General features: G+C 37.1%; 1 protein-coding gene across 3 annotated transcripts; it reads right to left on the reverse strand.

Annotated features, from left to right (window-relative positions):
- Positions 1-12,274: 12,274 nt before the first annotated feature.
- Positions 12,275-117,742, reverse strand: LOC144355240 (histamine H3 receptor-like). Of its 3 annotated transcripts, XM_085493403.1 has the most exons (5): positions 117,508-117,742; positions 90,786-90,938; positions 33,603-33,643; positions 33,422-33,460; positions 12,275-14,603 (listed from the first exon to the last, which is right to left on the reverse strand). In XM_085493403.1, the coding sequence occupies exon 5, from the start codon at positions 14,508-14,510 to the stop codon at positions 12,603-12,605; it is 1,908 nt and encodes a 635-aa protein (XP_085349529.1). In that variant the 5' UTR covers positions 14,511-14,603; positions 33,422-33,460; positions 33,603-33,643; positions 90,786-90,938; positions 117,508-117,742; the 3' UTR covers positions 12,275-12,602. The 3 variants fall into 3 exon arrangements, 2 of the variants coding, with proteins under 2 accessions (XP_085349529.1, XP_085349528.1); XM_085493402.1 differs by lacking the exon at positions 33,422-33,460; XR_014927105.1 differs by lacking the exons at positions 12,275-14,603; positions 33,422-33,460; positions 33,603-33,643 and adding an exon at positions 72,455-73,515.
- Positions 117,743-144,179: the final 26,437 nt, after the last annotated feature.

Raw genomic sequence — 144,179 nt, forward strand, 5'->3', positions numbered from 1 at the left:
GCCGCACATTTATCCATAATAATTAATATTGGGCAGATTTATAGCCAGTAGCAGAGTGTGATGGTCATTTTTGTCACACATTTATCTATCGTAATAAATACAAGGGCGATTTGTAGCCATTGGTGCAGTGTAATGGCCATTTTGACCACACATTTATCTATCATAATTATTACAAGGGAGATTTGTAGCCACTGGTGCCATTTTGGCCGCACATTTATCCATAATAATTAATATTGGGCAGATTTATAGCCAGTAGCAGAGTGTGATGGTCATTTTTGTCACACATTTATCTATCGTAATAAATACAAAGGCGATTTGTAGCCACTGGTGCAGTGTAATGGCCATTTTGACCACACATTTATCTATCATAATTAATACAAGGGAGATTTGTAGCCACTGGTGCCATTTTGGCCGCACATTTATCCATAATAATTAATATTGGGCAGATTTATAGCCAGTAGCAGAGTGTGATGGTCATTTTTGTCACACATTTATCTATCGTAATAAATACAAGGGCGATTTGTAGCCACTGGTGCAGTGTAATGGCCATTTTGACCACACATTTATCTATCATAATTAATACAAGGGAGATTTGTAGCCACTGGTGCCATTTTGGCCACACATTTATCCATCATAATTAATATTGGGCAGATTTATAGCCAGTAGTATAGTGTGATGGCCATTTTGGCCACACATTTATCGATTTTAATTAATATTAGGGAGATTTACAGCCACTAGTGCAGTGTGATGGCCATTTTGCCCACACATTTAACCGTCGTAAATAATATAAGGGAAATTTGTAGCCACTGGTGTAGTGTAATGGTCATTTTTACCACACATTTATCTATTGTAATTAATATTAGGGAGATTCATTGCCACTGGTGTAGTGTGATGGTATTTTGGTCACACATTTATCCATCGTAATTAATATTAGTGAGATTTATAGTGTGATGACCATTTTGGCCACACATTTATCCATCGTAATTAATATTAGGGAAGTTATAGCTACTGATATAGTGTGATGACCATTTTGGCAACTCAATCATTCATCCTAATTAATATTAGGAAGATTTATAGCCAGTGGTATAGTGCGATGGCCATGTTGGCCACACATTTATTCATCATAATTAATATAAGTGAGATTTATAGCCACTGGTGTAGTGTGATGGTCATTTTGTCACACATTTATCCATCCTTAGTAATATTAGGGTGATTTACAGCCACTGGTGTAGTGTGATGGCCATTTTGGCACACATTTACACATTTATTCATCCTTATAAATATTAGGCCGAGTTATAGCTACTGGTGTAGTGTGATGGCCATTTTGGCACACATTTACACATTTATCCATCCCAATTAATATTAGGGAGATTTATTGCCATTGGCCATTTTTGCCATCCATTTAACCATTCTAATTAATTTTAGGGTGATTTGTAGCTACTGGTGTCGTGTGATGGCCATTTTGGCCACACATCTATCGATCGTAATTAATATTAGCGAGATTTATAGCCAGTAGTATAGTGTGATGGCCATTTTGGCCACACATTTATCCATCGTATATTAATATTAGGGAGATTTATAGCCACTGGTGTAGTGTGATGGCCAGTTTGGCCACACATTTATCCATCGTAATTAATATTAATGAGATTTATAGCCACAGGTGTAGTGTGATGGCCATTTTGGCCACACATTTATCCATCCTAAATAATATTCGGTAGATTGATAGCCAGTGGTATAGTGTGATGGCCAAGTTGGCCACACATTTATCCATCGTAATTAATATCAGAGAGATGTATTGCCACAGGTGTAGTGTGATGGCCATTTTAGCCACACATTTATCCATCCTAAATCGTATTAGGAAGATTTATGCCAGCGGTATAGCATGATGGCCATTTTGGCCACACATTTATTCATCTTAATTAATATTAGGGAGATTTATAGCAATTAGTATAGTTTGATGGCCATTTTGGCCACACATTTATACAACCTAAATAATATTAGGGAGATTTTTAGCCATTAGTATAGTGTGATGGCCATTTTGACCACACATGTATCCATCCTTATTAGTATTAGGAAGATTTATAGCCACTAGTGCAGTGTGATGACCATTTTGGCCACACATTCATCCATCCTAATTAATGTTAGGGATATTTATAGCAAGTAGTATAGTGTGGTGACCATTTTGGCCACACATTTATCCATCCTAATTAAATATTAGGGTGATTTATTGCCACTGGTGTAGTGGGAAAGTATTTAAGTCGCCAGTTTGCTGAAGTCGTCTCCCATGCAATTACTAGCCACGGCCGATTGAGCCTAAATTCTCATGGTCGATCACCTGACCACTCGGCTATGAGGATCATTTGCATTTTATTCGAATTGGAGGACATTTAATGTTTTGAAATGTTTCAAAATTGCACTTGTGTCTTTCGTAAGTTGACCTATGACCTGTGCGTGCTCCAGCAGTCAGTACGATAATAAACGACCATTTACGCCATATTAATTCACTTTTGTGAACTTTTAACGATGGTTCACGGTAATATACCAAAATAGGTCACATTTCCATGTAAATTTTCCAACTTTGCAATAACTTTTTACTACATTGCAAGCAGTTTGTTTGTCATTGTATGCTTTGATAGTGGTATAATCTGCTAATATAAGGGGCTTTTCCAACATTACTTTTTTCTATATTTTTAACTGTGGGATCGATATAACAATGACTTAGGTCAAGTATATCAGCAAACCCACATACTTTTCAAATGTTTTTCATATCCTTTTAGGCTGTTTTAAAAATATAGAAAAAATTAACCAATATGTTGGGAAAAAGCCCCTTATAATGGTGGCACCATAGAAATATATTATTTATATCTGTATACAATTGCCTACATTCAGATAGATTTTTGACTGGCTTGTGAATTAAATTATAAATAGCAGGCATGACAATGTACTACATACACTGGGCAAATCATTCATGTATATGTTAAAAATTAGAGGACCGAGCAGTGAGCCCTGTGGTAACCCTGGGCTAATTGTAGACAGAACATTGATTATCAACAACTACCCCTTGTTTGCGCATGCTCAGATAAGAAGAAGGTAAATGCAAAACTCCATAGAACACAAAACTCCGAGATACCACAGTGTTTTAGTTTGTATATAGCGAGTCTGCGATTTACAGAGTCGAAAGCTTTTTGAAAATCAGTATAAACACTGTCAACCTGATTTTTTGTTAAATAATTCAGTTATCATGAAAGTCCATGTACAACACAAGGTTAGTTGCCGTAGATGTTTGATAAATGAGGTTTTACATGGTTGAAACTATGATCAAAAATTACTTTTTCAAAAACTTTACTAATAATAGATAGGAGAGATATGGGTCTATAATTTATGACTTCGGTTTTGTCGCGACTTTTAAATACCGGTAAAACATTTGCTTGTTTAAACAAACTAGGAAACTTTCCAGTATCCAAAGATTTCTGAAACAGTATTAAAAGCGGGACAAATAAACCAGAAAACACCTTGTATGCTACCTCACCTCTTTTATATTCACGATGCCTGACTTCCGTTTCCCGCAGTAGGCACATTAGGTCACTATCATAACAAGGCGGATATTTTCGACTTGTGTTCACTTTAGGGACACAATCCTCTCTAACAGAATACAAAATATCGTAAAAAAATTCAATGCATTCATCGACATCGTCATGTTCACGTAAGATATTCCTCGGAACGCAGGAAAGTAATTTATTCATATGTGTAAAGTAATGTAATTGTAAACTATGCTGTCATTCCTCATTGAGGCCGATCGATAACAGATAATACCAAGATCACAAACAATAACGTTGTGGATGGAATTTACAGCTGGAAATGCACACGATATATGCACATTACCCAAATTACAAAAAAACAAGATCTAAAAAATGAGCATTACATGTTGCTTCGCTGACACATTGAATTATTAATAATTGTAAATAAAAACAAATCAGATCGTCTAGTTGCCCATGACTGAGGCTCAATATAACCAGACATGTCCCACATTATGTCACAAAGATTGAAATCACCGCAAACAAATATAATATCGTTCGCTCGCATGGAGTTCTGCACTAAATCAAATTCGTTTATTATTGCGTCTGGGTGTCACCAGGATAATAAATACTACACAAATATACATTATTCATTGGTAATTGTATTTCCATCCATACAATTTCAGCGTTGGTTTCAAATTTAGGACACCGTCGAAAAGGCAGAACAGTTCCAACAGCTATCAGGACTCCACCCCCATATTTCCTCAATGATGTTGACACATCCCTATCTCTTCTGTATACTGCATACCTGGTGTCATCAAAGAGTTCACCACAAAAAATAGTTGTATTCAATCATGTTTCGGTAAACAAAATTACATCGAAGACATTATCCGCGAAATAGGTATGAAAATCAACCAACTTAGTCCTGATCCCCTGTACATCGTCTAAAGGAATAGAGAAATACGATGATGTTAAAAGAATTGCGGGACAGCAATACAATTTAGCTCTTAATACTATCATATTCATTTATTTCTGTTCCACGGCACTCTGAAAATGAAATAGGTTTGAAATACTCAACCTAGTACTATACCATTAAATACAATAACTCTAAACTTAATTAGAAACTAGAAATAGGTTTATAACTAGATAGAAAAGCTTCTAGTGCAGCACTACGAGAACATGAAATGATTTTCGATTGAATAGCTTCGGGATAGAGCCATGAATAAGTGAGATTTGAATGCTTTTGGAAAGTGGGAGTTTGAGTACTGTAAACATGTGGTAATATGGGTGTTGATTAAAGCATGCATTTATATTACATTCACCCGCCATTTTACAATGAGCTAAAGATGTCTTATAATAATGTTGTTACTAAACACGTTGGCTACAAACAATTTCATTCTTACGAGAAAACTTGATGTATATTACATAAAGCTCTTTGCTTTTCATAGTTTCTTGTTACAAATCGAAAATCATGGCAAATCTGTCTTCAATTCACATATGTACCATACCTTAAATAACAAATGTAAATATATTTATACACGCAAGGTGTCGAAAACAGGTGTCCAGAGCAATGTATGGATTTTGTTTTTAATTATGAAAATTTTAAAGGAAAATATTAAAATCTAGTATTTCCAAAACCGGGTTATGATCATGGAATTGTATCTTTTAAAAACTGCTCATCAACTGTTAACATTGTACATGTAATATATATATATGCTAGTAATGTTTGGCTGAATTTGTGAATATTGATTACCCAATTTGCAAATTTCACCAGATTCAGCTGTATTTCGATTATCTGTAATTAGCGAAACGAAACTTTTTGGCAAATATTTTATCTAGTTACGACATGACACGACTGAAAGGTGGTCAAGTTTCGACCGACAGTTGTAAATATTGCACGTGTAAGACCCTTGTTTTTTTATTATCTGTAATCGGCGAAATGAACTATTTACTGATAAGTATCGTTATGTTCGGCAAATGTTTTATGTCGTTATACTAGTATACACTACTGAAAAGTGAATATACAGGTCAGGTTTCGACCGACAGTTGTAAATATTGTTCGTGTAAGACCCCTGTTTCGCTGATTACGTATTTTAATTATCTGTAATTAGCGAAAAGAACCATTTACATATTAATTTTTTTCAGCAAATATTTTGTACATATGGTACGTATAAAACCCATTTCCACTGATTACAATTTAATTTTCATGATATGTGTTATCCCCGTTTCGTTTCGTTTCTTCGATTACAATAAGCCAAAATGTGCCGATGACTCTTAAAATCTCGAAGGGCCTTTTTGTCCACTTTTTGGTGTGCATTGCTAATTACTATGACAAAGCTGCCTTCTGCTAATCACAGTCCTACGGGGGACTGTGTGCTGATTGAGTTTGATATTCTCGTTAAGGACTCTTTATTGATATTTCTGGATAGGTGTCGGTCATCCAATGTTCATATGCTGTACATCTCGTGGGAACCTGTCTCATTATCAACCTCAGTACAGTTTCTGCCACGTCACCGAATGTGGCATTGCCATTTACTTTCAACTGCTGAATAAGTGCCATGGCACAAACAAATGCATCATTAGTTATATACATAAAACGTGGTTTGCAACAAATGTTGCTGAATATCTTACAGTTTGATAAGAAACAATACTATACTCATCATGGAATGTTAGTTCGTGAACTTTTTCGTTCACAAAAACATATATTTAGCCACTTTCACAAATGTTCTATCACAAATGGAACCAGCTTTATTAGGTTGTACAGGCTTGGTTGCCATCTTGGACGCCATCTTGGATTTGAAGGTCACCACAATAACTGTTTTCGAGCACAACAACAAATATGGTATATCATACCATAGAGGTGCAAATAAACATGGTGAACTCAGTTTGTCTATTATGTGGGGTCAGACCTTCGCTTATTATTACTGCACTGAATAAGCGGTTCACGGTATGAAAATTTCTAGTACAGCAAAGAAGGTTTTTGCTTTTTAGCTTGGAGTTGCGACCACTGGTATTTCGTGCTTCTAATACCGTCACATCAATATTTGGTATTTTATTTCTATTTATAATTTGTTAAGAGTAAATCTAGATGACTCGCGGCGATGCAATATCTAGTGAGCGTATGATATCTGGAGATTGCTGTAACGATTGTTCTTTTAGACGACCAGTTTACCAAAAATAAACAGACAACGGACGTGAACCCTGAACATCGCTGCATTACCACATTGCATATGTATGAGCTGTGTTTCATATGTTAGCTGGGCTAATGAGGGAAGTATCAGCAATTGAAACTTCGGCCACTAATTCTAGACCCAAACTTGTCGGCCGTGCGTTATTAGCAGATGAAAAAATCCCGTGCTTCGAAATGCACTATTTGTAATCATTTATACTATTTGAGTGGCTATATATCAGGACTGTTAGCTGACCACGATATGAAAATCTTACATGTAACCAGGGCCAGATTTAGAAGTTCCCTGTATCGCCCATCGTTCCAGAAAAAGATATTTACATCATATGTGAATTATTTGAGCAATGTTATAAACTTTCAAATAACTATTCACAATATCGCATGCTGTTTTTAGTAGTTTGTGGTCATTTCATTTAAATCCTAGAACTTTTTTCTATGAACATTCACGACTATTTTTAACGACTATGAACAAAACTACATCTTAAATTGGATATTTGCTATGTCAATGGGTTATATTTAATTCATACAATCGCCCCAAAATTATTTTGATGTGTTTCAAAATTTAAGTCAATTGAATTTGCTTGATTCGGAACTTGCGTTATTATTACCGTGTCGCGACCAATCGATGTGTGCCAGCTTGGTATATGGTGATAGTGCATATCTTGTATATTGTGGCACAATACTGCCATAGTCCGACAGAAAAAAAAACACCGGGCACAGCAATTTTTTTTCTGATAGATCGACCAGTAAACTAAGCAAAATATACGTATATTAATTGAATTAGCAATCGGGAAATAAAGCGGAAACACGAAATTACAACGGCAAACGGTAGTTGAATTAGCTGGACCCATGCTTCATGTTCTTGTTCAGTTTTCAGTTTCCATCCTGAATTGTGGAATAATAATAAGTTATCTTTCTTAGATACGTTCAGTATGGACAATCCAAAAATTACTATCCTCAAATGATGAAAAAAATTGTTGTCCATCTTGTATTGTAACACTTTTATAAAATATTTACTTCATAAGTTTCGCATTTTAACATCTGGCTCGACCTTTTTTTTATTTTATCATACAATCTGAGATATCTTGTTAAATAAATGGAACCTATTTTCAATTATACACTGTATTGTGAGGCATTGTAACATGAGATCCTATGGTAAATGAAATAATGCGAAACCATACAAACCTTCTGAGCGAGGTCAGTAGCTAAAATGTGCTATGACGTACTCATTATCACGTGCAGTGATGGAACAGTATCTTGGTTGAACCACTGTAAATCACATCGACTCATACCGCTATTATAATAGTGAAAGCATTGCGTGATTACGTTGCTTCAAATGACTTCATTCTTTCTAACGAAACAAGCTTAAATAACCTAAATTTTATATAAGTATATTACTAAAATATTCGGCCAAATAACGGTCATGATGCGGACAGTTTATTCAGAGCGATTCGAATCCCTTCGGAAATTTTATAATGTAGCAAGCAGGTCATCATATCGCTACTACAATAACCGAAGTGCTGCAACGTATTTAAGTTCGTCGTAGATCATATTTTGTTACTGATGACAGTCAATTTGGTTATATATGTGTTTCCATGTTCTCAAAGAAATTATTATCGTTCTTGTAATAGTCTCGTTTCCTGAGATGCCACCAGCCGCGAGAACTACTAGACATTATTCGAAAAAATAATGAATAGAGGGCATTCTGGACACAATACATACATTGCCGATCGCAATGTCATCGTACCATAATGTGATTATTGGTGTTCGCCAGGGTATTATATTGTCTCTAGTATCAATTTGTACATGAATCTTGGTGCTCTGTTATCGTCAAATGATGTGTGCTGTAATATTGGGATCCAAAACATTAAGCGTGTACGGCCAATGAGGTTGGTCAGTGCATCATCATTCAGTAGTTTTGGTATGTATCATCATGAATGAACGAGAAATTTAAATATGATCAGAGTTATAGTTATATTCTTTATTATCCCATTCTACTATTCAAACCTCGTGCAATGAATAATCTGCGACATTTAAATTGCAGTGTTATCATTTTTCAACTTCAAATAACTTAAATGGTATACCGCCCTCAATTGATAAAAATACGGCTCAGTCAGCACCCGTTGCCGCGGTGATTTGAGTCAGACGTGTGTCTGGCGTATAAAAAGCTCAACTCGCGTTTCTTTTTCAACAAGTTGACATGGACATCGGATGGGTTTATGCTGCAGATAATGCGCCTTTATGTTAACCGGTATTTGAGCAAACATCAATAGATGCCTAAAGTAAATTCAATCTTCTCCTATGGCTCTCTTATCAGCTCGAAAATCCTTGTCGGCAAATGTAACTAAAGTTACACAATCTTTTCCAGTCAATATTGAATCCTTGCTAAACCTATAATTTTCATTTCGAGACGCCCCTGTGAGTATCGTGTGTGTTTAATTTCAAAACAGTGTTACTACTGTAATTGAATTAAATTACATTTCACATGTCTTGTCTTTTTTAAACTACGGAATTAGCGTGTAATAACTGCAGACTATCACAGTATATTTGTTCAGCAAACTATTAGAATATGAGATAATCCTAATTAATAAAGTAATCAAAAAATGTGTCATCAGTCTCGATCTACCAGGCCAATACGTATATACATTATGTATAATTGTTGTGCCTTCGCCGTTGGAATAGGTGAATTCCGTATTGTGTTGTGGTGTTTTGTTTTTGTTTATCTCTCAACTTTTGTTGGTTAGGTATAATTTTCATTCATTGTATTAACGAAATCCTTTATAGTCCATTTATGTTTTTTTTTACATGCATTATTTCATTTCATTAGAAAGTCTATCGTAAAACTTTAATTTATTGGCTTGACAAAAACAACTATTGGTCAGGTGTTGGCTCTAAATGGTATAACAGTGTGTCACACACAACGTAATATTACCGTAATTGGTATAGTACAGGTGTGATGGTTCAAATACCAAAATGGCAACAGTAACAGAAAGACTTCCCTGGCGGCGATGATAGAATACGAACACGGAGCCAACAGATGAGGTTTCAACTGGTACTGGTATTATTATACTCTGCAAACATCAAGTAATTTAACGCGGTAAAACTCCACTACTCCAATACAATTCAATGAGATCTCCGATCTGATCTGATCTCAGTGCTGAACAATTCCCCTATATATACCCGCACTGTCTATAAATATACCATTACATCAGCATACATAATGAGTCTGGAACTTACTACCAATTTCTAGAATGTTCCATTACCTTCTATTGCCTCCTACAGTGTTCTATTATCTATTCAACCATTTTCTTAAAAATCTAGAATATTCCACCCAGACACAGTACGGTTCTAGAACATTCTCAGTGACACGGAAGTGGTAAATAAGTCGTATGCGACACAGTGTTAACATCATAATTCACGCGCTGTTACAATCTATGGTATTATAATTATATCGTAATAATGAATACTTCATCTTTAATACATTCATCGTAGATGTGAGTGCCAATAAAAAAATAATTGACGGAGTTTCTGAGGTGACATATTCTGGAGTCTTATATAATATGATTTACAAGAATTGAATGTTTTGACATTATATATATTTAGAGGTTATAAACGGCAAGCGAGCATACCGTTTATAACCTCATAATAACATGCTCCTACAAGAAATGGGTCACAATATTGCTGTTTATATCACGTTCCTATGTAAATTTTAAATTCTCCCAATATAATATTTTCTTGGATTATATTACTTTGTAAATGTTGACGGAGAGCCACGTTGATTGCCTATATTATTAATTCAAGTTAATTGATGACATGATATATTATGGTACGCAAATTTAAGCGAGGTATGGCTGCAGATCAGGTCGCAAGTGAGTGTCTCCACAACAGACCGTGACATACCCCATCGTTCGCTACTACATTATTCCGAAGCCATCCGGTAACAGTGTCAGTAACGATACCCAGCGCACAGAGGTTTATAATGCAAACTTTATCAGACCTTAAATCAAAGATAGTTCAACACACATTCTGACAGGAGAAGGCTCTAAAATGTTATTACAATATGATTTTTAAAAAAACTAGTATTTTGCCATAAAAATCGTCACTTTACATCATATATACTAACCTTTGTCTGTTTGTAAGTATGTCATGTTCTACGCAAGGATTTTACCTTTATATTCACATAAGCTCGAGATATTTGGCCTTGGTTATCGGGTCTCGCGCTGACCTTTAGCAGCTTATAACGCTATACCTTTGTTACGATAACGTTTATGATCAAATATATAGCAAAGTCGTGCGGTGAAAGACTCGGATTTGAATGCATATTATTTTACAAACGTGTTCACAATACTCTCCATAGATGTGCATAACACTGAAATAGTTTCAGTATATCTAACGAGTATGTCACGTGACATTACATCCATAGCATCATTAGAAATTGAAAGTTTATTTGTTTTGTTTACCTAATTCTGAGTTAGATTTGTGTTTTAGTGTGATGTGACCTTATGCCTTTTTCTGTTAACCAATCGTTTAAGTGGTTGTTTTAGAATGGCCATTGTGTGTGGCCGTGTATTCAGTCAAGTCAGACGTTCGACCCCCCGTCGTCATAACAACTTTGATTCACTGAACCAACATGTAACGTATAAATGTAAACAGTCCATATATACCCTGGATCAAATCGCGAGGTATGATTTCAAACGAAAATTGCGAGATTTTCCGCGAGAAATGCGCCTGAAAATTGAATTTTAATTATGTCAACATGCTCGATGGATCAACGTATATATTAAAACCGAACTAAATTATCTGTCATTGTATCCTATAAGACTAATCTATTGTTATTACGTTTTACTATGGACGGCAGTGACAAATATGTATGTATTTATATACTGTGTTTGAAGGAATACAGTCATATTACAATACATAAATTACTGCAGTAGATTGGAATCATGAAAACACTATCACAACGGTGTTAGAAATACTTACGTGAATTATTTAATCCTTGCTTCACATAGTACTATGGGGCTCATACCACTAATTGAATTTCCATAGACGACAATGTTAACATATGACGAGATTGCTATATGAAAATGACGAAGAAAGTTGAAAATATGACTCAAAAATGGGAAATCAACATGCCAGTAATCAACCATATGCAAAAAAAAAACTAACATGTTGGCCAGCTCAAACTCTTGCGAATCTCAGGTAAACAAGACACACCTACTGTATTTGGATTGCACCAAGAGAAATCACTGGAAAAACACCAAGATTAGAACAGCCATTAACACACAGAATAAACCCACAGGTACACAGCCGCTAAGTAGTAAACAAAAGACCACATGTTGGTCTCACCTCTGACCCAGGTGATTACGCCCTCAAACAGGGAGCACCTGAGAAAAAAAATATTTAAAAAATTTCATTGGTTCTTGCTAGGCATTTAAATTGACGAGCATCCATTGGTTAATTAGTGGCATGAGACCTTAAGGGTAACCTGTTGAGATGCAGAAGTGATCGATACATTCGTAATCACGTTATTCACAAATATATTAATAAAGAACATCAACACATACAATACCGCTCAGTTTACTGTATTTATTCTAAAACGGAACTCTAGAGTCACCGACAGTAATACTCTGTCAATATATTCTGCGTACAAGGTACCATGTGAGTAATTCCTATAGTCGAAAACACACAGCTCGCGCACGATAGGGGAAACGCAAACAAATATTCAGATAGGAGTATACTTAATATTCATATTTACGAAATTGTATACACGTTATTATGTAAAATGTAATGTTCTTTAGCCGAACTCATACGACACGTAATATGTAAATTAGATACCATGTAGCTATTCACTGTATTACTAGTATACTAGAACTACTTCATTATCAAAATAACCGATTTTTTTAACTGTAATTTATAATTCCAGATGTCGTCTCGCTGTAATTGCGTCCAAAACGATTTGGAACTGTTATTGTCGTGCTATGGCACTCTCTCAGTGTGTAGGCTTGGCGATTTCGTTTGAACTTTCGCCGACAGAGAATTTTCTTAAACGCCATTTTAAACTGGTTGTTGCAGAATGGGTACAGCAATGGGTTAAGGGTGGAATTCAACCAAAGAATCCAGAAAGAAAAGTCGTATAATGTAGTGTTGATGCAATCACCTCCGCAAAGGCTTTGTACCAAGTTTAAAATTTGGTAAGGAGTCCAACAAAGTACAAAAGCCCCCACGATGATAATCAAGGACTTGGCCAATTTTTTGTCACGTGAGAGCTTCCGACGCACAGCCTGATGGGATGATGCAGACAATTTGGCCATATGTACCCGTGATTCACCGTCTGCTTTGTGTTCAGGTGTGGACAGAGCGCCCGCTGTGGCCGTCGTTCCTGTATTATTCAGCTCAGGTTCAGTTATTGTCACACTCAATGCAGAAGGTCTGCGCACTGCTTCTCCTCCATTTTTTATTTTGCATTTTGGAGACAGACAACTTCTATATTCTTTGTTATTATTTGGAAGCAAAGTAGAGGGCGTTTGGCCATCAGGTGTCTTGTTTAAACTGTTCATTTGGATTTCCTCATACTTGCCAGGTACTTGGAGTGTCTGTCTTGGGAGCAATGCCGTATGCTGTTCCTTTTCGTCTGAGTTGATGTTAGCATGATCTTCATTGTCTATTTCCCCACAGCTGATGATGTCGTCTTTTTCACTTTCAATATATAACTTGACTTTGCTATCTTGATGCGTTAATGAACTATTTCGTCCGATGATTTGCGACGACTCACTTTCGTTTGAAATCTTTATAGAGGCGTTGAATGAAAACGCCGGCATGGGAACTTTTTTGATGGACCGTTTCGTCCGTTTGCGAATATTTACAAATATGCTGATATTGAAATAAAATATTAATATCAATGGTAAAAAGAATTCTAGAACAGTTTGCGCGAAAGTCAATGGAAAGTTATCGGCGAATGCAGCGTAACATTGATCACCGGGAACAGTTATTCCAGTGTAATATTCCCAGCCAATGACTGTAGTACCATAAAACAGTAAGGGAATAATCCAGGCCAACGACATCTTCATTACAGTGCCTTTAATCGTTGTCTGTGTTCTATACTTTATTGCACGTGTGACAGAAAGGTACCTGTCGAATGTGATCAAGACGACACTGAACAAAGACGATGTGCATAAGGTGTAGTCAATCATGACCCAGAGTTTGCAAAGAGCTGGACCCATCACCCATTTACCAAGCAGTACATACGGCACACACATTGGTATCGCAAAGCTACCAATCAGGAGATCCGCCATGGACAGATTCAGAATATAGAAGTTTGAAAAACTACGTAGTTTTTTCTCCCTGCTGAACGCTACGATAACGAGCACATTTCCCATAGTAGTTAAGATAATCACAATTAAAGTAGATACTAAAATAAACACCGACCATATCGGAGGGTAGACTAGCCAGAAATCCTCCTCCGCCTGACAGTCGTAACATGATTCATTTGTTGTCATGGAAACTGGTACATACTGCGTTAAATGTTCTGTCGTTAATGTCTGCGCCGTCGATGTTAGTTTCCCGACTACAGCGTACACAAACGCCTGTCCCTTGCCTGTATGCGTTGTCGCTGAATCACCCGACCCATATGTTACCGCCTCCAAAAGCATCGTTGGGGTGACCAATGTTGCCGTTTGTGTTGTCCGATTCGTGACTGGCCCAGTAGAGGTAGTGGAAATCCATTCCGTGTCATTAAATTCCACAGTTCTGGAATAATTCACACTGGGTGTAATAGTACTATTGTAATACATGTCGAATTCAGCGTACATTGCATATACTCACTGGATGGTGATACGTTTACATACACAGCATATGTAGAGGTAAGTACGCAGCCCTTACTGTTCGGAAGTCGCCTTGTTCATCTGTAATGATATTAAAAAATAATGTCACATAAATAGATGCATTATAACGGTCTAGTGAGGCAAAACAGCAAATCAAATCACAGCATGTAAATTAGTGTCAAAATGCCATGGGGCATGGAGCAATTTTGAGGAGTTAGGGAGCCTTTAGTACCCTAAACAAATTGCCAAAAAATTGTTGGAGAATTGAATTTCTCACGTAGTCACGACTCCCAAGAGGTAATATATGTCGTGATTGAATAATACAAAATACGACCACGTGTTTTGTTCCATTCAAGGGAAATGCATAATGTTACACGACACAGAAACATAAGAATAGCGAGAATATAGAACAGTTAATTATCTGCTTATCATGACTAGGTTGTCTGCAGTAAACACGTCAAGTAATGTAAATCATTAATTCACAGACTGATTACTTTATATCAAATCCACTAAGTCTTTGAAGATCTGAATAATAAAGTTTTAATAACGTAGCATGCTAATATAAAGTGGTAATCCAGCATACGGACAATATACCGCCACGGCAAGCATTTGAGACGACGTGTGTAATACACTCTTAATTACTCGGCTCAATTATGTTTTTCATTTCTCAATATCGAGGCCGTAAATAACACAAATATAACCTCCCTCTATTAAGCTGCGAGAATAAATTGAAACGGTTTATTGCGTTACTTTTGCCGGAAATTACTAATTTATCTACGCGCCTATCCCCAATATCTCTCTTATAAGCCTAGCCCGTAGTGTGCATTTGATAGCGCTTAAGGCTGATGGGTTGTTACAAACACAGTCCGGGACTGTGTTACAAATAAAGGTAAACAATCCCGGTCACGTGATTCAGCTGTAAGCTCGATCGTACCTCTTCTTTTGTGGTACCTATATAGTACTGCAAAGTGGCGTCGTTTTTGTTTTATCTTGCCCAATTAGTAAACCTCGTAATATAACATTATTCCATGAGTCGTTTGCACCTTACGACTTTATTCGCATATGATAACACAGTCATGTGGTAATACTGGCGTTACCTTAGACGGTTCGATGTTCCTATAGAAACTGTGGGTGTTGTTGTTAGACACAGTTATGTCACACATATCTCGTAAAACAACTCTAACGGAACCCTCACAGATGTATTGCCATGTCTGATTTAATTGTTTTGATATTTCGTGGAGTTTTTACAGATCAATTACGTTCGACTGAATATGTGGTGGCAATGTTTACACGTGTTTCAGGTTTTATTTTAATTGTTCACATGCATTTAACTATCAAATTATTGTAGGTGGACGAGTTACACTGCAAAATCAGCTTATGAATATTTATTACTATACTGCCAATGTGACTCGGCATAAAATCTGACCACTGATATCGATTCCTAGTAAAAAAACAAACAAGAGGGTTGCTTTTGAGCTAGTGAATTGAACTCAACCGGTGACTTTACTTTAGTGCCGTCGCTTTATAAAAAAATATAAATTTTCTGAAATAATAGAATGAGAGTGAATGTCTCTAAAACGAGTCAACAAGAGGTACTTTGTACCTATAAGTCTCGTGGCGGCACTGGTAACACAGTGCAGTGCAGTATAACACAGTACACCAAAACACAGTGCAGTACATCACAGTAAACCACAACACAGTGCAGTACAGCACAGTACACCACAACACAGTGCAGTACAGCACAGTACATCACAACGCAGTGTAGTACAGCACAGTACACCACAACACAGTGCAGCACAGCACAGTACACTACAACACAGTGCAGTACAGCACAGTACACCACAACACAGTACACCACACCACAGTGCAGTACAGCACAGTACACCACAACACAGTGCAGTACAGCATAGTACACCACAACACAGTGTAGTACAGTACAGTACACCACAACACAGTACACCACACCACAGTGCAGTACAGTACAGTACACCACAACACAGTGTAGTACAGTATAGTACACCACAACACAGTGTAGTACAGTACAGTACAGTACACCACAACATACTGTAGTACAGCACAGTACACCGCAACACATTGCAGTACAGCACAGTACACCACAACACAGTGTAGTACAGCACAGTACACCACAACACAACACAGTGTAGTACAGCGCAGTACACCACAACACAGTGTAGTACAGCACAGCACAGAACACCACAACACAGTGCAGTACAGCACAGTACAGTACACCACAACACAGTGTAGTACAGTATAGTACACCACAACACAGTGTAGTACAGTACAGTACAGTACACCACAACATACTGTAGTACAGCACAGTACACCGCAACACATTGCAGTACAGCACAGTACACCACAACACAGTACAGCACAGTACAGTACACCACAACACATTGCAGTACAGCACAGTACACCACAACACAGTGCAGTACAGTACACCACAACACATTGCAGTACAGCACAGTACACCACAACACAGTGCAGTAAAGCACAGTACATCACAACACAGTGTAGTAAAGCACAGTACACCAAAACACAGTGCAGTACAGTACATCACAACACAGTGTAGTACAGCACAGTACATCACAACACAGCGCAGTAAAGCACAGTACACCAAAACACAGTGCAGTACAGCACAGTACACCAAAACACAGTGCAGCACAGCACAGTACATCACAACACAGTGCAGTACAGCACAGTACACCAAAACACAGTGCAGTACAGCACAGTACATCACAACACAGTGCAATACAGCACAGTACATCACAACACAGTGCAGTACAGCACAGTACACCGAAACACAGTGCAGCACAGCACAGTACATCACAACACAGTGCAGTACAGCACAGTACATCACAACACAGTGCAATACAGCACAGTACATCACAACACAGTGCAGTACAGCACAGTACACCGAAACACAGTGCAGCACAGCACAGTACATCACAACACAGTGCAGTACAGCACAGTACATCACAACACAGTGCAGTACAGCACAGTACATTACAACACAGTGCAGCACAGCACAGTACATCACAACATAGTGCAGCACAGCACAGTACATCACAACACAGTGCAGTACAGCACAGTACATCACAACACAGTGCAGTACAGCACAGAACACCATAACACAGTGCAGTACAGCAAAGTACACCAAAACACAGTGCAGCACAGCACAGAACACCACAACACAGTGTAGTGTAGTGCAGTACAGTACAGTACACAACAACACAGTACAGTACAGCACAGTACACCACAACACAGTACAGTACAGCACAGTGCACCACAACACAGTGCAGTATTGCACAGTACACCACAACACAGTGCAGCACAGCACAGTACACCACAACACAGTGCAGTACAGCACAGTACACCACATCACAGTGCAGTACAGCACAGTACACCACAACACAGTGCAGTACAGCACAGTACACCACAACACATTGCAGTACAGCACAGTACACCACAACACAGTGCAGTACAGCTCAGTACATCACAACACAGTGCAGAACAGCACAGTACACCACAACACAGTGCAGTACAGCACAGTACACCACAACACAGTGTAGTACAGTACACCACAACACAGTGTAGTACAGTACACCACAACACAGTGTAGTGCAGCACAGTACACCACAACACAGTACAGCACAGTACACCACAACACAGTGCAGTACAGTACACCACAACACAGTGCAGTACAGCACACCACAACACAGTGTAGTACAGCACAGTACATCACAACACAGTGCAGCACAGTACACCACAACACAACACAGTGCAGTACAGCACAGTACACCACAACACAGTGCAGTACAGCACAGTACATCACAACACAGTGCAGTACATATAATACAATTCGATACATTTCAATATGATACGTACTATAATATATGACTGTGCATACGGTATGACGTCACTTTGAAGATACAGAATAAATGATGGTTAAAAAGCGGGATCAGTTGAATTATATGGGATTCCTAACGGCAATTGTGTTCTGTTTTGTGTAATTCTGAATCGATGATACGGTTTTATACTTATTTATGAATAAGACAATTACAATGCTTAACGTATATGCTACTTGCAGACGTGGCTGTATCATACACCAGAAACATAAATGCATTGGCATTAAAATTACACTACTTACTGTAGCAACATCATTGGGGCATGTTACCATACAAAGATTGAAATTTTGGTACGATTATTTGCCGACAAACAAAAGGACAGTTAGAAGGAGATGACATTCTAACGCAAAACACTTCTTAAAGTAGGGAGGTCGCCCTCGACACCGTTCTGTTAAGTTAGCAATATTATTATTTTTTTCAGATAATCCTTTATGCAAATGAGATCAATCGTCGTACCATCCAATTAAGCAATTGCTAAAAGGGGTTGCAAACTTAAACTGTTTGTTTATGTGTTTGCTAATCTACGTGTTTGCTAATCTAATTGTAAAATTGGTGAACATGTCTTGTCAGGTAAAGAATCATTTAAGCTAAAAAAATAGTTGAAGAAAAGATGACTTTTGATATAACCAATGTGTAATAGGATCATGTGGAAATCAATATAAATATTGCTAAATATAAAAACAAAATGGTCGAACGATTCAGTCAGCTCGGCCAACAGTATCAAAAGGTAGTATCGAAGGAATGGCAGTCACAAAATAAACCTGTATTTTTTTATTTAGTAAAAGCAACCTTTCCTGACTTTATGACGACACACTAGTACAATTCTGCAATTTGTAATTGTATTAATCTAATAAAGTTTACATGGTTTTAAATGCAGGCAATATGTGTTCGTAGCAAAAAATCAATATTCGCTTCCACTGAGTCTGCTCTGGTCTTGTTACATGTTAAAACGCTCTTGCTTTCTATTTCGGGCAGAACGGTCATAAATATGAGCACTTTAGTTCTAATTAGAGTCACGTGGGCAGCCGTTTGATGAACACATATGCATACAGATGGTATACATGTTCAGTTTAGTATACCGGGTGAGGCGCCTCTACGGTTACGATTTGACGATTAGGGAAACTGACGATGGATATATTTGAATATCTCATCGTGATAACACAGTATGGATATATTTGAATATCTCATCGTGATAACACAGTATGGATATATTTGAATATCTCATTGTGATAACACAGTATGGGTCAACCTCGAATATAAAATGGAAATTGTTCACATCCATGCATTGTCTTTGAGTGGTTAAATTATGCATGAAAAAAATTCAACATCGAAAACTAGTATTAATAAAAATGTCATTGTCACTATGGTTACGTTCTATAGTAGGCGGACTGTGTTGCGGAATTCCGTTTTACCCCAATTTGTCAGAATTCACTTTGTTAAAAATTATATTAAGTTTGCACCGTTCGCAACCACTCAGCCTATTATATATTGTAAGGGACTCTCGTGATTGACCAAATTCTAAAGGTCAGTATGATCGGCGGTTGAGATAAAAACAATTCCAATCACCGAGAGAGAATGACTACTATATAGGCTAAGTGCAGTAGTCATTATTATTATTATTTTTTTTCCGAGTTAATAAAATCACAATGATGAAAACCAATAAAGCTAAAAATTCCAAAGGGCAATATACGCCGATTCCATATTTACAGAATCAAGACATCTCAATGTAGAAAAAATACCCAAAATGCCTCCTTGACGAGAAGAAGAAAGTCAACCTTCGACAGATGAAAATTGTGTACAGATGATAGTCTTTAAAAAACGCCGGATATGCCAACAAATTATCATTACTTGAAGCAATTTTCCGATAGGATATAAGTGCAATTGTAGCAATTTATGCGTAAATTGTTCATCCGTCTAGAAGTTGCAGATGTAGCGGGTTACATCTGTAACTAACCACTCTACTACTTCATACTATTCTAATTATTCTCTAGTGTATAATACTGCATCTAAGGTATATGTCAATGATAGCGTCACAGACGATAAGGTACATTTTCTATATCCACATGAATCCATAGCGCCACCAAAACAGTTAACAGCGAATAACAAACTGAACTGTCACACATGACAGCCTCTTCCTAGGACCTGAAATTGAATTGAATTCCTACGCATATTTCTATAGAGAAACGCCATGTTTCACGATTTACCTGTTGCATTGAGTAGAACTGAGAGTGTTTAATTCGATTGGTATACTATCGTAGTACGCACTTCACGGTAATCACTTGATTATGTAATCCACTAAGCATCTCACCATGGGTAACAGCTTAACAATTTGCATGCATCAACTAATCCATCATTTGTCTGCGTTGTCAAATTGTTACAACTTACATTTTGTACAACCAATGGAAATACGAATAACATGACGAGTTGTCCTACTGCTACATTGCACATTGCAACTGCTGTAGTACAGATTGTTACTGCAACAATGAAGAGATCGATTATTACAGTACGTATGGCGCCTGCTAGAGTACAGATGACGACTTCCCCAGTGCAGATGACGTCTGCTACAGTGCAGACAACTGCTACAGTGCAGATGACGACTGCTACAGTGCATATGACGACTGCTACAGTGCAGTAATGCGACTGCCACAGTGCAGATGACGACTGCTACAGCGCAGATGACGAATGCCACAGTGCAGATGACGACTGCTGCAGTACAATAATGCGACTGCCACAGTGTGCACATGACGACTGCTACAGTACAGTAATGCGACTGCCACAGTGCAGATGACGACTGCTACAGTGCAGATGACGACTGCCACAGTGCATATGACGACTGCTACAGTACAGTATTGCGACTGCCACAGTGCAGATGAGGACTGCTACAGTACAAATGACGACTGCTACAGTACAGTAATGCGACTGCTACAGTACAGTAATGCGACTGCTACAGTACAGTAATGCGACTGCCACAGTGCAGATGACGACTTCTACAGTGCAGATGACGACTGCTACAGTGCAGATGACGACTGCTACAGTGCAGATGACGACTGCCACAGTGCAGATGACTGCAACAGTTTGCAGATGACTACTGCTACAGTGCAGATGACGACTGCCACAGTGCAGATGACGACTGTCACAGTGCAGATGACGACTGCCATAGTGCATATGACGACTGCTACAGTACAGATAACTACTGCTACAGTACAGATGACGACTGCCACAGTGTGTAGATGACGACTGCTACAGTGTGCAGATGACGACGGCTACAGTGTAGATGGCTACTGCTACAGTACAGATGACGACTGCTACAGTACAGATGACGACTGTTGCAGTGCATATGACGACTGCCATAGTGCATATGACGACTGCTACAGTGCATATGACACTGCTACAGTGCATATGACCGCTACCACGGTGCAGATGACGACTGTCACAGTGCAGATGACGACTGCCATAGTGCATATGACGACTGCTACAGTACAGATAACTACTGCAATAGTGCAGATGATGACTGCCACAGTGTGTAGATGACGACTGCTACAGTGTGCAGATGACGACGGCTACAGTGTAGATGGCTACTGCTACAGTACAGATGACGACTGCTACAGTACAGATGACGACTGCTGCAGTGCATATGACGACTGCTACAGTACAGATGACGACTGCTGCAGTGCATATGACGACTGCTACAGTGCATATGACGACTGCTACAGTGCATATGACACTGCTACAGTGCATATGACCACTACCACGGTGCAGATGACGGCTGCCACAGTGCATATGACGATTGCCACAGTGCAGATGATGACTGCTACAGTGCATATAACCACTGCTCAGTGCAGATGACGACTGCCACAGTACATATGACGACAGGCACAGTGCATATGACGACTGGCACAGTGCATATGACGACTGCTACAGTGTATATGACGACTGCTACAGTGCAGATGACGACTGCCATAGTGCATATGACGACTGCCACAGTGCATATGACGACTGCCACAGAGCAGATGACGACTACTAGAGTACAGCAATGCGACTGCCACAGTGTGCAGACGACTGCTACAGTATAGTAATGCTACAGCCACAGTGCATATGACGACTGCTACAGTGCAGTAATGCGACTGCCAAAGTGCAGATGACGACTGCACAGTGCAGATGACGACTGCTACAGTGCAGATGACGACTGCTACAGTGCATATAACCACTGCTCAGTTCAGATGACGACTGTCACAGTACATATGGCGACTGCCGCAGTGCATATGACGACTGCCACAGTGCATATGACGACTGCTACAGTGTATATGACGACTGCTACAGTGTAGATGACGACTGCCATAGTGCATATGACGACTGCCATAGTGCATATGACGACTGCCACAGTGCATATGACGACTGCCACAGTGCAGATGACTTCTACAATGCAGATGACGACAGCTACAGTACATATGACGACTGCTACAGTGCAGATGACGACTGCCACAGTGCATATGACGACTACTAGAGTACAGTAATGCGACTGCCACAGTGTGCAGACGACTGCTACAGTACAGTAATGCGACTGCCACAGTGCAGATGACGATTGCTACAGTGCAGATGACGACTGCCACAGTGCAGATGACGACTGCTACAGTACAGTATTGCGACTGCCACAGTGCAGATGAGGACTGCTACAGTACGAATGACGACTGCTACAGTACAGTAATGCGACTGCTACAGTACAGTAATGCGACTGCTACAGTACAGTAATGCGACTGCCACAGTGCAGATGGCGACTTCTATTGTGCAGATGACGACTGCTACAGTGAAGATGACGACTGCTACAGTGCAGATGACGACTGCCACAGTGCAGATGAGTGCAACAGTGTGCAGATGACTACTTCTACAGTGCAGATGACGACTGCCACAGTGCAGATGACGACTGTCACAGTGCAGATGACGACTGCCATAGTGCATATGACGACTGCTACAGTGTAGATGGCTACTGCTACAGTACAGATGACGCCTGCTACAGTACAGATGACGACTGCTACAGTGCATATGACGACTGCTACAGTGCATATGACGACTGCTACAGTGCATATGGCACTGCTACAGTGCATATGACCACTGATACAGTGCATATGACCACTGCCACGGTGCAGATGACGGCTGCCACAGTGCATATGACGACTGCCACAGTGCAGATGATGACTGCTAGAGTGCATATAACCACTGCTCAGTGCAGATGACGACTGCCGCAGTACATATGACGACTGCCACAGTGCATATGACGACTGCCACAGTGCATATGACGACTGCTACAGTGTATATGACGACTGCTACAGTGCAGATGACGACTGCCATAGTGCATATGACGACTGCCACCGTGCATATGACGACTGCCACAGTGCATATGACGACTACTAGAGTACAGTAATGCGACTGCCACAGTGTGCAGACGACTGCTACAGTATAGTAATGCTACAGCCACAGTGCATATGACGACTGCTACAGTGCAGTAATGCGACTGCCACAGAACAGATGACGACTGCTACAGTGCAGATGACGACTGCTACAGTGCAGATGACGACTGCTACAGTGCATTTAACCACTGCTCAGTTCAGATGACGACTGCCACAGTACATATGACGACTGCCGCAGTGCATATGACGACTGCCACAGTGCATATGACGACTGCTACAGTGTATATGACGACTGCTACAGTGCCTATGACGACTGCCACAGTGCAGATGACGACTTCTACAATGCAGATGGCGACAGTTACAGTACATATGACGACTGCTACAGTGCAGATGACGACTGCCACAGTGCATATGACGACTACTAGAGTACAGTAATGCGACTGCCACAGTGTGCAGACGACTGCTACAATATAGTAATGCTACAGCCACAGTGCATATGACGACTGCTACAGTGCAGTAATGCGACTGCTACAGTGCAGATGACGACTGCCACAGTGCAGATGACGACTGCTACAGTGCAGATGACGACTGCCACAGAGCAGATGACGACGACTAGAGTACAGTAATGCGACTGCCACAGTGTGCAGGCGACTGCTACAGTACAGTAATGCTACAGCCACAGTGCATATGACGACTGCTACAGTGCAGTATTTCGACTGCCACAGTGTGCGGATGACTACTGCTGCAATGCAGATGATGACTGCCACAGTGCGGATGACTACTGCTGCAGTGCAGATGATGGTGCAGATGATGACTGCCACAGTGCAGATGACGACTGTCACAGTGCAGATGACGACTGCCACAGTGCAGATGACGACTGCCACAGTGTGCAGATGACTACTGCTGCAGTGCAGATGATGACTGCCACAGTGCAGATAACTACTGCAACAGTGCAGATGACGACTGCCACAGTGTGCAGATGACTGCCACAGTGTGCAGATGACGACTGCCACAGTGTGCAGATGACGACTGCCACAGTGTGCAGATGACAACTGCTACAGTACAGATGACGACTGCTACAGTGCAGATGACAACTGCTACAGTACAGGTGACAACTGATATAGTGCATATGACGACTGCTACAGTGCATATGACGACTGCCACAGTGCATATGACCACTGCCACGGTGCGTGCAGATGACGACTGCCACAGTACAGATGACGACTGCCACAGTGCATATGACGACTGCCACAGTGCATATGACGACTGCTACAGTGCATATGACGACTGCTACAGTGCAGCTGACGACTGTCACAGTGCATATGACGACTGCCACAGTGCATATGACAACCGCCACAGTGCAGATGACGACTGCTACAATGCAGATGACGACTGCTACAGTGCAGATGACTACTGTTACAGCGCAGATGATGACTGCCACAATGCATGTGACTACTGCTACAGTACAGATGATGACCGCCACAATGCAGATGACGACTTCTACAACACAGTAATGCGACTGCCACAGTGCAGATGACGACTGCCACAGTGCATATGACGACTGCTACAGTGCAGATGACGACTGCCACAGTGCATATGACAACTGCCACAGTGCAGATGACGACTGCCACAATGCAGATGACGACTGCTACAGTGCAGATGACTACTGCTACAGCGCAGATGACGACTGCCACAATGCATATGACGACTGCTACAGTACAGATGATGACTGCCACAATGCAGATGACGACTGCTACAACACAGTAATGCGACTGCCACAGTACAGATGACGACTGCCACAGTGCAGATGACGACTGCCACAGTGCAGATGACGACTGCTACAGTGTGCAGATGACGACTACTACAGTGCAGATGACGACCGCTACAGTGCAGATGATGACTGCCACAGTGCAGATAACTACTGCAACAGTGCAGATGACGACTGCCACAGTGTGCAGATGACGACTGCCACAGTATGCAGATGACAACTGCTACAGTACAGATGACGACTGCTACAGTGCAGATGACAACTGCTACAGTACAGATGACGACTGCTACAGTGCAGATGGCAACTGCTACAGTACAGATGTCGACACTTGAATTAGTGTTGTCGACGACAGAAATGTGACTGCTACAGTTGTTGTCAACTGCTACAGTGCAGATGGTGATTGCTACAGTGTAGAAAGCGACTCCTAAGTACAGGAAGCGACTGTTGCAGTACATGGGGTAACTGCTAATACAGATGGTTACTGTTACAGTACAGGTGGTTACTCATAATACAGGTGGTTACTGCTACACTACAAGTGGTTACTGCTACACTACAAGTGGTTACTGCTAAAGTACAGGTGGTTACTGCTGCAGTACAGGTGGTTACTGCTACAGTACGGGTGATTACTGCTACAGTACAGGTGGTTACTGCTACAGTACAGGTGGTTACAGCTAATACAGGTGGTTACTGCTACAGTACAGGTGATACTACTAATACAGGTGGTTACTGCTACAGTACAGGTGGTTAATCCTAATACAGGTGGTTACTGCTACAGTGCAGATGGTTACTACTAATACACATGGTTACTGCTACATTACAGGTTGTTAATTCTAATACAGGTGGTTACTGCTACAGCACAGGTGGTTAATCCTAATACAGGTGGTTACTGCTACAGTACATATGGCTACTGCTACAGTGCCGGTGGTTAATCCTAATACAGGTGGTTACTGCTACAGTACAGGTGGTTACTGCTAATGCAGGTGGTTACTGCTAGAGTATATGTAGTTACTGCTACAGTACATGTGGTTACTGCTACAGTACATATGGTTACTGCTACAGTACAGGTGGTTACTGCTACAGTACAGGTGGTTAATCCTAATACAGGTGGTTACTGCTACAGTACAGGTGGTTACTGCTAATGCAGGTGATTACTGCTAGAGTATATGTAGTTACTGCTACAGTACATGTGGTTACTGCTACAGTACATATGGTTACTGCTACAGTACAGGTGGTTACTGCTACAGTACAGGTGATTAATCCTAATACAGGTGGTTACTGCTACAGTACATATGGTTACTGCTACAGTACATATGGTTACTGCTACAGTGCCGGTGGTTAATCCTAATACAGGTGGTTATTGCTACAGTACAGGTGGTTGCTGCTACAGTACATATGGTTACTGCTACAGTGCCAGTGGTTAATCCTAATACAGGTGGTTACTGCTACAGTACACGGTGGTTACTGCTACAGTACATATGGTTACTGCTACAGTGCCGGTGGTTAATCCTAATACAGGTGGTTACTGCTACAGTACACGGTGGTTACTGCTACAGTACATATGGTTACTGCTACAGTGCCGGTGGTTAATCCTAATACAGGTGGTTACTGCTACAGTACAGATGGTTACTGCTACAGTAGAGTTGGTTACTGCTACAGTACAGGCAGTTACTGCTACAGTACATGTGGTTACTGCTACAGTATTGGTGGTTAATGCTACAGTACAGATGTTACACTGTCGATAGCATACACCCATAAACATGATCTAAAATAGCGATGCAGGCAATTTCCCTTGTCGTGATAAAGAAAGATTTGGTCGAGCATATAAATGAGATGGCGCTATTACAGGAGCCTATCGGTCAATGTCTTAGCAGTTGTAAGGCCTAATGTATGACCTCTAACATCAATTTTATGTCCGTTAATACACAGTATGTCAAATGTTTATTCAGCACTCAACGTACGCTGTGTAGTTAGATTATCCAGAGCGTCGTTACGAAGATGTTGCATAGCATTGCACGTGACATCCTTTACGACAGGAATCACTACTGAAGACAACTTGCAAGCCGACACTACCAAGATGTTTCTCACAATCAAGTCAGATGATTTTGTAAATACCTATTCATTACAACCACTAGATATTAAACCTGAGAGTTCAAAGAGTACGCCTACATTATCCCAGCCAGTTGAGTGTTAGTAGTATGCTCTGTAAAAGGCATCGTTCGATTTGTATGGTTTGGCGGAATCCGACCGTCCATGGCTGTACCTGTAATTGTGACGCGACGGTCGAATAAATGAGTCTCGGCTGACAAAGACTAAGATTACATGATAATATTATATTTGGAGCGTGTAAAATGCAAGACTGCTTGAGATAGCTCCGCTGTTAGCATTGCACATTTCATTTCCAGAATTCAAAAATATCACTATTCACCAAAAATGACAAAAATATTCATCAATTATAGAATTAAAGATATCATTACAAAATGAACAAATCTGACAGAGGTCCACATGTAGTACCTATATATGTAATATCAAAGCAATTGGACTTGCGGTTTTTAACAAGAAGTCGACAATATCACTTTTTACCAAAAATGACAAAAAAATTCACAAAAATTATAGAATAAAAGATATCATCACGAAATGAACAAATCTGAGAGAGGTCCACATGTAGTACCCATATATGTAATGTCAAAGCAATCAAGTTTAAAATATCACTTTTTACCAAAAATGACAAAAATATTCACCAAAATTAGAGAATTGAAGATATTATCAGGGGGAAATTCTTCTCTATGGGGTTCTCCACACTTGCCAGGGGGGAATCTCGTCTTGTCTCTATATCTTGTCCCCTTGAGGTACGGGATCGGGAAGGTCACTTATACTTTACCGTCAAATAAGACACACACAACGAAATACGTTTCAGCTCTCGTCTTAGTCGATCAGTCGAGCACTCTATAAGACACAGCGCCCTGAGGAAAAGTCCCCAAGACTATCGCAAGGCTGACCCAAGACTCTCTTAGACTGCGTCAACACTCGCCCCAAGGCTCTCCAGGACTGCATCTGTGACTCTCTAAGACCAACTCAAACTCTCTTTATTTATTTTCAAAACTCTAACCAATTACAAAACAGTAAAAAGACTCTAGGGCGTAACTGAATACTGAATACGTCATATCTTTTGATTAATCGTTCACTACATTAATAATTATGGAAACCAACTGTCAGAATGAGTAGTTAGAATAGCGGCGGTTATCTCGTAATTAGTTCCAAATCACTGAGCCAAGTTCCGTCCAAAACTTCAAATAGGCCTAAACGATGACAGACATAACACAGCAATTCGCTAATAATCAGCTAATTAAGTCGGTTAACAGATACGCAAAAACAAATTCATGACACATCCCTTCACCCAAACTGAGATATGCCTCCTGGCACTGCACGTTCACAAATCAAAGATACCGTCAGCCACTCATCGTCATAGGGTTAAATACAATACTAATAAAAGTTATAAATCAAAAAGAGTAAAACACACTAATTAAGTACAATGATTATAAAGTCTAAATACAATGGTTATAAAGTCACAAATATCAACGGTTATAAATAAAAAAAAACAAGGGAAAGGCTACCAATAGGCCCGCTTTTCTCAAACAGTTCGCTGAGGGTAACCCGTCGCTGCACTGTCTCCGTTACTAAGGTTACAAACTCTATATCAAAAGGTCAAAAAAACTAAGGCGTGGCGGTGTAACCAAGCGATCAGCCAATCGCTGCAGTCGACAGCATGATCACGTGATTACCAGGGATTCGTCTCTCGGTTAAAGCATTGCAAAGCGGTAACTAATAAACAATGAATAAAAAAGACTATTAATCAAACTCCTGTCATATACGCTTATAAACTTCAACTGAACTCACAAGTCGTTAGTCTAAACAAAAGTCATACGGCATGGAAACGGAATGCAAAGACAAATTCGCTTTCATAACACATTACTCCTCTGGCAAAAAAGACGGAAAAAGGCTAAAACGATAGAAACTACTAAGTTACATATAAACCTGTCAATCATGAAAAAAAGCTTGCGTTATCAAACAATACGTATATAGGCGCACCATACTCTTATCTCAAAAAGACATTAAAAAACGTTACAAAGGTGCTCTAAACACAAAAGGCGTCAGAAGTATTCTGGAAACAACACATAAACAAAAACAACTCTTAAAACGTCGATATCTCTGTACTCGACAAATCCCAAAACTCTGAAAAAACACGTGGGGGCATCACTCTCCCCATCATAATCCTTACTCTTAAACTCATTAAAACACCATAAAACGTCACAAAACTCATGACACTGTGTTGCAAATACTTGTCCACTGAGGCGCGCTTGAATCGTTATAAAGGACCTCGCACGTCACTAAATATCAGTTTAAAACAAAGATCTGGGCGCTTACACACATACAATTCAACACCACAAAAAACGTTAAAAAGAACGGTAGGAAAAGCAAGCAATACATTACATTACTGAGCAATAGGGTTAGGGTTGTAGAAAAGAGTTCAACGTCCTTGAGTTATACAGTGTCAGTTACAGTGTCCAATGAGCGGTTCTTTAAGCAATACACAGATAGCTAAAGTTCTAATTCAAAGTCTATATAGCGTCTTCTTCTTTCGTTGCGTTAGTCCAGGTCGTTCTTTATCATCTTCTTGTCTTTAATGTCGCTCAATTCTTAATTATTCAGTCCTATTCTCATCCTTCCGAAGGGGTTCTGAAATCTTCATCTCTTCAGCGTTGTACATCGGTGTCGTTCGGGTAAAGCCGTTAGTCGTCAAGCGCGGTTTCTGAGTCGTCTCTGCCCTGGAGCTGTTAATTCGGTTCACAAGAAAGACACATCTTCGCCATTTCACTTTTCTTCACAGGATGTCAATGTGTGTTAAACACCTGCCCGGTTTCTCCACCACGTATCAGGGGGAAATTCTTCTCTATGGGGTTCTCCACACTTGCCAGGGGGGAATCTCGTCTTGTCTCTATATCTTGTCCCCTTGAGGTACGGGATCGGGAAGGTCACTTATACTTTACCGTCAAATAAGACACACACAACGAAATACGTTTCAGCTCTCGTCTTAGTCGATCAGTCGAGCACTCTATAAGACACAGCGCCCTGAGGAAAAGTCCCCAAGACTATCGCAAGGCTGACCCAAGACTCTCTTAGACTGCGTCAACACTCGCCCCAAGGCTCTCCAGGACTGCATCTGTGACTCTCTAAGACCAACTCAAACTCGCTTTATTTATTTTCAAAACTCTAACCAATTACAAAACAGTAAAAAGACTCTAGGGCGTAACCTTCAATCACAAGGACAATCACACTAAGTACTAAATACGTCATATCTTTTGATTAATCGTTAACTACATTAATAATTATGGATATCAACTGTCAGAATGAGTAGTCAGAATAGCGGCGATTATCACGTAATTAGTTCCAAATCACTGAGCCAAGTTCCGTCCAAAACTTCAAATAGGCCTAAACGATGACAGACATAACACAGCAATTCGCTAATAATCAGCTAATTAAGTCGGTTAACAGATACGCAAAAACAAATTCATGACAATATCATCATGAAATGAACAAATCTAAGAGAGGTCTACCCCAGGTACATTAACACCAAGTACCAAAGCATTCAGGCTTGTAGTTTTCAAGAAAAAGTCGAAAAAGTAAAACATTGACACGGACGACGGACGACGACGGACACGGACGGACAATTACTCTTATGATAAGCTCCGCTCGACAAAGTTGACAGCGGAGCTAATAAAAAAATCAATGGTGATTTTTTTTACCGTGATGCTAATTGTGCATATCAAGCCAGGCAATAATATGATCTCATTGTTCATTTCTACAGAAACAAGTAGACCACGTGATGTTTATGTTGACAAATAATCGCGAATGGAAGTAATCACACTACAATTGGTAAAACATTGCTAGCGTACTACCCGAACGTGAACCTAACGACACTGATCCCGTGCTGCTTTTGTCTGGCCCAAGTATGTGGAAATAATGGGGTAACGATGCCATTATCTCAAGTGGCCTCTAAAGAGTTGTCATCTTTTATCTGAATACATTATTTCCTTTGAAAGTAACTGATGTGTAACATGGCCTAGAGAGATCGTGTAACGCGACAAACCTTTGCAACGTACACAAACTATCATGACGTGACTTTTGCAGAACTCTACTCAAGGTCGAACTAACGCAAGTTGAATACTTGACAATTACATAAAAGCAACGTTCACATTCGGTCAATAGGTCGAAATTGACTTCGCTTTTTTCTTTGGAGATAATTTCCTGTGAATGAATGGCGGAGGATATAATGAGATCTTGGAAAAGTTGACTTGGTGTGCACTTCACGTAAGCACGTGATACAATTTAAAACACAGTCACCAACCAATAGTAGAGAGTTAATGTTACAAAGATCAAATATACGCACATATGGTGACTGTTGACAGCAGATATACATATCGCTACAAACAATCCGTAGTTTTCAGTACAGTGCTTTGTAGTTAAAGACCTAGTCACGTGGTATTACGTCTTAGAAGTGTCACTCAGAACTGTACACAACACGAAACGTTGTCAAAAATATAAACTTATATATCATGCAACACAGCAGTTTATGACGTCATATAATCTCGTTTTCTGTTAATTAGCAAAGCCAATATATATCTCGTTTACTAGGCCTAAAATTCCAGATGTTGTGTTCATTTACATAGCGGTGGATTGAGCGTAAAATGATGCCGATTCTGATTACCGCCGGATATATGCAATTTACGCTGTCGACACTTCAACACACTCGCAAAGTAACTGGTTTTGATTTAGCGACTCACTGGGTGGCACATCAACACCTAATTGGACCAATTTATTTGCTGATGCGTGACGTAATTTTGTCAATAAGCGTATTTAAAATTGGGGCTTTGAGAGATTGTTGCTATCAACGCAGTGTGGCAAATTAGTGTCAATATGATTGGATAGGGACATTCCGTAGACGCGCATATGTAAATATATGAACTTGGATTAACATGACTTTAAGTGTGTTAATTTATTTATGATAATAATTGATCTTCAAAATGATCTAGAATATTGAAAGCAGGGACATTAATGTTTTAAGTCACTTTCAACTGTTTTCGCATGAGTGTACCATTTAACTCGGGAGAGGGTATATATTTTGAGATTGCATCGCCGAAAGAAAATTCCTGGAAAGGTAAGAATACGAATAGCTTTATCCCAAGAAACGGTTTCTCGTGACAACACAATTATCTTACTGGATACATAGGAAATCAGAATGTCCTAAAATCACCCAGTTAGTATAACCTATTCCAATTATAGCCAGTGAAGTAAGATTAACCCAATGATAATATCGTCTGGTAATCAGTTAGCTTGTAGAAAACCAAAACCATCAGAATTTATGTTACAGATGTTACAGCTGTAAATTTAATCTCGTATTATATTTGATTTTATACAGTCATTGAGGCGTCCTGGTTACGAACGCCACAGATATTGGTTGTGCGTTACAACGCAGAAAAACCGTGTCACAAGATATTTTACTAAACCGTACACTTATATTGAATCCGGTACGAAATACATAGAGGTGTGCACTGTTTAAAATGAATTATGAGCAGCATGCCCAACTCAACATTGTAATACAATAATCAGAAGAAATTAGAAAGTGCATTCAATTTATTATTATTGTGTTTCCGGGAGACCATATACAAATGTTATTATTACTGCAGTATAACTATCGTAATGGACATTTTGAGTCAACTATATAATGTAACTATAAATAATAACCTTGTCTGCGTTCGAAATCTGGATAATATTTGAGCTACTCTGAAAATAAATAATTTCATGAAAAAAATTAATACCATGCGTAAATATTCAAATATGGTGATTTGTCTTTGTACTGTGAAAATGAAACTCGGCATAGCGGAAGTGTCTATTCGATATTTAAGGAAATTAAACTAACACTTACGGAAGTACATGACGCACTGCTTGGTATTTAGTCTGTCACATCTAGAAATAATTAGAAGAAAGTGAATTGCCAGAATTAATGATATTTCGTATGTGTACTCGAGCAGTCACTGTTGGCAACTCACAATAACGGATAATTTGTAGCAAATTAAAATAGTAGTTTCAAGTAATTCAAACTTGTGGATTCGATGACAGTACTATGACATATTAATATAAATGTGAATGAAAATATTGCTTAAAATAAACCACACGTTTTATTTAAATCTTATGTGATAATATTATAATGTCTATTTTCTTTCTTTTTCCCAACAATAAATATTAAGCAACCAATCAACATTGCATTCGCCAACCATATATTAATATATATATATATATATATATATATATATATATATATATATATATATATATATATATATATATATATATATATATATATATATAGGTCATTTTGTAGCATTCTGAAATAATAGCAACGATATAATATGGATAATTCTCTAATGGTAGTGTATAACACTGTAGAAAAGATATTATGCTGAAAATATGGCACAGGAATAATAAACAACATAGTTAAGTGTGTTTTCATGTTGACCTTTGACCTACTGATAAATAACGATTGCTCGCAATGGTGGGGTGTAATAAAAGTGGAATGCAATGAGACCAAGTGCCTTATAAGACGACGATATCAATACGACCTTTCTCAAGCCCCCCCCCCGATGACATGAGCATAGGACGAGCATTATCGGACCCCCCTCCATTTTCTTATATTGATGATGTAAGCACAGTACGACCATGAATAAGCATAGACTAGGCGTGGTCGGTGATAGATCAGAATAGGTACTAGTAAAGTCAACAACGATTATGTCCTATCGGTGTTACTTGTTGCATACAGATGACACACGTTCATAAGCGACGTATTTATGAAACCTATTACTACTTGTAACTCAAGTATTGGGTAAACTCAATTTACCGATAACGACACACGAAATAAATATCAACTCATTTCTTAACTGTTTTCATTTTTACGAGTTATATACAAGTGGGAAACTATTTCATTTCATTTCAATAAAAAAAATGTACGATGTAAGCTTGATTTAACAGGATTGATTACGCAATCCACGTGTGCTGTCATGCGCATCGCAATCTAACTGGTATATAGGACATCGTCAACGCATCTCAGCGGAAACGGAAAGCCACAAAGACTAGGGGGGTTATTTACAGTGACATATATGTATCTTAATTCTTGCCAAATATTGACAAATACAATATACTGTATCAATATTGTCATTTTGTTCAATGTAATGAGCAATCAGAAGGCCTGTAATATACTCTCGGTTTTTGTTTCCCAGTCATACTGGCGGTTATCGGCGACTGAACTTACACTGCGATAGTTATAAATGCACGTAAATCACCATGTCACTTTATATTAGTACCTTCGTGGAATAAACATGTTTACCTTTTTTCATATTCATTTATCTTCAGCTAGTATTGTCATGAATGTCCGAATAACAGAAAATGTCCGAATGTGTACTATACATTATTACACTTTTGAACAAAAGATCCCTACACGGCATACCAATTTTGAACGCCTTCTCTGTGATATGTATTGAGGAGTATATGTAAATCACAGTACATGTCCACAGAACCTTTCTGAATTAATATTAGACCGCGTAAATACATTATTATTGTGGGTTTTTTTCACATAGTTCTACAGTCAGACAGATGTTTTTCTGAAAAGTTTCTGCCGTTATGGAATTTTACTGAGGCACCGATGGGGAACACTATATCATGTAACTAAGTTGTCAGACTGTATAGTATGATAAATGACAGTGTTCGACTGAGATGAAGATTGTAAATGTGCAGTAAAATGGTTATAAATTAAAATACATTGCAAGGAATGTGACAAAGCAGCGAAATAACTAGATTCAATGGCCAGTGAGTTATGTTCTGTGAATAAATAGCGTTTTTATCTGATGTACATATTTGAAAACGTATCGATAAACGAGTACTGACAAGCCAAGCGTCCTAATTTAGAATAATAAGGCACGAAGAATTACCAACCAAAGAGAGCATCAACATTCAAGACATTTATAATAAGCGACAACTGTTTCCCCCGGGATGTACAGTTTTATTTCAGATACAGGATAGTTATATGTTAAATTAATGAGAAAGTGATAATCATAAATGAGCAGTTATTGGAATTTGTGTTCATATTCACTATCCGAGTCCGAAATAACCCAGTATGGAAACATAAATTATTTCATCGCTATCCGAATCCACAATAATGCAGTATGGAAACATAATTCATTTTATCACTATCTGAAGCCACAATAACCCAGTATGGAAACATAATTGATTTCATACCTATTCGAATCCACAATAAAGTAGTATCGTAACATATAATTGATTTCATCACTATCCGAATCCACAATAACCCAGTATGGAAAGATAATTGATTTCGTCACTATTCGAATCCACAATAACCCAGTATGGAAAGATAACTGATTTCATCGCTATCCGAATCCACAATAACCCAGTATGGAAACATAATTGATTTCATTACTATTCGAATCCACAATAACCCAGTATGGAAACATAATTGATTTCATCACTCTCCGAATCCACAATAACCCAGTTTGGAAACATAATTGATTTTATCACTATCCGAATTCACAATAACCCAGTATAGAAATATAATTGATTTCATCACTATCCGAATCCACAATAACCCAGTATGGAAACATAATTGATTTCATCGCTATCCGAATCCACAATAACCCAGTATAAAAACATAAATGATTTCATCACTATCCGAATCCACAATAACGCAGTATGGAACCCAATTGATTTCATCACTATCCGAATCCACAATAACCCAGTATGGAAACATAATTGATTTCATCGCTATCCGAATCCACAATAACCCAGTATAAAAACATAATTGATTTCATCACTATCCGAATCCACAATAACCCAGTATTGAAACATAATTGATTTCATCACTATCCGAATACACAATAACCCAGTATGGAAACATAATTGATTTCATCGCTATCCGAATCCACAGTAACCCAGTATGGAAACATAAATGATATCATCGCTATCCGAATCCACAATAACCCAGTATTGAAACATAATTGATTTCATCACTACCCGAATCCACAATAACCCAGTATGGAAACATAATTGATTAAATCGCTATCCGAATCCACAATAACCCAGTTTGGAAACATAATTGATTTCATCGCTATCCGAATCCACAATAACCCAGTATGGAAACATAATTGATTTAATCGCTATCCGAATTCACAATAACCCAGTATGGAAACATAATTTATTTCATCACTATCCGAATCCACAAAAACCCAGTTTGGAAACATAATTGATTTTATCACTATCCGAATCCACAATAACCCAGTATTGAAAAATAATTGATTTCTTCGCTATCCGAATCCACAATAACCCAGTATGGAAACATAATTGATTTAATCGCTATCCGAATTCACAATAACCCAGTATGGAAACATAATTTATTTCATCACTATCCGAATCCACAATAACCCAGTATTGAAACATAATTGATTTCATCACTATCCGAATCCACAATAACCCAGTATGGAAACATAACTGATTTCATCGCTATCCGAATCCACAATAACCCAGTATTGAAACATAATTGATTTCATCACTATCCGAATCCACAATAACCCAGTATGGAAACATAATTGATTTCATCACTATCCGAATCCACAATAACCCAGTATAAAAACATAATTGATTTCATCACTATCCGAATCCACAATAACCCAGTATGGAAACATAATTGATTTCATCGCTATCCGAATCCACAATAACCCAGTATAAAAACATAAATGATTTCATCACTATCCGAATCCACAATAACGCAGTATGGAACCCAATTGGTTTCATCACTATCCGAATCCACAATAACCCAGTATGGAAACATAATTGATTTCATCGCTATCCGAATCCACAATAACCCAGTATAAAAACATAATTGATTTCATCACTATCCGAATCCACAATAACCCAGTATGGAAACATAATTGATTTCATCGCTATCCGAATCCACAATAACCCCGTATGGAAACATAATTGATTTCATCGCTATCCGAATACACAATAACCCAGTATTGAAACATAATTGATTTCATCACTATCCGAATACACAATAACCCAGTATGGAAACATAATTGATTTCATCGCTATCCGAATCCACAATAACCCAGTATGGAAACATAATTGATATCATCGCTATCCGAATCCACAATAACCCAGTATTGAAACATAATTGATTTCATCACTATCCGAATCCACAATAACCCAGTATGGAAACATAATTGATTAAATCGCTATCCGAATCCACAATAACCCAGTATGGAAACATAATTGATTTCATCGCTATCCGAATCCACAATAACCCAGTATGGAAACATAATTGATTTAATCGCTATCCGAATTCACAATAACCCAGTATGGAAACATAATTTATTTCATCACTATCCGAATCCACAAAAACCCAGTTTGGAAACATAATTGATTTTATCACTATCCGAATCCACAATAACCCAGTATTGAAAAATAATTGATTTCTTCGCTATCCGAATCCACAATAACCCAGTATGGAAACATAATTGATTTAATCGCTATCCGAATTCACAATAACCCAGTATGGAAACATAATTTATTTCATCACTATCCGAATCCACAATAACCCAGTATTGAAACATAATTGATTTCATCACTATCCGAATCCACAATAACCCAGTATGGAAACATAATTGATTAAAAAACTATCCGAATCCACAATAACCCAGTATGGAAACATAATTGATTTCATCGCTATCCGAATCCACAATAACCCAGTATGGAAACATAATTGAATTCATCACTATCCGAATCCACAATAACCCAGTATTGAAACATAATTGATTTCATCACTATCCGAATCCACAATAACCCAGTATGGAAACATAATTGATTTCATCGATATCCGAATCCACAATAACCCAGTATAAAAACATAATTGATTTTATCGCTATCCGAATCCACAATAACCCAGTATGGAAACATAATTGAATTCATCACTATCCGAATCCACAATAACCCAGTATTGAAACAAAATTGATTTCATCACTATCCGAATCCCCAATAACCCAGTATGAAAACATAATTGATTTCATCACTATTCGAATCCACAATAACGCAGTATGGAAACATAATTGATTTTATCACTATCCGAATCCACAATAACCCAGTATGGAAACATAATTGATTTCATCACTATCCGAATCCACAATAACGCAGTATGGAAACATAATTGATTTCATCACTATTCGAATCCACAATAACGCAGTATGGAAACATAATTGATTTCATCACTACCCGAATCCACAATAACCAGTATGGAAAACATAATTGATTTCATCGCTATCCGAATCCACAATAACCCCGTATGGAAACATAAATGATTTCATCACTATTCGAATCCACAATGACGCAGTATTGAAACATAATTGATTTCATCACTATCCGAATCCACACTAACGCAGTATGGAAACATAATTGATTTCATCGCTATCCGAATCCACAATAACCCAGTATAAAAACATAATTGATTTCATCACTATCCGAATCCACAATAACCCAGTATGGAAACATAATTGATTTCATCGCTATCCGAATCCACAATAACCCCGTATGGAAACATAATTGATTTCATCGCTATCCGAATACACAATAACCCAGTATTGAAACATAATTGATTTCTTCACTATCCGAATACACAATAACCCAGTATGGAAACATAATTGATTTCATCGCTATCCGAATCCACAATAACCCAGTATGGAAACATAATTGATATCATCGCTATCCGAATCCACAATAACCCAGTATTGAAACATAATTGATTTCATCACTATCCGAATCCACAATAACCCAGTATGGAAACATAATTGATTAAATCGCTATCCGAATCCACAATAACCCAGTATGGAAACATAATTGATTTCATCGCTATCCGAATCCACAATAACCCAGTATGGAAACATAATTGATTTAATCGCTATCCGAATTCACAATAACCCAGTATGGAAACATAATTTATTTCATCACTATCCGAATCCACAAAAACCCAGTTTGGAAACATAATTGATTTTATCACTATCCGAATCCACAATAACCCAGTATTGAAAAATAATTGATTTCTTCGCTATCCGAATCCACAATAACCCAGTATGGAAACATAATTGATTTAATCGCTATCCGAATTCACAATAACCCAGTATGGAAACATAATTCATTTCATCACTATCCGAATCCACAATAACCCAGGATTGAAACATAATTGATTTCATCACTATCCGAATCCACAATAACCCAGTATGGAAACATAATTGATTTAAAAACTATCCGAATCCACAATAACCCAGTATGGAAACATAATTGATTTCATCACTATCCGAATCCACAATAACCCAGTATGGAAACATAATTGATTAAATCGCTATCCGAATCCACAATAACCCAGTATGGAAACATAATTGAATTCATCACTATCCGAATCCACAATAACCCAGTATTGAAACATAATTGATTTCATCACTATCCGAATCCACAATAACCCAGTATGGAAACATAATTGATTTCATCGATATCCGAATCCACAATAACCCAGTATAAAAACATAATTGATTTTATCGCTATCCGAATCCACAATAACCCAGTATGGAAACATAATTGAATTCATCACTATCCGAATCCACAATAACCCAGGATTGAAACATAATTGATTTCATCACTATCCGAATCCACAATAACCCAGTATGGAAACATAATTGATTTAAAAACTATCCGAATCCACAATAACCCAGTATGGAAACATAATTGATTTCATCACTATCCGAATCCACAATAACCCAGTATGGAAACATAATTGATTAAATCGCTATCCGAATCCACAATAACCCAGTATGGAAACATAATTGAATTCATCACTATCCGAATCCACAATAACCCAGTATTGAAACATAATTGATTTCATCACTATCCGAATCCACAATAACCCAGTATGGAAACATAATTGATTTCATCGATATCCGAATCCACAATAACCCAGTATAAAAACATAATTGATTTTATCGCTATCCGAATCCACAATAACCCAGTATGGAAACATAATTGAATTCATCACTATCCGAATCCACAATAACCCAGTATTGAAACAAAATTGATTTCATCACTATCCGAATCCCCAATAACCCAGTATGAAAACATAATTGATTTCATCACTATTCGAATCCACAATAACGCAGTATGGAAACATAATTGATTTTATCACTATCCGAATCCACAATAACCCAGTATGGAAACATAATTGATTTCATCACTATCCGAATCCACAATAACGCAGTATGGAAACATAATTGATTTCATCACTATTCGAATCCACAATAACGCAGTATGGAAACATAATTGATTTCATCATTATCCGAATCCACAATAACCCAGTTTGGAAACATAATTGATTTTATCACTATCCGAATCCACAATAACCCAGTTTGGAAACATAATTGATTTTATCACTATCCGAATCCACAATAACCCAGTATAGAAATATAATTGATTTCATCACTACCCGAATCCGCAATAACCAGTATGGAAAACATAATTGATTTCATCGCTATCCGAATCCACAATAACCCCGTATGGAAACATAAATGATTTCATCACTATCCGAATCCACAATAACGCAGTATGGAAACATAATTGATTTCATCGCTATCCGAATCCACAATAACCCCGTATGGAAACATAAATGATTTCATCACTATTCGAATCCACAATGACGCAGTATTGAAACATAATTGATTTCATCACTATCCGAATCCACAATAACGCAGTATGGAAACATAATTGATTTCATCGATATCCGAATACACAATAATCCAGTATTGAAACATAATTGATTCCATCGCTATCCGAATCCACAATAACCCAGTATTGAAATATAATTGATTTCATAACTATCCAAATCCACAATAACGCAGTATGGAACCCAATTGATTTCATCGATATCCGAATACACAATAACCCAGTATTGAAACATAATTGATTCCATCGCTATCCGAATCCACAATAACCCAGTATTGAAATATAATTGATTTCATAACTATCCGAATCCACAATAACCCAGTATTGATATATAATTGATTCCATCGCTATCCGAATCCACAATAACCCAGTATTGAAACATAATTGATTTCATCACTATCCGAATCCACAATAACGCAGTATGGAAACATAATTGATTTCATCGATATCCGAATACACAATAATCCAGTATTGAAACATAATTGATTCCATCGCTATCCGAATCCACAATAACCCAGTATTGAAATATAATTGATTTCATAACTATCCAAATCCACAATAACGCAGTATGGAACCCAATTGATTTCATCGATATCCGAATACACAATAACTCAGTATTGAAACATAATTGATTCCATCGCTATCCGAATCCACAATAACCCAGTATTGAAATATAATTGATTTCATAACTATCCGAATCCACAATAACCCAGTATTGATATATAATTGATTCCATCGCTATCCGAATCCACAATAACCCAGTATTGAAACATAATTGATTTCATAACTATCCAAATCCACAATAACGTAGTATGGAACCATAATTGATTTCATCACTATCCGAATACACAATAACCCAGTATTGAAACATAATTGATTTCATAACTATCCAAATACACAATAACGCAGTATGGAGACATAATTGATTTCATTGCTAGATAGATAGATATAATGGAATAGGGGTCGAAATAGTTGTGATTAGCGACTCTTCGATTCCGGCCCTTGAGTCCACAATATCCCAGAGTTGAAACATAATTGATTTTATTTCTATTTGCTAACACAATTAGGTTAGCAAGCTCCAATCAGAACATTCCAGTGATAAAGATTAGGTCAAATAGCTCCAATCAGGACATCCCCATGGTAGTTGCCCGGGTGGCTAGCTCAAAGCAGAACATTCCAATGGCATTGGCTTGGTTAACTAGCTCCAATCAGGGCATTCCCATGGTAATGGCTAGGTTAACTAGCTCCAATCAGGACATCCCCATGGTACTTGCTCGATTGGCTAGTTCAAATCAGAACATTCCCATGGTATTGGCTAGGTTAACCAGCTCCAAACAGGATATCCCCATGGTAATGGCTCAGTTGGCTGGCTCCAATCAGAACATTCCTATGGCATTGGCTAGGTTGACTAGCTCCAATCAGAACATTCACATTATATTGGCTGGATTAACTAAGCCCAATGAGAAAATTCCCATAGCATGGGCTAGGTTAACTAGCTCCAATCAGAACATTCCCATGTATTGGCTGGGTTAACTAGCTCCAATCAGAACATTCCCATGTATTGGCTGGGTTAACTAGCTCCAATCAGAACATTCCCATGTTATTGGCTGGGTTAACTAGCCCCAATCAGAACATTCCCATGCAATTGGCAAGGTTAACTAGCTCCAATCAGAACATTCCCATGATATTGGCTGGGTTAACTAGCCCCAATCAGAACATTCCCATGCAATTGGCAAGGTTAACTAGCTCCAATCAGAACATTCCCATGCTATTGTCTAGGTTTACTACCTCCAATCAGAGCATTCCCATGGTAATGGCAAGGTTAACTAGCTCCAATCAGAACATTCCCATGTTATTTGCTGGGTTAACTAGCCCCAATCAGAACATTCCTATGGTATTGGCAAGGTTAACTAGCTCCAATCAGAACATTCCCATGGTATTGCCTATGTTGACTAACTACAATCACAACATTCCCATGCTATTGTTTAAGTTAACTAGCACCAATCAGAACATTCCCATGGTATTGCCTAGGTTAACTAGCTCCAATCAGAACATTCCCATGTTATTGGCTGGGTTAACTAGCCCCAATCAGAACATTCCCATGCAATTGGCAAGGTTAACTAGCTCCAATCAGAACATTCCCATGATATTGGCTGGGTTAACTAGCCCCAATCAGAATATTCCAATGGTATTGGCAAGGTTAACTAGCTCCAATCAGAACATTTCCATGGTATTAGCTATGTTGACTAGCTACAATTACAACATTCCATGCTATTGTCTAGGTTTACTACCTCCAATCAGAACATTCCAATGGTATTACCTAGGTTAACTAGCTCCAATCAGAACATTCCCATGTTATTTGCTGGGTTAACTAGCCCCAATCAGAACATTCCAATGGTATTACCTAGGTTAACTAGCTCCAATCAGAACATTCCCATGTTATTTGCTGGGTTAACTAGCCCCAATCAGAACATTCCTATGGTATTGGCAAGGTTAACTAGCTCCAATCAGAACATTCCCATGGTATTGGCTATGTTGACTAACTACAATCACAACATTCCCATGCTATTGTTTAAGTTAACTAGCACCAATCAGAACATTCCCATGGTATTGCCTAGGTTAACTAGCTCCAATCAGAACATTCCCATGTTATTGGCTGGGTTAACTAGCCCCAATCAGATCATTCCCATGCAATTGGCAAGGTTAACTAGCTCCAATCAGAACATTCCCATGATATTGGCTGGGTTAACTAGCCCCAATCAGAATATTCCAATGGTATTGGCAAGGTTAACTAGCTCCAATCAAAACATTCCCATGGTATTGGCTATGTTGACTAGCTACAATCACAACATTCCCATGCTATTGTCTAAGTTAACTAGCACCAATCAGAACATTCCCATGTTATTGGCTGGGATAACTAGCCCCAATCAGAACATTCCCATGGTATTGGCAAGGTTAACTAGCTCCAATCAGAACATTCCAATGGTATTGGCTATGTTGACTAGCTACAATCACAACATTCCCATGCTATTGTCTAAGTTAACTAGCACCAATCAGAACATTCCCATGGTTTTGCCTAGGTTAACTAGCTCCAATCAGAACATTCCCATGTTATTGGCTGGGTTAACTAGCTCCAATCAGAACATTCCCATGGTATTGGCTATGTTGACTAGCTACAATCACAACATTCCCACGCTATTGTCTAAGTTAACTAGCTCCAATCAGAACATTCCAATGGTATTGCCTAGGTTAACTAGCTCCAATCAGAACATTCTCATGTTATTGGCTGGGTTAACTAGCCCCAATCAGAACATTCCCATGGTATTGGCAAGGTTAACTAGCTCCAATCAGAACATTCCCATGGCATGGGCTAGGTTAAGTAGCTCCAACCATAACATTCCCATTGTAATGGCATGGTTAACTAGCTCCAATCAGAACATTTCCATGTTTTTGGCTGGGTTAACTAGCTCCCATTAGAACATTCCCATGGTGTTGGATGGGTTGCCTATCTCCAATCAGAACATTCCCATATTATTGGCTGGGTTAACTAGCTCCAATCAGAACATTCCCATGTTATTGGCGAGGTTAACTAGCTCCAATCAGAACATTCCCATGGTATTGGCTGGGTTAACTAGCCCCAATCAGAACATTCCCATGTTATTGGCGAGGTTAACTAGCTCCAATCAGAACATTCCCATGGTATTGGCTATGTTGACTAGCTACAATCACAACATTCCCATGGTATTGGCTAGGTTAACTCGCTCCAAACAGACCATTCCCATGGTATGGGCTAGATTGACTGGCTCTAATCAGAACATTGTCATGGTATTGGCTAGGTTAACTCGCTCCCATCAGAACATTCACATGGTGTTGGCTAGGTTGACTAGCTCCAATCAGAACATTCCCAGGGTATTGGCTGGAAAACAGGCTCCAATCATAACATTCCCATGGTGTTGGCTAGGTTGACTAGCTCCAATCAGAACATTCCCATGTTATTGGCAGGGTTAAAAAGCTCCAATCAGAACATTCTGATGATATTGGCAAGATTAAATAGCTCCAATCACAACATTTCCATGGTATTGGCTATGTTGACTAGCTACAATCACAACATTCTCAGGATATTGGTTATGATAACTAGCTTCAACCAGGACATTTCTATGGTATTGGCAAGGTTGTCTAGCTCCAATCAGAACATTCCCATTGTATTGGCAAGTTTGGCTAGCTCCAATCAGAACATTGTCATGGTATTGGCTAGGTTGGTTAGCTCCAATCAGAACATTCCCATGGTAATGGCAAGTTTAACTAGCTCCAATCAGAACATTCCCATATTATTGGCTGGGTTAACTAGCTCCCATCAGAACATTCCCATGGTGTTGGCTAGGTTGCTTGTGTCCAATCAGAACATTCCCATGTTATTGGCTGGGTTAACTAGCCCCAATCAGAACATTCCCATGTTATTGGCGAGGTTAACTAGCTCCAATCAGAACATTCCCATGGTATTGGCTATGTTGACTAGCTGCAATCACAACATTCCTATGGTATTGGCTAGGTTAACTAGCTCCAATCAGACCATTCCCATGGTATGGTCTAGGTTGAGTGGCTCTAATCAGAACATTGTCATGGTATTGGCTAGGTTAACTAGCTCCAATCAGAGCATTCCCATGGTATTGGCTAGGTTGACTACCTACAATCACAACATTCTCAAGATATTGTTATGATAACTAGCTACAACCAGGACATTTCTATGGTATTGGCAAGGTTGTCTAGCTCCAATCACAACATTCCCATTGTACTGGCAAGGTTGGCTAGCTCTAATCAGAACATTGTCATGGTATTGGCTAGGTTAACTCGCTCCCATCAGAACATTCACATGGTGTTGGCTAGGTTGACTAGCTCCAATCAGAACATTCCCAGGGTATTGGCTGGAAAACAGGCTCCAATCATAACATTCCCATGGTGTTGGCTAGGTTGACTAGCTCCAATCAGAACATTCCCATGTTATTGGCAGGGTTAAAAAGCTCCAATCAGAACATTCTGATGATATTGGCAAGATTAAATAGCTCCAATCACAACATTTCCATGGTATTGGCTATGTTGACTAGCTACAATCACAACATTCTCAGGATATTGGTTATGATAACTAGCTTCAACCAGGACATTTCTATGGTATTGGCAAGGTTGTCTAGCTCCAATCAGAACATTCCCATTGTATTGGCAAGTTTGGCTAGCTCCAATCAGAACATTGTCATGGTATTGGCTAGGTTGGTTAGCTCCAATCAGAACATTCCCATGGTAATGGCAAGTTTAACTAGCTCCAATCAGAACATTCCCATATTATTGGCTGGGTTAACTAGCTCCCATCAGAACATTCCCATGGTGTTGGCTAGGTTGCTTGTGTCCAATCAGAACATTCCCATGTTATTGGCTGGGTTAACTAGCCCCAATCAGAACATTCCCATGTTATTGGCGAGGTTAACTAGCTCCAATCAGAACATTCCCATGGTATTGGCTATGTTGACTAGCTGCAATCACAACATTCCTATGGTATTGGCTAGGTTAACTAGCTCCAATCAGACCATTCCCATGGTATGGTCTAGGTTGAGTGGCTCTAATCAGAACATTGTCATGGTATTGGCTAGGTTAACTAGCTCCAATCAGAGCATTCCCATGGTATTGGCTAGGTTGACTACCTACAATCACAACATTCTCAAGATATTGTTATGATAACTAGCTACAACCAGGACATTTCTATGGTATTGGCAAGGTTGTCTAGCTCCAATCACAACATTCCCATTGTACTGGCAAGGTTGGCTAGCTCCAATCAGAACATTGTCATGGTATAGGCTAGGTTGGTTAGCTCCAATCAGAACATTGCAATGGTATTGGCAAGGTTAACTAGCTCCAATCAGAACATTGCCATGGCATGGGCTAGGTTAAATAGCTCCAATCAGAACATTCCCATGGTAATGGCAAGTTTAACTAGCTCCAATCAGAACATTCCCATGTTATTGGCTGGGTTAACTAGCTCCCATCAGAACATTCCCATGGTGTTTGCTAGGTTGCTTGTGTCCAATCAGAACATTCCCATGTTATTGGCTGGGTTAACTTGCCCCAATCAGAACATTCCCATGTTATTGGCGAGGTTAACTAGCTCCAATCAGAACATTCCCATGGTATCGGCTATGTTGACTAGCTGCAATCACAACATTCCTATGGTATTGGCTAGGTTAACTAGCTCCAATCAGACCATTCCCATGGTATGGGCTAGGTTGAGTGGCTCTAATCAGAACATTATCATGGTATTGGTTAGGTTAACTAGCTCCAATCAGAGCATTCCCATGGTATTGGCTAGGTTGACTAGCTCCCATCAGAACATTCCCATGGTATTGGCTAGGTTGACTCGCTCCCATCAGAATATTCCCATGGTATTGGCTAGTTTAAGTAGCTCCAACCTGAACATTTCCATGATATTGGCTAGGTTGACTAGCTCCAATCAGAACATTCCCAGGGTATTGGCTGGAAAACAAGCTCCAATCATAACATTCCCATGGTGTTGGCTAGGTTGACTAGCTTCAATCAGAACATTCCCATGTTATTGGCTGGGTTAAAAAGCCCCAATCAGAACATTCCCATGATCTTGGCAAGATTAGCTAGCTCCCATCAGAACATTTCCATGGTATTGGCTAGGTTGACTCGCTCCCATCAGAACATTTCCATGGTATTGGCTAGTTAAACTAGCTCCAATCAGAACATTTCCATGGTATTGGTTAGGTTAACTAGTTCCAATCAGAACATTCCCATGGTATTGGCTAGGTTAACTAGCTCCAATCAGAACATTCCCATGGTATTCGCTAGGTTGACTAGCTACAATCACAACATTCTCAGGATATTGGTTATGATAACTAGCTCCAATCAGACCATTCCCATGGTATGGGCTAGGTTGACTGGCTCTAATCAGAACATTGTCATGGTATTGGCAAGGTTAACTAGCTCCAATCAGAACATTTCCATGGCATGGGCTAGGTTAAGTAGCTCCAACCATAACATTCCCATTGTAATGGCATGGTTAACTAGCTCCAATCAGAACATTTCCATGTTTTTGGCTGGGTTCACTAGCTCCCATTAGAACATTCCCATGGTGTTGGATGGGTTGCCTATCTCCAATCAGAACATTCCCATGTTATTGGCTGGGTTAACTAGCTCCAATCAGAACATTCCCATGTTATTGGCGAGGTTAACTAGCTCCAATCAGAACATTCCCATGGTATTGGCTGGGTTAACTAGCCCCAATCAGAACATTCCCATGTTATTGGCGAGCTTAACTAGCTCCAATCAGAACATTCCCATGGTATTGGCTATGTTGACTAGCTGCAATCACAACATTCCCATGGTATTGGCTAGGTTAACTCGCTCCAAACAGACCATTCCCATGGTATGGGCTAGATTGACTGGCTCTAATCAGAACATTGTCATGGTATTGGCTAGGTTAACTCGCTCCCATCAGAACATTCACATGGTGTTGGCTAGGTTGACTAGCTCCAATCAGAACATTCCCAGGGTATTGGCTGGAAAACAGGCTCCAATCATAACATTCCCATGGTGTTGGCTAGGTTGACTAGCTCCAATCAGAACATTCTGATGATATTGGCAAGATTAAATAGCTCCAATCACAACATTTCCATGGTATTGGCTATGTTGACTAGCTATAATCACAACATTCTCAGGATATTGGTTATGATAACTAGCTTCAACCAGGACATTTCTATGGTATTGGCAAGGATGTCTAGCTCCAATCAGAACATTCCCATTGTATTGGCAAGTTTGGCTAGCTCCAATCATAACATTGTCATGGTATTGGCTAGGTTGGTTAGCTCCAATCAGAACATTGCAATGGTATTGGCAAGGTTAACTAGCTCCAATCAGAACATTGCCATGGCATGGGCTAGGTTAAGTAGCTCCAATCAGAACATTCCCATGGTAATGGCAAGTTTAACTAGCTCCAATCAGAACATTCCCATATTATTGACTGGGTTAACTAGCTCCCATCAGAACATTCCCATGGTGTTGGCTAGGTTGCTCGTGTCCAATCAGAACATTCCCATGTTATTGGCTGGGTTAACTAGCCCCAATCAGAACATTCCCATGTTATTGGCGAGGTTAACTAGCTCCAATCAGAACATTCCCATGGTATTGGCTATGTTGACTAGCTGCAATCACAACATTCCTATGGTATTGGCTAGGTTAACTAGCTCCAATCAGACCATACCCATGGTATGGGCTAGGTTGAGTGGCTCTAATCAGAACATTATCATGGTATTGGTTAGGTTAACTAGCTCCAATCAGAGCATTCCCATGGTATTGGCTAGGTTGACTAGCTCCCATCAGAACATTCCCATGGTATTGGCTAGGTTGACTCGCTCCCATCAGAATATTCCCATGGTATTGGCTAGTTTAAGTAGCTCCAACCAGAACATTTCCATGATGTTGGCTAGGTTGACTAGCTCCAATCAGAACATTCCCAGGGTATTGGCTGGAAAACAAGCTCCAATCATAACATTCCCATGGTGTTGGCTAGGTTGACTAGCTCCAATCAGAACATTCCCATGTTATTGGCTGGGTTAAAAAGCCCCAATCAGAACATTCCCATGATCTTGGCAAGATTAGCTAGCTCCCATCAGAACATTTCCATGGTATTGGCTAGGTTGACTCGCTCCCATCAGAACATTTCCATGGTATTGGCTAGTTAAACTAGCTCCAATCAGAACATTTCCATGGTATTGGTTAGGTTAACTAGTTCCAATCAGAACATTCCCATGGTATTGGCTAGGTTAACTAGCTCCAATCAGAACATTCCCATGGTATTCGCTAGGTTGACTAGCTACAATCACAACATTCTCAGGATATTGGTTATGATAACTAGCTCCAATCAGACCATTCCCATGGTATGGGCTAGGTTGACTGGCTCTAATCAGAACATTGTCATGGTATTGGCAAGGTTAACTAGCTCCAATCAGAACATTTCCATGGCATGGGCTAGGTTAAGTAGCTCCAACCATAACATTCCCATTGTAATGGCATGGTTAACTAGCTCCAATCAGAACATTTCCATGTTTTTGGCTGGGTTCACTAGCTCCCATTAGAACATTCCCATGGTGTTGGATGGGTTGCCTATCTCCAATCAGAACATTCCCATGTTATTGGCTGGGTTAACTAGCTCCAATCAGAACATTCCCATGTTATTGGCGAGGTTAACTAGCTCCAATCAGAACATTCCCATGGTATTGGCTGGGTTAACTAGCCCCAATCAGAACATTCCCATGGTATTGGCGAGCTTAACTAGCTCCAATCAGAACATTCCCATGGTATTGGCTATGTTGACTAGCTGCAATCACAACATTCCCATGGTATTGGCTAGGTTAACTCGCTCCAAACAGACCATTCCCATGGTATGGGCTAGATTGACTGGCTCTAATCAGAACATTGTCATGGTATTGGCTAGGTTAACTCGCTCCCATCAGAACATTCACATGGTGTTGGCTAGGTTGACTAGCTCCAATCAGAACATTCCCAGGGTATTGGCTGGAAAACAGGCTCCAATCATAACATTCCCATGGTGTTGGCTAGGTTGACTAGCTCCAATCAGAACATTCTGATGATATTGGCAAGATTAAATAGCTCCAATCACAACATTTCCATGGTATTGGCTATGTTGACTCGCTATAATCACAACATTCTCAGGATATTGGTTATGATAACTAGCTTCAACCAGGACATTTCTATGGTATTGGCAAGGTTGTCTAGCTCCAATCAGAACATTCCCATTGTATTGGCAAGTTTGGCTAGCTCCAATCATAACATTGTCATGGTATTGGCTAGGTTGGTTAGCTCCAATCAGAACATTGCAATGGTATTGGCAAGGTTAACTAGCTCCAATCAGAACATTGCCATGGCATGGGCTAGGTTAAGTAGCTCCAATCAGAACATTCCCATGGTAATGGCAAGTTTAACTAGCTCCAATCAGAACATTCCCATATTATTGACTGGGTTAACTAGCTCCCATCAGAACATTCCCATGGTGTTGGCTAGGTTGCTTGTGTCCAATCAGAACATTCCCATGTTATTGGCTGGGTTAACTAGCCCCAATCAGAACATTCCCATGTTATTGGCGAGGTTAACTAGCTCCAATCAGAACATTCCCATGGTATTGGCTATGTTGACTAGCTGCAATCACAACATTCCTATGGTATTGGCTAGGTTAACTAGCTCCAATCAGACCATTCCCATGGTATGGTCTAGGTTGAGTGGCTCTAATCAGAACATTGTCATGGTATTGGCTAGGTTAACTAGCTCCAATCAGAGCATTCCCATGGTATTGGCTAGGTTGACTAGCTCCCATCAGAACATTCCCATGGTATTGGCTAGGTTGACTAGCTCCCATTAGAACATTCCCATGGTATTGGCTAGTTTAACTAGCTCCAATCAGAACATTTCCATGATGTTGGCTAGGTTGACTAGCTCCAATCAGAACATTCCCAGGGTATTGGCTGGAAAACAAGCTCCAATCATAACATTCCCATGGTGTTGGCTAGGTTGACTAGCTCCAATCAGAACATTCCCAGGGTATTGGCTGGAAAACAAGCTCCAATCATAACATTCCCATGGTGTTGGCTAGGTTGACTAGCTCCAATCACAACATTCCCATGATATTGGCAAGATTAAATAGCTCCAATCACAACATTTCCATGGTATTGGCTATGTTGACTAGCTACAATCACAACATTCCCCAGGATATTGGTTATGATAACTAGCTTCAACCAGGACATTTCTATGGTATTGGCAAGGTTGTCTAGCTCCAATCAGAACATTCCCATTGTATTGGCAAGTTTGGCTAGCTCCAATCAGAACATTGCAATGGTATTGGCAAGGTTAAGTAGCTCCAATCAGAACATTGCCATGGCATGGGCTAGGTTAAGTAGCTCCAATCAGAACATTCCCATGGTAATGGCAAGTTTAACTAGCTCCAATCAGAACATTCCCATGTTATTGGCTGGGTCAACTAGCTCCCATCAGAACATTCCCATGGTGTTGGCTAGGTTGCTTGTGTTCAATCAGAACATTCCCATGTTATTGGCTGGGTTAACTAGCCCCAATCAGAACATTCTCATGTTATTGGCGAGGTTAACTAGCTCCAATCAGAACATTCCCATGGTATTGGCTATGTTGACTAGCTACAATCACAACATTCCCATGGTATTGGCTAGGTTAACTAGCTCCAATCAGACCATTCCCATGGTATGGGCTAGGTTGAGTGGCTCTAATCAGAACATTGTCATGGTATTGGATAGGTTAACTAGCTCCAATCAGAGCATTCCCATGGTATTGGCTAGGTTGACTAGCTCCCATCAGAATATTTCCATGGTGTTGGCTAGGTTGACTAGCTCCAATCAGAACATTCCCAGGGTATTGGCTGGAAAAGAAGCTCCAATCATAACATTCCCATGGTGTTGGCTAGGTTGACTAGCTCCAATCAGAACATTCCCATGTTATTGGCTGGGTTAAATAAGCCAATCAGAACATTCCCATGATATTGGCAAGATTAACTAGCTCCCATCAATACATTCCCATGGTATTGGCTAGGTTGACTCGCTCCCACCAGAACATTCCCATGGTATTGGCTAGTTTAACTAGCTCCAATCAGAACATTTCCATGGTATTGGCTAGGTTAACTAGTTCCAATCAGAACATTCCCATGATATTGGCTAGGTTAACTAGCACCAATCAGATCATTTCTATGGTATTGGCAAGGTTGTCTAGCTCCAATCAGACCATTCCCATGGTATTGGCAAGGTTGGCTAGCTCCAATCAGAACATTGTCATGGTATTGGCTAGGTTGGCTAGCTCCAATCAGAACATTGCAATGATATTGGCAAGGTTAACTAGCTCCAATCAGAACAATCCCATGGCATGGGCTAGGTTAAGTAGCTCCAATCAGAGCATTCCCATGGTAATGGCAAGGTGAACTAGCTCCAATCAGAACATTCCCATGTTATTGGTTGGGTTAACTAGCTCCAATCAGAACATTCCCATGGTATTGGCTATGTTGACTAGCTACAATCACAACATTCCCATGGTATTGGCTAGGTTAACTAGCTCCAATCAGACCATTCCCATGGTATGGGCTAGGTTGACTGGCTCTAAACAGAACATTGTCATGGTATTGGCTCGGTTAAGTAGCTCCAATCAGAACATTCTCATGGTGCTGGCTAGGTTGACTAGCTCCAATCAGAACATTCCCCGGGTATTGGCTGGAAAACAAGCTCCAATCATAACATTCCCATGTTATTGGCTGGGTTAATTAGCCCCAATCAGAACATTCCCATGTTATTGGCGACATTAACTAGCTCCAATCAGAACAGTCCCATGGTATTGGCTATGTTAACTAGCTCCAATCAGACCATTCCCATGGTATGGGCTAGGTTGAGTGGCTCTAATCAGAACATTGTCATGGCATTGGCTAGGTTAACTAGCTCCAATCAGAACATTCCCATGGTATTGGCTAGGTTAACTAGCTCCAATCAGAACATTCCCATGGTATTGGATAGGTTAATTAGCTCCAATCAGAGCATTCCCATGGTATTGGCTAGGTTGACTAGCTCCCATCAGAATATTTCCATGGTGTTGGCTAGGTTGACTAGCTCCAATCAGAACATTCCCAGGGTATTGGCTGGAAAACAAGCTCCAATCAGAACATTCCCATGATATTGGCAAGATTAGCTAGCTCCCATCAGTACATTCCCATGGTATTGGCTAGTTTAACTAGCTCCAATCAGAACATTTCCATGGTATTGGCTAGGTTAACTAGTTCCAATCAGAACATTCCCATGATATTGGCTAGGTTAACTAGCACCAATCAGATCATTTCTATGGTATTGGCAAGGTTGTCTAGCTCCAATCAGACCATTCCCATGGTATTGGCAAGGTTGGCTAGCTCCAATCAGAACATTGTCATGGTATTGGCTAGGTTGGCTAGCTCCAATCAGAACATTGCAATGATATTGGCAAGGTTAACTAGCTCCAATCAGAACAATCCCATGGCATGGGCTCGGTTAAGTAGCTCCAATCAGAGCATTCCCATGGTAATGGCAAGGTTAACTAGCTCCAATCAGAACATTCCCATGTTATTGGTTGGGTTAACTAGCCCCAATCAGAACATTCCCATATTATTGGAGAGGTTAACTAGCTCAATTCAGAACTTTCCCATGGTATTGGCTATGTTGACTAGCTACAATCACAACATTCCCATGGTATTGGCTAGGTTAACTAGCTCCAATCAGACCATTCCCATGGTATGGGCTAGGTTGACTGGCTCTAAACAGAACATTGTCATGGTATTGGCTAGGTTAACTAGCTCCAATCAGACCATTCCCATGGTATGGGCTAGGTTGACTGGCTCTAAACAGAACATTGTCATGGTATTGGCTCGGATAACTAGTGCCAATCAGAACATTCTCATGGTGTTGGCTAGGTTGACTAGCTCCAATCAGAACATTCCCCGGGTATTGGCTGGAAAACAAGCTCCAATCATAACATTCCCATGTTATTGGCTGGGTTAACTAGCCCCAATCAGAACATTCCCATGTTATTGGCGAGGTTAACTAGCTCCAATCAGAACATTCCCATGGTATTGGCTCGGTTAACTAGCTCCAATCAGAACATTCTCATGGTGTTGGCTAGGTTGACTAGCTCCAATCAGAACATTCCCCGGGTATTGGCTGGAAAACAAGCTCCAATCATAACATTCCCATGTTATTGGCTGGGTTAACTAGCCCCAATCAGAACATTCCCATGTTATTGGCGAGGTTAACTAGCTCCAATCAGAACATTCCCATGGTATTGGCTATGTTGACTAGCTACAATCACAACATTCCCATGGTATTGGCTAGGTTAACTAGCTCCAATCAGACCATTCCCATGGTATGGGCTAGGTTGAGTGGCTCTAATCAGCACATTGTCATGGTATTGGCTAGGTTAACTAGCTCCAATCAGAACATTCCCATGGTATTGGCTAGGTTAACTAGCTCCAATCAGAACATTCCCATGGTATTGGCTAGGTTGACTTGCTACAATCACAACATTCCCATGGTATTGGCTAGGTTAACTAGCTCCAATCAGACCATTCCCATGGTATGGGCTAGGTTGACTGGCTCTAAACAGAACATTGTCATGGTATTGGCTCGGTTAACTAGCTCCAATCAGAACATTCCCATGGTATTGGCTAGGTTGACTAGCTCCAATCAGAACATTCCCATGATATTGGCAAGATTAACTAGCTCCAATCAGAACATTCCCATGGTATTGGCGATGTTGACTAGCTACAATCACAACATTCTCTGGTTATTGGTTATGATAACTAGCTCCAATCAAAACATTTCTATGGTATTGGCAAGGAAGTCTAGCTCCAATCAGAACATTCCCATGGTATTGGCAAGGTTGGCTAGCTACAATCACAACATTCCCATGGTATTGGCTAGGTTAACTAGCTCCAATCAGAACATTCCCATGGTAATGGCAAGTTTAACTAGCTCCAATCAGAACATTCCCATGTTAATGGCTGGGTTAACTAGCTCCCATCAGAACATTCCCATGGTGTTGGCTAGGTTGCCTGTCTCCAATCAAAACATGCCCATGTTATTGGCTGGGTTAACTAGCCCCAATCAGAACATTCCCATGTTATTGGCGAGGTTAACTAGCTCCAATCAGATTATTCCCATGGTATTGGCTATGTTGACTAGCTACAATCACAACATTCCCATGGTAATGGCTAGGTTAACTAGTTCCAATCAGACCATTCCCATGGTATGGGCTAGGTTGACTGGCTCTAATCAGAACATTGTCATTGTATTGGCTAGGTTGGCTAGCTCCGATCAGAACATTGCAATGATATTGGCTAGGTTGACTAGCTACAATCACAACATTCTCAGGATATTGGCTAGTTTAACTAGCTCCAATCAGAACATTTCCATGGTATTGGCTAGGTTAACTAGTTCCAATCAGAACATTCCCATGATATTGGCTAGGTTAACTAGCACCAATCAGATCATTTCTATGGTATTGGCAAGGTTGTCTAGCTCCAATCAGACCATTCCCATGGTATTGGCAAGGTTGGCTAGCTCCAATCAGAACATTGTCATGGTATTGGCTAGGTTGGCTAGCTCCAATCAGAACATTGCAATGATATTGGCAAGGTTAACTAGCTCCAATCAGAACAATCCCATGGCATGGGCTCGGTTAAGTAGCTCCAATCAGAGCATTCCCATGGTAATGGCAAGGTTAACTAGCTCCAATCAGAACATTCCCATGTTATTGGTTGGGTTAACTAGCCCCAATCAGAACATTCCCATATTATTGGAGAGGTTAACTAGCTCAATTCAGAACTTTCCCATGGTATTGGCTATGTTGGCTAGCTCCAATCAGAACATTGTCATGGTATTGGCTAGGTTGGCTAGCTCCAATCAAAACATTTCTATGGTATTGGCAAGGAAGTCTAGCTCCAATCAGAACATTCCCATGGTATTGGCAAGGTTGGCTAGCTACAATCACAACATTCCCATGGTATTGGCTAGGTTAACTAGCTCCAATCAGAACATTCCCATGGTAATGGCAAGTTTAACTAGCTCCAATCAGAACATTCCCATGTTAATGGCTGGGTTAACTAGCTCCCATCAGAACATTCCCATGGTGTTGGCTAGGTTGCCTGTCTCCAATCAAAACATTCCCATGTTATTGGCTGGGTTAACTAGCCCCAATCAGAACATTCCCATGTTATTGGCGAGGTTAACTAGCTCCAATCACAACATTCCCATGGTAATGGCTAGGTTAACTAGCTCCAATCAGAGCATTCCCATGGTATGGGCTAGGTTGACTGGCTCTAATCAGAACATTGTCATGGTATTGGCTAGGTTGGCTAGCTCCGATCAGAACATTGCAATGATATTGGCAAGGTTAACTAGCTCCAATCAGACCAATCCCATGGCATGAGCTAGGTTAAGTAGCTCCAATCAGAACATTCCCATGGTAATGGCAAGGTTAACTAGCTCCAATCAGAACATTCCCATGTTATTTGCGAGGTTAACCAGCTCCAATCAGAACTTTCCCATGGTATTGGCTATGTTGACAAGCTACAATCACAACATTCCCATGGTATTGGCTAGGTTAACTAGCTCCAATCAGACCAATCCCATGGCATGAGCTAGGTTAAGTAGCTCCAATCAGAACATTCCCATGGTATTGGCTAGGTTAACTAGCTCCAATCAGACCATTCCCATATTATTTGCGAGGTTAACCAGCTCCAATCAGAACTTTCCCATGGTATTGGCTATGTTGACAAGCTACAATCACAACATTCCCATGGTATTGGCTAGGTTAACTAGCTCCAATCAGACCATTCCCATGGTATGAGCTAGGTTGACTGGCTCTAATCAGAACATTGTCATGGTATTGGCTCGGTTAACTAGCTCCCATCAGAACATTCCCATAGTGTTGGCTAGGATGACTAGCTCCAATCAGAACATTCGCCGGGTATTGGCTGGAAAACAAGCTCCAATCATAACATTTCCATGGTGTTGGTTAGGTTTACTAGCCCCAATCAGAACATTCCTATGTTATTGGCTAGGTTAACTAGCCCCAATCAGAACATTCCCATGATATTGGCAAGATTAACTAGCTCCAATCAGAACATTCCCATGGTATTGGCTATGTTGACTAGCTGCAATCACAACATTCTCAGGTTATTGGTTATGATAACTAGCTCCAATCAAAACATTTCTATGGTATTGGCAAGGTTGTCTAGCTCCAATCAGAACATTCCCATGGTATTGAATAGGTTAACTAGCTCCAATCAGAGCATTCCCGTGGTATTGGCTAGGTTGACTAGCTCCCATCAGAACATTCCCATGGTATAGGCTAGGTTGACTCGCTCCCATCAGAACATTCCCATGGTATTGGCTAGTTTAACTAGCTCCAATCAGAACATTCCCATGGTATTGGCTAGGTTAACTAGCTCCAATCAGAACATTCCCATGTTATTGGTTGGGTTAACTAGCCCCAATCAGAACATTCCCATATTATTGGAGAGGTTAACTAGCTCAATTCAGAACTTTCCCATGGTATTGGCTATGTTGACTAGCTACAATCACAACATTCCCATGGTATTGGCTAGGTTAATTAGCTCCAATCAGACCATTCCCATGGTATGGGCTAGGTTGTCTGGCTCTAAACAGAACATTGTCATGGTATTGGCTCGGTTAACTAGCTCCAATCAGAACATTCCCTTGGTGTTGGCTAGGTTGACTAGCTCCAATCAGAACATTCCCATGATATTGGCAAGATTAACTAGCTCCAATCAGAACATTCCCTTGGTGTTGGCTAGGTTGACTAGCTCCAATCAGAACATTCCCATGATATTGGCAAGATTAACTAGCTCCAATCAGAACATTCCCATGGTATTGGCGATGTTGACTAGCTACAATCACAACATTTTCAGGTTATTGGTTATGATAACTAGCTCCAATCAAAACATTTCTATGGTATTGGCAATGTAGTCTAGCTCCAATCAGAACATTCCCATGGTATTGGCAAGGTTGGCTAGCTACAATCACAACATTCCCATGGTATTGGCTAGGTTAACTAGCTCCAATCAGAACATTCCCATGGTAATGGCTAGGTTGCCTGTCTCCAATCAGAACATTCCCATGTTATTGGCTGGGTTAACTAGCCCCAATCAGAACATTCCCATGTTATTGGCGAGGTTAACTAGCTCCAATCAGATTATTCCCATGGTATTGGCTATGTTGACTAGCTACAATCACAACATTCCCATGGTAATGGCTAGGTTAACTAGCTCCAATCAGACCATTCCCATGGTATGGGCTAGGTTGACTGGCTCTAATCAGAACATTGTCATGGTATTGGCTCGGTTAACTAGCTCCCATCAGAACATTCCCATAGTGTTGGCTAGGTTGACTAGCTCCAATCAGAACATAGGCCGGGTATTGGCTGGAAAACAAGCTCCAATCATAACATTCCCATGGTGTTGGTTAGGTTTACTAGCTCCAATCAGAACATTCCCATGTTATTGGCTGGGTTAAAAAGCCCCAATCAGAACATTCCCATGATATTGGCAAGATTAACTAGCTACAATCAGAACATTCCCATGGTATTGGCTATGTTGACTAGCTACAATCACAACATTCTCAGGTTATTGGTTATGATAACTAGCTCCAATCAAAACATTTCTATGGTATTGGCAAGGTTGTCTAGCTCCAATCAGAACATTCCCATGGTATTGAATAGGTTAACTAGCTCCAATCAGAGCATTCCCATGGTATTGGCTAGGTTGACTAGCTCCCATCAGAACATTCCCATGGTATAGGCTAGGTTGACTCGCTCCCATCAGAACATTCCCATGGTATTGGCTAGTTTAACTAGCTCCAATCAGAACATTCCCACGTTATTGGCTGGGTTAACTAGCCCCAATCAGAACATTGCCATGTTATTGGCGAGGTTAACTAGCTCCAATCAGAATATTCCCATGGTATTGGCTATGTTGACTAGCTACAATCACAACATTCCCATGGTAATGGCTAGGTTAACTAGCTCCAATCAGACCATTACCATGGTATGGGCTAGGTTGACTGGCTCTAAACAGAACATTGTCATGGTATTGGCTAGGTTAACTAGCTCTAATCAGAACATTCCCATGGTATTGGCTAGGTTAACTAGCTTCAATCAGAACATTCCCATGGTACAGGCTAGGTTGACTAGCTCCCATCAGAACATTCCCATGGTATTGGCTAGTTTAACTAGCTCCAATCAGAGCATTCCCATGGTATTGGCTAGGTTGACTAGCTCGCATCAGAACATTCCCATGGTATAGGCTAGGTTGACTCGCTCCCATCAGAACATTCCCATGGTATTGGCTTGTTTAACTAGCTTCAATCAGAACATTTCCATGGTATTGGCTTGGTTAACTAGTTCAAATCAGAACATTCCCATGGTATTGGCTAGGTTAACTAGCTCCAATCAGAACATTCCCATGGTATAGGCTAAGTTGACTAGCTCCCATCAGAACATTCCCATGGTATTGCCTAGGTTGACTAGCTCCAATCAGAGCATTCCCATGGTATTGGCTAGGTTAACTAGCTCCAATCAGAACATTCCCATGGTATTGGCTAGGTTAACTAGCTCCAATCAGAACATTTCCATGGTATTGGCTAGGTTGAGTAGCTCCAATCAGAACGTTCCCATAGTATTGGCTAGGTTGACTAGCTCCATTCAGAACATTCCCATAGTATTGGCTAGGTTGACTAGCTCCAATCAGAACATTCCCATGGTATTGGCTAGGTTAACTAGCTCCAATCAGAACATTCCCATGGTATTGGCTAGGTTAACTAGCTCCAATCACAACATTCCCATGGTATTGGCTAGGTTAACTAGGTCCAATCAGGGTATTCCCATGGTATTGGCTAGGTTAACTAGCTCCAATCAGAACATTTCCATAGTATTAGCTAGGTTGACTAGCTCCAATCAGAACATTCCCATAGTATTGGCTTGGTTGACTCGCTCCAATCAGAACATTTCCATGGTATTTGCTAGGTTAACTAGCTCCAATCAGAACATTTCCATGGTATTGGCTAGGTTGACTAGCTCCAATCAGAACATTCCCATGGTATTGGCTAGGTTAACTAGCTCCAATCAGACATTTCCATAGTATTGGCTAGGTTAACTAGCTCCAATCAGAACATTCCCATGGTATTGGCTAGGTTAACTAGCTCCAATCAGAACATTCCCATAGTATTGGCTAGGTTGACTAGCTCCAATCAGAACATTCCCATGGTATTGGCTAGGTTGACTAGCTCCAATCAGAACATTCCCATGGTATTGGCTAGGTTAACTAGCTCCCATCAGACATTTCCATGGTATTGGCTAGGTTAACTAGCTCCAATCAGAACATTTCCATAGTATTAGCTAGGTTGACTAGCTCCAATCAGAACATTCCCATAGTATTGGCTAGGTTGACTCGCTCCAATCAGAACATTTCCATGGTATTGGCTAGGTTGACTAGCTCCAATCAGAACATTTCCATAGTATTAGCTGGTTTGGCTAGCTCCAATGGTAGTGGACCACAATAAGTTCACAATGTGATGCAAGACACGTAAATCAGATTTTCTTTTTGTTACAGGGATACAACGTGTTAGTGTCGATGGTTATCGCATGCATGATAAGTGTGATTTAAACTAAATCCTGAAACTGTTATCAATAAAATTATTACGACCTATATGCTCATTCGACTGCAGTGCTCATTTATGTTGTCATGTGATAACGGGCATGAGCAGAATGTTAAGAGTGTGAAATCATCTAAATTACAATACTATTGAGGTATATGTGCCCCACTAATGTCCTGATAGGATCAGCGTTTACATTCACCGCAGAAAAAATGAAGCCCAAACATTTTATATGTATTCGTGTTCATTGTTATTCAAGGCACACAGCTGTTCAAGGGTCAAAGTTCATAGTTCGATTTCAACTTACAAGTTTATTGTTCGCTGCTCAGTTGAACGTGCCACGTGATTTGACTGCCATGGGTGTGTAATACTCGGTGATGTGCGTTGGGGAAACAAAGGTCAGGTGTCAGTCATGTGTGCGCACTGTAATCTGTTTAGGAAATAGTCCTGGAGAAGTGATTATGTCAAAAAAATTATTGCGTCGACTCGTTTTAAAAATAAATTGCATAAAACAATTGCGTAACACAATTTTAATTTGCATAATAAAAAAAATTCAGGATAATATTATTGTCGTTGTATTTTACGTGTTTGTCGTAAATCGAGTTTTATTGTGGTTAACTCTATCCTTTTTATGTTAGGCACAGCATATAATCTAACATAGAATATTAAATATACCATGCACATCGTCAAAGGATCAGAATAGTGTCTCCACTCAGCCGGATGCATGGATACAACAATATGGGTCTGATATCTAGGCCCGGATTAGATGTCGTATTTATAGCATGTACACGAGATTGTACAATCACAATATCTCTCTACTCTCTAATAAACTGTAATGTCGAGATTCTCTACTTTACATGCACTGTGAACAAAATTGAGATCTACTTCGATTAATATTTGTTGTTATTAGCTTAAACTGCTATATATAAATATATGTAAACAGAGGCTTTGTTGAAGTAAATTCTTCATTATATACACCACGTCTGCAATAGAGATGTATTCTCCTCGACACAAGTGAGCGATCCATGTATCCCCATACTTATCGTTTAGCAAGGGGATACAATCAATGCTTGAAATTACACATTCTCGCGCTGTTTATTGAATTGCTAACACATAAGGGGGATATGTAGTTATGGTAATGTCAAATGTCACATTGATCTGTATTTCATTCGATTGAACATCATTAATTGCAGTGATTATAGCAAAAGTGATGTTCACACGTGTAGCAAAACGCAAGTTTGTTTTCATCCACTATTTGAAAACACGTGTGAACATATTAATCCCCTCAACCTGGGTTAGTGACCCCGCGTTCCGTGTTCAACTCCAAAGCGAAATAGGGTTAAAACAACGTCTTTAGTGGCGGCACAATGGTCGGTGAATAAGGTGTAAAAAGTTGTGAACACTTGTTGTGAGTTAAATGTGAACCACTGTCAATGATCAGAACGCAAGTTTAGCCCACTGATTATGAATATTCACTAAGCGATCTAGCCCCCGCCGTTTCTCTGCACAAATTATAACATCGCGCGTACAGATACTAGTGCAAATTGGACTATTCAGAAGTAATACTAAGACGCCGTAAATTTGTCTGATCTCCTATAGTGGAAAGTGGGTTATAACAAAAGCACTATATATGATTTACTTCGACATTTGCATCCGTGCGCACACGGCTGATAAAGTAATATGAGCAATCCTACAAAACAGATAACGTAGATGAAAATGTGAGAGCAGTTGAACGGAAAGTTAGGTTCGTTATACACATGCTTAGAATAAATGTTGCTATTGCTAGAACACTAGAAGTGTTTGTTTTGTTGTTTTGCCTGGGGGAGAAGGCAATATTGAATTACCAGATATCGCTTGAAGCATATTTTAACTCCATTACGTAACTCTGGAATAGAGATACATGCAATGACCTCCTGTTCCACGCAAAACAGCTGAATGTCATATCATATAATCAATATCAGAATGTACTATACAATGTATTGCCTACATTTAAGCCTCTGTTTCGCGCATACAATGGTTGCCGTTCATGTTTGTAACGCTGTCTTCAATGGTATGAGTTGTAACACAGCCGAAAAAAACGATGCAATATCGATACAATAATAACATGCTCTCAATAACGTCCCGCAAAACTACCTCCAATTGTGTAGTGCGCACCATGGTTTGCCTAACATACGTAAAACATAATTTACCACTGAAATCCAAATTCCTTGGAGCCGGAATCGTCGACGTTCTGAAACATACGTAATTACGTGTAATGTTTGGAAGGACAGGGTTGGGGAAACTTGCGTTGATTACGCGAGATTGCTTTCTAAATCTCATTCGGCTTGTCACGCTAAACTAGTCGAATGTCGATAAGAATTATTTTACAAGAAGAAATTCAGTGTTTATTCAGTTTTATTTGCGTGATACTTTCATATATGACACTTCCCACCGTAGAATATACACTTTTTATCGCGGAATAGACAATTACTTTCACGGAATAGACACTTCCCATCGCGGAATAGACACTTCATATCGCGAAATAGACACTTCCTATTGCGGAACAAACAATTGCTTTCGCGGAATAGACACTTCCTATCGTGGAATAGAGACTTTCTATCGCGGAATAGACAATTACTTTCACGGAATAGACACTTCCCATCGCGGAATAGACACTTTCTATCGCGGAATAGATACTTTCTATCGCGGAATATATACTTCGCATCGCGGAATAGACACTTTCTATCGTGGAATATACACTTCATATCGCGAAATAGATACTTCCTATAGGGGATTGACACTTCCCATCGCGGAATAGACACTTTCTATCGCGGAATAGACAATTCCTTTCGCGGAATAAACACTTACTATCGCGAAATAGACACTTCCTATCAGGGATTGACACTTTCTATCGCGAAATAGAAACTTTCCATCGAGGAATAGATACTTCTCACCTCGCAATGGAAACTTCTCGTCACGGAATAAACATCAACACATTTTTTCAAAAAATAAATTGTTGTTAAATTTGTCCTGTATTATCTTTACTGTTACATTGGATTTAATTAAGCTGCAAAAATACCACACTCTGGTGAAATCTAAGTCCTTTTCATGCACGCATTTTTTTTTATCAAAACACAGCTAACTTTCTATACGTACAACTTATTAAACGGTAAACCAGAAACCTCAAACAAACCAAATGAAATATCCTTCCATCAAAAAAGACGTATATCTAACAACACCGACATCAGTAGCTGCAACAACAAAAGTGTACTGCACCAAACTGCTACAGTAACATGTAATATGTCTTTGTGATACATTTTCAATGAATATGTATCAGCTTCTTTGTAAAGGCGTGAACAGCCAATGACAGGGTGTGTATTTATACATTCTAATAATACATATGTTATGCTATCATGGAAATAATTTTTTCAAGTTTGTACATTTTATTTGGTTTAGAAAGGTTTCTGAAATTTAGATTGGTGGAGTGATTTCAACATTATTTGTCTGAAGGTTCTCTTGAGAGGTCATTACAACATAACACGAAGTAGAGACCAGCTGCAGACTCAGTCATACTGTATATTTCGCAGATCGTTGTTGTTAACAACGATGAACTGTATTGCAATCTTTTTTCACTATATTAGAGCATATCCCACTGGGTTTGATTTTATACCGGAATTTATTATCTTAAACTGACTTGATTGAAAACAAGAGACTCTATACTTACTCTTGAGACTATGCACGGTAACGTATTTGATGTGAATGTAAGAGTCTTAGCTACGGGGTAATATGAGGACTGTGAGAACGAATGAGAAGTACACTTTTCATATATCAATTACTGTTACCTTGTTATATCAATAGCAAAATAACAATAATGCAGAATACAGATCATCATCATCATCATCTTCAAAGGGACATTTATTCATAGAATGTACTAAATTACTAGTTAATACTTATAAAGTGGTAAATGTACGAAATAAAAAAACGAGAAAAACTAAAATCACTATGTACAAGCAGTGATCACTTGTTCGAGTGGGGGGACGAGTAAAAAAATAAAGTCCATATGTATAAACAGTCGAAAAAAAATTGACTTGTATTTATATATTTACATATTATATGTACAAAAATAGAATTAGGAATTAGTTTCAAGTTCATTGTTTGTTACTGTGCATATTGAATTGCTGATGCCCAATATCATCATCAATATCATCATCTCTCTGTATCTTTCGAAGCGCCACATTCGTCATTCGTGTTCTATGCAATGCACAGAACGCGCGTAAGATGTTGCGTTAGGTCTAATACTCAAAACACTCGATTGTTTTTCAATCTCGAACCTCGGTCTCCTTGTGAACCTTGTTTATATATAACACGCATTTATTTTAGTGAAATCATTGGATAACCTGGTACCCTTAGCAATATATTACATATGTGGCATATTGTGAATGTATTTCTGTTTACTGTATTCACGTCATTAACAAGCTTCGAAAGGGGTCCATTTTCTCAAACTTATGGCTGATTTCACAACCTAATCCTATCAAAATCGCGCAAAGGGCTATTGGAAAGTACGTTATGCGTCAGATGACGTTGTTTATTGTGGAAATAAAATTTAAAATGTAATAGCAAAATTGCTTATTGAACACCGTGATTCATTATTTAGTAGTGTACGGTACGTGGTATGGTACAGAGTGTAAGTCATCGCAGCATGTTACCACGCACAGTCAGCAACATTCAGCCCCGCATTAAAATAGACTTGAAGTATTTATGCGATTGACACAATGATCCTAACATTATTTCGCAACAATGTCAACACCTCAAATGTTTAGTCTCAGTATGAAAACACATCACTTTCTAACTCTACTTTTAGAAACACTATTACATAAGTGTTTGCACCCCAGGTCAGTCGACGTTAACACTATGTTAAACAATCAAGCAGACCTACGGCGTAGAATGATTGCCATGTAAATATCTATCCTACCATTGATAAGTTCCACAACTATGTGTTTAGGCAGTTTTGACATTAACAGAAAAATCGTACTTGTTGCCATAGCAACAATTTACTCACTTTGATTATAATAAAACAAGTGCAGAAACATTACGAACCTATAAAAACACAACACGAGATTCGAACACGCGACCACAGCACGGCGCCTCATAACAGTGAGCACTATGAGATAAACTATCATAATCAAATATATATTATTAAGTTGTCATGACAGTAGTAGTAAACTTTTATATTATGTTCCAGTAAATAAAAGTCAAATACCAGTACCAGTAAACAAACAAATTTGCAAATAACCGAATTATCAATATTAAAACATTCAACATAATCAGGCAGACATAATTCGGAAAAATAATATGTCACAGCAATCTAACACAAACTAATCGACAAATAAGCACTGACATGTAATACTACCACAATAAATTAGAATCTTATACTTTCCAATTAGTGAATATGGGACCTAGTAATGGCTGGTCAGCATACCGACTTTATCACTTGGTATCAAAATACATACCAACATGAAGAAGTGTTAGTACGACGCTAGACAATCTAATAAACCGAATTCTAGTCAGTGTCTTTATACATATATACCGACTCTCATTACGTAACTATGTGTACGACATAGCAATGAAAAGTAATAACGCAGAAGCATGCATTGAATAAGCCATGCGACGTATGACAGTATACCAGAGATACGATGATAGATGATTCCAACAACCACATATTGTCAATTCAGATTGCGGTAAGCACAAATATTGGGACTAACGTGTTCTGTGTATTCGTTGTCATCAGTTCTTTTTTTATAAACTAAGGTTAACAGTAACAAAACAAGTAATATGACCCCATACTTTAGCGGAAAAGCATCCCATTGCCCTTAAAATAAATCACACACGCGAGGGCAAGTATTATTACGTGGCGCTGTTTACGGGTAAAGTAAAGACAAAATAATTAACGCCATATTAATAAAAGAATATAAAGTCACTACTTTATGGGTTTTGCTACTAATTTGTGTTGAGGTGCACCAATAACACAGCTCATGGGAAAACGCCAACCGTTGCATCTGCATGTATACAGTGCAGCGATGCATTTGGCCCTAGCTGCATGTATACAGTGCAGCGATGCATTTGGCCCTGGCTGCATGTATACAGTGCAGCGATGCATTTGGGCCTGGCTGCATGTATACAGTGCAGCGATGCATTTGGCCCTGGCTGCATGTATACAGTGCAGCGATGCATTTGGCCCTGGCTGCATGTATACAGTGCAGCGATGCATTTGGCCCTGGCTGCATGTATACAGTGCAGCGATGCATTTGGCCCTGGCTGCATGTATACAGTGCAGCGATGCATTTGGCCCTGGCTGCATGTATACAGTGCAGCGATTCATTTGGCCCTGGCTGCATGTATACAGTGCAGCGATGCATTTGGCCCTGGCTGCATGTATACAGTGCAGCGATGCATTTGGCCCTGGGGAGTTGACTTAACGATCACACAGCATGTCTTCAACATGACATCAATATACGAAATGATTGCGTTCATTATCGTTCGCATACAAATTATTTGTGATGAAGTTTTGTCAAGACCCAAATTTGTTCGCGTATTCCATTAAATAATCGGACTATGTTTCTTTACTATAACTATTCCCCGGTGCATCACGGGATATATTGGTTGCCATGCGACGGGTATTTGTGAAATGAAGTAGTTTGCTCTTACCACAATTTTCCAGTTATAGGGCCACCAATTTTGTCTATGATCCGTTTCTGCAAAAATAATGTTTTTTGCGTCGTTCGTTGCCAAGGTAACATCTAAATAGCGTAATATCCGTATCCAGTTTCCTACTTAACATGGTATTCACACAGTACCACAGACGGTTAGACTCAAAGTACGACGGGTTTTGAGATTTTTAAAACGTTACATAGAGCGCAGTCTCGTTATCGTATCGGAATGTGACAGGTTGTTAGTTTGGAAGGATTTGGAAGGAAGCTGTCATGCCTGTAGGCTGACATCACCGGACTCATGTCAGATATGACTTCCTCCTTTTATGTAGACACAGTGCGCTTAATTGGTTAAACATGCACTGCCATTTAAGTCCCCAAGTCTGTAAATATGTACTGTCCCTTTCCTCCACATACTCACACACTCCAAATAAGCCGTTTTGCGTTTACGTCACGCACATAGCAGTAAATGCTGCAGAACAGCTTTGTTTTGAACATTTTAACTTTTTCATGTTTGTCTAATAGAACTATTTTCACTCAATACCAAGGATTCGACACATATTTAATCAAATTTCAATGTTTTTGGCACTAAATATTGCCTTCATCTAGAAATATAGACCATGTATCAGACTGAGGCATTGCCGTTAGATCTAGAATTGATGTAGAAGTGCCATTCAATATGTGTGATCAATAAAGAGAGTATGGAATGAAACTATGTATACTAAGTATCCGACACACCAAATGAATATACGCATTGGGAGCCATACATAGTACACGACACATCAAGACAATACATGCTATAGCTCATGAATGAGGCCACCGCTGGACATTCGTTACATATTGACAGCTCAATAACGTGAGTCTACACCCAGGAATGTAATTACATTTTCTTTATAAAAACAGACGAAGAACACGATACACTGCTATCAAAATACAATGCTGCAAACCCATCAAAAAGCTGTCCGCGGGGGACTTGCAATGATATAGTAAAAGAAGAACGACATGGCGCCGAGATCGTCACGACGTTGCATTCTCGGAACACAGATGTGTATGTTCAAATGTGTAGTGCACAATGGTGAGTGTTTTCCTGGTAGTAGAACTCCGTGCAAGTGTATTTTATGTAATATGATAACTTGCATGCACTTAATTTGTTCAAACACTTTCAAATACATCTAATAACAATATAATGACATGCATGTGTAACAAGAAGAACCAAACCTGTTTCTATTTGGTGGTGATTCGTCAAGGTTATAACTTATGTTACAACATGTAACTGAAAGTTTTCAATCGACAGTCACGTGACACACGTGAGAAATGATATTGAACACTTCTAGTCAGTGGGCTCCATTACAAAAACCGAAGTTTCAAACCAGAATATGAGGAGTGTTCAATGATTTCTACTTGTCCTCGGCCAAATGATGCAGGTATTGTGGGCCGACATATAGAGTTCCAGTATTTTACAAATTGTAACATGTATTTTTGGAACAATTGGCGTACACTCGGCGTTTGCGTGTATATTGAAATGTGTTAATATATATGTAATATGCTAATTGTATCCTTACTTCTTCCTTATATATTAACACATGTATTTGATTTGAGAATACGCACTGCCCTGTAACTGTGGTTTAATTATTCAAACATATATCACACAAATAAAAGATTACTCAGTGTTGACAATGACTGCTAACAGCTATTGCTAACAGTAAGTCGATACATACCACAAAACCCTGCCACCCGGAGGCCACACACAAAGTCATTTTAGAATCACAATTTTCAGATTAATATTAGCTGAGGACATTGTATTCAACAATTCCAATATATATCATTAACCAGACATGCAGATACACGAGTATGACGTAATACGTATAATTACCAAAAAGATGACATTCTTGTCCTGTGATGAAGTAAACCCGTCAAATGCGCACAGATATTACTCAATACCACATACATATGTACAAATATGTTAGAATCAAACAAATTAATATAAATCAAAAGGTTACATTCATACTGAGTATTCTTGTATGAATTCAATGCAATGTTACACTACACAGTACTCACGTCAAACATCTCAGTAAGACCGTATCAATCGGTGTCCTACATGTGTGTGGCGACGACGTACTTTGCCATGTCACGATGCTTGCAATGCACAACACATCTGCTGATACAACACGGACTGCGCTACAATGATTACAGGATATGTTTCGTTAGTTCGTTAAAAGAAACCTACACGGTTGAATGAGTGCAAGCTAACGTCGACTGTAAGGACACCGACGGGCTAGTCAACCATTCAAAGCATGACGTCATATCCACGCGGCGACCTCTACAGCAATTCACGGGCCTTTCCGTTACAATTTTAAAGCTTAAATTGTTATGCGTTTAACATTAACGATATCATTTGTTGATGGAGTCGTCCCAGTATTTGGCCAGACGGCGTTGGTAACTGCAAAGATATCCTAGTTCATTTACCATGTGGTAGTGTTGCCGTTTGTTGAATTGCTTTACCATAAGCACGTACACATTGGTAATCAAACAGCCATGTACAATCACAGGTGAACTCGTCGTGTTTTGCATGAGATACTAACAGTTATTGGCCATAAATGTAGATAATGAGACTCGATTAAAAAAAACATCTGTCGTATCTATAAACAATAATTTAATAACATAGATGCGAAAAGCAACGTGATTCAGCAAGTCGATAAACAGCGCACAATCTGAGCATTATAAAATGCATTATAAAATATGACACTAAATTAGTTGAAATCTTTCATACGAGTGTTATGTCCACTTATAATATATATCATATGAATATACATCGATCTTAAATTGATATATTTTGTACTCACATGTAGTATAATTGCTTTGATCATTATCCTGATTACTGTACATATCATATTTAAGTTTCACATGACCAACGCCATACATGTACCGATATGAGCGTATTATGACATCCATATCGTGAAGTAATGTTAACAGGAGTCAGAGGTTAGAGAAAACATGTCGTAACAGCTTTATTCTAGTCTTACTGTCGCCATATATATGATGCTTGCCATCATCAACCACTTGCTACGAACAACGGTTTCGTCTTAGAAACATTAACAGTGGTGGCGCTGTTCGCGTGACTGTGATGTTCTGCCCACGAAGATAAATAAGCAGCGTAGTAATACCCACGATGATAGCTTAGATCGTTAACACGTTTGTTATTGGCTAAAACTTTAGTTTATACAATTTGTTCTCACATATGATATATACTCATATTTCCGGTTAGAGTCTGATTCAAAGTTTGTAAAGTAGCGTTGAGAGGTTTCCGTTGATGCAGAACGTATAGGAACTCGTAAAAATGGACGCATACAAAATCGTAAAAAGGAGTAGTATTTCACAGCTGGATGGGCGTATGTGTTATAAGATGTCGTTAAATGCACAGTCGGGATTTACTTGTGTCTGCATTAGTAAATCATCTGTCTCATACAATCACAAAAGGCAAAGTTAAAACAAATTCAACCGCGGTCTCAAAAAGTGGCAGATGTCAGCGCGCGCTTGCGGTACGTACAGCGAGAGAGAGAAAAAAAAACACTTAACACGGCATGTAACCGTGCACAGTTAGTTATATGTAGATATATTTGATACAGAAATAATTGAAATACTGACGACTTCATTCGAGAGGGAAGAACGATGAATTTGAAGAGCGACTCAGAGGGAAATTCTCGCCTAATTTCGGTCGCTGCTTGCAGTATTTTAGTATATTGGAGATGGTCTGATTGTCGCCACTATTAATCAATAAAATGTCTACTTGTGGTAGAGAAAGCTCTGTGTGGGTTGACCGTCTAAATCGCGATACGCTATAATAACAGACGTGTTCATCATTACTTGACTATTCATGATGGCGCATTGATTGGAATACCATCCTTACTGGTTAGTATCCAAACGTATCTCATATTATATAATGTAATGCAACGTGTTATTGACCATTATTTATGAAAACACAAAACTCATGAGATTTAAATAAGTGTTTTTAATTTCGAATGCATCGAAAAACAGCATGCAATTTTAAGAAAGTGATGCAATACGCCGCATTGGATGCCATTAATATACTACCACCATAAGATCAATTCATACCAGAAACATGGTATTTATCACGTAAGTAGAAACGTTCGGGTAACACACGGATTGAATGAAGTCAACATTAGAATGCATATCTCGTGCGGCTTATATGTTTGCTAACAAACTCTAAATTCCAAGAATCTATTCATTAACCCAGCAAAGCTTATCACCAAAAATCAGTCATCCGTTGATGATGTAACGCATACGTAAAACAATATATAAAGCTATCAGCAATATCAGTAATGTACAGACAAGATGTATGACCAATTACCTTTAATGATTTGAAAACATCGAAAACCACTGCGTTTTAAGCACATTGCATGCGATGTAAGTAAAGAGGAAGCATCGAAAATAAATCTCTATAGATGTGATTTATAGCGTACGGTAATAATGACCAAATGTATAATCGTTCAATTCGTATCGTCATAATGTCAGGCCAGTATTATCTGATTTTGGCTATGAGTCATTATGCAAAGTGCATAAGAGCAGTTCACCTGATGAAAAGCGAGATATAAGTGCTTACGTTAATTATAAATATTACGCAACAAAACCAAACTTTAATCTAGTGTACGTGTCTGAAAGCAACAATAACATTCGGAAATGTTGACAGACATACACATGTCTATAAGAATTAAATCAAATAATGAATACAACAATGTCAACATACAATTGTATGACCAGCACAATTGTATTACAATAAATAAAATAATGAAAATTAAAAATATTCAGTCACATATTCAGGGTATATGTAATATTAGATAAATGTCTATCAATGTTACATGCATTGGATAATTCGTAGTGCATGCTGGGATGCATCGTAAATCTCCGTGTATCCAAGTCCTTATTTTATTCAATTCACCTTTCAACAAAGTTTCGTTATTCGGAGATCCTTCTAACCAAAAGCGTGGCAGCAACTCATCTGAAAACTCTGACAATTTTCTGTTACCATTTGCTAGTAAATATTAAGACAAAGAATGCACTTTCAATACTTTGATACGAACATATTTATAAAAGAAAACAGTGTGTTGACCAGAGCACCTGTTCGGACTTAAAAAAACAGTGTTTTAATTACAAAGGGTTGATTGTGAAACGGTGAATTATAATGGCAATTCCATTATGATTTAAACCCAGATATAAGCAAGGCGTCAACATTCAAAACTTTGACTTGCTCGCAAGTGTAGCCATGCCTCATGTCAAACACTGAATTTACTCCATAGTTTGCTACTCATGTATACCCAATATTACAAATTACGTTCCCGGCGTTAACGTTCATACTTGAATTGATGTGATAACACAGATATATATACGTCACCATATAATATCACATTTACCGGACTCGTGTAGTAATGACAACGACTTTGAATAAATCAAATGTGTTAAACTAATCTGATGTTGTGGGCCATTTGTGAAATATCCTTCACATATACTTTCGTGATATATGTTATCTCTAGCAAGCGCGTCAAACGTATATCGTGTTTTGATGTTTATCACATGATATTCCATTAAAACGGATGCTTGAATGGCTATCTGCGATGGCAGTAAATAGGTGGACTGTCAAGTACACAGACACTAATTGGCCAATTATTGAATAATATAGACAATATGTGATTGACGTTTCTTAATTGATCATGAATAGATATTATACTGTGTTAATTCAACCAGAACAATCATTTTACGTTTCACACGCATGTGGAGAATCTTGTTGGGTTTTTTACGTCGTGTCAATATTTATTTGAACCGCGTAGACATGATCCATCAAATTTTCTTGTTTTTCTTGTCGTTACATTTCTAGCTAAGCACCCACTACAAATATATTATTGTGTACATGCCATCCAAATATGAATTTCTGCTATGTAGTTATGTAATAATAATCTGATATATTTCCAACAAATTGCAGCATGTTACTCCTTTCGATGGGCATTGCATATTAAGTTCAATACATCAATTAGTCGCCTCACTTTTGCGAGATTAAATATAATCTCTTATCAAATAACTTGAAGAGAACCTATGATGTCTTGTGGCATTCGTATGCCCCGGTGGTAGCCTATTGCTAGTGTCACTACATTGTTGGAAAACAGCATATTTCCGTTCACACCCACAGCGAGGTTCGAATCATTCGATTACCTTGTACTGATCAATTAGGTTAATATTACCCAATTACCCGGCATGATTATGTGAGTGTCCTGGAGATCACCGCCATCACGGTATTATTTCAATCTGTGATCATTTAATTAATATTTCATTGTCGGATTAGTATTTAAATTGACTATAATTATGTTAATCAATATTTTACCTCTTTCGTCGTATTAACATTTTCGAATGACAATGTACTTAGGATTAGTTTTATCATTAGTTGAACTTGATATTTACATAACTATTTTGTGATTATTATTCGTGTCTATCACTTTGCTTGTCTTTGCTATTCTTATATTATTTTCTCACACACTTTTAATTTTGATTGCTATTATTCTCATTCTCAAAGGGGGAGTTAAAATACACGGGAAACTGTCATCGCGCGGTACTGGGTCACTAGTGAACACACTGTCATTACGCAGTACAAGGTCGATACTGGGTGTTCTGGTGTCAATATAGAGACTTACTGGGTTTGTTTAAACAAGTTAATTTCGAATTCTCAAGATATCATTTCTGTAAATACCCGAGAGTGTGATACAACGTCATTATTGACATATTTCACATACGTTACACTTGTTTGACACACCACGTCCAAATACCAAGTAACTATTGGCCTTGTAACGTTTCTCGTTAGCTATTCAAGAAATGCCTCCACAACTCAAGACGCGATATCAAGAATTCTCGAAAAGACCAAACGAAGCCTTTCATGACCCTGACATGTTAAATATAATGAAAATGTATTTTTACTTAAACATTTAATATTATGCCAGCTAGATCACGTGGTTAGTCATGTTTTCTTCTCTGTGTGCTGTCAAATATACGCTATTGTTACATTTAAAACAAAAAACAGAAAGATGGAACGCTATTAGATGTATCTCAAAGTAGCGTTTATCTACAATTATCTGTACCACGTGATTGACAACTGAGGTGACGCGAGATTCACATTGGTTAGACACGCACATATGAGTTCAAGTGCACTCATGGGAATCCAAGCAGAACGGTTCGGTCCTAATTAAGACAAATGTTTAAACAACGTCAGGGGAGAGCAATTGCCATGATCAATGGAGTGGAATCAGCCATTCTAATCGATGATTCCACCCCTTAGGTAGTGTTTTAATGAGCAAGAAGACAGTACTCATCAATAACGACATATATATACTGGTAGCTATGACAATTGTCTGCGTCGTTGAATTTCACTTCGCATGAAAAAATAATCTATCGAAGTATTCCCAGAAACGCAATGGTTGACACGGGGGTGATAAATCCTGATTAGAAGAGCGTTCACTTTCAATAACATTCCATTGTTAAAGCTGTGAAATTACAATGTTATGACAGGCACACAGTGTTTTCGGAAATCACACGGTGCAGTGAGAAGTGCCAAAATTACACCTTGCATCGTTCGATGATTGATGGTAAATATGGTCAGTGCAAACTCAAACGTACCCAGTGCAGACACACAAGACTAATCAATTGACAAGCCCAGACCAAATTACTAAATTTCTGGATCCACCAGTGAGAAAATGTAGACTCAATCCACCACTCACCAGGGTTATTAACAATCAACATCGGTGTCGCAAACAAGCTGAGTATCTGATATACAGACAGTATAATATATTACTTGAGACAATTAACGCAACGTCTAAGACATTCTGACTTTAACACATATTAAAATGGTTTCTGTAACTCAAAGCTGATAGGTCAAATGTCAAATGTTCTTTATGTACCAATGCGCGTCTATTACAATAGCGTTTTGCGTTTCTCTGATATGTTATTATGTACACTATCAGTATCGGGGTGGGAGGTCACAGCATGTATGCGTTTGGGGGAAATACTTTTCCAGTGCCCATTATTAATTAGAAAAAACGAAGCTACTACATTGTAAAAGTGTCGACACGTTTAACTTTGTGTATTATTTTGCGTACTTCTGTTATTCAAATCACAGGACTGTGTTCAAATACACGTAATGTAGTGACATTCTGATGGTACTGAATACTGATTTGAACGAATTTGTTTTATTCAGAAATTCATGAATGTTTTTATGCACAAGAAACTATATTGTTATATATGTGTGTATATTATATTTATACAGGATATATTGTACTCCGAGACTATCATTGTCTCTGTGAAATTATCACTCCAGCTTGCAGTAATTCCAGCCTGTCCACTTCCTTATGCAGCATATTTTGTCATTTGACGGCTTTTGTAACAAATATGTAGCGATTTACCTCTTTTTTATCCGCAGTCGGTTAAAATGGTTACAACTTGATCTAGACGGTTCTTTGCGCCACCCGTCCTACCAAAATGTCGTATATGGAACAATCAAAAAGCCAAGGCCATAATATCATATCGAATATACTTTCTAACAAATAATTTTAATTGTACCACATCACCGAATATTATTTTGAAGGGACATGTGTGTTAGTCAAAGTCCTCCATATTATTTACTGTTATAGTGCCTGTAAATGGTTGTACGACGCCACATTGCTGGAGCAGATATATATACATACCGGATACTCACACAAGCTAAAGTTCCGTGTCATATTGAAAAGTACTTTATTCCTTGTCACAGACGGTTACTCGATAACGTGACGTCAGACTTACATTCTATAATGTAAATAGTTGGGTCAATGCAATTTGCAATGATGTCATAACTTCACAATATACATGGACAATGGGTTCGGGTTGGCATCAGATGATTTAATTGAGATAAAAAGATAAAACACCACGTAGCATGAAAGGTGCTTCTGCGATTAATGTTGTCAGATGATTGCGATAGTTTATGTTACGAGCTGTTTATGTGACAAGCCCACGTAGTACGGTAGGCTGAAATTAAAGGTTGTCAAGATCGTAAGATGGGCGAGAAAAGACATCTTTAAGCACTCTCAAAGTGACAGATTCCCCTTTCATGTTCAGTCAATCGGGCTACGTCGCAAAGCTTAATCAGAGAAAGCCGTGGATCGCCGCGCAAACTAAATAAACTGCGTTCTAATCTTCGTAATACCAGTTTAGGGATCTAATATCTTTATGGGTTAATCCACACTCTATTGAAAATATCCTTAATGGCTTCACATTGGATTTCAGACACAACCAATGCAATGATAAGACTTGGGCATCATTGAAACATTAATCATTTATTTTAAGTTTTAGGTTTAAGTTTTATTTTTGTTTGTTTTGAACTGATATTTTCTTCTGCTCCCAGTTCGCGCCTTGGAAACACGTAAACCCCTTTAGTAATCGGCGCGTATACAACAACGCCGGGTCCAAATGATTGTCGCGTTTTCGTTACTCAGTATAGCTGTCTACGCGTCCACGCACTATGAGAGAGGAAAATGTATTTTACGATTACCGCCAAATTGTCTAACATGTCGGTTAATGAGGACCCGTATGTAGCAGGCAATTGACTAGGAATGAATCATGATTCCTGGACACAATATTAATTGCTGCTAACAACAAATTTGGACGATGACTCAACTAAAACTCGATATCTGATTTTCTAATATCACCACAGTAAACTCGTCATCATCGGTATTACTCCTGCGTCGTGAGTAGAACACTTTGAAAGCAAAAAATATACTTCAATATCTGAACAATTGGCATTATTTGTGTTTCTATAAGTGACGTAACACTCACGATGTAAATCCCAATGAATTGTGGGTATATTATGACGTCATAAAGTTCAGTTGAAAGTACTTATGTTTGTCAGTCAGTCAGTGTGGATGAGTAGCACTCTCTTCGAGTCCTTGTAATCGAACAATACACTAAACTTTGAAACGTTTCATTCGTATTGTGACACGTGAACCTAGCTCCCTGCTATTTCTGGAATTATTAAAGATACAGTCAACACATTGACCTTTAATCATATTTCTATTGTCGCAAGATATGTTAATATTCTCTGTTTTCAACATCGCAGCTTAATACTATATTTGCTGTTACAGTATAAAATTGTTTGAAGTGCTATCAATATGAAAGGGTCGCTAACACGTGTTCATGGAATTATATTCATTCAAGAGAGTCGTGCTTTGCTGTAAATATAAATATTAATATATACTTTTACTATTGACAGTGTTGCATATTTCAATAATATACATAATGGTTTAAAAACGGATTATTGTGGTATAAAGGGAATGTTGTCACGACGAACCCTTTGTCACGTGATTTACAAAGTCAGGATGGATTGTATAGGTTAATTTCACTGGGTACTGGTGAACTATTCTAGCGAGATACAAAGTGACACGGCACTGTAGGTTACAAGTGACATTACGTAATTAGACACACACTTGGCACCGGAAATATCACATAATTACATTAAACAGTCTATCATATTACGAATAGAGAAGGCTAGGGAGTCTAGCACGATAAACATGTAACAATATATACGTATATTGAACTAACAGTTATGCCAGACTTACCTGTCATTTTGAACACATGGCATAGACTAGACACTTAGACAAATGCCAAATGTTCCGTTATTATTTGGCGATCACTATTACGTATACTAATTAGTGATAACATGCTATCAGAACAAGGGTGACTCATTGCTTTTGGAAACGCGTGCAAATGCCAAAATTTTGAATGAACTAAACGAAATTTGAGACTGCTTAGCGCATATAATATATATAATAGACTGGAAATTGTGGTTAAGCTGAAGTAGCATAGGACCACAGCTGGTACTTGCTAAACTATCGAGTAATTAATAAGAAGTAATTTGTGTATGCCAGGGTTAGTTTGTGGTACAAACAGTATAAATTAGGGTTGATTGAGTAGATTTGTATTCAATCTTACCTGTGGCCTGTCTTTCTACGTGCTACGCCGTTGATAAGATCAATTCATAGTTCGTTTTGCCTATCGCCTTACAAATCGTTGCACAGTCCGTACTGCCTAACGCCTTGGCAGATCGTTGCACAGTCCGTACTGCCTAACGCCTTGGCAGATCGTTGCACAGTCCGTACTGCCTATCGCCTTGGCAGATCGTTGCACAGTTCGTATTGGCTATCGCCTGACTGACAACCCGCCGAATGGTACTAAACTCGCAAACACGCAATATCATAATAGTAAAACTGTCACCCCAACAGCGGGACGTTGACGCTGATTGGCTGTGTAGTGAATATTATAAATATACATGACCCTAAATACGTACGTCTTTTACTGGAAGATAATTGCCAATTGGCAGCGAACTACAGCCTGAAATTGAATTATTCTCAGGGAGGTCTCGGATAGGGACAATAGTAATCTAGGAAATCATGCCGTGGTAAATCGTCGCCCACGAATATATTGACTTTCAGACAACAAACTAGTTCCAATGTTACTTGTTAATATTATATTTCCACCCCATCACGAATCACCGCATACCATAATGAATATCGCATATTTACATTCAAGTGAAAAGTCAACAGACATTCAATTTTGTTATTTCGATGTTTTAACAGAATAATAATTCACTTACAATGTTAAGTTAATTTTCATTCATATACCCAATGCCGTTCTCAGGGAACATCAACGTGGAAATAACATCGGTTAATTTCAACTATGAATGGCCAGACTAATACCTATATATACAGTCGTGCTATTGAAACAACAATGCATTCATTGCTGTAATTGGTAATGTGAATTTCCTACCTTCTCCTATTCAACGCTTAACGTACACGATCGATATTCTCCTAATGGCAGTGTTATTTTTTAAACCGATGGTCTTTCGAAGAAATTTGCTATTAATTTAAAATCACTTAAAATTATTCGTTAACTTTAGTCATACAGTATGGCAGCGTTGATCATGGCAGTGTAATCAATCTGTATATTAAGCGCGGGGGGGGGTCATAACGCCACGCACTGCTTCAGATTTAAAACATTGGTTTTATGACAGCAAACTTTTAAATTATCTCAATAACACGACATTCACATAACAATATAACGTGGTATATAGACTCTAATATTGAAGTTATATGTGAGCCTCTATAGTGATTCGAATGATTGACACTATATATAGACATGCAGATATGCAGATATGGTGATAGTGCAGCCTCATATAGAAGTTGGTGCAATAAATAAACCCATACAATGAAGTTGGATATGGAGAGTTTGAGCGATATGTAGACCTCTAGCGGAGTCGATGTGGGGAATTATATAGATTTCACAAATGCAAATGCAAAGTTGAAGCGATATAATTATGTGTAACATGCAAATTAAATACGTAATGTATCATTAGTAAATGATCTCGGTGTCAAGTTAATCACTTCATTAAACTTTTCAGCTCATATTCACGACATTGTAAGAAGTCAAAGAGGATGCCATTGTGCAGATTTGACTTATATTGCATTGATACATAGTCAGTTGGGATATTGTTCTATTATTTGGAATCGCCGGCAAAATGTTTTGATTGAAAAGGTTGAACGTGTGCAGAAAATATTTTTTTTGTTTCTTTCTTTACAAATCAGAATCTGTAATTTTGAAATTTATTCCTGTTGGTCAACCGAATAAATAATTAAAGTAATGTTATATGTTATATGTATATAAGTCATATGACTGCATTACAACGCTAATCCACGTATTTAAACATACTGAATAAGTTGTCGGACTGCTGGCAAGTCCCTGTAGAATCATGTTAGTCTGTCCATCATCGTCATCATTGTTCTGATTCAGAAAAGTTTCAATTACTCTGAGTTGATGAAGACGCCGGCATTACAGCCAACCATTGTGCTAGCAAATCAAGTAAATCAAGCGATTCTAACCAAATGGCGACTTAATGCCCATGGTATCAAAAGCGTTGATGAGTCGAGAGAATGGATGGATTTTTTTCTCAAAATAATTTACCTCGGTACCCGTCTAAAGCTTGTTCACAATGGAGCGCCCACCGAGCAATATAATCACTCATTGCTGCCATAAACACCGTGCCCAATTATGATTTCTTCAAACATTCCGATTTTAGCATGGCATTTAGAAAGGAATGGTCACACATCTCATGCTTGCTGTCAGTGCCACGTCTATCCGAATTTAACATTCCTAAAAGCTCATTATTGTAGTTTAACACGACGTTTCAATAAGTTCGGATAGCTTATTTTCAGACATTTCATTCATTCATTCAGCTAAACTCTGTAGCAGAATGCTTGACCTTAACGAGGCAATCATTGAACACGATATGAGGAGAACTTGCGGGATCCGGACCAGAAATGTATTCTCTGTTTTCCCCGAGTCCCACTAACGTTATTCCCAAACCACGCCGTTAAACTACGAGACTTTGAGGTTTCGACCTCGTAAATGTACAGATAAAATACATGCCGGTATAGCCACTAAAATGTGAATAGTTTTATCCTGTTTGTTCAATCAGCGATGCCCTTGCCTTCCTCTTCATAGAATTGAGCCTGAATCACAACCTACTTTTATCATCACAATATCGGTAGATCACATCTGTTCCTTCATAAATTCGTGGAGATTCACAGATACTTATTATTGAATATTTCTTGAATACGGCACGATTTGAGTCAATTACCGTCAATCAACTGATTTTCAAGGGCAGATGTGCCGCCCCACGTTTCATTCCGGGATTTGTCCTTTGAATTATCCCATCTCACTGAATAGACATTTCCGCGTGGATTTGTCTGAGCAATTACATATGACTGTGTAATGTATAGCTTAGACCATGAAACGCCTTTAATTTCAGCTCCGAACATACCAAGAGCGGGAAGAGCGTTATTTCTTATTTTAAATAATACATGCCAGGGGGAATGAAACGGACTAGTGTCACAAGTAAATGACCAATATAGCGGATATATGACTGCGCTATTCGAATGCTCCACATTTGTAAACATGCAGGACAGTGCTCTCTCGTGAGCAGGGTAACTTGGGCGCATTGCATCATTGAAGTGCCAGAATTAGGTTGCATTTTTTTCATAATACATACAACCCTGTATTCCTAACGGAAACTTATAACTGCTATGCATACAATTCCGTACTACAAGTTTTATGTATTCGTAGTGCCCTTAACAAAATCCTGGAGAAAAAACATTGATTGGACAAGTTGGAATTTATCAAAATAGTGACTTATAAAAACAAAGACTAACAATTTTTATTTATTACTTTTACTCGAGTAATCGACCACGCAGAGATAATGTAACACATGCTGACCAAAGTTTCGGTGACAAAAATGTGAAGACTGATATTTTGTTGGTTGGGTAATCGACCTATTTAAATTTGTTACTGTATACTGAAATTTGATGTCTTCGCCTTCTTTCACAAGTTCAGTTTTTGCGACGAACTTTATACTTAAAGCTGCTTTTTATTTACAGTTCTTACATACATACAGTTGTACTCTCATGGCATACGGTGGCTGCCTAAAGGCCATCGCACGCCGTGTATGCGTTTTGCGCACGTGTGGCGCGCGGTGACTGGATGGCAAGAATCAGTATTTTGTACAAGAAGACATATGTACGTGTACCGATTAATAAAATACAACTTACGGGCGTTGTTCTCACAGCAGAGAGCAAGCTCGTGTCATCAGTGAGCGACATTTTTATTTATCATATATGCTGGGAAGAATCAATGTGAGCATATGACATTACCGGGATTGAAAAAATTCAAATTCACACTAGAACTTCCTTTACATGTCCTCGATGTAGCTACATTATACCAATCTGATTTATATCTGATGTGCTGTACGGCGTACATTTCTTTAATTTTTTTATATATTTTATGTTATTTTTACTGTGTTTTTCGGTTATCTTGTATCATATTTTTTCGTAAATCATATTTTATTTATATTATGTTAACTAAATAATAAATTTAAATAAATAAAATAAAATAAAATAAAATAAAATAAAATAGAACCCGTTCCCTGCGCCTCTATAAAGCTATAAATTTGAAAACGTTGCAATGTTATTCAACCAGACTGTAAAAAGTCTTAGTTTCACTTTGAATTGTAAATTTTATAAATAGTCAGCAATAGTCCCACCTTAAACACTCAAAAGTGTGGATACATGTATGTGACAAATATATAATCCAACTGCAATATTATCTCCCAGGTTGACGTCAGCAGACACTCGTGATTACCTCCAAAGTACCATAAATCCTCGCCTACGGCTCTGATTGATGCAAAGTTCTGGTAACCACTGGTGTCTGTGACGTCAACTTAAGAGAAAATATCTTGGGATTATATGTTAGTATCAAGCAAACGTTGAAAATGTGATAGCGAGGTCAATGTTCAGCACTTTATCAGACGATACCGTAAGGCCAAAAAAAAAACTTATGTTGTCTCAAGTCGGAAAATTGAAAATTTGGGTCGGTCGGTCGGTCTGTCGTTTTTTTTTTTTTTTTTTTTTTTTTTTTTTTTTTCCTTTCTTTTTCAACTCGTGAAAACTAAGGGTATCGTAAATAGTCGATATATGGGAAAAAACGCGACCCTGTCGCAGGCGTCACGCGGTCGAATATCGTACAAACAATGTATTTTATACGCGCTGCAGACGTAGCAAGATACTCGCCGTTAGAGCCTAATTTCCACTACGAGACTCCTCTCTGTAAGATTGTAAGGCCGTGGTATGCGACAATGGCATGGTATGAATGCACACCAAAGGCGACGTAAACATAAAGCTCACCCATGTTAACAACACAACACATGCATTCATCACCCAGCGACAAAAAATATGCCATAATTTGATATGTGACTACGCTATACATTTACGTTTTCAATAATTGATTGCATAATTGAGCTAATCGTTTTACCATCATTGAACATATTAACGTACACAAGCGCATTGGTTTTCTTCAGATTGTTAAACCGCCATATACCATAGCCCAGAGATACGGCTTTATACAATTTGAACTTCAATACAAATAGTAGTCAACGTGTTTGAAGAAATGATTACAGGTTAATTTAAGTTTGATAACATGAATATTGTTTATTTATTTTATCGAATTAAGAACTACGTCATCAATTTTAACATGGATGACGTCATTTCCGCTACAGTATTAATGTGTGCACACAACTTGGAGTCAATGTAAAATGTATCCTTGTTGAAAAAAAAGACACGCAAAACAATTCGACCCCAAGTACGTTCGTTCGATCCAGAGCACGTTCGTTCGATACACATATATGTTAATTGTTGCCATGACAACATTATGCTATGTCAAGGGCCGCTATCACAATACATAAACCTGTTACCATGACAATATTCTCAAATAAAGTTTATTATATAATATTATAGATTTACATCTTTCCTTAGTTCTTATAGTCAAAGCGGATAACCATGCATTAAATGCAAACTTGCGTGGAATTCCTTCCAGTGATAAAGACAATAAATGAGAACATCAGAAGCCACTTCATAAGTGATTCGGCATCAATTTAGATAAACACAAATTACAAAATACATAGATATGTGATAAAGCGAATCGTTCACTTTTATAGTACATATCAACGTGAACGGGTGCGTTGGATTCTCTCAAATTTTCATATAATATAGCCCCAGGAAACCAATATTGTCACCCAAAGTTGACAAGAAGTGTGCAATGTTCGCCTTTTTCTGCAAGGATGTTTAATATGTTATCGACAGAACAGCTGAGCATCTGTCCTGTGAGTATGTGCATGGTTACATTAACTGTCAATTCCAATAACATAAATGCCCCGACATACGCATCTACACACAAAGCAGATTGATAGTAATTCCTGAAGAAATCTCAAGACAAATGTGTTGTGATAGATCAACCAATCATACGTCACAATTAAATTTGTTTTTACTGCTGCACTGTAACCTGTGTAATGACGTGAGCAAGTCGATAAATCACGTGACAAATTGATTTTAATGGTCGTTGAAATCGACATAGAAAAGGGGTTGACCTTATTACAGAAATGTGACCTGGGTGAAATAGGTAATAGAAGAAAATACCCGAATTTAAGCTACTGAAATTGCAGTTTCACCTTGTTAATTAATGGCAGCCAGAACGAGAGCTTTTGTTGAAATAATATTATTGTCATGGCGTAAAAATGTTTATATACGAGTTTGCAGCACTTTAATGAAGCCTATAGTAATTCTACTGTAATAGAATCAGCAAATCTACGTTGAGTATGTAGATATGTAGATTTGAATATATTCAATCTGAAAAGTCGTAACATTTTAAAAGAAAGATGCAAAAAAAAAAAAGATTGCAACACGGGGAAAAAAGAAGCCTATTACAGTTTGCGCAGTATTAACATTCCACGTCTATGTTGAAGATGTTACAAAGTTCATTTCATAGTAGTAAAATCCAAACTTGGACTTGATTAACGGTGGAGGGACGTCACTGGGATAGTTGAAATCCCTGATCAACGCGTACCCTGAGGGATACAGTAGAGTTGAATCACTGAGTACTCCATAGATTGTGATGGGAATTCACACATCCGTTCTAAATAGCAGTAAATCATTACAATCAATTGTGTCATCTTTGTTGCAGCAATCCAACAGACACACGCGGGAAAACGCGCGCAAGACAGCGTAAAATATGTATGCAGAAGAGTTACGTCGAGTGTTGTCTTTATTAGGACAGCCACGGGCTACGTTCCATGTTGCGTAGCTATGTGTGCTCAATAACGGTATCCATGGAAACAGTGTATACTTTGGGAACTGAAAATCTGCACTTACTTACTGGAAATGGTGATCCGAGTGGCATTGTATCATTGTTGTATAGCACGTTTTATATTCATTGGTGAATGTATAGTTTTACAAAGTAAAAGTTGTTATACTAGGTACAACGGAAGTTGCAAATGCTATTCTGTATTCACCCAAATACACGTAACTGTCACCTATGCCAGTACCTCTATTGGATATAATTGCTATATTGTGATATAATCAAAAGAAACGCCAATGGAGATATTGATCTCTAATGTGGAACCTCACAACTGTATTCAAGATTGACAACAATTGTGAAACACTATTTGAAATCCCCAGATCATGTGACATCCTCCAATAAAAAGTAAAGTGCTTAATTGATTTTTTTCCTCGGGATGTGAACATTGTGTTCAAATAGATGCCAATTGTGCAGAGCTAGAATCCGCGTTACATATCATGATTATTGGTTATTTTCTACGTCATGATGATGTTTTAACACAGTATATTACTAGTGTTTGTAATTTCCTTTGCGTCACTGGCTGCTATGATTAGTCGTCATGGTTTGCTATCATGTGGTGTGAACTCCGTGATGACGGAGCCAAGTATGGGATTAACAAACTAATGTTATGATGCAAAGCTCATATTCTATGTTACCCGCTCTATCATTACACTGATTAACGCAATTTCAGATGTAGTAGAACCATATGGGAAACGCACAATGTGTTTCACTGTGGTGTCGCCGACAAAAACGAATTTTACTGCTGACTAGAAAGCACTTTTGCTAAGTATATCTGTGATTATGTTTACCACTTAGCTTCACTACACTAGAGAGACCGGTCACTGGATGGGGTGTCGCTACTGTCTGGGCTGACATGCATCTGCGTATACGTCCGATGTGGACATCACTACAGCCTAGGGTGAAATTTCACTGGGTATATATGTGATGATGACTATGATAAAACGTTTGTTATCAAATTATCGCCACATAACTATGGAGTGCAAATTGGGACGTGAAAATCTACTGATGTGTTTGTTAATCCGTTGGAATCAAATCTATGCGCTAAAAGTTTGATGTCCTACCGTTAACTGGTAGTGGTGTCATGAATTTGTTTTCGCGTATCTCTTGACCGACTTAATTAACTGATTATTAACGAATTGCTGTGTTATGTCTGTCATCGTGTAGGCCTATTTGAAGTTTTGGACGGAACTTAGCTCAGTGATTTGGAACTAATTACCAGATAATCGTCGCCATTCTGACAGTTTATATTCATAGTTATTAATGTAGTGAACGATTAATCAAAAGATATGACGTATTCAGTACTTAGTGTGATTGGCTTTATGGTTGAAGGTTACGCCCTAGAGTCGTTTTACTGTTTTGTAATTGGTTAGAGTTGTGAAAATGAATAAAGAGAGTTTGAGTTGGTCTTGACGAACACAGCACGATAGACGCAGTAGAGAGAGAGGGCAGTCCTGGAGAGTCCGAGAGAGTCCAGGGGCGAGCCTCGAGGTAGTCCAGTCTTGGGCGAGTCTTGGTTCAGCCTTGTGAGAGTCTTGGGGATTTTTTCCCCAGGGCGCTGTGTCTTATAGAGTGCTCGATTGATCGACTAAGACGAGAGTTGAAACGTATTTCGTTGTGTGTGTCTTATTTGACTGTAAAGTATAAGTGACATTCCCGATCCCGTACCTCAAGGGGACGAGATAGAGATTCGAGACGAGATTACCCCCTGACAAGTGTGGAGAACCCGAGAGAGAGAAGATTTCCCCCTGATAGTGGCAATAGTGGCTGTCGTCATACATGGAGTTAATAATTTTAGTATTATTGCTACTACAAAATTTTGAGAGTTTTTCAAAGCAGATAACCATCCGTCAAAAGTTAACTTGTGTAGAATACCTTCAAGGGGTAATGACAACACATGAGGAAGTCATTGCATCAATATTAATATATACCCCGTATCACTGTGCTGCACACATGGTGACATACTACTATTCTAAAGTAACAGTGTTGAGTATTAAACTATCGATAAATATATTCCAGCGTCGATATAAAATGTTCGAAAACTATCATTGTCCACTAGTCTATCACTATTAATATATGATGGTTCCAAGATAGTTTAGCTGAGCAGCCCCACCGTGACCAATTCCAACCCATTCCACCTAGAGGTGAAATAATGTTTTTGTATGGTTGTATTATGTAACACAACAATGCAGAAACACGCAAAAATTAATATTATGGAACCACAATAGGTTTGTATTTGAAATATCAACATCATATTACAGAATCACTTGGGAAGTAAAAAATCAAAATTAATTGTAAACTGAAATTTAACTGGGTTTACTTTACATGTTTTCATGGAATGCCATTCGAACATTCCCAACAAAAAAACTCGCGCATATACTGGAGTAACATTTCACTTCATTGAATCGCGTTGATTTCAGCCTCAGAAATAGACAATTTTAAAGGGTGGTGCGCTCTTCTAATAGAAATCACAAATATGAGGTTAGATCTATGCGTGACTTGCATCAATTACCGCCGGTTACCCGAGTAAAGCTTCGTAACGTCTCAGTTTGAATTCATTGGTCTGCGCAACAGTCAAAGTCGCCATCTTTGTTTATATGTTTACCAATATATCTCGCGCATGCGTGGCGCGACGACTACCGCCCTTCAAAGTCCTCAAATGCTTACTCGGCAATTTACAGTTACACTACACTACACTGCACTACACTACACTACACTACACTACACTACACTACACTACACTACACTACACTACACTACACTACACTACACTACACTACACTACACTACACTACACTACACTACACTACACTACACTTTAAAGAGAACATGGCATTGGACGTTGACAGTACATTGATATGTTTAGCTTTCTAAGGACATGGATTTGGGCTAAACTATTATCCAAAAGGCGAGACAAATCTTTCCAGTTACTTCATTTGAGGGTGCATTATTAAAGAAATTAAATATGAAAATCTTGGTTATGCCACCATAAAGTGAAGAATCTAAACAGTTTTGTTTAGAAAGACGTTATGTATATTGATTGTCATTGTGTTAGAATAAACTTCCGAACGAAAGCTGACACCCGTGCAACAAACGTTCAGTCTTGTGAATATTCTTTTTTAGAGTAGGCGTCCGTGGCAGTCTTTGGCCAAGTGAGCAAAACAGAAAATAAATATATGAACAATGTTTTTTGGTAAATTTTAGATAGTAACAAACCTGTATATAGTCATCGGAACTTCTGTTTGTCACGTTAAATGAATATCAATTTCTGATATCACATATTTCTTTAAGCGCATGTTGAACAGAAGGGCGCCATCAAGGGGTTACTTGTGAAATGTGTGGACACAGTTAAGTGAGGATCATTGTATCATGCATCATTAATTAGCAAACACACGTTAACAATGTCACATAAGTCGCATACGTTGTCACGTGACACATAATCATTGTGTGGTTATCAAGTCATCGCCAGTATAAGCTAACTCTATCGCTTAATTGTTATTTCACAAACAGAATGATTGGTGAAATGATGGTATACTATGCAAATATCGTACAATACAATATCACAATAATAGAACAATTCATGATAGTTACTAATTAAACATAATTTTCCATTGTTTCAAGTTTAGTAACATACATTTATTTAGTCTATAATGTTTTATTTTGAGGCGTGTGGCGCTCCGAACCCATCTGTGAGTGTTAGCCTGGTGTAGATATGTGTGAGTACGTTGCTGATTACATCTTATCATGTATGCCTTAGGAGAATAAAACCATGTCAATTCATACATACGATTTTTCTAATATAATCTTTGTGATTTGAGTAATATTTTAGGTATGGGCATAGGCGGCGTACTTTGGCTATATATACACGGCACTTAGATGACAAAGTGTATCCCAGTACATGATGAACCAATGTACAGCTTATTCCTCTGTATAGTTTTCAATTCTTAGGTTTCCGGGAAAGCGCAAACCTTCCATAAAAATATAACACTGTTGCCAGGGGTTTTGGTACGTACATTTCATACAGTCAAAGCGCGTGGTTAAATACATAATGCTAATTCATGTTTCATGTTCGAACATAACACATTATTTCAAAGTATACAATTGACGATTTAAAATATACTGAACTGTGTGATTGAGTTGTTTTACATATTGAACCTGTACTGTTAAAATTCAATAAATATATATTCAAGAAAGAACATATAGACATAGACAAATTTGCATTGATTTGATTTGATTTGATGACTGATCTAATATTACCTTAATCATTTAGAGATGTACGTGACAATGCATGTAGTGCGCACATGTATGCTACGATGTCCTTGTACTAAGGCCACAATAATAGTGAGACGATCGTGCCCTATACGTACTACTTGACCACGGCATGTGCATGCAATGACACGTCAACATTATTCAATATCAATTAGCGATTGCTACAGTTTTAAAAGTGTCATGACTTTTGTGTTGTAATATTTCAATGTAATAAGCCAGTATATGAAAGCAACTTACACATAGATGAACGTTACGCTGAATAACACACTTGGTAACTCCACATCACAGTACGAGCTACTAAGTTGATACCTGGTAAAACTAGTCGCTGACAACGAATGGTGATTGCTGTCATAGAGCCAGCCTGCCACTTTCAAATACCTCAATTTCGATCTGCAAGAACAACGTGAAATGCAAATGTTAGTGTTCGTAGATTCTCAAGATAGATCGAACCAAAGACACTTTCAGTGGCATTTACATAGCAGTATGACGTTTAATTCAAGATGAGAGTAGCGAGATCTACAGTTGTGATCTGAATATTCTACCGCACCAAGTCCGGTGCATCCATAGTTCAATTTGCCTGATTCATTGCCACTGTCAAAACAACCGAATTAGTTTTGTTTGATTCGATAGACAAAAGGAAATTAGACTATCTAACATTCATGCTCTAACGCTTCGTTTCATTCCATCGAGATGGCTAAACCGAGTCATGGTCATAAATAACAGGAACATCGAACCATTCTAAAGTTATTATCTTTGGAAGAATGAGTCTGGACATGTGCATCAACACACGAATACATTTCCTGCGTGGTTTACGTTTACGTGCAAATCGGAAACTCTGTCCGATGACTGCAACACATTACCGTGAGATAGCTAGGCGTGTCAAGAAGCACGTATTGTGGCTTCAATTAAATTGATGTTTTCTATTGAAGCGTATAACTAATTAAAGTAATCTTTAGTCGAACCTTAACTCGAGCCAACAATACTTTGACCGTCCTTCACTTTTATCTCATATGCAGTGCTAAGTGCTAACTTAATTCGTCGGCATGACTGTGTTTCGTACCTATAACCCAGTTCCCAAATACATACAACTCGAAGAAGCGGAGTGCATGCCGGGTTACGAGTGCACATTGGGCAACACTTACAGTACGTATAGAAAAACGAATCGTGTGACGATATATGTGTCATGAGAATTCAGACCCCGAATAAAAACAATCACTGTCACGGTGCAATGACCATAACTCACAATGATGGTAATCTAGAGTAATATTTCTGTGATTTCGAAACCATCCGAGTCGACGGCCGTCACTGCAAAAGTGTAGACGTCACATCTGGTTAGCAGAATTAGCATATGATTCGTTTTGCCAATCTTAGTTGGTCATGTAATCAAACGGTTATCATCACTTATTCGTAGAGCTGGCTTATACTCGTGACATCATGGGCTTATTATCCACTCAAATTCAGTTTGCGGATAATACTAGACTATGACGTATCTAGCTCCGAAAACAATAGAATTTGCTGTTCAGAGAAAGGCCGTATCAGTACTCGTTCAAAAAAATCAGTTATTTTTTTTTAACGTTGAAGTTTTCCCTTATATGGTGTGAGCCACGTGACTAACACTGGCCCTTTCGACGACTTCTGCTCTTTATTTACATTGGATGCGGGAACGATGTGGCGCGTGACGTCACTGAACGCTAAAGTTCGCGCAGCGCAAAACGCTATAACCGCTACGTGTCGTTAGTTGATACGATCGCCGTATTGTCTTTGGGCATTCTTTGTGGCATCCTCGTGATAACTTTGTTGTATTTTGAGGGCACGGTATTATAGCTTTCGTTTTTAACCCTGGCTTCTCGATGTTTTTTTAACTTTATGAAAACAATAGAATATAAACTTAGTAAATGAAATGAACACTATATAATTATTTTTATTTAATAATCAAATGCCAATAACAATATTTGTATCCTTTCCAATTTCTAAGCATTGAGTATCAGGTTATTATCATGTTGTTTGCATGACTTAGAAAATGGTTAGTGGAATACTGTTGACCACATATTTGTCGTACGTGATATTAGTGTGATTGTTATTTGTTACCATAGTGACAAGATAACTTTAGAATATCGGTCAATATTAGTGTTCGACATTGTATGTTTGTATGTTGATGTTTCCTCGCCTACTTCAATATTCAGTCTCTTATTACGAGGTTTACGCTAGTGGGCGTGTGGTAAGTATCAAGACGTACCATCGGACATGTATAATCTATGAAATAAATAAATACGACGTCTTAGAGAAGTGATGTGAATTCCAGAAATATTCTAATTTGACAGCAGTTGAGTCCGTGATATTTGAATATGCGCAAGAACTGCTTAAGATATGTCACACACTGAGAATTATAATATTTGCATGTAGAAATATTTGATATCAAAGCTGTTCATATAAACTTCCCCATCAACACTAGAATGTGATAAAGACACAAATAACAAAATATCACTCTAGTATCAGATTATTTAATTCAATACGTTCTTCGTATATCGTGACAATACATGATTATGATGGATTTCTTCACGTTTCGTTGTAACGAGCGTCAGTCATGCTTAATGTATCACGCGTGTGTACTCTCTAACGACCGGATGGTTTAAAACAATCAGGTGCAAAAGATTGCATTAGCGGTGTCCTATACGTGCCTCGTATCTTATTTCGCTTAGTTGAAATGTAAATATTAAGAGTATGTGTTGGGTGTCATTATATTTGTATTGAGTATGAATAGTTCAATTAGCTGAATTTACGTCGATGCTCCGATGATATCGCCTCCAACAAAAGTTGCAGTTATAATTGAAGGTAGCAGATCATTATTGTGCATCACATATACTGCATGCTGACAACTCCGTGATGGTGTCATACAGTGAATGGCTTAGTATGTGCAACTAAATGAGTTGAATACATAAAGGGATATCGGGAAATTTCGCACAGTGGGTGATACAGCAGTTGTTTCTAACGTATTGCTTGTGAATCTAAAAATACATCTTGCGATTTATATATACAGTCAACGCTAAAACTACACTTAATCGGTACATATATATGATTGTATTGAAAGTAGCCTGGAGTCACGATCCCTGTATATTTACATTATATCACAGCGACCCACATCAGAGTTGAGAATGCATCTGAGGTCAGAGCTCTGTAGGAATGCTCCGTCGTCTCTACCTTGCGGCTGCGATTCTATCTAGAGATGCAATGGCATCTTAATGCGTCGATTCACTATTACACGCGAAACAAAAGTCGTCTCCTGTGAACATCACATGTACTCACTTAATGCACGCTGTCTGAAATAACCATGCAATATTGTTTTGTGTATGTTATAATAAATCTGCTTACATACATGCTCCTAATATAGGCGACAATGATTGGACTTTTGTCACCATAAGTACATATATCATATAGCGGTTGATGTTCTTACTGCGATTCAAAGAATATTAAATGAGCGTATTTCCGGTCACATGACCGACCAGCCCCACGCACACCTCTAATGAAACTTATAATGGGTTTTTCCTGAAAATGCATGATTGTTAATATTTCCATTGTTACGCGACATTGTTAACCAAGGACGCAGTCGAGGACGCGTTTTTGTATTGAATAAGATATGACGTGTACCGCCAATGGGTCGCGATGTGGCACGATCTCGTACTGCTTTGAAGCAATGGGAATTTTAGTGGGGTCATAGTAACTATCATAACATTGAATATCAGTTAAAAAACACGAATAGATCAATCAGATAAAATGGAATAAGATTTAATTTTAGGCATTTCACCGTGGCAATACATCACTAAGTGACATTATGATATCCCGATCTCGTACTGACTTATGTTGACATTTTGTAATATGGAAGTCTTCGGGATATGTTGTTGAATGCTGGTGGTCAGTAGATTGAATCACTGACAGTAACATGGCATTCCAACGCTGTGAAGCTGGAGCTAGGGGCAATGGTGGCATGTAGTCAGTACATGGTAATTAGGATCTTAACCAATATAGAATTGTGTGTATTTAATTACACGACTATGATGCTGTTGCCTATGGCTGGTCCCATTTCACCCTATTTCCTGTTTTTCTTTAGATTGCCAGTGTCGATTCTGGTAGTGACTTTGATAGTGTATCTACGTTTTGTGCTTATGTGTGGGAGTCAGTTGCCAACGGCTGCCACTGTTGGAATTGGAATGAACGAGAAATTAATCACTATCGCATTAGTAGCGAATTGAGTGAACGATGAAATCCATTCTTATCCAGAAAATAATTTCAGGCAGTGGAAGAGACAGATTAATTATTACTATGATTAGATGGTAAAACTTCATATTCGAATTAAATATTTTCTTGTTCGTTATTCATAATAAATTTCTTCAATCATTATTTTATAATTCCATTATTATGGTTTATATTACTTTATCATTTTTGTGTAATTCATGAACTCTTCATTGCAGCTAAGGCCCATACAAATAAATTAGTATTAGAGCGCGAATCCGAAAACACGACCAAAGAATGAGAAAAAAAGGAGCATATCACTTTTTCACAGTCTAGACATCAGAGACAACACAATTCTCGTTATAGCCAGGTCGACACCGGCAAAAAGAGAACCTTTTGAGAGTGCGACATAATTCTGTCAATGTGATTGTGTTCCTCGACTCGTAACAGAAATTCGCTTCGCAAAAAATTACAAGAATTTGTTTATGTTGTCCGTACCTGGGATTTAGTGAACACCGTCCCCTTCACCAATTTAATGTGACAGAGTAGACTACTTAGACCACTTTTGTTTATATCAATATTACATATAAAGATCTGACACGTTTTCGATTTTTCAATCTGAATATCATATTTTGTGTTGAACGTTACAAAGAATGATCAGATGAAAACAAATTATGATTGAGTTTTATCTAGGTGCCTTTCATCCAACGCATGTCTGAATATGATATTTATCTTGAGGCTAGATTTTTTTATTGATGATCAAATAATAATAAAACCTCCATGTTATGCGAACAAAGTGCGTTGATGATAAATATAAGCACAATAAAATAATAATGGCAACACACAACAATATTTTTTTTGTAAACAAAAATAATGTTATTATGAATTCAGGTTGTACGAAGTTAATTCATCAATAGAAAACAAGGTCTATATCTGGATCCAGAAATAAGTATACCACACAATATAATATGTGATTCACTTTATATCAAGATTTTCTGGATTTGCTAGCGAAAAGGTAATCGTACCTCATACACGGCTGACAGCGCTACAATGCTATTCAGTGACGCCTGGTGAAATTCTTACAAATGGTACTTAGCGCTTTGTAAGCTGTAGCAAATTAACTAATCGCCCACTAACGGTTTCTCTATAAGAATAATGGTCATGGCCAACGCAGCTTATGGATACGGAGGAGACGTGGAGAGATCATTAAAGAAGCGTGATAGGTTATGAAAGAGTTCGTACATGCACGACACAATATACCGTGGCTGTAGACCGAAGTGAAACCCATCACATAATAATATACACGATACATCCCTCGTCAAAACTGCCGGTATATAGACATGCCGTATTTATGAATTATCTTGGTGTTTGGAATGTTACCAGGCAACGAGTTGAAATGTAAAAATCTCGAATAAAATACCGTTCAATTTTCCACATCCACAGAGCTATGTCTAGTAACTGAATTGTCACCTTAAATGCGTTAGAGTTTATAGAGAGTTAATTGGTAACAAATAACAGTTGAGACTTCACATTTTTACGCTGTTCATACATAGGATTATACGTTTACTGCATGAGCAGTGGAGGTGTGATAATAAGGTTCAAAGTCGTCCTGGTTGCGCGGAGAGTTATTGAAAAGATAACATATCCGTTTGATGATTTATGTTCTAGTAATATGAGACAAAACACGTAGAACTATATTTGCAATCACAATATGTTACCCTATTGGCAATAAATGCAACAAACACAAAAGAGAAGTGACATTGAAAGCAAAATATTATATTGGGTTTGTGTGGTTGGGATGAATGGAAGACATTTGCTGATTGACAAAGTCATTCACCGCGAAAACTGCTCATTACGAGAGTCACTGGGCGCAAACAAGAAACGCAATTAAAACGTTACATGCCAATGCACTATATATACAGACATGTAACTATTACGGTGGGAATAGAAACAGCCTGGATGCTTAATAATACACTCAAACAGACATCGAAAATAATTATCAGGGACGACTGAGTGTCAAGTCATTTTACCGCGCATGGTTATTATACTACCAAATATCAGTAAAGTAACTATGAAGTATATTTATCACTTAATACCTTACCAGTTTATGAAGATGGGACGTTTGAAATGATTAATAGGCAGCATATCACACATGTGGCGTGTCCATCGCACTCAGTATAGAGAGAATATAAAGCAATCATGGTACTTACCCGTATCGGTGTGTTTACTTTGATTCGATTACATAAACCACACTCAAAGACAAGATGCCCTTCTCTAATAGACACTTAATAACACAATTCTCGATACTACTGTATATTGGAAATAGCGATGACGCTTACATTACTCGACGAAGTCAAAACGAAGCAGCGAATAACTTGCGGCGTTGCGTGTTAGATTGAATCCGATGTCTTATTGGTTGATTGAATTAGAAATGAAATCAATAAACCAATCGAAAGGCTCGCAACGCTAATACCCTTCTCATGGATGGGTAGCAGAACAGCGAAATGCCGCTGGAAATAGTTTAAGTTGGCAAATGGGGGATTGTAGATATATTTCAAACGCTAAATCCTCTGCATAATACAGCGCAATAGTTGAAATGAACAACGCCCAAAGCTTCGTTTCACATAATGTTCATTGTGTACGGAACGAAATCCCAAACGATTTCGCCTAAGGCGTCTGTCAGTGATAAGAACGCGAAATACATCCATGCAATACAAAATAAATCAAATAATAGCCATTCAATGCTCGCGTGTAATTGACAGCATTACGACTGTACTGAATGTTGGCAACGGTTTGAATTATTATTTCAGTATGGCTGATGCTACGCATGCGCATAGACGGGACAAGTTTATTTACTACGGTTTGTTTAATAATCCGCATTTAGAGTAAAAGCTAAAAGTATGTTTATGAATTGATCTAATACTTTTAAGTGATTCATGACAAAAACTGACGTACGCAAAAGTCAATATTTTGACGTTATGGCTATACACTACATTGTATACGTATAATTTGATTGAAGCGCAAGACATTGTTGAAACACGTAATATGAAATATTATGTATGTGTCTATACACAACACGTCATCTCTATGACGCGCAACAATATATCATTCATTTTATTCATAAACAAGCAATAAGCTTTTTCAAACAATTTTCATACGACGACGCCACTCATGTTAATGTTTAATTGGTATCCACCTTCGTCAGTCTGGCACGTGGAACTAAATACTTTTTAATATGTCAGAAAAAAATGATTTTGCGAAGTTTAATATCTGAGAAATTTGTGACTAATAGCCTGCTGCTGTACTATACAGACATATTAATACGTAGATTTCATCTTGCATTGAAGTATTTGCAATCCCTATTGCATTAAGTGTTATTTTAATAACAATGGTTCGTGTTTTTATTTCAGATTTACTTTAAAGTTTGAAAATAATTTAATTATGTTCTATTAGCAATGAACTATAACACAACCAAGCTCGGTTGCGCCCATAATGCACCACGTGCATTTTCTTGAATAGCGATACGTAAGCAAATTGAATATAAATAAAACACGAACATTTTTTTAATTTTTATCATTTTTATATCGTTCTATTTTTTTTTAGATTTAACCTCGAGTAGGGACATTAGGGTTAGCTATTGATATTCAGATTTGTTGTAGATATTTTTTCTAATAAAGGTTTGTCCGGTAGAAATATCCTGCCTAAAGCAGTAAACTAACAACTGCAAATTGCTTTGCAATACAATGGGTGATTTAGAGTATTCATTTATGTCTCAGTGGTATATTATTTTAAATTACTATACGAGACATAGTATTTAATGAAAAGTCGTTTATAACACATATAACACGTATCTTATTGTATGTAATATCAGAAGAAAACAGTTCTTTGTCAGAGATTGCTTATAGTACACAGTTACCTCATTCTAACTGGCGTTTAAATGTCTCACATGCATAAGCCGCTAATACGTTAGAGTAGACAATGTAGGTAAAAAAGTTTTCACTTACATGATGCGATTAACGAACGTGAAAATGCCTACTACCAATTAAAGAAGCAATGATTATATCGTCGCACTGCGGCTAGTTGTCATATAAAATGTTTACTGGGTAACATTAGAAGATTTTCGAAGAAAGTACAAGTTTACAATAGCAAGTTTAAATACGGTTACTATTAACCGTGGTTATAATTGATTTATGTTATTTATATATATATATGCAAATTAACGAGCATGACGTCAAGAAGCTTGTTTATTTGCACGTAGCACCATGAATTGTCCAATAATATCTACATATTCCAGCATATAGACAGGTCTGCTTTCATGCATGTAATTGTCTGTTTGTCTCGCAAATAGGATTTTCTTCGTATGATGTAAATGAGTCGAATACTGATTTAGGTAGTTGACTACTATAAAAAACAGATCATCAGGTTCCTTTGACTTTTGTCATGTAGTTTTAATTTATGCTGTTGGTAACAAATAAAACAGATACAACATGTCACAGCATGAGTGATCATATCAATGAAAATGAACGCTTTCCATTATTTTTTCACACCAACATTTGATTTGTAAAGTGGTGACATGATAGCATGTATTTATTTATTGCAGACTTGAAATACTATAATAGGAAATGCTGATTGTTATTATTTCTTTGAAAATAAAAATAACCCTAACACACAAACTTGTATCGGAATAGTTCAAATTGTTGTATTTTGTTTGAAATTTATGTAGTGTCTAATAAAAAAACTACCTTGATCACTTATCCTCAAATAAATATTTATTTGACGACTACAAATATATGATAAATTGTTCGACTAGGTGTCGGATTCACGTAAACGGCATTACAAATGAGGACATGCGGCAACAGAATCCGCGTAGTAGATTGTATATTACAAATGTGTACCTTTGTTTTCATAGCGTTGTACAATCAGTGTGTTCGTGTCTGTAAAATGCTTTTGTAGATAAAGCTAAACGTGTCACAATATATCTGTTCGTCACGAGTTACTACATTCATTCTATCATTCTATGAATAATTTGCATATTGGGACATGGTTCCGTGTTTGCAGCAATCCCCATACATTGAAATAATAACTACATGTTTTTTTTTCCAATTATTAGTGATATATTAAATAGGATTCCTGGATAATCTGTTGTCCGACTGGATTATTTCATTTCATTGTTAATATCTGGATTAAGGTTTTAAGAAATAGTTACATATGTAAAACCCCGACCTCCGTATCCGCAACGCTGAATTCGATAATATAATAGCGATAAGATAGTAGGCACGATATATATATATATGCGAAAACGCTTCCTGTGTAAAGCATATCTTTATTGGGGATTTCAGTCGGTTTACTAATTCCGATACAATCGCATGATTTCGGCGGTTGTGTAATTCGTTCTTGACATATCTTAAAACTATAATTCGCGTTGCTACTAAAAAACAGACTCAAAAACATACGGTTCGTTCGTCTTGTTTTTAGGTTATTTCTCCGTACTATATTTCGATTGAATATGCAACACAATGAGCGGAACGTTTAACAATGGCAAGGTGGAACGTCAGTTTTTGTTTTGAATTTCTGTCGAGTATTCGAGAAATCAATGCTTCGACTGGAGGTTTGTGGCCGAGCCGACGCCGTTTGACTATTTGAGTCAGAATCCCTACATCGGTTGATGAATGTGTCCAGTTATTACGTCATTTATAGAGATTTTGCGTCATTTTCTCAAAACGTTATCTCTTGCTACTTTGGCAAAATGCGTAGCTACTTGCGTGACGGAAAGTCGTTCAGCATGCGTGTTTGGTGACTTAGTTATCGTGGTCAGTTTGGAAACAGTCAGGCAGAACTTTATGGGTTGACCAGATACACGCAACCCTGACAAAATACCGCACACCGAGTCCATTCATCTCGATCTCACAACGAGAAAACTTCCTTTTGCTGATAAGGGTGCCAGTGAAAGACAGTTTACTCAAACAACGAAAAGACTCATCTATCACCCAGTCTTTTCATCTATCACCCGAGACAACATTACAACTACATTAATTGTACAAAACTGTACATTGATTTAATCGTCTACGTAATTCTGGTGTTTGAATCACCTGCCAGTTGACAAATATGGGCATGTAATTTAATAATTATCTAAGTGGGTGTCCTTTGCTACTGATATCTTGTTTTAGATGATTGGGTATTTCAGAGGCTAAAGGTCGAGGTATGCAAATTTATAGTGGGCGGAACAGGAATTAAATAGCAAATGTTCTGGAATCCCCTTTATGACAGCAAAGCGGAGAAAACAGACGCTGGGATAGTTTGGTAATATCAAGTCAGATATATCCGTTTTATTAAGAGAATGCCTTGTTCAGTTAAACTATTGTTATCGAAGATTAAATTCAAGGAATTGGATTTTCAAGAGCGGTAGAGAGACAAGCAAGTGGATACCAAATGTGCAATATAGACGCATTTTATGATCAGTTGACTAGTCACGTGTCGATAACGTCATACTTCAAAATAGCATCCTCATTTTCAAATTCAAATAAGGATTATACATTGTGTATTATTTTATTTATCCGGTTGTCTGCTTTGTCGATCCACATATCATTTCATTTGTAGTGCATACATGCCCGATAGATCTGATCAGGTTCAAATGATTCTCACTATATGTGCGTCTATGCGTTCTTATACTGTTTTATGAGATATCACTTGTCTCAGAGTGCATTAAATGACTAAATAGGAACGATGGTGTATCTATGTGTTTAAACTTATTATCAAATAATTGTATGTCTACTTCATCCTGAATCTAAGATGTTCTTAGTCGTTTTCTTAACAACAACTTTCGGGTCACGTGACCACGTGGCTACCGTCGTCAAGGTAAACGACCAACTCCCATTTATTTATTGCCAGTACAAAACTATTTAGCTGTATATGCTGTGCAAAGCAAAATGCTCCTGATATTGCTAACACCGTTCTTACTAGTTGACAGTCCTGCTACCCACAACGACGTGAAGGCGTTATTAATATGTTAATTGAACTACGTCCCAATAAGCCAACTTATCGGAGGGGATCTGTTTCGCTTGGAAATTGAAAAATCCCTGGCGGATGGAATTCAAGTTTTGCCCGCGCGGTATACACAATAATAGTACAATATTAAAAATTCCAGCAATATATATTATTGGACGAATTATAAATAATTTCTTGATTAATATTTTCATTATAAGTAGTCCCATTGTCATGAGTTCAAATATGTATTTGGTAGTAACCATGACGACCAAAATACTAATTTGTAGTATAAGCTGATATATATGAACGGTGTATTCTACCAATATGCATGCAATGCCAGATTGTCGCATCGACATTAACACGGCGCACACTACATCTATAAGCGTACCGACATTAACAGAGCACACTACATCTATAAGCGTACCGACATTAACAGAGCACACTACATCTATAAGCGTACCGACATTAACAGAGCACACTACATCTATAAGCGTACCGACCACTTGGCACTCATCGTTGACAGAAGCATATTGTTGCAAAAACAGAGGCCGCTTCTCGAAATCAGTATTTAAAAAATGTCACTGTAGAACGGTATTATATTCCCCCTTAAAATAAATTGTCGCTAGACCGCGTGGGTGTCAGTTTTATATCACGATACAGTACTCGTATGTAACGAATCGGCCCGGATGATACATGCGTTTACAGCAAGTATATTATTGGCCAGAACATTTTGGAACACGTCATATTCAGGTAAATTAAGTCATCTGTTATACGCTTGTTCGCAATTTCTTCAACAGTCGTGCATGCCCAAATATGCGCATATCGACTACATGTAGTTACATGATAGGATAATATTATTAATTTTGACATCACTAATTACGTACAGAACATAAAACAATTGTGAATTTGGATGACGTCCTCGGAAACACACGTGACACGAAAACCCACAAATCACCTCAAGACATTTTTTCAACGAATATGAAACAACCTGTTTGAGAATAGCTCACCTTGATGTAGCGGAAATACGCACACTGAAGTTACTACGGTTTCTTTACGGGTATTTTTTTTTTTGTGGAAAAGGAACCCTATCCCTGATAAGAATTACCAAAATACACTCCTCTAGCTTACTGGGAATAATCATACTAACATATCGCAATGCATCATGGGATGCATGCGTGTACTGCACATATGAAATGATACTACAGGTAGCATATGGAATAATAAATGTAGGATTTATGTAGCAAGGTTTTTTTTCTGTCATGGCACACTGCTTGTCACTTCTCACGGTGTCAAACTCGAATGTACAATGTAGACCTGAGTAGATGCTTAATCACAGTACATAAGACGTGAAAGCATTAATCGTCGCAAAAATTGACGTGCACGTGTGGCCACATTGCTATAAACATGACTCTAGATGACAATTTGTAAATTTCATTAAAACGTGGACGAGGGTACTTTGATCGGAAAAGTTGATATGTGTCAGTTCGCTACGTGATCACAACAGCCCTTATAAACGATGGTTTGTAGCAACTAATGCGTCGAAGTAGTACAGCCATGCATGTCTAATAAAGCACAATACCCTATGTATAATTACTAATTTTAATGCATAAAATCATTGATTCATAAATATGTAAATTTAACTTCTATATTTCACGTATATGCATTTAATACTTTTCATAATTTCCAGAGTATTATTGTGCATCCTGTTATTCGTTTTTATCTGATGATCAAACATGCTGTATGTGAATTCAAGCTTAGTCACATTCATTCAATGAAGCATGGCGCTGCGCTGAAATCTAACTGAAGATTTTGTTTTCATATCCGGGAGAAAAAAAAACGATTTTTAGTTATATACAGGGGTAATTGCAATCGCGGCAAGAGATTGATTAATGTGTGGAGATCGCGGCTTAGCCTTTTTGAAGCATAATACTGGTAAATATTCTTTCCTAACACAAGATGGAGTAAACTGTGTGTCTCTTATCAATAATAACTGCAGGTAAATTTTCCGAAGTTGATTATTACTAAATGTGTATAACATGTAAAATGATCTGCAATATATACAATAATTGTTACAATGTTGCTACATACATCACACGACAGTCAGTCCTCCGGTTTAGCGAACAATTGGTTAATCCCTGTCGATCACCGGACACGAGTTTCGGTTTGTTTCTAATCCCAATGGAATAGTGCCATTCACCCAAGAAAGTAAAATATATCGGTCGGAATCATAACTTGGAAATTTTCTGTGCTAGTTATGTTACATGCTTTATATATAGAGAGACGTTGTGAGCTTTTGGTGAATTCATGTCACATTGCTGCCATCTGCCAAGTTTCCCGCTGTGAAGGAAAAGTTGTACGATGACAATGTCTTGATTGATGTACGTTATTCGCGGAATTTCGTAAATGCAACCGTAATTCAATTTGTACATATAATACCCGGAAAAATACTGTGTAACCCGCGCTGTTTCATGAAAAAATGTGACATTCAACCTTCAAAATGGGAGCTCACAGAGTACGAAGTTTGTCATAACGTAAATCTCATTTTGTTGTGCAAAGACTGAAGCCATGCCTCTTTTCTCCAGCTGTAATTATGATTGAAGCCCTGGAAAGCACAACTCCCTAGAGGTAATTCGGAAATTAATCAGTTTTCTAATGACATTACTGGATAGATATGTGTATACAATATGTTCATTTCCCAGAGACCTACATTTCATGATGCTAAGCTTTATGTGTATGTGATTGTGTAACCCATTTATATACTGTAGTTGACAAATACATACAAACACAAATACATACAAACACAAATACATACAAACACAAATACACGTTTTTGTCTTTTTTTCAAGATATAGTATTTAACATTTTTCTGAGAGATTTGACAAATGTGCCTTTCTTTGTGATCTTTGATGTATGTATGAGGCATGTAACGGTAAAGCATTTCGGTAAAATTGGTCACTAGAGCGAACATCCCGATGTCTTCATCGATCACTCCGACTGATGAGAGAACAAATAGGTCTTTGGTGTGGCTGCATTAAAGCAATCGTAAAATAAATTATGCCACGATGTCGAATACATTTTATTATATACCTGCTAGATGTAATCATTCTCAATTTAGCAGTATTTAATGTTTTGGTGAAGTACTGAGTCATGTAACGTTTGGAGACTCTCATAACAAATGTCATAACATCTACCAACTACGTCATGATACGTGAATCACGTCCACGTAGTACACAGTTTACGTCGACGATGAGCTAAGCTTGGTATCTATCCAGACATCATCATACTTTAAAAGAAGACATCATTGCGTTTTTGCGGTCCTGTATTGGCAAAGACTGCTGTCATTGACATTTTCAACAGCTCAATGAAGAATGTATTACAAATAAAAAGTTAGAATTCTCGAGAGGGCAGAATATTTTATGCTGGGAAGATAACTTGAGAAATTGCAGAGAAACAAATGATATATTACAATAATTGCTGTCAATATTTTCACATATATTTACTGACCCAATATGAGAGCACATTGGGATAATGTGAAGGTGTCCTTGTTACACAGCAGATAGAAAAATGGGCAATTAGCTTTTAGTCGACCAAAACAGCTTTTTGCATATTATTTTTTTATGATTAATTGCAATGATTACGTGTTGTGTTAAGTCATTTGGTGCCAGAGAGGATAACATTTACTTGGTATTTTGATAAAAAAAAATATGGAAAAAATTGTCCAATCATAACACTGAGAATGAGTGAGTTTATCCATTGTTTAATGTTCGGAACATTCAACAACCTTGGCAGGGTCACCTAGTTGAGTGTTGTGAAAATTGTTGAGGATATGAAAACTTGCCGATAAGATTAATTGACACGCATGAATGGCAGTCGGGAAAGCCGGTAAGGCGTCTTTATTGCCCATTCGATAGGCATATTGACCCGATGTGGATAAAAGCTACTTTATATTGGGTGTTATATTATTGACAAAATACTTTGTTAGGTAACCCTTTATGTAGCTTACTCCGCAACGTGTACCACTATGTGCACTCTATGCACACAGAACGTGTACTACTATGTGCACTCTCTGCACACAGAACGTGTACTACTATGTGCACTCTCTGCTTACAGAACGTGTACTACTATGTGCACTCTCTGCACACAGAACGTGTACTACTATGTGCACTTTCTGCACACAGAACGTGTACTACTATGTGCACTCTCTGCACACAGAACGTGTACTACTATGTGCACTCTCTGCACACAGAACGTATACTACTATGTACACTCTCTGCACACAGAACGTGTACTACTATGTGCACTCTCTGCACACAGAACGTGTACTACTATGTGCACTCTCTGCACACAGAACGTGTACTACTGTGTGCACTCTCTGCACACAGAACGTGTACTACTGTGTGCACTCTCTGCACACAGAACGTGTACTACTATGTACACTCTCTGCACACAGAACGTGTACTACTATGTGCACTCTCTGCACACAGAACGTGTACTACTATGTGCACTCTCTGCACACAGAACGTGTACTACTATGTACACTCTCTGCACACAGAACGTGTACTACTATGTGCACTCTCTGTACACAGAACGTGTACTACTATGTGCACTCTCTGCACACAGAACGTGTACTACTATGTGCACTCTCTGCACACAGAACGTGTACTACTATGTACACTCTCTGCACACAGAACGTGTACTATCTGCACACAGAACGTGTACTACTATGTGCACTCTCTGCACACAGAACGTGTACTACTGTGTGCACTCTCAGCACACAGAACGTGTACTACTGTGTGCACTCTCAGCACACAGAACGTGTACTACTGTGTGCACTCTCAGCACACGGAACGTGTACTACTGTGTGCACTCTCAGCACACAGAACGTGTACTACTGTGTGCACTCTCTGCACACGGAACGTGCACTACTGTGTGCACTCTCAGCACACGGAACGTGTACTACTGTGTGCACTCTCAGCACACAGAACGTGTACTACTGTGTGCACTCTCTGCACACAGAACGTGTACTACTGTGTGCACTCTCTGCACACAGAACGTGTACTACTGTGTGCACTCTCTGCACACAGAACGTGTACTACTATGTGCACTCTCTGCACACAGAACGTGTACTACTATGTGCACTCTCTGCACACAGAATGTGTACTACTTTGTGCACTCTCAGCACACAGAACGTGTACTACTATGTGCACTCTCTGCACACAGTTTGCATCAATTATTAAACATGCATATAAAGCAACTAAATATGAACAAATTTATTGTAGAAAGATGACGTGTACGAAGTTGTGATAACAAGAATAATATACTAGCGAATTATTTTAGGAAAGAATTGATTTTCATTTAATGATATTAGACGGATGCGTCCTGATTTAACAATAACGTCAAACGTAATCGGAATTGTATATTTCAGATGAATACAAAGTAGGTTTATGAAATCATGAAAGATGACATATGCCAAGTTCGTGACAAACTAAATTCATCTAGTATGATACGTACTCGCAGAAAAAAAAAACGTCACCACACTGCTTTTCAAAACACGATATTATATTTAGCGCCAAAACGCTGGGGATCTCATTCAATATCCTTACATATTTAATAAATAATTCATGAGTATTTTATGTTCCTGTCAAACACTGTCAACTTAGATGGTAATGCAATATTGACTCGGTGTGAATACATTATACATATACTGCAAGGTCAGACATGTAGGAGCAAGTAACCTTTGACACCACGTAACCCTCTCAGCGATAGCAACGATAATTTCATAACCAAGCTATTATTTTAACTGCCCACAGCTAAATTGTGGAACCCAATTGGTTTGTTCTATCAAATCGTAAATTGATTTGTTGTAATATTACGTCATCGAATAACTTTTAGAAACATAATTACTGTAAATATGACGGGATATACGGTTGCTATTCGAAGTTGAATGACAGAGGGCGCCGTCAATAGCAATAAAGCAAAAAGAAAAATATAAGTCCATGCCCGATTGTAAGTATTTGTCGATGTCGGGTGTCAAACATCATATCGGATAAGGTAGGCAGAATATCGCACACAGCAACGATATGAGGTGGGCCTCACTATCGATACTTTACAATGACTCCGTATATCGATACTCAATATTGATATTCTATATTGATAAGTTATATATTTAATATTTTATATTGATACCTTACGTTATAGTAATATTCTATATACCTACAAATCTTTAAACTTAGACAAAAACGATCAAATACCAAAATAATGAAATCAGCTAAAATAATTGATTTTATAGTATGTAAGGCATGTGTCTTTCTCCAATAGCTCAAATTCTAATTGGATGATGACACTGACATCCAGTTGAATACATAAACACTGACATTCAGTAGAATACATAAACACTGACATCCAGTAGAATACATAAACACTGATATCCAGTTGAATACATAAATACTGATATCCAGTTGAATACATAAACACTGACATCCAGTAGAATACATTAACACTGATATCCAATTGAATACATAAATACTGATATCCAGTAGAATACATAAATACTGATATCCAGTAGAATACATAAACACTGATATCCAGTTGAATACATAAATACTGATATCCAGTAGAATATATAAACACTGGCAACCAGTTTAATACATAAATACTGATATCCAGTTGAATACATAAACACTGATATCCAGTTGAATACATAAATACTGATATCCAGTAGAATACATAAACACTGGCAATCAGTTGAATACATAAACACTGATATCCAGTTGAATACATAAACACTGATATCCAGTTCAATACATAAATACTGATATCCAGTAGAATACATAAACACTGGCAACCAGTTGAATACATAAACACTGATATCCAGTTGAATACATAAATACTGATATCCAGTAGAATACATAAATACTGATATCTAGTAGAATACATAAACGCTGGCAACCAGTTTAATATATAAATATTGATATCCAGTTGAATACATAAACACTGATATCCAGTTGAATACATAAACACTGATATCCAGTTGAATACATAAACACTGACATCCAGTTGAATACATAAACACTGACATCCAGTTGAATACATAAACACTGATATCCAGTAGAATACACAAATACTGATATCCATTTGAATACATAAACACTGACATCCAGTAGAATACATAAACATTGACATCCAGTAGAATACATAAACACTGATATCCAGTTGAATACATGAACACTGATATTCAGTTTAATACATAAACACTGACATCCAGTAGAATACATAAACACTGATATCCAGTAGAATACATAAACACTGACAACCAGTTTAATACATAAACACTGATATCCAGTTGAATACATAAACACTGACAACCAGTTTAATACATAAACACTGATATCCAGTTGAATACATAAACACTGACATCCAGTTGAATACATAAACACTGACATCCAGTTGAATACATAAACACTGATATCCAGTAGAATACACAAATACTGATATCCATTTGAATACATAAACACTGACATCCAGTAGAATACATAAACATTGACATCCAGTAGAATACATAAACACTGATATCCAGTTGAATACATGAACACTGATATTCAGTTTAATACATAAACACTGACATCCAGTAGAATACATAAACACTGATATCCAGTAGAATACATAAACACTGACAACCAGTTTAATACATAAACACTGATATCCAGTTGAATACATGAACACTGATATCCAGTTGAATACATAAACACTGACATCCAGTAGAATACATAAACATTGACATCCAGTAGAATACATAAACACTGATATCCAGTTGAATACATGAACACTGATATTCAGTTTAATACATAAACACTGACATCCAGTAGAATACATAAACACTGATATCCAGTAGAATACATAAACACTGACAACCAGTTTAATACATAAACACTGATATCCAGTTGAATACATAAACACTGGCAACCAGTTTAATACATAAATACTGATATCCAGTTTAATACATAAACACTGATATCCAGTTGAATACATAAATATTGATATCCAGTTTAATACATAAACACTGACAACCAGTTTAATACATCAACACTGACAACCAGTTTAATACATAAATACTGATATCCAGTTGAATACATAAACATTGATATCCAGTTGAATACATAAACACTGACAACCAGTTTAATACATGAACACTGATGACCAGTTTAATACATAAACACTGAAATCCAGTTTAATACGTAAACACTGACAACCAGTTGAATACATAAACACTGATATCCAGTTGAATACATAAACACTGACAACCAGTTTAATACATAAATACTGATATCCAGTTGAATACATAAATATTGATATCCAGTTTAATACATAAACACTGACAACCAGTTTAATACATCAACACTGACAACCAGTTTAATACATAAATACTGATATCCAGTTGAATACATAAACACTGATATCCAGTTGAATACATAAACACTGACAACCAGTTTAATACATGAACACTGATGACCAGTTTAATACATAAACACTGAAATCCAGTTTAATACGTAAACACTGACAACCAGTTGAATACATAAACACTGATATCCAGTTGAATACATAAACACTGACAACCAGTTTAATACATAAATACTGATATCCAGTTGAATACATAAACACTGATATCCAGTTGAATACATAAATACTAATATCCAGTAGAATACATAAACACTGGCAATCAGTTGAATACATAAACACTGATATCCAGTTGAATACATAAACACTGATATCCAGTTCAATACATAAATACTGATATCCAGTAGATACATAAACACTGGCAACCAGTTGAATACATAAACACTGATATCCAGTTGAATACATAAACACTGATATCCAGTTGAATACATAAATACTGATATCCAGTTGAATACATAAACACTGACATCCAGTAGAATACATAAACACTGATATCCAGTTGAATACATAAACACTGATATCCAGTTGAATACATAAACACTGACATCTAGTTGAATACATAAACACTGATATCCAGTTGAATACATAAACACTGACATACAGTAGAATACATGAACACTGATATCCAGTTGAATACATAAACACTGATATCCAGTTGAATACATAAACACTGATATCCAGTTGAATACATAAACACTGACAACCAGTTGAATACATAAACACTGATATCCAATTGAATACATAAATACTGATATCCAGTAGAATACATAAATACTGATATCCAGTAGAATACATAAACACTGATATCCAGTTGAATACATAAATACTGATATCCAGTAGAATACATAAACACTGGCAACCAGTTTAATACATAAATACTGATATCCAGTTGAATACATAAACACTGATATCCAGTTGAATACATAAATACTGATATCCAGTAGAATACATAAACACTGGCAATCAGTTGAATACATAAACACTGATATCCAGTTGAATACATAAACACTGATATCCAGTTCAATACATAAATACTGATATCCAGTAGAATACATAAACACTGGCAACCAGTTGAATACATAAACACTGATATCCAGTTGAATACATAAATACTGATATCCAGTAGAATACATAAATACTGATATCCAGTAGAATACATAAACACTGGCAACCAGTTTAATATATAAATATTGATATCCAGTTGAATACATAAACACTGATATCCAGTTGAATACATAAACACTGATATCCAGTTGAATACATAAACACTGACATCCAGTTGAATACATAAACACTGACATCCAGTTGAATACATAAACACTGATATCCAGTAGAATACATAAATACAGATATCCAGTTGAATACATAAACACTGACATCCAGTAGAATACATAAACACTGATATCCAGTAGAATACATACATACTGATATCCAGTTGAATACATAAACACTGACATCCAGTTGAATACATAACACTGATATCCAGTTGAATACATAAACACTGACATCCAGTTTAATACATAAACCCTGACAACCAGTAGAATACATGAACACTGATATTCAGTTTAATACATAAACACTGACATCCAGTAGAATACATGAACACTGATATCCAGTAGAATACATAAACACTGACAACCAGTTTAATACATAAACACTGATATCCAGTTGAATACAAAAACACTGCCAACCAGTTTAATACATAAATACTGATATCCAGTTTAATACATAAACACTGATATCCAGTTGAATACATGAACACTGATATCCAGTTGAATACATAAATATTGATATCCAGTTTAATACATAAACACTGACAACCAGTTTAATACATCAACACTGACAACCAGTTTAATACATAAATACTGATATCCAGTTGAATACATAAACACTGATATCCAGTTGAATACATAAACACTGACAACCAGTTTAATACATGAACACTGATAACCAGTTTAATACATAAACACTGAACTCCAGTTTAATACATAAACACTGATATCCAGTTTAATACATAAACACTGACAACCAGTTGAATACATAAACACTGATATCCAGTTGAATACATAAACACTGACAACCAGTTTAATACATAAACACTGACAACCAGTTTAATACATAAACACTGATATCCAGTTGAATACATAAACACTGACAACCAGTTTAATACATAAACACTGATAACCAGTTTAATACATAAACACTGACAACCAGTTTAATACATAAACACTGACAACCAGTTGAATACATAAACACTGATATCCAATTGAATACATAAATACTGATATCCAGTAGAATACATAAATACTGGTATCCAGTAGAATACATAAACACTGATATCCAGTTGAATACATAAATACTGATATCCAGTAGAATACATAAACACTGGCAATCAGTTGAATACATAAACACTGATATCCAGTTGAATACATAAACACTGATATCCAGTTGAATACATAAACACTGATATCCAGTTGAATACATAAATACTGATATCCAGTAGAATACATAAATACTGATATCCAGTAGAATACATAAACACTGGCAACCAGTTTAATATATAAATATTGATATCCAGTTGAATACATAAACACTGATATCCAGTTGAATACATAAACACTGATATCCAGTTGAATACATAAACACTGACATCCAGTTGAATACATAAACACTGACATCCAGTTGAATACATAAACACTGACATCCAGTAGAATACATAAACACTGATATCCAGTAGAATACATACATACTGATATCCAGTTGAATACATAAACACTGACATCCAGTAGAATACATAAACACTGATATCCAGTAGAATACATAAATACTGATATCCAGTTGAATACATAAACACTGACATCCAGTTGAATACATAACACTGATATCCAGTTGAATACATAAACACTGACATCCAGTAGAATACATAAACACTGATATCCAGTTGAATACATGAACAGTGATATTCAGTTTAGTACATAAACACTGACATCCAGTAGAATACATGAACACTGATATCCAGTAGAATACATAAACACTGGCAACCAGTTTTTGATACATAAACACTGATATCCAGTTGAATACATAAATACTGATATCCAGTTTAATACATAAACACTGACAACCAGTTTAATACATCAACACTGACAACCAGTTTAATACATAAATACTGATATCCAGTTGAATACATAAACACTGATATCCAGTTGAATACATAAACACTGACAACCAGTTTAATACATAAACACTGATAACCAGTTGAATACATAAACACTGAAATCCAGTTTAATACATAAACACTGACAACCAGTTTAATACATAAACACTGACAACCAGTTTAATACATAAACACTGATATCCAGTTTAATACGTAAACACCGACAACCAGTTTCATACATAAACACTGATATCCAGTTGAATACATAAACACTGACAACCAGTTTAATACATAAACACTGACAACCAGTTTAATACATAAACACTGATATCCAGTTTAATACATAAACACTGACAACCAGTTTCATACATAAACACTGACAACCAGTTTAATACATAAACACTGATATCCAGTTTAATACGTAAACACTGACAACCAGTTTTATACATAAACACTGATATCCAGTTGAATACTTAAACAATGACAACAAGTTTAATACATAAACACTGACAACCAGTTTAATACATAAACACTGATATCCAGTTTAATACGTAAACACTGACAACCAGTTGAATACATAAACACTGATATCCAGTTGAATACATAAACACTGACACCCAGTTTAATACATAAACACTGACAACCAGTTTAATACATAAACACTGATATTCAGTTGAATACATGAACACTGATATCCAGTTTAATACACTAACATACACAACATGATATTCAATGCTACCCACTCCAACAGTATGTGAATTTTAAGTTCCCTATTTGGTTTCTAAGATTGAAAAGAACGCATTATTCGAAAGAATTTTTGAATATGTATGGCCTAAAATTTCTTAATTTTGCAATAAAATAAGTAGCCGTCCATCGTGTGGATTATAAAAGTTAAATTTTTTTCTTCATGATTTCCGCGAACGCGCGCATCTATCTCTCGACGACTAGATGACTAGTATTATCTCTGACTTTTCGAACACGACTATCTATATCTCGTATATTCACAATAGATTAGAAGTTAATTCTCAGTGTCAGTAAATATATTATGCTCATTTGCGATAGCGGAATGAATTTACGAAAGTAAAATAATCACATATGTCATCGACGGTATTTCTCCATTCTAAATTCACCACTAGAAAAAGATTCCCCCGAGGTTGAACTTGACGTGCAGGCGTCATGATTTGTGTCACGTACCATTGTATAAATGTACTTTTTCCTTACATATGTACCGAGGCACACGTTATACTTTGGGGTGTCTCCAATCACAAATGAATCACTATGGTGATTAACACACGTGTATGAAGAACAAAGGCTAAATAGTAAGATTTCTTTGCGTGATCTTGGCTCCTGTCACATGAAACCTGCCTCCATCTTCTACTCATGTTAACGTACACCGATAGTCGTAGATATCGTGAAATATTTAATTTAAATCATTTCTTAAACAAAATTCGTTTACGTCACAGGGACTGACTAAACCGTGTTATGCCCAAAGCTATTTTCCAAATATAGAACCTAGCAGAAGCATCCTTCGTCTTGGGAGGTGTGTGAGTCTGCAAAGGTTTTTCAATCACATGGAGTGAAATGAGTTACTATGTCGTTATTTTTTACTTGTATTTTTATTGAGATATTTTAATAATTTAAATTGCTTCTCAATTAGCCAGACAAAAATATAATCTTGTCAGACTGGGCACAGTATTGTATCGTTGACACAATCAGTGTATTTCACGCTAAATTCAATGACCACGGATATAAGAAAAACAAATTAATGCTGTTTAATCTGCAATTTTCAGTTCTATAATCCACGTAAAAAGTTCCCGTCTCGTCGGCGCCATATGTAAGTATTTAATAATGATGCAATATGCTGCCAGCTTTTGATCAAAACGAATGTGTGGACAATACCTAACGTAACATGTGCTAAGATCTTTACAGCTTTGCTCACAGCAACTAACAACCCAGTTTCACTAGAAAAGAGAAAGGCCTTTCGCTCGTTTACATTCCTCGTCGCCATCACGATATTCTGTATTTAAGGTTTTAATTTACAAAGCATTGTGTTATGTATGAGATAAAACTTAGATGTGAATTTAATGAAAACACCGTCTTCCATCCTGTCTACCCCAGTCCTCAGAAATAAACGCCATTATAATTATACTATATTGGAAACCAAAATGCAATGTGCTTGCTTGTTTGGAAAAAATGTAGTATATCAAACTGAACGATACTGGAGTCATTAGGTAAGGAGATTTTACCATTATGGGACAATCAAGACATTAGTGAGGACGTTATCTGCAGGGCTTATCTAGGGGAAAACCATTAACGCAATGAGCTCATACCTATTCATAAGTCCTCTCTATCACCAAACTTTGATTTTATTTTGCGATTAGGCGTAGGTAAAAGTCTAGACGTTGCCAAGCACGTTGATGTGCCACACAGTGCGAGTGTTATGAGAGTAATTTAATTCTGTACAAGGCGGGTTTGGGTAAGTACCATTTAATGGGATCAGTAAGTACATCCATAAGTGCTGTCAGTCATTATTACTGTATTTAATTACAATGGAAATATACAAATTAGTCGACTACTGAGACATATGCCTTTTCATTTCACTTGGATGCATTTATTGTTCACCTGTTTCCAGTTTAACGTGTTTTGTGGGGGCAACATGTAATACAAACACTGGGGGTGTATGCGCAAAATGGTTAAGATAGAACAATAATGTCATTTTCTTTATTTTTTATATTATATGCGACATTTCATGTAACAAGAATGAATAAAATAAAACTGTACTGTATATTTACCACAGTTCTTGTGGCAAGAATATTCCTCAATATTTCATAATTTAGGTCTTTGACATATGGTGATAACAATGGTATGCAGTGTATTTCATATATCACAAAATTACATTATTTTTCGTTGGTTTTTAATCAGGAAATACGTTTGCATTTAGGGTCCCTTGAAACGGATGGTAAAGATTCAGTTAATATGCATTACAGATATTTTGGAAACCAAAAAAGATTGACAGTAGAAAAAAAAATCTAAAGATGGTGACGTGAAATATTGCCACTGATACATGTGCAAAGACATGTGTACCTGACAACAATGCACGAAAAGCATTCTACTTTAATGAAATCTGAATATCATTAAGCATTTCATGTTGTGAGTTACTATCTTATTCCGTCAACCCTAATTTTACGAGTAGTGTAAACGATATACAGTGTAAATAAAATATAACACATCAACATTATCCTCACCTGAGATATAACGATAAACGATTCTTCCATTTATAATGCAATTATCAAATTACAATTACCAATAGATGCCGAGGAAGTCCGAGTAATGTTTCTTTTACTATTATTTTTGTTTAATCTCATACCGTCACATGACCACACGTATTTGGGTCAACATTATATACGTCACTCTCTGACTCACTTGTACTATATAGACTTAACTGGAATGGTGAGCATATTGGCACAGTAATTATAATAGCTGATACCGCAGCCCAGTTTTCAAACATATATATGAATCGAATAAACGTAGAAGGCAGAAATATACGTAAATATCAATATTGTTTATGGAGCTGTGCTGTTTTTTTAAATAAATCACACACCAAAATAGAGCTTCCAAATACCAGTAACATTCGGACGAGTTATAATCCTCGACGAAACAGATCTGGCACGTTTTTTTTTTGCATTTCTATCATTGTGTACAGATCGGGTACATTATTTTGTATGTTCCCATTGTGAACATAGCGGACACATTACCCACCTGCATTATGATCGGGTGCGATATTTGGTATTGACACAATGACCTGTACAGTATATAAATGAAGGGATGATTGAAACAAACATGGTCAGCTGTCGTCACTAATTCTGGACAGGCGTATGGTGTATATGAATCCACACAGAACATACACACTACACAGTCACGCTATGTGATTTCTTTTACAAGAGGAATATTCCACGAAGGTAAAACAATATATAGAGTGTGTAGTTATGTTTTTACAAACAAGGGATGGTTTATGTACGAATGTAAAATATAGACCCGTCTATCTCGATGGTTTGTATATTGAAATAAGGGTTGCACATAAGTGTGTATATATATTGTACTCTGTATATGTACGTAACTAGATGTACATAGCCTGCCTACCTAGCATCCAGTGTTTAACAATATCATAGAGATGAAGGTAGAGAGACAATGATAACATGTCAATAGCAAACCAACGTCTTATATACGGCATGGCTTAGGGTGGAGGTTGCTGACATTCGTGGCAAAAGCAGAAACACCCAGGTCAATACTATCCAAGAGCAATGTTGTTATGAGCAATGATTTCCGTGTACTGCTGTACATCGTAACAGCACGGTCGCGTGCCGTGCATATGTCGTTAAGCTTTATCCAATGCAGTAACAGTGTCTAATACGAATGCTGGTTACGAATTGAGTTCGAGTTATTGTGAAGCTTCATTTGCATATCGCGAGCAAAGGTGGGAGGATATGAGCACTGTGAAATGTCCCAGTCGTGATAGACGGTCAAATAAAGGGATATACACGTTGCGTACGTCAAGTTTTGTAATATACAAGGCCACATCACACTTGTATGAGGGTGAGGCGAAAACAAATTACAGCATGGGGGTATCATTGTGAACCTAGAGGTCTTATGTCACGAGCTTTGACTTAGGTGAAAACGAAATAAATTTATACAATGGTTGTGTTTGATATTGTAGAGATTTCTTACAGTTATATACATCGTGGTAGGCGTTCACATTTATCATGTCGTGGCATGTATTCTGTTATTCAATCACGTACACTCTGTCTTAATTTCTAAGTACGTGGTATCCGTAGCGAAGAGTTTAACAGGTTCGCCACCTCTGGAGATTTCCAGAGAAATAATTTGGGAAATAACTAATTTCCATGATTGTTTTATGTTGTCACGTGACATTAAATAGATTCGCATCCCGGTCGTCGAACTACTTGCATGTGCTAATTGGTTCTGCAGTTTACGAATCTACAGTCTTTTCATTCTGCTATAAGTTTGATATACATAAGACGAATGTATAACGTGACTCCAAACCTTTTCGCGTAATTTTCGAGATTGTTTTCTAATTAACCTTTTCTGGACATGCTAACTAAAGAAGGGTGAGTCATTATCAGTTCTTATGTCCTCGTCTGTTTCAAAGCAATTCGGAAGTAAGCTTTATATAAGTATCACTTGCAATTTACAAATACATAATGTCATGCATGATATTTGTATGCTATTGCATAACATAAGACAGTGTCGCGCAAAATCGTTGACGCTACTGGCAGCCATTGTTTACGAAATATATGGTCGACTGACGGACATTGTTGACGTAAAACAAGGCCTACTTGCATTTATTGTTTACGCCTTTTATGGTCAACTGGCGAACATTGTTGACGTACGTAAAACATGGCATACTGGCAGCCATTTTGTACGCAATATATGGTCGACTGGCGAATATTGTTGACGTACGTAAAACATGGCATACTGGCAGCCATTTTGTACGTAATATATGGTCGACTGGCGAATATTGTTGACGTACGTAAAACATGGCATACTGGCAGCCATTTTGTACGTAATATATGATCGACTGGCGAATATTGTTGACGTACGTAAAACATGGCATACTGGCAGCCATTTTATACGCAATATATGGTCGACTGGCGAATATTGTTGACGTACGTAAAACATGGCATACTGGCAGCCATTTTGTACGTAATGTATGATCGACTGGTGAACATTGTTGACGTAAAACATGACCTACTGGCAGCCATTTTGTACGTAATATATGGTCGACTGGCGAATATTGTTGATGTACGTAAAACATGGCCTACTGGCAGCCATTTTGTACGTAATATATGGTCGACTGGCGAATATTGTTGACGTACGTAAAACATGGCATACTAGCAGCCATTTTGTACGTAATGTATGGTCGACTAGTGAACATTGTTGACGTAAAACATGACCTACTGGCAGCCATTTTGTACGTAATATATGGTCGACTGGCGAATATTGTTGATGTACGTAAAACATGGCATACTGGCAGCCATTTTGTACGTAATGTATGGTCGACTGGTGAACATTGTTGACGTAAAACATGACTTACTGGCAGCCATTTTGTACGTAATATATGGTCGACTGGCGAATATTGTTGACGTACGTAAAACATGGCATACTGGCAGCCATTTTGTACTTAATATATGGTCGACTGGTGAACATTGTTGACGTAAACCATGGCCTACTGGCAGCCATTTTGTACGTAATATATGGCCGACTGGCGAACATTGTTGACGTGAAACATGGCCTACTGGCAGCCATTTTGTACTTAATATATGGTCGACTGGCGAACATTGTTGACGTGAAACATGGCCTACTGGCAGTCATTTTGTACGTAATATATGGTCGACTGGAGAACATTGTTGACGTAAAACATGGCATACTGGCAGTCATTTTGTACGTAATATATGGTCGACTGGAGAACATTGTTGACGTAAAACATGGCCTTCTAGCAGCCATTTTGTACTGAATATATGGTCGACTGGCGAACATTGTTGACGTAAAACATGGCCTACTGGCATTCATTGTTTACGTCTTTTATGGTCGGCTGGACAACATTGTTGACGTAAAACATGGCCTTCTAGCAGCCATTTTGTACTTAATATATGGTCGACTGGCGAACATTGTTGACGTGAAGCATGGCCTACTGGCAGTCATTTTGTACGTAATATATGGTCGACTGGAGAGCATTGTTGACGTAAAACATGGCCTACTCGCAACCATTGTTGCGATTTGTTTTAACTAAGTTCAAATGCGCCAATTTGTGTTCGCTATGTCTTTTATTCAAGTTGTTTTTTTGTCTTTGTCATGCAATCAGCTGCAGCACTCATAAACATATGGTATACATATATTATTATTTGTGACCTGATCCAATATGGACGACAGGTGACGATTTTGTTTTTTTTAAAACCATTAAATCTTTAAAATGTTTCCACAACATATTTCGAGGTTGATTGTGCCGAACTATAAATAATGGTGATATACATATTAATTTGTAATGCTTCATTCCACTATATGACCGAATTAGGGACATTATCACTATGCACCTGCATACACAACTGGTCTTAGTTTTCGTCGGGCCTTAATATTTTAAAGTACACGACACGTTGGTTACCAATTTATTGTATCCATGGTCACGATTTCAGATTTATTAAATGTCCAAAACACTCAAACATTGTCAGGGCTTACAACGACTTGTTGGGAAAATACAGCACGTGTGAGGCTGTAAGATATAATTGGACCTTGGCACGGGATGATTCGTCACGTGTTCTTCAAAAACAGGGAAACATTATAACGACTGTTGAAGACAATTTGACAACATCTAATTATTTCTAGTTTATTTCAAGAGTTTCATTATTCTATGCAAGTAAATTATGGCGGGAATCACTGAAATATACTAGAGCCAAGGAAGAAAATCTAGCTGATTTATTTTATTTTATGAAGTTCATAATATAAATGTGAGCATTCACAATTTAACACTACCTTCCACTCCCCCTTCTATGTACATATAAATTGCGTGAACACATTATTTACAACTGGGGTAGTGGTAATTATTTTTGTTATTTTTTTTCTTTGATAACGTGCGCGCTTGCAAGACAACCATCCATTTTCAACAGCGTTTTCCCTGTATTCTTAACTGGAGAGAACAGGACCATAACCGCCCCTCAATGCTAATCTGCTCTAGAATAGTTTTACATCACTGCTTGAATCATGTACTAGTATATTCGTGTACGAGGACACGCCCAACGGTATGTTTTCTCGCATGCTAGTATTTCAAAAAAAATTAACACAACATAAGATACATTTTAGCAGAATTTGTTTAAATGGCAATGTAACTAACACATCTATAGTATTTTTTTCTATGCAATGTTGATCAATCCAATTTTAATTTTGAGACTTGAATGTAATAGTTTTGATCACTTTATCTCATATTCAAACCGTCATGCCGATCGGCCAGAGCCCGGTCACGTGGTGGTAAATAAAATTAATTCTTCACTCTGTTCAGTAATAATAATGCAGTGACCTCGGAGTCTTTATGGCACATGCGTAATTGTAGACAGGCTTATTTACTCGATATGACAAATCAGTTACCTCAGTGTTGGTCGATATTAAATTTTGATGACACTTACAATAATTATTGGGTCAGTTAAACCCTGAAACAGGGAAAACAACGCTTTAAAACGATTTAAAAAAAAAAAAATATTTCAATCAGATTAACGTGTTTGCCCCTTTGTCCACTAATCCAAGTCAATTTTAGTGTGCATTGCCATAAATAAGAGATACATAGCCCAGATAATACTTTCACGACGGCCATTCGTCGTTCGTTGGTTTTATCGTTTTTTAACTAATTTAAATTGAACGATAATTCCACATTCCAATTATTTACGACACATATTTGTACACGTACCATGGAAGCGATGACGGAGTGGTTTATAGTTCCAGGGTTAAACTGATTATTGACATTCAATCGATAACTATTTGATCGATGAACAATAATTTTGTCGGCCTTATTTTAATGCGATGACCCCCCCCCCAAATTAACATTGGTATAAATCTGGTGCAGCCAATTCGATTTTTTTCTAGGTAGGGGCAATTTGAAGGTTATCATCCTAGATTTTTTTTGTGGTTTTATTTTTGAAATTCAGGCGAAAATATTTGTTCGTGGCACTAATGGGACTGGTCAGAGGATAAAGACGTCTACATAAAATACATAAGGGAACACTCTTCAAACTTTGAAGTAGAAGGAATTATTCCCAGAAATATTTCTCCGACAGGAACAAACATAATCTGAAGTAGAAAGAGATCAGTCCCAAAAGATGTGCATAGTGGGCGAACAAATCTAAAAAGCGGGTTATAAACAGCTTTTAATTTCCGATTTCTTTGGTCTAAATTAGTCACTAAAATTTCTAAACCTCTAAAATGTATTTTGCCATGAAAGGGGCATTTTAAGGTATATCACTCGTTGGCTGCACCCGGTACACGATGAATATGTTTTGCTGAGATTTTATAGACCGTTACCAAATACTTCCGGTGTTTCGGGTCAATCATGTATTCCAAGATTGTACATCGTATGGCTACCAGTATATTTGTAGATATATGGATTAGGTTAATCTGATAGGGTCATCCATTTATAGTTTATAAACCTTCCTAACCTTCCAGAGAACAGAGAAATATAGATTTTAAAAGAAAACACATCGACAAACTGGCGTAAGGTTACACACATTTCAAGGGTGTAAGATTTCCCCGATATAGACCGCAACTTGACCGATCAATAGGAACCGAATAATTGAAATAGACAAATGTGATGTGTACTATAACATACTGACATCGCCGCAATGGATGAGTGTTCGCGTACCAAACGAACTGTTCGGGAACACACTTTGCACATTAATTGCAATCTAACTACCACGTGTATAATTGTCAGGTGGAAAGCAAATTGGAAACTCTATTCATGTAGAGTGGCGATTAAATAATAAACATATTTATTTTATTTTGAATGGTACCATATTGTATAAATCTGCCACACCTCATTGCATGTTAGTACCAGTACCATAAACCATATGTGTCGCAATTAATTGCAGATGCTATGTTAATAACAAAGCAATCGAAGCCCTATTATGTGAACTCCATTACAAAATGTAAACAAAGATGTAATTTGATACTAGTATAAATATTAAACAAATTATTGACAATAACATAATTTGAAATCTTTACAGTTTATATAATATCATACCTGGAACCTAACTATCAAGTATGATAATGTTGATGAGACCCCCGGGTTATAACGATAACATCTTGCCTTACAGTGAATGACTCCAACCAGGACAGAATATTCTTATATAGCTTCATTTCCCTGATCGACACTAAACACATGGCGGTATTGCTGATAATGTCGATGATCATATAGATTTCAACTATGAATTCGAAATTTTGTTCAAGAAAAAAATAATCCTGTCCAATTACTTCTTATACGTCGTTAATTACCGATTTAATTTGAATGTAGCGCCCTCAATGCAAGTGTGCAAGTACAGCTGCATTATGTGTTATTTTATCTGCTACTTATTGTCATATAGCCTCGTTCTCACTGACGTAGTCTTCCGGTATGATAACGAGGCTTGCGTATTGATATTACGCGCGTGCGCAATCACATTCAACAATGATATTGAGATTATTAATTCAGCACACTAAGCAAACATTTATTTATTCAATCATCGGTAAATAAAATGTCAATGAGCAGATCAGTTCCCAACCTCCTAATATACAATAAATACATAAATGACATTGCATGTTTTATAATTACTGTTTAAAAATCTAAGCATACGACTTACCACAATTTGACAAAGCTCAAAGTGTATGTACTTAACGCGTTCATTTTTATCAGGCGGAAATACAAATAAATACTATTTTAACATGGGTAACCGTATGTACGCAGATTCCACTGGCATTATCGGATTTGTAACAGCTTGCATCGTATACTCGGGCAGCATCCCAAAGTGTGAGAATTGGTATTTTTGGTTTGAATGACCACACGCCAACCCTTAGCATATACACTAAAGTTGAAGAAAAAATAACAATTTACAAAAAATCGCCAAAACGTTAAATGTATTATAAGGTATACATTTAAATTAAGATGGTCGCAGGTCATCAGTGTTTTTATTTTAATACCCACATCATGTTTGGCATTACTGATGGTTACACTGTATATTTCTCACGACTACATTAGTGTACATTTCTCACGACTACATTAGTGTACATTTCTCACGACTACATTAGTGTACATTTCTCACGACTACATTAGTGTAAATTACTCACGACTACAATAGTGTACATTTCTCACGACTACAGTAATGTATATTTCTCACGACTACAATAGTATACATTTCTAACGACTACAGTTGTGGATATTTCTCACGACTACAATAGTATACATTTCTAACGACTACAGTTGTGGATATTTCTCACGACTACATTAACACTAATGTAGTCGTGAGAAATATCCACAACTGTAGTCGTTAGAAATGTCTCACGACTACAATAGTATACATTTCTCATGACTACAATAGTGTACATATTGTATATTTCTTACAACCTAAAGATCATCCCTAATTTAAGGAACGACATGTAGCTCATAGTGTTGGTGTAACATTAATTATTACTGTCGTAGCCTTATAAAGTTATATTTAAGTTTTAGCTAAATTGACGAAAATATACGTTCAGAGTGCAACATTGTCGTATTGAACACACGGATTTGAGCAGCAGTTAGGAAAAGTGCTAAATACGGTTTCACATGACAAATTCAGATATAATTTCAATTGAAACTGAACAGTGTTTTAAAATAAAAAATGTTTGACTAGCAGCATGTGGTGTGTTTTTTAGACACATTCTATTGATGATTGCGGGCACTGTTTCACTATTCACTGCGCTTTGCATTGTATAGTTAATGTCAATTTTAGACTGTGACAAAATCATTTATTTCTTATCAACAGACCTGGAATCCCCAGCAGTTCATTTTCAGAAGATGTCCTTTTGTCGCTATCAATTCTTTTTTATTATTAACATTAATTTTTTGAAACCCTTTTCTGTTACTAAAACGTGATTTGTAATGACAATCTTTGAGTTGTTAAGATTGGATGTTTGTGACTTTTAATATTTGAACAATAAAACTCAATTTGTATGTTTTCATCATCCACGTAATATTGTGTTCGTATGAAGCACTACTCTACCTATTATTAAACTCAAGAGAGAGTTGTCTTGGCAATCTTGATAAGATGAAACATCAGTTTTTACTGAAAATATTCTGTAAGAATAGAAACTCGGGGATACTAATTTACAAATAACAAAGTTAGAGTGAGCAGAACAATTAAAATGTGTCCGCAGTTTGAAGAAGATGTAATTATATAATATATAATTATACACTTTACAGTACAAACAAACCTGTGACTACTTTCCTTAATTAAATGATGATGAGTAGTCACTAGTATATTCTGTACAAATCAATGATAAAAAAAACAGCGAAAATTTAAATATAATAGTCAATACCCAATAATGAAATAAAAAAGAAGACTCAAAAATAAACAATGGACAGTATCAATGAATGAAACAATAATGGGTACCGATCGATGACACACATGGTGTTATACAGTGTGTTAAACATATTGGTGGCATTTTAAATTTAATAATATATACGATCGCAATATATATTTGGGGTATTTCAAATAAATTTTAATTTTGATTTGGTTGCCGCATGTCAGGCTCAGAAACAGACGGCAGAGGTCCTAGCGGCCTCCGGCATACTTCCACGTAAACAATATATAGCAGGAACTTCGTATTGCAGTGTGTGTTTTTTATTGAATTAATTTTCAATTTATTTTTTTACTGAATTAAAAGATCAATAGGAAACAATAGACATATTACTTGTTTCAAAAGCAGACACAATAGTATCGTATGATTCAAGCAAAGACATAGCGTCGTAGTGGCGTCAAAACACCACGTTAGTCAAAAACGCTGAAGTATTATAGGGTGACAACGTCTAATTATATGCTATACATTCAAGTTCAAAATAATTTTTTTGAGACAAACGTTCGATCCGCGCCTTTCACGTATCACTCGCAATCTCGCAGTGAAATGAGCCATTGAATGTGCCATTCACAACTATTGGTGAATGGGAGATTACGTTATCTCCATTTGTTGACAGAGATAACTAAATATGAACATTCTAACATTCTTTTTTATATGCCCATCACTCTGTGTATTACAATTGGACAGTAAATTGACATTTGGTGAAAGGTAATACTTAATCTGAAACAACCGTGCGGGGGTTTGTGTTTACGCAATGAGTCAAATGGTACTGATCAATTCTTGCAGTGTCGGCCAAATAACGACGTGTTAATACGATACGAAATGGAACAGTGTACACTACACAGACGTCAAGATATGGTCACATTCAACCTTCGAAAACACACACTGTATTAGTCGATGGAAAGATTTTAAATTGGCCCACCCCGATTACTAATGTCAGAGTTAATATCAGACACACGGAATTGTTATTAAAGATATAGCCGACTTTAATTTATATGAACAAGATCGAGTCTCATGGGCATTGTATTAATTGGTGATAACGACATGTGCGTGACCCAGACATCATTATGGAATTGTAAACATGTATGATCAACGAAATGAATGCATAATAAAGTATCACCTACCCATGTTTACTTCAGTGCTATGTATTGTGACCCACGTGAAGGCATGACATGCTAACACAAATAAACAGTTACTATTCTCTCAGAATCGATGTATAATATATTTAGGTTTCTAATAACATCAGGGTTACCTGCAAATGAAATAAAACGCACGAATTGTAAATTAAAATGTCCCATATGTTTCATGTTATTAGTTATTTTTGGAATCCTAATGTTTTGTTCTACGTTTTATTAATTCTACTTTTTTTTATTCATTCGTCCAAACTGGACAAAATTCCAAGAAGCACATTCTGTGATTATTGTAGATTGTATGCGCAGTGTGAAAGATGTTACTTCATAGTGGTGCGACACGAGGCAGAGACGAGCACATTATTAATTTAATAAGTACGATCATTGTCTTTTATAAGGCAGTAGAGTAAAATGAAGTTAACTCGTTGGAAATCAATACACATCGTTTAAGTACGTCAGTATTCATATGCTTATTCAATCTGCCCAGAAATAAAAGGCCGATTTATGGTGTATATAACCATGGGAACAACATGATGCAATGGCTGTACAACTGGCCCAGAGCCGGTGATAACCTTTACGATCTAGATCTCTCTAAAAGTAATAAATAAATCTTTTTCTAGAAATGTCGTACAACCTAAAGTGAAGTACAAATTATAATATGATGTGACGTATATGGTTTATACGGGGGTGCTTGCCAATCTGACGTCATCGTGATTCCTTTCAACACAAATACATGTCCGTTAAATTATATATGTAAATTCAAGATTTATTCTTAGCATTTGGGGAGATACAATATGCGGCGAGCAATGTCATTTCAATCAAGAGAATAGAAACACAACTTAGCTGTTAAGCAAGCTTACTACCAGATACGTTAAGTCGATTATACCCACTAGAGGATATGAGCATGCTATTTTTAACTGTTCCCACTTACCAGGAACAGTGCATATTAACAATGGGGGTAAAAACCGCAAGTGCTGAGTACTTATAATCATGCCCAATCGCACAGGAATGAACAACAACAACAACAACAACAACTAATATATAATCCAATACTCATTCAAATCTAAATTCAAGAGAATTATAATCAAGTACATTTATATTACATGGGAAAGGGTTACATTGAATACTTAGTGTATATCAAACACTTTTTGCAGTGTAAAATATGAACACGGGTTCAAGTTCACGTTTCAAGACCTCAAGCTGTTGCATTACTTTGTTGATATATCGACTGAATATCCGTGCATATTGAATTGCCATGGGGTTGTGTGTAATGAATTCTGTGGACATTGTTATCTATATAATGCACGTGACCGACCAACATAACAGATTGTACAAACATTGGCGCCATACATGATAATACCTGTCTACACAGATTAGTTTCAAACATATCTGTATTAGTGTGCTTTCAATGTCATACATGTAAATACAAATAGATATAATGTCGGAAATATATTTGCAACAACTTGTGGGTCCATGAATAGTACATATGTACAAAATAGTTTCGTTATAAGTTAATGAATGAACACTTATCATCATCATGTTAATGTTGAAGTAAATAACACAACTGAATATGTATTTCTTAGTATGTGTCTCCACTCTAAGGAACCTTGATGTGAAAGTTGGTGTTCGGGCGTGAATCATTGTAACTAGTTCAAAGAAGCCGCTGATATGCAGCAACACGGATGTAATTTAGTCATTTTTATATCATGAGACACACGTATAATGGCGCCTATTTCACTGCACTGTACAATGCCGGTCATATCAAATTTCACAAACGTTTCTATCACTATTTTTTCCACTCAATAGCTATGGAGAAAATATGCAAAATGATGTGCAAATATTCTATAGTATATAGTGATACTCGTATGAAGATTTTTGTAACGTAACATCACGAACTTTTAGTTTGACACAGAGGAACACCGCAATAAATCTGCTCTGATGTATATGACAAACAACTATTAAATCGTATATCGCTGCCTTTGCCTTTTGAAAGTTATTTCTTTACAGTTATAAACGTTCATATTTTGACTTCATCGTAAGTTTAATATCAACAGTGTGTGTACAAATCACACAACTCTGTACATCTGGGATTTGTTATTTGAGAATTACTCACAGAGATCTGCCGCAAATAAAACTTGCAACTTGCTAAAACAGAATTATTGAAATATTCATTTTGAGTAATTCCTTGTACAACAAGCCTCTTTTTGCTGTTAACAATGTTTAAACATGTTTTGTTTTGTACGTGTTTTGTTTATATTTACATTGTAATTAAATATTTTCAAGCCTGGCCTTTGCTAAAAGTGTCGAATATATATCAGAGATATGGAGTTGAAATTGAGTCGAATGCATGCAGATTGTTCGGAAAGAGAATATTGTTCACTCATAGACTTCACTCCGATCTATGCAAGTACGATTCATCAACCCATCGACTTAAATGGCTACTCTAGAGACACGTGTCTACACACTTTTGTATATTATTTTCTTCAATGTAGGATCGAGAGTGCATAAAGAGCGAATAAATGTGAATCTCGTTCAGTAAATTGTAAATTGGTTTTATATAAGGAGGATAAAGAGAAGATTCGTGAAAGTGACTGTCATATTGATACATTCAAAAATGTTCGTCACGTGGTAAACCCTGGGGCTGAATATACGTTTGGCATTGCAAGGAGCATTCGAAACAAACATGGCCACTTTCTTGCAGACGGTTACATTTGTTTTCTTGTCATATCGTTACTAACACTGAAGCTGAATACTAAGGCACAAATGGTTGGACTCTTGATAATCACCGTGGGGATTATCCATTAACTTCGTCGCATTGCTGTGTGTGTTATGTAACGTGTTGTCATTTGGACATAAAAGTGCCGTGGCGACGATGACGTCACGTATCATTGTGCAGTTCTTATACAAATATGTAAACCTATGTAAGCCCAGTTGTATAAACGCATAGTTTTTATTATGTTACTGTAACATTACGGTAATTAAAAGTACACGTCACGATTACCTCTGTTACTTCGGTATGCTATGACAGAGATAAAGTATTACATTTCAGCATACACGGTAATGTGACGGGATACATAGATTATCATAATAGCATAGAACCCAGTGATATAGACAATACATTTATCATGATAGGATATGACCAGTGATATAGACAATACATTTATCATGATAGGATATGACCAGTGATATAGACAATACATTTATCATGGTAGGAGAGGACCCAGTGATATAGACAATACATTTATCATAATAAGATAGAACCCAGTGATATAGACAATACATTTAGGATGATAGGATATGATCCAGTGATATAGACAATACATTCATCATAATAGGATAGGACAAATTGATATAGACAATACATTTATGATGATAGGATATGACCCAGTGATATTGACAATACATTTATGATGATAGGATAGGACCCATAGATATAGACAATACATTTATGATGATAGGATAGGACAAATTGATATAGACAATACATTTATCATAATAGGATATGACCCATTGATATAGACAATACATTTATCATGATATGATAGAACCCATTGATATAGACAATACATTTATCATTATAAGATCGAACCCATTGATACAGACAATACGTTTATCATGATAGGATAGGACCCAGTAATAGAGACAATGCATTTATCATGATAGGATATGACCCAGTGATATAGACAATACATTTATCAAGGTAGGATATGACCCAGTGATACAGCCAATACATTCATCATAATAGGATAGGACAAATTGATATAGACAATACATTTATCATGATAGGATAGAACCCAGTGATATAGACAATACATTTATCATGATAGGATATGACCCAGTGATATAGACAATACATTTATCATGATAGGATATGACCCAGTGATATAGACAATACATTTATCATGATAGGATATGACCCAGTGATATAGACAATACATTTATCATGATAGGATATAACCCAGTGATATAGACAATATATTCATCATGATAGGAACTGACCCAGTGATATAGACAATACATTTATCATGATAGGATAGGACCCAGTGATATAGACAATACATTTATCATAATAGGATAGAACCCAGTGATATAGACAATACATTTATCATGATAAGATATGACCCAGTGATATAGACAATACATTTATCATGATAGGATATGACCCAGTGATATAGACAATACATTTATCATGATAAGATATGACCCAGTGATATAGACAATACATTTATCATGATAGGATATGACCCAGTGATATAGACAATACATGTATCATGATAGGATAGAACCCATTGATATAGACAATATATTTATCATAATATGATAGGACCCATTGATATTGACAATACATTTATGATGATAGGATATGACCCAGTGATATAGACAATGCATTTATGATGATAGGATATGACCCACTGATATAGACAATACATTTATGATGATAGGATAGGACCATAGATATAGACAATACACTTATGATGATAGGATAGGACAAATTGGTATAGACAATACATGTATCATAATAGGATAGAACCCAGTGGTATAGACAATACATTTATGATGATAGGATAGGACCCATAGATATATACAATACATTTATGATGATAGGATAGGACAAATTGATATAGACAATACATGTATCATAATAGGATAGAACCCAGTGATATTGACAATACATTTATCATAATAGGATATGACCCAGTGATATAAACAATACATTTATAATGATAGGAACTGACCCAGTGATATAGACAATACATTTATGATGATAGGATATGACCCAGTGATATAGACAATACATTTATGATGATAGGATAGGACAAATTGATATAGACAATACATGTATCATAATAGGATAGAACCCAGTGATATAGACAATACATTTATGATGATAGGATATGACCCATAGATATAGACAATACATTTATGATGATAGGAAAGGACCCATAGATATAGACAATACATTTATGATGATAGGATAGGACAAATTGATATAGACAATACATGTATCATAATAGGATAGAACCTAGTGATATAGACAATACATTTATGATGATAGGATAGGACCCATAGATATAGACAATACATTTATGATGATAGGATAGGACCCATAGATATAGACACTACATTTATGATGATAGGATAGGACAAATTGATATAGACAATACATGTATCATAATAGGATATATCCCAGTGATATAGACAATACATTTATGATGATAGGATAGGACCCATAGATATAGACAATACATTTATGATGATAGGATAGGACCCAGTGATACAGCCAATACATTCATCATAATAGGATAGGACAAATTGATATAGACAATACATTTATCATGATAGGATATGACCCAGTGATATAGACAATACATTTATCATGATAGGATATGACCCAGTGATATAGACAATACATTTATCATGATAGGATATGACCCAGTGATATAGACAATACATTTATCATGATAGGATATGACCAAGTGATATAGACAATACATTTATCATGATAGGATAGGACCCAGCGATATAGACAATACATTTATCATGATAGGATAGAACCCAGTGATATAGACAATACATTTATCATAATAGGATATGACCCAGTGATATAGACAATACATTTATCATGATAGGATATGACCAAGTGATATAGACAATACATTTATCATGATAGGATAGGACCCAGCGATATAGACAATACATTTATCATGATAGGATTGAACCCAGTGATATTGACAATACATTTATCATAATAGGATAGAACCCTTTGATATAGACAATATATTTATCATAATAGGATAGGACCCATTGATATTGACAATACATTTATGATGATAAGATATGACCCAGTGATATAGACAATAAATTTAAGATGATAGGATATAACCCAGTGATATAGACAATACATTTATCATAATAGGATATGACCCAGTGATATTGACAATACATTTATCACAATAGGATATGACCCAGTGATATAAACAATACATTTATAATGATAGGAACTGACCCAGTGATATAGACAATACATTTATGATGATAGGATATGACCCAGTGATATAGACAATACATTTATGATGATAGGATAGGATAGGACAAATTGATATAGACAATACATGTATCATAATAGGATAGAACCCAGTGATATAGACAATACATTTATGATGATAGGATAGGACCCATAGATATAGACAATACATTTATGATGATAGGATAGGACCCATAGATATAGACAATACATTTATTATGATAGGATAGGACAAATTGATATAGACAATACATGTATCATAATAGGATAGAACCCAGTGGTATAGACAATATATTTATGATGATAGGATAGGACCCATATATATAGACAATACATTTATGATGAGAGGATAGGACAAATTGATATAGACAATACATGTATCATAATAGGATAGAACCCAGTGATATAGACAATACATTTATGATGATAGGATAGGACCCATAGATATAGACAATACATTTATGATGATAGGATAGGACCCATAGATATAGACACTACATTTATGATGATAGGATAGGACAAATTGATATAGACAATACATGTATCATAATAGGATATATCCCAGTGATATAGACAATACATTTATGATGATAGGATAGGACCCATAGATATAGACAATACATTTATTATGATAGGATAGGACCCATAGATATAGACAATACATTTATGATGAAATGATAGGACAAATTGATATAGACAATATATTTATGATGATATGATAGGACAAATTGATATAGACAATACATGTATCATAATAGGATAGAACCCAGTGATATAGACAATACATTTATGATGATAGGATAGGACCCATAGATATAGACAATACATTTATGATGATAGGATAGGACCCATAGATATAGACAATACATTTATTATGATAGGATAGGACAAATTGATATAGACAATACATGTATCATAATAGGATAGAACCCAGTGGTATAGACAATATATTTATGATGATAGGATAGGACCCATAGATATAGACAATACATTTATGATGATAGGATAGGACAAATTGATATAGACAATAAATGTATCATAATAGGATAGAACCCAGTGATATAGACAATACATTTATGATGATAGGATAGGACCCAGCGATATAGACAATACATTTATCATTATAGAATAGAACCCAGTGATATAGACAATACATTTATCATGATAGGATAGAACCCATTGATATATACAATACATTTATCATGATAGGATAGGATAGGACCCAGTGATATTGACAATACATTTATCATTATAGGATAGAACCCAATACGTTTATGATGATAGGATATGACGCAGTGCTACAGACAATACATTCATCATAATAAGATGGACCCATTGATATAGACAATATATTTATCATAATAGGATATGACCCAGTGATATAGACAATACATTTATGATGATAGGATATGATCCAGTAATATAGACAATACATTTATCATGATAGGATATGACCCAGTGATATTGACAATACATTTATCATAATAGGATAGAACCCATTGATATAGACAATATATTTATCATAATAGGATAGGACGCAATGATATTGACAATACATTTATGATGATAGGATATGACCCAGTGATATAGACAATACATTTATCATGAAATGATTGAACCCATTGATATAGACAATACATTTATCATAATAGGATATGACCCAGTGATATAGACAATACATTTATCATGATATGATAGGACCCAGCGATATAGACAATACATTTATCATGATATGATTGAACCCAGTGATATAGACAATACATTTATCATAATAAGATAGAACCCAGTGATATAGACAATAAATTTATGATTATAGGATATGATCCAGTGATATAGACAATATATTCATCATAATAGGATAGGACAAATTGATATAGACAATACATTTATGATGATAGGATATGACCCAGTGATATTGACAATATATTTATGATGATAGGATAGGACCCATAGATATAGACAATACATTTATGATGATAGGATAGGACAAATTGATATAGACAATACATTTATCATAATAGGATATGACCCAGTGATATAGAAAATACATTTATGATGATAGGATATCATCCAGTAATATAGACAATACATTTATCATGATAGGGTATGACCCAGTGATATTGACAATACATTTATCTTAATAGGATAGGACCCATTGATACAGACAATATATTTATCATAATAGGATAGGACCCAATGATATTGACAATACATTTATGATGATAGGATATGACCCAGTGATATAGACAATACATTTATCATAATAGGATATGACCCAGTGATATAAACAATACATTTATAATGATAGGAACTGACCCAGTGATATAGACAATACATTTATGGTGATAGGATATGACCCAGTGATATAGAAAATACATTTATCATAATAGGATAGGACCCATTGATATTGACAATACATTTATCATTATAGGATAGGACCCAGTGATATTGACAATACATTTATCATAATAGGATATGACCCAGTGATATAAACAATACATTCATAATGATATGAACTGACCCAGTGATATAGACAATACATTTATCATGATAGGGTATGACCCAGTGATATTGACAATACATTTATCTTAATAGGATAGGACCCATTGATACAGACAATATATTTATCATAATAGGATAGGACCCAATGATATTGACAATACATTTATGATGATAGGATATGACCCAGTGATATAGACAATACATTTATCATAATAGGATATGACCCAGTGATATTGACAATACATTTATCATAATAGGATATGACCCAGTGATATAAACAATACATTCATAATGATAGGAACTGACCCAGTGATATAGACAATACATTTATCATGATAGGATAGGACCCAGTGATATAGACAATACATTTATCATGATATGATTGAACCCAGTGATATAGACAATACATTTATCATAATAAGATAGGACCCATTGATACAGACAATATATTTATCACAATAGGATAGGACCCAATGATATTGACAATACATTTATGATGATAGGATATGACCCAGTGATATAGACAATACATTTATCATAATAGAATATGACCCAGTGATATAAACAATACATTTATAATGATAGGAACTGACCCAGTGATATAGACAATACATTTATGGTGATAGGATATGACCCAGTGATATAGACAATACATTTATCATGATAGGATATGACCCAGTGATATAGACAATACATTTATCATAATAGGATAGAACCTAGAGATATAGACAATACATTTATGATGATAGGATATGACCCAGTGATATAGACAATACATTTATCATGATAGGATTGGACCCAGTGATATTGACAATACATTTATCATAATAGGATATGACCCAGTGATATAAACAATACATTCATAATGATAGGAACTGACCCAGTGATATAGACAATACATTTATGATGATAGGATAGGACCCATTGATATTGACAATATATTTATCATTATAGGATAAACCCAGAAATATAGACAATACATTCATCATAACAAGATACAACCCAGTGATATAAACAATACATTTATGATGATAGGATATGACCCAGTGATATAGACAATACATTTATCATTATAGGACAGAACCCAGTGATATTGACAATACATTTATAATTATAGGACAGAACCCAGTGATATATACAATACATTTATCATGATAGGATAGGACCCAGTGATATTGACAATACATTTATGATGATATGATAGAACCCATTGATATATACAATACATTTATCATAATAGGATTGGACCCATTGGTATTGACAATACATTTATCATTATAGGATAGAACCCTTAGATATATACAATACATTTATGATGATAGGTTATGACCCAGTGATATAGACAATACATTTATGATGATAGGATATGACCCAGTGCTATAGACAATACATTCATCATAATAAGATAGGACCCATTGATATAGACAATACATTTATCATAATAGGATAGGACCCAGTGATATAGACAATACATTTATGATGATAGGATATGACCCATAGATATAGACAATACATTTATGATGATAGGATAGGACCCATAGATATAGACAATATATTTATGATGATAGGATAGGACAAATTGATATAGACAATACATGTATCATAATAGGATAGAACCCATTGATATATACAATACATTTATCATGATAGGATATGACCCAGTGATATAGACAATACATTTATGATGATAGGATATGACCCAGCGATATAGACAATGCATTTATCATGATAGGATAGAACCCAGTGATATACACAATACATTTATGATGATAGGATAGGACCCAGCGATATAGACAATACATTTATGATGATAGGATATGACCCCGTGATATAGACAATACATTTATCATTATAGGATAGAACCCATTGATATTGACAATACATTTATGATGATAGGATATGACCCAGTGATATAGACAATACATTTATCATTATAGGATAAACCCAGAGATATAGACAATACATTCATCATAATAAGATACAACCCAGTGATATAAACAATACATTTATGATGATAGGATATGACCCAGTGATATAGACAATACACTTATAATGATAGGATAGAACCCAGTGATATTGACAATACATTTATCATAATAGGATATGACCCAGTGATATAAACAATACATTTATAATGATGGGAACTGACCCAGTGATATAGACAATACATTTATGATGATAGGATATGACCCAGTGACATAGACAATACATTTATGATGATAGGATAGGACCCATTGATATTGACAATACATTTATCATTATAGGATAAACCCAGAGATATAGACAATACATTCATCATAACAAGATACAACCCAGTGATATAAACAATACATTTATGATGATAGGATATGACCCAGTGATATAGAGAATACATTTATCATTATAGGACAGAACCCAGTGATATTGACAATACATTTATAATTATAGGACAGAACCCAGTGATATAGACAATACATTGATCATTATAGGATAGAACCCTTAGATATATACAATACATTTATGATGATAGGTTTTGACCCAGTGATATAGGCAATACATTTATGATGATAGGATATGACCCAGTGCTATAGACAATACATTCATCATAATAAGATAGGACCCATTGATATAGACAATACATTTTTCATAATAGGATAGGACCCAGTGATATAGACAATACATTTATGATGATAGGATATGACCCATAGATATAGACAATACATTTATGATGATAGGATAGGACCCATAGATATAGACAATATATTTATGATGATAGGATAGGACAAATTGATATAGACAATACATGTATCATAATAGGATAGAACCCATTGATATATACAATACATTTATCATGATAGGATATGACCCAGTGATATAGACAATACATTTATGATGATAGGATAGAACCCAGTGATATATACAATATAATACATTTATTGTACAATACATCCCCCTGGTAATTACAGGGGGATAACTCTCCTCAACACTTTAAGCAAATTGTTTACATCCATTCTCAAACAGCGTTTAAGCAACTATCTCTTGGAAAAAAATTAATAATCAAAGAGCAGATAGGATTCATGCCAAAATTTGGGGCCCGCGATCACATTTTTGTGTTAAAACAGTTGCTAACAAAATATACTACCAATGGAAAGTACCTGTTTTCATGCATTATCGATTTCAAAAAGGCCTTTGACTCCATCTGGCATGTGGGTCTTTTACACAAGCTCAGAAACAATGGAGTCACTGGTAAATTTTATAATATTATTAAAGCAATCTATACAAACTCTACTGGATGTGTGAAGGTTAAAAACGGCTTGACCAATACTTTCCCAATTGCTGCTTTTTAATATATACTTAAATGATATTAAAAGTCATATAAATGCATCACACAATGACCCACCAACTTTATTAAATAACCAACTTCCATGTTTACTTTATGCAGATGACTTGCTTCTCCTTTCAGAAACCAATAGAGGTCTTCAGAATGCGATTAATTCCCTGCAATTATACTGCCACAAATGGAAGTTGGAGATCAACATTAAAAAATCTAAAACAATCATATTTAACAAAGCAGGTAGACGCCTAGACAAATATAATTTTTTTATAAACCAGGATGTACTGGAAAGAGTGACATCATACACTTACCTTGGCATAAATTTAAATACAACAGGGAAATTAGAAAAAGCCCAGGTAGACCTAAAAAACAAAGCTCTTAAGGCCTGCTTCAAAATGAATCAGCTATTATTTTCGGCAACTTGTACACCAATCAGAATTCATTTGAAGATGTTTGATGCAGTAGTTAGACCAATTCTCTTATACTGCACTGAAATATGGTCTAGTGATATTATTGCCCACACAAAACAGCTTTGGAATTTGACAACACCCATGGAAAAACTCCATTCCAAATTCTGCAAGTTTTTATTAAAGGTGAACAGCAGAGCCTCAAACTTGTCATGTTTAATTGAATTAGGGAGGTACCCTCTTACAATACAGGGTACAAAACAATTGTTAAAATATTGGATGAGGGTTCAGGAAATGCCTGAAAATACATTAGTATGTGAAGCATACAGGCTTGGTATAAAGATGCATGATTCAGGTACTAAAAACTGGGTATCTGGTGTGAAAAAGATTTTGGAAAACCTAAATTTAAGTAATATCTGGAAAGATGGGCATATTAAATACAGCAATGCTACTAATGAAGACATTACAAAAAAACTTAAAATGCAATTCCAGAAAAAAAGTAAAGAATGCATGTTTGATGATGATAAGGGCATGCATCACAAAAACAAATTGAGAACATACAGAGAAATAAAAACTGATTTTTCTTTTGCAAAATACCTCCAAATAATTAAAAATCCACTATATCGTGCTGCAATGACTAAACTTAGAATAAGTGCCCACCATTTACAGATTGAATCAGGCAGATACAAAAACATCCCCATCTCTGATAGAATATGCCCTGTTTGTGATCTTGGAGAAATTGAAGATGAGAAACATTTCCTTTTCACGTGCCAGCTATATGATAAAGAGAGAACCAGCCTTTTTACTAAACATAAAATGTATGGAGAGACATTAATAAACATATTAAATAATAAAAACGATCACATAATTAAAGAAGTTTCAAAACACATTTATACTTGCTTTATGCTTAGGGAGCAAAAAATCAAACAATAACTTCAGTACCAGCTGCCTCAAAAAAAAAAACTCACAAAACACAGATTTACATTTATTTACATTATATTACAATTATTCATTTATCTCTTATTGTGAGATATGTATTTATTTCATTCATTTACAGTATTTTTAGTATTTCCTTTTATTTTCATTTTTTTATTATTACATGTTTTTGACTTTATTGTACTTTATGTCAAGATCTCAAATGGGATACGATAGCAATAAAGAATTACTTACTTACTTACAAACCCGCAATGTAAACACACATAAAATGTCAAGTGAATGACCGATTCTTCTGGACCACACAAATTACAGAAGTTTCACAATTAAATAAAATATCCAATGATATCAGTATTTTTATTTCATTATCTTAACAACTTGAAATGGTGGAAGTTGATCAAACACAATTTCTTTACGCTTGATTAAGTATCAAATATTTGTCGATACATTTATTCTCTCCGATTAACAACTTGTAATTGTGTTTTACTTACTTACTTACTTACTTACTTGCTTACTTACTTACTTACTTACTTACTTACTTACTTACTTACTTACTTACTTACTTACTTACTTACTTACTTACTTACTTACTTACTTACTTACTTACTCACTTACTCACTTACTCACTTACTCACTTACTTACTTACTTACTTACTTACTTACTTACTTACTTACTTACTTACTTACTTACTTACTTACTTACTTACAGTGATATTGACAATACATTTATCATAATAGGATAGGACCCAGTGATATAGACAATACATTTATGATGATAGGATATGACCCAGTGATATTGACAATACATTTATGATGATAGGATAGGACCCATAGATATAGACAATACATTTATGACGATAGGATAGGACAAATTGATATAGACAATACATTTATGATGATAGGATATGACCCAGTGATATAGACAATAAATTTATCATAATAAGATAGAACCCATTGATATAGTCAATACATTTATCATGATAGAATAGGACCCAACGATATAGACAATACATTTATGATGATAAGATAGAACCCATTGATATAGACAATACATTTATCATAATAGGATAGAACCCATTGATATAGACAATACATTTATCATAATAGGATAGAACAAATTGATATAGACAATACATTTATCATAATAAGATAGAACACATTGATATAGACAATACATTTATCATAATAAGATATAGACGCAGCCCTAATTACAATTATCGTTTGATATCGGTCCCGGGTCGTCTATTTATAATACACAGCTTAAATGTGTTTTCAAATGAAATTGTATAGTTTATGCAATAAATTGAAAGGTCAAATTACAAATGTAGTTTTGTATTCTCCCTGCTCTATGCTTTATATTCATGGCATTACTGATGTAGGTTTGTGAAGTAAAACACAATGGAACACATGTTACATAAAACTCGAATATTCTGAATGCGAAGTTGGAGTGATTGTCTCCAGTTCAACAATGATGTCCCATGTACTGTAAAATAAAATTGTCGCTGCAAACACTCTTTAGGCGTTTTGTATAGAATTTATTTTCACTGAATTGTTATGAGTTGAATGTAAAATATAGGAAAACAGGTTTATTCAGATTAAACACAAATCTGTATTAGCGTGGAAAATAAAAATAACATACATAGATTGGTTAACACAAGTCGAAGTCCAAAAACGCAAATCAAGAGAAAAGAACTTCACATTATATTACACAATATATTCAAGTCGGTAAGAGAAAGATTTTATGGTATACATGAAGTCATGTTATGTGTTTCGAAAATAGTGATCACATTCTGCTCCACGTGCACAAGTTGCACTCGACATATATAAGTTATAATCAAATGGTCACCGTTTGAAACCTGAGGCCAGACAATCTGAGATAATTTGTGTTAAAGTGTTATCTGTCAAAGAACCCCTTGAATGTTAAAGCCGAACGCTCTCTATAAAAAATCCTTGGTTTAAAAGTTTGAATGATAAATACAATAATGTGTGTGGCTACAGACCCAGGAAAAGCGAATAGGATAGTATGCCACATAGGTTAAAAATAGCGGAATATTTCTATAATGGTGTGGAAAATGTATGACAGTAAAATTAAAATCATCTTTCTTGTCAAATACTCTGAGCTAGCCCTTAGAGTGAAATTCAAGTCACATGTTATTAAAATTATGTAGTTAACTGAAGCCCAACTTCAACTATATATAACATTTGGGTTTTTTTATAATCGTTATTATAAACAATGTGCTCACTGTACAGAGAGCGAGGGGGTAAATTATAAAACAGAACAAAACAAAACGGTAGTTGTACAGATGTCAGAAGTTGCTTGAATCGTTATTCTGCTCTGAGAGCGCACACTGTCAGAAGCGTCACCTCGCCGTGCGTGATTTCTAAAGCCGGCTCAGTTCAATCCGTTAGTAGAAAATGAATAATCTATTTTAAGTTCTAAAAAATGCTTATTTCTATACCGCACTCAATTTTATTAATGCATTTCATGTATTGGAAAATAATGCAAAAAGGTTTCCAGATGTAGCTTTGTGCAACGTGTATGAAAGAACCGGAAAGGCTAGTCACATTAGAGTAGGAATAAGAACAAATCAAAACAGCGGAAAGGTTACTGAATTAATAAATAATGATTGCTATAAATTATACATAGAACATTGATTCAGTCAAATAATGAACAACTGTGCTGCTAGGTCACAGATTAATAATTTAATAATTATAACGTTTGTCTGTTTTTAAATGATTTCATAATCGTTTACGTTATTTTTAAGAGGTCCATTGTGTGTGACAGATTATAATTGACCCGCACGTCGAGTCTTTAACACGCAATATATCATTACATCGGTTCTACTAACTGGCCTCTCGGGTGTACTTCATTAAATTGAGTTAATTCATTTGGACAACAACGGATACATGAACTACCACACATAGCATGTTTCACTTGGTGTTTGACACTTTATTCTAAATGGACAATGATTACACGATAGAGTGAGATACAATGAACATTCCACGTATATGGAACAAGTCGCAGCTGATGAAAATAGGATTTGATTACGAAACACAACTATGGTGTTAATGGGGCCGGCTAGTTGATTTCATGTACTCCGATTCGTTCTTTTTCATGGGAGAATCATCTGTAACAGTCAGTGATTGCAAACAGCGTCACTGAATAACGAATATGATGATGAAGAGCTCTCTCGCTGCCTTGTTAAACCATACTCTAGAGTCAGGTCAGGCATGAGTAGGAACATGTGTGACTAATAGAGAGACACATGTAACATAGCCATACAAAGTATATCAAATTGGTAACGTTGTTACCGTGCTGTGATAGATAGCATAGACATCAGAAAGGTACGTGTGCAAATTGTACTCACCGATAGCTACGACTGGTAGTCTGGCGGACACTTCGTGGAATTCGGTCTATGTTCACAAATACCTAGAGGGACAGAGAACCGAAGTGGCGTCTAACTTATAGTTTTCAGCAATATCACATCGGCTGAATTAATGCACAATATCCGCTATGCATGTATTCAGCAATCATGGCAGTTCATCAACATTGTCAGTGAACGAGTAGATCAGACCAACAGCTGTTCAACTAAAGAATAGTGCCTGTAACAACCACGCAAGTTGGAATCATGTGACCAGGTAGTCATCGCATTAGACCATCGCGTTAATAGAAACGTGCCGTAGAGATGTAACGGTAGACATGGCGCCTAAGCCGTTTTTTTTTTTTTTTTAGAAAAGAATACAACATTTGTTGCACATCGTCGTAAACCACGAATAAATTATTTCAGTTATAACGATGTTCGTGAAACTCTGCCTTGGGTGCAAGACACGAAGACAGTTCTGGTTTTATTATCCGGGTTTGTTTAATGCAACTTTGCCAATCTCTATGTAATGTTCTGTCATGCATTAACAGATCTGCTTTAATCTGTATAATCGGTGACGTCATACTAACGAGCCGTAACGTCACTGTGTTGAATAATGTATTCGCGTTTTATATAAACACGGGTGAAAGATTTGACTCATAATTACAATGTTACAATGTAGTGTTCAGTATCAATATGTCGATTCCAAAAACGTGATTAAGGTCTCTATTTGACTAGATATCGATAACGCTGACTGATTTTATGATTTAATATTATTAGGAAGAATGTGGCCAGGTTGAACACATCGTTATAGCGATGGCGGGCCGGTTACAAATGTGTAATTACAGGGAATTAAATTGCATTGTATGTATTTCATGAGATTTAAAGCCAATAAAGTACAGTTCCGGTTTTAAACGGAATAGTCTCGCCACAATGTTTGTTAATACTGTCATCTACGCACGCTCATGCCCAATGAACTAGTTTGCGTTGGATTGCGGG

The sequence above is a fragment of the Saccoglossus kowalevskii genome, chromosome 18 (genome assembly GCF_978046115.1).
Source record: "Saccoglossus kowalevskii chromosome 18, keSacKowa6.1, whole genome shotgun sequence".
In the NCBI taxonomy this organism is placed as follows: Eukaryota; Metazoa; Hemichordata; class Enteropneusta; family Harrimaniidae; genus Saccoglossus; species Saccoglossus kowalevskii.

Bases quoted from the DNA above. Each gene is read 5' to 3' on its own strand.
- LOC144355240 (XM_085493402.1), bottom strand. From the start codon at position 14,510: ATGTACGCTGAATTCGACATGTATTACAATAGTACTATTACACCCAGT.